Source organism: Chiloscyllium punctatum, chromosome 14, assembly GCF_047496795.1.
Source record: "Chiloscyllium punctatum isolate Juve2018m chromosome 14, sChiPun1.3, whole genome shotgun sequence".
Lineage (NCBI taxonomy): Eukaryota > Metazoa > Chordata > Chondrichthyes > Orectolobiformes > Hemiscylliidae > Chiloscyllium > Chiloscyllium punctatum.
Window position 1 is genome coordinate 36118867 of NC_092752.1, and position 144179 is coordinate 36263045.

At 40.5% G+C, this 144179-nt stretch overlaps 1 protein-coding gene and 1 long non-coding RNA gene across 3 annotated transcripts; one reads left to right on the forward strand and one right to left on the reverse strand.

The window, feature by feature from the left end:
• Positions 1–7146: 7146 nt before the first annotated feature.
• Positions 7147–20643, reverse strand: LOC140485721 (uncharacterized). The gene is made up of 3 exons (XR_011962417.1): positions 20190–20643; positions 18242–18359; positions 7147–8322 (listed from the first exon to the last, which is right to left on the reverse strand). It is a non-coding gene; the product is annotated as an uncharacterized lncRNA (long non-coding RNA).
• Positions 20569–97680, forward strand: ankrd50 (ankyrin repeat domain 50). Of its 2 annotated transcripts, none has more exons than XM_072584178.1 (4): positions 20569–20632; positions 22112–23290; positions 73512–73741; positions 94112–97680. In XM_072584178.1, the coding sequence occupies exons 2-4, from the start codon at positions 22830–22832 to the stop codon at positions 97675–97677; spliced, it is 4257 nt and encodes a 1418-aa protein (XP_072440279.1). In that variant the 5' UTR covers positions 20569–20632; positions 22112–22829; the 3' UTR covers positions 97678–97680. The 2 variants fall into 2 exon arrangements, with proteins under 2 accessions (XP_072440279.1, XP_072440278.1); XM_072584177.1 differs by lacking the exon at positions 20569–20632 and adding an exon at positions 21557–21706.
• The last annotated feature ends 46499 nt before the right edge of the window (positions 97681–144179 follow it).

Sequence of the window (144179 nt, forward strand, 5' to 3'; positions counted from 1 at the left end):
ATCACTGAAGATGCCATTTCTCAGCCAAATTTAGCCTCATTCCTTCCCAATGCAAGGCTTAATTGTTTCTCTCTCTCTCTAAACTGAAAGCAACTACAACAAGAGGTAACATTACTACAGGAAGTCACAACACGCATCAGTATTTCTCCAAACATCCCCTTTCCAAAAAGAAAAGAAAAATAAATGTGTGCATCGTTTGGACCTACAAGTTACCCAATTTACATGGGTAATTAAGAAAATTATCATTCATGAAGAAACATGGTTCTTCAATCTAGTTAGTCCCACTTTCATTCATCTTTGCACATGCACTTACCAGTAACCTTTAAGCATTCGGGATTTTAATTGTAAGCTTGTGAGTTGGTGTTAGCTGTTCACCAGGTACCTGTTTTTTTCTTGGGAAGATGTTCCTTCTTGGGTTCTAGTGAATGTTGTTCACTTTGTGTTAATGTTCTGGAAGCGTATGCCACAGATTTTCCATACTGCACGAATTGAACTGTTATTACACTACAGGATGACACCTTGTCGATATTGTCGGAACTCAGCATCAGCATTGTCATCACTAGCTGTCGCATGGGAGCAAAAATTGATTTTTGGTCCTGTGCCCAACATCTCAGAACATCCTTGTTAGTGAGCTTGCATAGAGGTCACATTGATGACAAGATAAGGAAGAGCTTCGTTAAACAGTTCACAAATCAACACATCATTGGGCAGTTTACAAATCAAATCATTGGACCAATTTTATATCTAATGATCTTTTCAGGATCAGGACAAAATCTTTTCACTGCCAGTACATTACCTATGTTCTTGATTACAGCCATCTTCAGTTGTATTTCATTCTTGTTCAGCTTCAGGTATATTTAGCAAGATCTCACTAGAAGCTTTATTAGATTTTGATCATGCTTCACCATGGCAGAGGCCTCCAAGTTCTTCATTTCTTCCTGTCCCACCGACCCAACCAGTACCTCTCCACTGACACACTCAATTCGATTAGCAGAACTGGTGCTCACCCACAACAACTTCTCCTTTGAATCCTCCCACTTACTTCAGACAAAGGGGTAGCCATGGGTACCTGCATGGTACCTAGCTATGCCTGCCTAATCGTAGGATACGTGGAACAGTCCATCTTCCGCAGTTACACCAGTACCATACACAAGCTTTTCCTCCGCTCCATTGATGACTGTAATTGGTACCATCTTGTGCTCCCACAAGGAGGTTGAACAGTTCATCAATTTCACCAACACCTTCCACCCTGACCTGTTCACATTGACCATCTCAGACACCTCCCTCCCCTTCCTGGACTTCTCCGTCTCCATCTCTGGCAACCGACTCAATATGGACATAGTGTCATAGAGATATACAACATGAAAACAGACCTTTCAGTCCAACTCGTCTCTGTCGACCAGATGTCCCAACCCAATCTAGTCCCACCTGCCAGCACCCAGCCCATATCCCTCCAAACCCTTCCTATTCGTATACCCATCCAAAGGCCTTTTAAATGCTGCAATTGTATCAGCCTCCACCACTTCCTCTGGCAGCTCATTCCATACACGTACCACCCTCTGCGTGAAAACATTGCCCCATAGGTCTCTTTTATATCTTTCCCTTCTCACCCTAAACCTATGCCCTCTGGTTCTGGACTCCCCCACCCCAGGGAAAAGACTTTGCCTATTTATCCTATCCATGCCCCTCATAATTTTATAAACCTCTATAAGATCACCCCTCAGCCTCCAATGCTCCAGGGAAAACAGCCCCAGCCTATTCAGCCTCTCTCTATAGCTCAAATCCTCCAACCCTGGCAACATCCTTGTAAATCTTTTCAGAAACCTTTCAAGTTTCACAACATCTTTCCAAGAGGAAAGAGACGAGAATTGCACACAATATTCCAACAGTGGCATAACCAATGTCCTGTACAGCCGCAACATGCCCTCCCAACTCCTGTATTCAATACTCTGACCAATAAAGGAAAGCATACCAAACGCCTTCTTCATTAACGTATCTATCTGTGACTCCACTTTCAAGGAGCTATGAACCTGCACTCCAAGGTCTCTTTGTTCAGCAACACTCCCCAGGATCTTACCAGTAAGTGTATAAGTCCTCGTTGTTATCTAAATTAAACTCCATCTGCCACTTCTAGCCTATCAATTCCCACAGCTACCTTGACTATACCTCCTCCCACCTCCGTCCTCCCCACCCCCACACTGCCCATGTAAAAACACTATCCTTTGCTCCCAATTCCTCTGCGTCCACCGTTTGTACTCCCAGGAAGTGCAATTCCATTCCAGGACATCTCAGATGGCTTATTTCAAGGACCACAATTTCCCCTCCCACGTGATCAACAATGCCCTGCAATGCATCTCCACCACTTCCCGCACCTCCATCTTTGAACACCACCTCTCAAACTGCAACAAGGATATAGCCCCCAGTCCTCACTATCCACTCCACTAATCTCCAATACAACGCATTATCCTCCAGTATTTCCACCAACCACAATCAGACACCACCACCAGAGATATACTTCCCTCCATATCCCTATCTATGTTCCACAGAGATCATTCCCTCCGTAAGTCCCTCGTTAGGCCCATGCCTCCCACCAATCCATCCTCCACTTCGGTTGCCGCTGCAAGAGGTGTAAAACCTGCACCCACACCTCCCCCCTCATATCCGGCATATTTTCCTGCACATCCATCCACCTTATCTCCTGGATCTGTTGCTCATGATGTGGTCTCCTTTACATGGGGAAGAGGGAATGCCAATTCATGGAGTTTTCAGGGAATATAGGAAAAAATGAAGATTGCAGATGCTGGAGATTAGAGTCAAGGGTGTGGTGCTGAAGAAGCATAGAAGGCCAGGCAGCATCCGAAGAGCAGGACAATTGACATTTTGGGCATAAGCCTTTCATCAGGAATTTCAGGGAACATCTCTGGGACACACACCAAACCATCCCACTCCTCCAAGAACATGCAAGTCTTGGGCTTACTCCACTGCCAAATCCAAGCCACCCAACAACTGGAACAAGAATGCCTCATCTTCCAACTTGGGACCCTTCAAGCACATGGCATCAACATGACTTCACTATTTTCCAAATCTCCCCTCCCCCCGCCTCAGCCCAAATCCAACCTTCCAAGTTAGCAATGCTCTCTTGACTTGTCCACCTTCCTTCCCACCTATCCGCTCCACTCTTCTCACCGACCTATCACAATTACCCTTCACCTGCATCGACCTGCCTTCCCGGCTACCTTCACCCCAACCCCACTCTCACATTTATCTCTCAGCCTCTGATGAAGGGTTTATGCCCGAAACGTCAACTCTCCTTCTCCTCAGATGCTGCCTGAGCTGCTGTACTTTTGCAGCACACCACACTTTTCAATTTAGCTTCTGCCATTATATCTTGACATTCCTACACTAGCAGATCATCCACAATCAATTCCACCCTGGCAAGGTCACTATCTCATCCTGATTGTTTGATACTTTGTCAGAGTAATGAAAATGCAAAAAAAGTATGCAGAACCATCTGCATCTCCCAAATGGAGTCCAGACTGGAATGAGAAAACTGCAACCTTTATCCAATCACACTTCCCATTATCAATCATTTTTATCCAAGATAGTAAAGGCCTATGGTGAAGAAGAGTTATATTGGGCTCAAATTATTAACTGTTTCTTTGTCCACAATTCTGACAAAACTGTTCTGTCAAAATGGTAACAAGGGAGAGAATAGAGCCACTCAAAGATCAGCAAGGCAGCCTTTGTGTGGAGCCACAGAAAATGGGGGAAGACACTAAGTGAATATTTTGCATCAGTATTTACTGTGAAAAAGGCTATGGAAGATATAGACTGCAGGGAAATTGATAGTGACATCTTGCAAAACGTCCAGATTACAGAGGAGGAAGTGCTGGATGTCTTGAAATGGTTAAAAGTGGATAAATCCCCAGGACCTGATCAGGTGTACCAGAGAACTCTGTGGGAAGCTAAAGAAGTGATCGCTGGCCTCTTGCAGAGATATTTGTATCATCGATAGTCACAGGTGAGGTGCCAGAAGACTGGAGGTTGACAAATGTGGTGCCACTGTTTAAGAAGGGCGGTAAAGACAAGCCAGGGAACTATAGACCAGTGAGCCTGACCTCAGTGGTGGGCAAGTTGTTGGAGAGAATCCTGAGGGACAGGATGTACATGTATTTGGAAAGGCAAGGACTGATTAGGGATAGTCAGCATGGCTTTGTGCGTGGGAAATCATGTCTCACAAATTTGATTGAGTTTTTTTGAAGAAGTAACAAAGAAGATTGATGAGGGCAGAGCAGTAGATGTGATCTATATAGACTTCAGTAAGGCGTTCAACAAGGTTCCCCATGGGAGACTGATCAGCAAGGTTAGATCTCATGGAATACACGGAGAACTAACCATTTGCGGGCAAAATTAGGGCTGAAAATGTGTTGCTGGAAAAGAGCAGCAGGTCAGGCAGCATCCGAGAAGCAGGAGAATCGATGTTTTGGGCCTGAGCCCTTCTTCAGGAAAATTAGGGCACATGGTATTAGGGGCAAATACTGACATAGATTGAAAATTGGTTGGCTGACAGGAAACAAAGAGTAGTAATAAACGGCTCCCTTTCGGAATGGCAGGCGGTGACCAGTGGTGTGCCGCAGGGATCAGTGCTGAGACCGCAGCTTTTTACAATGTACATTAATGATCCTGTTAAAAGTAATATTAGCAAATTTGCTAATGACTCAAAGCTGGGTGGCAGGATGAAATGTGAGGAGGATGTTAGGAGAATACAGGGTGACCTCGACAGGCTAGGTAAGTGGACGGATGCATGGCAGATGCAGTTTAATGTTGATAAATGTGTGGTTATCCATTTTGGTGGAAAGAATAGGAGGGCGATTACTACCTAAATGGAGTCAAGTTAGGTAAAAGGGGCAGTACAACGAGATCTAGGTGTTCTTGTACATCAGTCAATGAAAGCAAGCATGCAGGTACAGCAAGCAGTGAAGAAAACTAATAGCATGCCGGCCTTCAAAACAAGAGGAATTGAGTATAGAAGCAAATAGGTCCTTCTGCAGCTGTACAGGGCCCTGGTGAGACCGCACCTGGAATATTGTGTGCAGTTTTGGTCTCCAAATTCGAGGACATTCTGGTTATTGAGGGAGTGCAGCGTAGGTTCACGAGGTCAATTCCCGGAATGGCAGGGCTATCTTACGCTGAAAGATTGGAGCGACTGGGCTTGTATACGCTTTAGTTTAGAAGGCTGAGAGGGGATCTGATTGAGATGTATAAGATTATTAAAGGATTGGACACTCTGGAGGCAGGAAGCATGTTTCTGCTAATGGGGTAGGCCACTTAGAACAGAGTTGAGGAGAAACTTCTTCACCCAGAGAGTGCTGGGTGTGTGGAATGCTCTGCCCCAGAAGGCTGTGGAGGCCAAGTCTCTGGATATATATAAGAAAGAGTTGGATAGGGCTCTTAAGGATAGTGGAATCTAGGGTTATGGGGATAAGGCAGGAACAGGATACTGATTGAGGATGATCAGCCAGGATCATAATGAATGGTGGTGCTGTCTCAAAGGGCAGAATGGCCTACTCCTGCACCTATTATTTATTGTCTATTTGAATACAGAACTGGCTGAAAGGTGGAAGACAGAGGGTGGTGGTGGAGAGTTGTTTTTCAGACTGGAGACGTGTGACCAGTGGTGTGCCACAAGGATCGGTGCTGGGTCCACTACCTTTTTCATTTACAGAAATGATTTGGATACGAGCATAAGAGGTACAGTTAGTAAGTTTGCAGATGACACCAAAATTGGAGGTGTAGTGGACAGCAAAGAGGGTTACCTCAGATTACAACAGGATCTGGACCAGATGGGCCAATGGGCTGAGAAGTGGCACATGGAGTTTAATTCAGATAAATGCAAGGTGCTGCATTTTGGGAAAGAAAATCTTAGCAGGACTTCTACACTTAATGGTAAGGTCCTAGGGAGTGTTGCTGAACAAAGAGACCTTGGAGTGCAGGTTCATAGCTCCTTGAAAGTGGAGTCGCAGGTAGATAGGATAGTGAAGGCGGTGTTTGGTATGCTTTACATTATTGGTCAGAGTATTGAGTACAGGAGTTGGGAGGTCATGTTGTGACTGGACAGGTCATTGGTTGTTGCAAATGTACAGGTCATTGGTTAGGCTACTATTGGAATATTGTGTGCAATTCTGGTCTCCTTCCTATTGGAAAGATGTTGTGAAACCTGAAAGGGTTCAGAAAAGATTTACAAGGATGTTGCCAGGGTTGGAGGATTTGAGCTATAGGGAGAGGCTGAACAGGCTGGGGCTGTTTTCCCTGGAGCGTCGGAGGATGAGGGGTGACCTTCGAGGTTTACAAAATTATGAGGGGCGTGGATAGAATAAATAGACAAAGTCTTTTCCCTGGGGTTGGGGAGTCCAGAACTAGACTGCATAGGTTTAGGGCGAGAGGGGAAAGATATAAAAGAGACCTAAGGGGTAACTCTTTCACGCAGAGGGTGGTACGTGTATGGAATGAGCTGCCAGAGGAAGTGGAGGAGGCTGGTCCAATTGCAACATTTAAAAGGCATTTGGATGGGTATATGAATAGGAAGGGTTTGGAGAGATATGGGCCGAGTGCTGGCAGATGGGACTAGATTGGGTTGGGATATCTGGTTGGCATGGACGGATTGGACCAAAAGGTCTGTTTCCATGCTGTACATCTCTATAACTCTAATACAGATTTCAGATTTCCATTATATACAGTATTTTGCGGTTGTGTTTTACTAAAAAAAAATTTATCTCAGCAAACTGTGGCAATACATCTTCAATTATTCACATTGGGGTGTGAGATATCTTCAAAGCTTTATTGGAATTTCTTGGATTGATGCATAATGAAACCTCCGTTTTCCAGGTTTTTTTAACTGCCAATCTGTGGGCATTCTCACTTACTTGAACACTTTCTTCTTTCCTTTTGCTTTCTTTACTTTCAGGCTAGTCTGAGGGGTTGCTGGAACACTCTTCAACAAATGCTGAGTTAGTCTGATGCAGTCATTTACTTCAAGAAAATATTGGCTAGGAAGACATCCACGACCAACAAAAAATATTGGTGCAACATCATACATTTCCTCTGAAAGGTTACTGCTGTAGGATTTAAATCTTGTTTCAACAGAGATGGGTGGATTTTGTTTAATGTCTGCTGAATGGGATCACAAATTTTCATTCATCCTGTTAAAATTAGTCTTTTATCATTGTTGTCCCATTGAGTTAAGTACTGTTCCATCATGTAACTCTACCTTTATCTGAGATGTTTTCATTGTTATGATACCACCTTGAACATTTCACAATCTCTGGTTCATTGCTTGAAGTCCCAGGCAACCTGTTTCCATGTTGAACATAGCAATGTTTTGCTGGATTCAAACTTACTTGACGTTCTTCTTCTGCAGGCATAACTTTAACAGTCACAAACCAATAATCAGCTTTGGTCCAGAAAGTACCAATTTCTTCTTGCTGTATATAGTCATTTGTCAGAATCAGTCAATATCCCTCCAATAATCATTAAAAGCTTGCTTTGCTTCTTCCCAGCAAACTGTTGTGAGCAAAGAAATTCAGATTCTTGCAGTTTTATGAAATTTCATAATATTTTATTATTTAATAACCTGGAATCAAAGATAGAGATAATAGATTTTGGTTTTTCAGTTCTGTGAAAATTTTACTTTTTTCAAAAAAAAGTAAAGATCACAAAAGCATGTTAAACAGGGAATTTAAGTAAGCATTTACGAGTAATCATGTGATTTCAGCTGAATGACCAGCAAGCCAGCTGAGGAGATGATTGCCAGTGTTTGCTGACCTGAAGCGTCCACAATCAGGTTCAAAGACATGACAGAGATGCTGTTATTAGCAGACTCCAAGCAGTCATGAGTCAGAAGAGTTCCTGAGTTGCTAGTAGTCTGAGAAGAAATCTCCTGTGCAAGTGTCAGAAAGGATGACATCCAAGGCTGTTCAAGTCATGAGTTTAGGGAATCTATGTTCAGACAGCAGTGAGCCATGTATTCAGCCTATCTTGCTTAGGCCTTAAAACGTGAACTGAAGGCATAGCGCTGAATGAGTGCGCAGAAATTTGCTAAAGGTAAACCTAAGCATGATGTTAAGCATGGCAATAGTTTACTTTGAGATCGCACTTGTTGATATTAATAGTGAACAAAGATCATAACAATTCCATTTTCTCCACACTGGATGTTTCCTTTTCTTTCTTGTGATATCTTCCAAAATATTTACTGCCATTGTTCTTTCTGAAGTATTTCTTCATTTTCTCCACCATGATGTTGCTCTTGTTCAGCTTGGATTGCCCCTCAGCATAAAGTAAAGCCCCATTAGGACCCAATGTACTCTAGCTAATGATTGATAACATCAGAGCTTCTCAACATGTAAAACAGCTTTCTTGTGAGGTGGTTTATTTTCTGTCTGCAGATGTGTTTTCACAGCAGGATCTCTTATTTCTAAAGACATGTTTATTGCTGATGAGATCATACTTCAACTGTCCAACTTCACATGATACAGCTAGATTTCTCGATATAATTACATATTGATCAATATTTTTCCAATCTTAAAAACACACAATTTATAGGAAACACTGGTTGTTGAGAAAAATGAGGGGAGATTCTCAAAAACCTATAAAATTCTAACAGGAATAGACAGAGCAAATACAAGGATGATGCTCCCGATGATCAGGAACAGCCTAAGGTCAAGGGCTAGGTTATTTAGCATTAAAGATGAAAATAAAAACTTTTTCCACCCAGAGTGACAAGCCTGAGGAACTGTCTGCCACAGAAAGCAGTTGAGGCCAAAATATTGAAAGTTTAAGTATAGTTATAGTTAGGTATAGTTCCTAAAGCTAAAGGGACCAAAGGGAATAGAGTGCAAGCAGGAACAGAGTATTGAGTTGAATAGTCATCCATGATCATACTGAATAGCACAGCAGGTTCAAAAGGTTGAATTGTCTGCATTTGCTCCTATTTGCTATGTTTGTTCAAAATGGGTCTTTGAGGTCTTCAATATTTCTCGTCTGGTTTTTCTACACTTTATTGAAGTCTAACATGTAGAAAACTTGAAACTGGTTTCTCCTGAAGTCTTAGCAAAATAATGCTATTCTTGTTTGTTTAGATTTTTTTATTTAACTGTGACATTCAAATAATTTTGTCATTGAGACTAAGAAATTCTAATTCTGTAATTCTATCTCACATCATTTTTAATTTTTACAGGAGCAGGGACTGAAAAATTCAAAGCTACCTTAACTTACCCAATAGGATAGAGTTGCAGACTACAATTCTAAGAATACCTCAGTGTCCATAGGAGACAGATATAAAATATATAGTCATTCACTATATAGCAATGTTATAATGGGTTTGAAATATGCAATTATTAAATATTAATTCCTGAAAGAAATTCTGAAGAGTGGCAGCAATTTGGGATCTTTAGAAGTGGTAAGGCCAATTTTATATTTCAGGCTTTAGAGAACATTGTTTATACCTACTACCAAACCATGACATAAAGCAAGCAAATCAAATTTGCAAAATCATATTCATTATAGTGGAGAACATTTTACATAGCTGAAGTTTAAGAATGAAAAAAACTTAGTTTGGAAGCAACAACAAACGTGGATATGGCTACTTACGAGGGAATGAGAGAAGAATTGGCAAGAATGGACTGGAGAAAGCATTTAGCAGAAAAGATAGTTGAGGAACAATGACAGACCTTAATTAAAAGTACATGACTCACAACAAAGAGGAAGAAGGATTTTAGGAAGGGAATACCCACCATGGTTAACTAGGAACATTATGGATAATATCAAATTTAAAGCAAAAGAATCATATAATGTGACAAGGATTAAAGATAATTCAGAGAACTGGGCAGTTTTAAAAGCCAACAAAAGATGAAAAGAAAGGGAGAAAATAAACTATGAGCGCTAATTAACAAATATCATAAAAACAAACAGTGAGAGTTTCTTTAAATATATAGAAAGGAAGAGAAAAGCAACATCTTACAGAATGAGGTTGGGGAAATAATAATCAGAACCCAGGAAATGGCAAAAGAGTTGAATGAATATTTTACAGAGTCTTTAAGGTAGATAGCATAAACAGCATTTCAAAATTACTTACTCATCATCAAGGAGCTAAAGAGGGAAAGGAAATAAACACAATAATTATCACAGGCAGAAAAAGTACTGTAGAATCTAACAGGACTAAAACTGTAAAATTGCCAATGTACCACCTTCATTCAAAAAGAGGGGCGGGGGGGGAGCAATGAAAAGGTAACTATAGGCCATTTAGCTTAACAGCTATCATCAGGAAAACATTAATCTATTCTCAAGGGTGCAAGAACAGAGCATTTAGAAATATACAATAGAACCAAGTAGAGTCAACATGGCTTCATGAAGGGAAAATTACACCTGACAAACTTGTTATAGTTATTTGAACAGATAACAAGCAGGGCAGCTAAAGTGGAACCAATGACCATATTAGATTTGTATTTCAAAGGGTATTTGATAAGGTACAACACACAAGGCATCCAAAAAGCCCAAATCATTGGGGTAGTATATTAGCATGGATAGTGGAGTGACTAACTAATAGAACAGAATTGGGATAAAAAGGTATCTTCAGGATTAAATCTGTTACAAGAGTAATGCCACAGGAGTCAGTGCTGCAGCCACAATTTTCACGATGCATATATTACTGATGTGGATGATGAAAGTGAATATACTATCACCAAGTTTGTGGATAACAAAAATAGATGGGAAGCAAATCAGTGAAAACGACACAAGACATCTGCAGAGGGAAATAAGATAGGTTGAGTGAATGAAGAAAAACAAAATAAAATGTGGTAAAATGAGGATATGCACTTTGGCAAGATGAATGGAAGAACTGGATATTATTTAAATGGAGAAAGACAGCAGAAAGCTGCAGATAGAGGGATATGGGTGTCCTATGACTCACAAAAAGCAAGCATCCAAGTTCAGTGGGCTATGGGAAGGGAAATGGAATATTGGACTTTATTTCAAGGAGAATGGAGCATAAAAACTTGTGGACCTCTTGCTAAAACAAGATACAAAGTACTAGTCAGACCAAAGCTGGAATAGAGTTAACAGATTTAGTCCCCTTATCTGAGGAAACACATACTTGTATTTAAGGCATTCCAGATAAGGTTCGCAAGGTTGATCTTGGATACAGACAATTTTTCTTATGAGAGGTTGTACAGGTTGGGTATGTAGGCAAAAGTGAGGACTGCAGATGCTGGGAACTAGAGTTTAGGTCAGAGTGGTGCTGGAAAAGTACAGCAGGTCAGGCAGCATCTGAGGGGGTTGGGCCTGTACTCTGGAGTTTAGAAGAATGAGAAGAGACCTATGTGAAATATTTAAGGTTCTTAGGTGACTTGACAAGATGGATGCTGAGAGATCCCGAGTGGGACAGGCTCAAGTCAGAAGGTAAAATCTCAGGATAAGAGGTTGCTTACAGGGGAGGCAATGGCCAATGGTGTTATTGTTAGACTATTAATCCAGAAACCCAGGTCATGTTTTGGGGACCTGGATTTGAATCCTGTATTGGCAGATGTACCAATGATTATTAAAGCATCGTCGACTATTAGAAAAACCCATCTGGATTATAAGGAAATCTGCCATTCTCACCTGGTCTGGCTACATGTGACTCCAGAACCACAGCATTATGGCTCACTCTCAATTTCCCTGAGAAATTGACTAGCAAGCCACTCAGCTGTATTTATCACTACAAAGTCTCAAAGAAATGAAATCAGCCGGACCACCTGGCATTGACCTAGACACCAGAAAAGACAACAGCAGAAATAGCCCTACTGACACTGCAAAGTCCTCCTCACTAACATCTGGAGGCTAGTACCAAAACTAGGAGAGCTGTCTCACTGATTAGTCAAGCAACAGCCTGATGGTCATACTCACAGAAGCATACTTTAGAGTCAATGTCCCCGACACTACTATCACCATCCCCGGATATGTCCTGTCCCACTGGCAGGACAAACCCAACAGAGGTGGAGGCACTGTGGTATACAGTTGGAAGGGAGTTGTCTTGCTGGTTACTATGCATTATCCTCCCTTCGCTGATGAATCAGTACTCCAAATTGAACAACACGAAGGAAGCAATGAGGGTGACATGGGTGCAAAATATACTCTAAGTGGGGATTTCAAATGACCATCAGAGTGGCTTGACTGCAGTACTACTAGTTGAGCTAGTTGAACCTAAAGGGCATAGCTGCTAGACTGGTACCAGGGAAAAACCCATACTTGCCCTCATCCTTACCAATCTGTTAGTTGTAGATGCATCTGTTCAGGACAGAATTGGTAAAAGCGACTACTGCACAATCCTTGTGGGAATGAAGTCCTGCCTTCACGTTGAGAATAGCCTATCGCCATTCTAAATTGTACAGACTGAATGAATTGAGCAACTCAAGACTGGACATCCATGAGGTGCTGTGGGCCATCAACAAGAGCAGAATTGTACTCCAGCACAAATTGCAACCTCATGACCCAGCATATTCCCCACTCAACTATTACCATCAAGCCAAAGAATCAATCAGGGTTCAATGGAGTGCGCAGGAGGCATACCAGGTGAAACACCAGGGTTACCTAAAAATTAGGTGTCAGCCTGTTGAAGCTACCAAACAGGGCTACTTGTGTGCCAAACAGGACAAGCAGCAAGTGATAGACGAGGCTAAGCGATACCACAACCAACAGATCAGATCTTAGCTCTGCAGTCCTATCACATCCAGTCGTGAATAGTTGTGGACAATTAAACAACTCACTAAAGGAGCAGGCTCCAAAAGTATCCCCATCCTGAGTACAACAGAAGTGCCAAGTAGATGATCCATTGTGGCCTCTACCACTGGTCTCCAGCATTAGAGATACCAGTCTTCAGCCAATGTGAATCATTCCACATGATATCAAGAAACGGTTGGAGGCACTGGATACGGTAAAGGCTAAGGGTCTTAACAACATTCTAGCAATAGTACTGAAGACTTGTGCTCCAGAACTTGCTGTTCTCCCAGCCAAGCTTGTCCAGTACAATTAAAACAGTGGTATCTACCCAGCAATATGAAAAATTACAGAGTTTTTCCCAATTACCCAAACAAAAAGCAGGAAAAGTCTAACCTGGCCAATCTCTACTCTCAATCATCATTAAAGTGATGGAAAGTGTCAACAGGGCTGTCAAGCAGCACCTGCTTGGCAACAACCTGCTCAGTGACACCCAGTTTGGGTTCCACCACAGCCACTCAGCTCCCACCTCGTTATAGCCGTGATTCAAACATGGACAAAACGGTTGAATTCCAGAGGCGAAGTAGTGCAGCCCTTGACATCAAGGCTGCATTCAACCGAGCCCAAGCAAAACTGAAATTAATGGGTATCAGGGGAAAAGTGTCCATTGGTTGAAGGAAGATGGTTATGGTTGTTGAAGGTCAGGTATCTCAGCTCCAGGACATCTCTGCAGAAGATCCTCAGGGTACTGTCCAAGATCCAACTGCTCTAGCAACAGCCTTCCCTCCATTACAAGTTCAGAAGTGGATGTTCGCTGATAATTGCACAATGCCCAGAACCATTCATGACTCAGAGTCAAAGTTATAGAGCTGGCCAGCATGGAGACAGACCCTTTGGTCTAACTCGTCCACGCCAACCAGTAGTCTTAAATTTATCTAGTCCCATTTGCCAGAATTTGGCATGCATCCCTCTAGACTCTTCCTATTCATATATCCATTCAGATGCCTTTTAAAATAATGTAATTGTACCAGTCTCCACCACTTCTTCTGGCAGCTCATTCTATACACACATTGTGTGAAAGGGTTGCCCCTTAGGTCTTTTTTCTATCTTTCTCCTTTCACCCTAAACCTATGCCCTCTAGTTTTGGACTCCCTGGGAAAAAGGCATTGGCTATTCACCCTATCTATGCCCCTCATGATTTCATAAACCTCTGTAATGTCACTTCTCAGCCTCCAACATTCCGGGAAATAGCTCCAGCCTATTCAGCCTCTCCTAAAGTTCGACCTTTGGCAACATCCTTGTAAATCTTTGCTGAACCTATTTAAATTTCACAAAATCCTTCCTATAACAAGGAAACCAGAACTGAATGCAGTATTCCAAAAGTGGCCTAACCAATATCCTGTACAGTTGCAATATGACCCGCCAACTCCTATACTCAACATACTTACCAATAATGGCAAATATAACAAACGCCTTCTTCGTTATCCTACCTACCTGCGTCTCCACTTTCAAGGAACGGTGAACTACACTCCAAGGTCTCTTTGTTCAGTAACACTCCCCAGGATGTTACCATTAAGTGTATGAGTCCTGCCCTGATTTGCCTTTTCAAAATGCAGCACCTCACATTTATCTCAATTAAACTCTATCTGCCAATCCTCAGCTCACCTGCTCATCTGATCAAGGTCCCATTGTACTCAGAGGTAACCTTCTTCGCTGTCCACTATACCCACCAATTTTGGTGTTTCTTACAAACTTACCAACCGTACCTATGTTCACATCCAAATCACTTATATAAGTGACAAAAAGCAAAAGACACAGCATAGATCCTTGTAGCGCACCATTGGTCACAGACCTCCAGTCTGAAAAGCAATCTTCCATCACCACCCTCTGTCTTCTATCTTCGAGCTAGTTCTGTAACCAAATGGCCAGTTCTTCTTATATTCCATGTAATCTAACCTCACTAACCAGTCTACCTTGTCAAATGCCTTACTGAAGTCCATAGATCATGTTCACCGCTCTGACTACATGAATCTTCATCACTTTCTTGGAAAAACTCAAATTAGAGAGACACGATTTCTTATCATTAATCAGTCCTTGCCTTTCCAAATATCTCAAAAGGCCTGATGTAAGCCATGTTGAAATGCAACAGGATGCAGACAATTGACTGGCCGACTTGCTGACTGGATAATGAGATTTTATTTTCATGGGTATCGAATTACAATAAAATACAATGAAAAGCCTTCATTCATTGACATGATTTGGCACCATTTTGCTAGTTATAAGAATAAGAGGAAAATGAAAAGATACATCTTAAAGAGAAGTCCATCTGTGTTTGAGTTCTGAGCTGGCTCAGAACCACCACCACCACCATCTGCATCACACCCAAATAACAAAGTCACAAATTCTCAGGCACCATTTTTCACCCCAGGCTGATTCATCTCTACCACTGCCTCGCTGTCACCTGCGCCATCCCACCAACATCACTTCTCTCACCATGGCTCATCTCGATGGTGCTGTGATGTGCTCCCACCTCTGCTTCGCCATCTACAGTGCTGGATCCATCCAACAATTAAGTCACCAATCCTCAGGCACCATCTTTTGCCACTGAACCTACCTCAACAATATCGCCGATGTAGTGACCACTGCCTATGGGGTTGCATGCTTGCCCTGGAAAAGTTTGTAAGGGCTTATTCTTTCCCCACTCTGGCCCCACTCTCACAAGTCCACACAAGGACAACCCGCCACAGCCGGTGCAATCTGAACTCTTCACAGTGAGTAGGGGAGCAAAAAATAAAACAGGAATAAACGGAAAAGAAGAAAAAAAGAAAAACAGAAAAACAGATGGATCAGACAGGCTCTAAGTGCAGGAGCCCTACTCCACCATCATTTTACTGTGCCAAATTGTGGAGACATGGGAACTACCACCCTTTGACATTCAATGATGTTACCATAACTGATTCCCCTGCTATCAACATTCTTGGGGTTACCATGGACCAGAAACTCAACTGAACTACCAGAAATACTTTCTCAAGGGCAGGTCAGAGGCTAAGAATACTGTGAGAAGTAACTCACCTCCTGACTCCCCAAAGTCCCATCTATGAGGCATTAGTCAGGAAGATGATAATATACTTTCCAATTAGCTGGATGCTTGCAGCTCCAAACACTCAAGAAACTTAACAGTATTTAGGACAAAGCATTCCTCTTGATTGACACCACATCCACAAACATTCATGCCCTGCCCCAGTGCGGTTCAGTAGCAGCAGTGCGTACTATCTACAAGATATACTGCAGAAATTCACCAAATATCTTCAAATAACACCTTCCAAATCCATGAACACTTTGTTCCAGAAGGACAAGAGCAGCCAATAAATGAGAACACCATCACTTGCATGTTTCCCTCCAAGTCTTTTACTAACTTGACTTGGAAACATCATGCTCTTTCTTCACTGTCACTGGGTCAACATCTTGGAATTCCTTCTCTAGCAGCAAGTGAACTGCAGCTACTCAAGGATGCAATTCACCACCATCTTCTCAAAGACACCCAGGAATGTGTAATAAATGCTGGCCAGTGATGCTCACATTACATGAATAAAAGAAATTGATAGAGGAGGATGATTTTCTTCTTAGACAATAGCGAATTTGTGGAAGTCTTTAGCTGAGGGCTGTTCAGATTCTATTGTTAAATGTTCAAGGCTAAGATAAACATATTTCTAATCATTAAAGGGAATCAAGTTTTATGGGAATAATGCAAAGTGGAAGTGAGGGTGATCGATCATTCGTGATCTTATTGAATCGTGGAGTGAACCATTGAGCCAAGTGGCATACTTCTACTCTTACATCTTAGTGTTTTATGAATTCTGAATTCAGATTCTCAAAACCCACAAAATTTCAACTGATCACTTCTGATATCAGGTTCTATGTACCAGCTGATGGCTTTTTTTTCTAAACTGAAGACAACTACATTAGAGGTCATTAGATAGCACATAGTATGCAGCAGCATTTTGCAAATAACTAGGTCAAAAGGTGGGCAACAGAATTCAAAGCCTTGCTCCAGCTTGATAGAAAGTGTCACTTGTACAAGAACTTTTATGAGCTACTCATGGAACTTATATACCAACTATCAATCTGCAGCAAGTTTAGGTTTAGTGAAAGTTCATTTAAGATTTTCAAAACCAAACTTTTACATTTTGAAGCATTTCCCCTATTAATTCAGAGGGCAGGGTTGGCATTACTTTGCGACTTTGACAGTTCTTTTGTACTATATTTTGACTGTTTCATGGACCTCATTACATGCAATACTTAAATGAGATCATGCTCCTTATATAAGAATTTGAGAGTTCACATATATAGTGGAACTCATTTTACAGTCAAATGTCCATTTAAAAGAGACATTATGTGATATCAGAAGGAATATTTTAATCTGTTTTTTTTACATGTGATAAAGTGTTCAGGGGTTGTTTTAACACTATTATTAATTAGTAAAATAGTCAAAAATAACTCCTTTCCTTGGAATGTATAACAGTAGTATTTTGCTCTTCAAGTATTACCACCAATTATTGTCTGATGAAACCTCTTTTAGCCAATTTTGGTAGTGAAGCACAGATGAGAGAATGCACCAAATGCAAGTAGAAGAAGGTCCTAACAGACATGTAGATTATATATTCAAATATGTGTTATTTTCATCTATACTACAGTTATCACCCACACAACGAATGAGTTCTGAATAAAACTTTAAAAAAACCTCTATTTTATGTAATAATCACTATCTTTGACATTACGCCTTCAGAAGCTCTCATGTGTTGTCACCACACATCGCAGTCAGTATATTATGAGATTATTGAAAGCATTAACTCAATGACTCACTCCATCTACTGGATACATATTGAATCACATTATTTCATTTTAAACACTGCATCTCAACATAAAAACCCACTTGCAGCCCAGCCACCTGCCATTTTCAGGCTTTTACATTGCAAATTTGGCATAATCGTGACTCTTCGATTGATTACATCTTGCCTCCTACTTTCTATTCTGCTTTCCACATTATCTCTTCTAATCTGTCTATCTCTGCAATGTTAAACATTTGGGCTGTTGTACAGCATTAACTGCTTGATGTAAATACAAGCTGTTGTGGTCTATCGAATTTTGGCAATATGATTGGGCATGGGCTTTGCCTCAAATGGATTTCTTAATAGAAAAACACTGCATTTTGCACTTAATGAACATTTTTTTTAAAAAGGCATATTGTGAATGTACAAATGACACTGACACCCCATTCCTTTCTTATTGCAGATTTTTAAAAGGTCATCATTGTCATAATGATATATTGTTGTGTAATTAAAATAAAATTAATTCCATGTCAATCAGTTGTTATGTCTTCCTTGCATGTAAGTTAGGATTTATTTCAGCAAACTTTAAATAGGCCGGTGAAATTAAACTTGTTCTAAAAATGATTATACACATTAGTTCCTCTACAATTTCTTTTGGTTATTACCTTTGATTTAGTCACACCAGTATTTAATTCGTGGTCGATATTCCACCAAAGTGAAACTTCCAGTACAATTTTCAAATCCAATCTCTGCCCAAGACAGGGTCATCCATTAGCAGCAGTCCTGGAACACAAATACACCAGTATATATTTATTAACAGTTAAATACTTTTTGAGAATATCTAATTCAATAATTCGTGAGACAAAGCCATAAGAAGAAGAAAAAAAAACAGGATTTGCTCAGTCTTCCAACCTCCCCTTCTGCACTGCCTATTAACTTGGGCCCACCTAAAATCTGTAGCCCATATGTGAATCTGCAGTACTTAGTCACCACCCGCATGCTCATGGGTCAACATTAGTACCAGACACAATTTAAAATTCATATTCTAATTTTTAAATTGCTTCATGGCCTCACCTCTCCCTCACCCCCAACCTCCTTCAGCCCCATCCCCCAGGGGCTGTGTGTTTTCAGATCAGTCTTTTACATCACACAATACACTCACTTCGTCATTGAGGGCCAGTTCTTCAGCCGACTCCATTCTAAACAGTGGAATTGTCATAGAGTCATAGAGATGTACAGCATGGAAACAGACCCTTCGGTCCAACCTGTCCATGCCGACCAGATATCCCAACCCAATCTAGTCCCACCTGCCAGCACCCGGCCCATATCCCTCCAAATCCTTCCTATTCATATACCTATCCAAATGCCTCTTAAATGTTGCAATTGTACCAGCCTCCACCACTTCCTCTGGCAGCTCATTCCATACAAGTACCACCTCCTGCATGAAAAGGTTGCCCCTTAGGTCCGTTTCATCTCTTTCACCTCTCAAACTAAACCTATGCCCTCTAGTTCTGGACTCTCTGACCCCAGGCTCTGTAAATCTGTGAAGTACCAATTTCTTCTATTAACAGTCATCTTAAAATCTCTTTGGCAACACATTTAGTTCTCCATATTTGTTATCTCTTTCTTTGATTTGGTGTCACGTTTCTTAAAATTATGCTTCTGTGCAAAACCTTGATGTTTTCCTACATTAATAGCATCTTACAAATGAAAGTTTTTAGACAATTTCCACAACAAGTGCTTTACAACTTAAATCTCGCTTCCTTGCATAAATTAAAATCAAAAGGCTAATGTAGTATTCACTTTTATATAATTCATTAGAAATTTCTATAATCACAAAAAAATTAGTATGAAAAGAAGCCGTAATCAAAATCAACACCTTTCATTTGCACTTTTTCAAATACATTTGTCACATCTCTGTATTTCTTCACCTGATGAAGGAGTGTCACTCCGAAAGCTAGTGTGCTTCCAATTAAACCTGTTGGACTATAACCTGGTGTTGTGTGACTTGTAACTTTGTACACCCTAGTCCAACACCGGCATCGCCAAATCATGACTATATTTCTTCAATCACATTTTCTCAATCACACTTTACCAATATAATCTTGAATGCTATGTAGTTTCTACCTCAGCCACAAATGCTGTAAGTGAAGACCATGACCACACAAATCAGGAAAAAGATATCAACCACCCCCCCTCCCAAAAAAAACATTATATACATACTTTGAATCAGTAACCACTCATTCCTAACTCCAACCACTAAAACAATTGGTTACAATTTAGGAACAAAATTACTGCATCGGTACTGAAAACAACAACTGCTCTCTCTTATGGAGAGTAATCTAGACTGCAAACTTTAGCTTGCTTTCTCTCCATGGATGCTGCCTGACCACTGTGACCTACAGCATTTAGATTAGAGTGGTGCTGGAAAAGCACAGCAGGTGAGGCAGCATCCAAGGAGCAGGAAAATTGATATTTCGAGCAAAAGTCCTTCATCAGGAATAAAGCCTGTTTTAATTTCAGCCCGGCTTCTATTTATCTTGTCCCATTTTCAGGTATAGTATTTCAAACAGTTCAGTTACACGCAATTATTTTAACTAATAAAAATTTTACTTTCTGTTTGCTTTCCAACAGACAACGACTCTAATTTATTTCTTGTCAATAACTATATTTTCTCATTCCTAAATGAAAACCTCGAACACAGATATCGGTCTGCGCCGGTGTGGCGATGCACCCCGGGAGTTGTAGTCTTCAATGGAAACAAGCCTTCGCGCCAGCCCCTTTTGACTTTCACCGGATCCCATCAAAGTCGATTGCGTGGTACTACAATTCCCACAAAACGTCACGCGCTCCAGAGCTCGACGGGTGGTCTTTGTATTGGGACGACTGCTCCACTGAGGTATGCATCCACCTGGGAAAGGTGTTGACGAGGTTAGGACTGCAAATCCCAGAGTGCCGTGCGGTGGGCGGGGGTTTGCACGCGGGCTGGAGGGTGGCATTACTGGCTCGCGCAGCCTTTACAGTTTGAGTTGAACGGCTGCTGCGCGAGGCAGACGGTAGGAGCGCGAGCGGCTCTCTGTGGTTCTGTAACTGTCGCCGGCGGAGGGTGTCAGTGCAGTCAAACAGTCACACAAATACACCGAGCTTGGGGGCTCCGGTTACACACACACACACACACACACACACCCCGAGCCCGGGGGCTCCGGTGAGAGAGAGAGAGACCGGGCTCCGGTCGGAGAGACAGAGAGAGACCGAGCCCCGGGGGCTCCGGTCGGAGAGACAGAGAGAGACCAAGCCCCGGGGGCTCCGGTGAGAGGGAGAGAGAGAGAGAGACCGAGCCCCGGGGGCTCCGGTCGGAGAGACAGAGAGAGACCGAGCCCCGGGGGCTCCGGTCGGAGAGACAGAGAGAGACCGAGCCCCGGGGGCTCCGGTCGGAGAGACAGAGAGAGACCGAGCCCCGGGGGCTCCGGTCAGAGAGAGAGAGACAGAGAGAGACCGAGCCCCGGGGGCTCCGGTCGGAGAGACAGAGAGAGACCGAGCCCCGGGGGCTCCGGTCGGAGAGACAGAGAGAGACCGAGCCCCGGGGGCTCCGGTCGGAGAGACAGAGAGAGACCGAGCCCCGGGGGCTCCGGTCGGAGAGACAGAGAGAGACCGAGCCCCGGGGGCTCCGGTGAGAGAGACAGAGAGAGACCGAGCCCCGGGGGCTCCGGTGAGAGAGACAGAGAGAGACCGAGCCCCGGGGGCTCCGGTCGGAGAGACAGAGAGAGACCGAGCCCCGGGGGCTCCGGTCGGAGAGACAGAGAGAGACCGAGCCCCGGGGGCTCCGGTGAGAGAGACAGAGAGAGAGAGAGACACCGAGCCCCGGGGGCTCCGGTCAGAGAGAGAGAGACACCGAGCCCCGGGGGCTCCGGTCAGAGAGACAGAGAGAGAGAGAGACACCGAGCCCCGGGGGCTCCGGTCAGAGAGAGAGACACCGAGCCCCGGGGGCTCCGGTCAGAGAGACACCGAGCCCCGGGGGCGGGGGCAGCGCGGATCTCCGGGTTTTATGGAGATCATTTTAGTCAGACACTGACTGTAGGTTCAGGAGGGCGACCAGGATCGAGAAGGAACGGAACTACTCGCGGCCCCTAGTAAGTGATAGAGGGGGGTCGAGCCAGCCCGGCTCGGGGAAGGGGGCGGGGGGGGGAGCGGGGCCAGCCCGGCTCGGGGAAGGGGGCGGGGGGGGGAGCGGGGCCAGCCCGGCTCGGGGAAGGGGGCGGGTGGGGGGGAGCGGGGCCAGCCCGGCTCGGGGAAGGGGGCGGGTGGGGGGGAGCGGGGCCAGCCCGGCTCGGGGAAGGGGGCGGGTGGGGGGGAGCGGGGCCAGCCCGGCTCGGGGGGAGGGAGGGGGAGAGACTGGGGGAAAGCCACCGGATGGAGAGCGGTCGGGGTCAGCCCGGCTCGGAGAGCGGGGTTAAGTCAGGACAAGTGTCTGCCCAGCAGCTTTTATTTTAACTGTTGATGGATTCACTCCCCCGAGTGGTTTTCTGTTTATACAGAGGCTGCAACTGGACTGCCCTTATCCAAGCTCAGGATTTCAGTCTGCTCGGCTGCACGCTGAACTAGGAGGAGGAGATGAAGGGGGAGCATTTGGTCTGGGATCCTACAGTTCGTTGCTGGCGTTTACCAGGCATGTGAACCCGGAACGTAACTTGGCGAGCGAGTGGGGAGGATAGCAGGCCGACACCATTTACACCTCGGATCATCCCCAAGAACCTTTGTTGCGCTGGATTAACGATGTGGGGACCGCGATGTGGAGATTGTGGACGGCTGCCGTAAATGTGCAGATTAAATAACTTGGATGGATCTATGGTGAAGATAATGGTAACAAGGAGAATGACAATATTAATCGATTTTGGATCTATAGAAAAATAAAAAAAAATTTAACGGGCGAGCGACGATGGAATAAAAATATAATGGATGGATATTGTATTACTCAGTACTGTGCGGACAATATTTGACAAATAATGCAAATACTTGTTAGATCTGTAACTGACAAACAAAAGGATAACAAAAACGGAAGAAAATGGCTCAAATTTCGCTACAGGTGTTTAACTGCACGGAGTAGTAAGATACCCTGTGGTCTTTTCAGAAGATAACAATTCTTAGCCTGATTTATTTAGCTTGAGATTCTTTTTATATTTGGCAACTGTTCACCTCTGCATATGCAGTAAAGCATTAATAACATCGCAAAGGACATCATCACTGCATACAAAAATGTCTCAGAGTTTATTACAAGGAAAGAGATTTTTCTGTAGGGAGTGGGTTTTCCATAAACTCCATTATTGTCTTCAAGAAAAGAACAGTGGTAAAATGTTCGGGATCTCCAATCCTAACGGGAATGGTGGTGTCCCTGGGAAAAACGTTGGAGGCATCGGGGGTATTTTGATCGTCGGGGGTCCCGGCAGCGGTAAGACAGCACTGTGCACAGAGTTGATTTGGCCCACTTGCCCGCAGGTAATGCAGCGGGGGTTGCATCGCCAGGCACTCGCCTTTCACTTCTGTAAAGCTCAGGATGCAGACACACTGTGTGTTAGCAACTTCATACAAAGCCTCGTCTCCCAAATTCGCAACAGCAGTTTGGTCCAGGGATATGAAGAGAAACTGCGAGAACCAGCCATTCACAGCGTGCTGCAGGCAGGCGAATGTGACAGAAATCCTGGAGAAACCTTTAAAAGGTACATTGTAGTTTTTGTTAAAAAAAGCAGTATAAGACCATAAGACATAGGAGCGGAAGTAAGGCCATTTGGCCCACCGAGTCCACTCCGCCATTCAATCATGGCTGATGGGCATTTCAACTCCACTTACCCGCATTCTCCCCATAGCCCTTAATTCCGTGTGACATCAAGAATTTATCAATTTCTGCCTTGAAGACATTTAGCGTCGCAGCCTCCACTGCACTCTGCGGCAGTGAATTCTACAGGCCCACCACTCTCTGGCTGAAGAAATGTCTCCGCATTTCTGTTCTGAATTTGCCCCCTCTAATTCTAAGGCTGTGTCCACGGGTCCTAGTCTCCTCGCCTAACGGAAACAATTTCCTAGCGTCCACCCCCTCCAAGCCATGTATTATCTTGTAAGTTTCTATTAGATCTCCCCTTAATCTTCTAAACTCCAGTGAATACAATCCCAGGATCCTCAGCCGTTCCTCATATGTTAGACCTACCATTCCAGGGATCAACCGTGTGAAACTCCGCTGGACACGCTGCAGTGCCAGTATGTCCTTCCTGAGGTGTGGGGACCAAAACTGGACACAGTACTCCAAATGGGGCCTAACCAGAGCTTTATAAAGTCTCAGCACAACAGTGCTTTTATATTCCAACCCTCTTGAGATAATTGACAACATTGCATTCGCTTTCTTAATCACGGACTCAACCTGCATGTTTACCTTTAGAGAATCCTCAACTAGCACTCCCAGATCCCTTTATACTTTGGCTTTACGAATTTTCTCACCGTTTAGAAAGTAGTCCATGCCTTTTTTCCAAAGTGTAAGACCTTGCATTTGCTCACATTGAATTCCATCAGCCATTTCCTGGACCACTCTTCCAAACAGTCTAGATCCTTCTGCAGCCTCCCCACTTCCTCAGTACTACCTGCCTGTCCACCTAACTTTGTATCATTGGCAAACTTCGCTAGAATGCCCCCAGTCCCTTCATCCAGATCCTTAATATATAATATGAACAGCTGCGGCCCCAACACTGAACCCTGCGGGACACCGCTTGTCACCGGCTGCCATTCTGAAAAAGAACCTTTTATCCCAACTCTCTGCCTTCTGTCAGACAGCCAATCCTCAATCCATACCAGCAGCTTACCTCAAACACCATGGGCCCTCACCTTGCTCAGCAGCCTCCTGTGTGGCACCTTATCAAAGGCCTTTTGGAAGTCTAGGTAGACCACGTCCACTGGGTTTCCCCGGTCTAACCTACTTGTCACCTCTTCAAAGAACTCCAACAGGTTTGTCAGGCACGACCTCCCCTTACTAAATCCATGTTGACTTGTTCTAATCCGACCCTGCTCTTCCAAGAATTTAGAAACCTCATCCTTAATGATGGATTCTAGAATTTTGCCAACAACCAAGGTTAGGCTAATTGGCCTATAATTTTCCATCTTTTGTCTTGATCCTTTCTTGAACAAGGGGGTTACAACAGCGATCTTCCAATCATCCGGGACTTTCCCTGACTCCAATGACTTTTGAAAGATCTCAACCAACGCCTCTGCTATTTCCTCCGCCACCTCCCTCAGAACTCTAGGGTGTAGCCCATTGGGGCCAGGAGATTTATCAATTTTAAGACCTTTTAGCTTTTATAGCACTTTCTCTTTTGTAATGGCAACCATACTCAACTCAGCCCCCTGACTCTCTTTAATTGTTGGGATATTACTCATGTCTTCCACTGTGAAGACTGATGCAAAGTGTCCCGTTGAATTTTTTTTAAGTTATAGCATTTTGTGCTTGTTTTGCATGGGTGATTATTTTAACCCTAGGTAATAATTATTTACATACCCACAAGTTAATGCATAATGGATCTGAAGAAACTAATTTCTAAATATTGTGGTGATTCAAAGAGAATAATATAAAAGCAAAAAAATCCAAAATAGATAAGTATTTTTGGTTATTTGTTATTTTCAGTATCAGATAGGTACATACAATGATATTAGCAGGCCCTTACTTCTGCTCCAACATCTGTAATTCAAGTCTGCTTAACCACTTTTAGCCAGTATCCCATAAGTGACAATTGTCTGTTGACAACCAAGTACTCATCAATATCCATATTTATATCACGTTTTAGGACTGCTGAGATCATGGTCAGTGCTCTATTAACCAGATTAAAATTGTTTTATAAGTTGGATTTGTGTATAAGTATGGTATCAGATAATACTTTTTAACGCGGTAATAGGGTTTGCCAAAATTTATATTGGAAGACTTTGCATCTAAATGTGCCATAATTTTAGCCAATAAAAAGATGAAACTGCTTCAAAAGGAGTCAAAAGCTGAAATGTAACTGACCTACAAGGCAGTGAATTTGAGTTGAATAGATAGATATAGAGTCATACAGCATACCCATATGCCCTTTAGCCCACCATGTCTATGCTAACCGATAAACACCAAACTACTCTTATCCCACTTACTTGGCCTAACCCACTATGGCCTGGCATTTTATGTACTCATCCAGATGATTCTTAAATGTTGCGAGAGTTCCAGCCTCCATTCCCTTTCAGATTGTATGCTACATGTATCTACCGCCCTCTGGGTGAAAAAGGTTATTCTCAGATCTCATCTGAAACACTTGCTCCTCATCTTAAACCTATGCCCTCTGGTCTGAGGCATGTCTGCCGAGGGACGAGCTTCTCAATCTACTGTCTATGCATCTCATAACTTTGTAAACCTCAGACAGACACCCCTTCAATCTCCTCTGCACCAAGGAAAACAAACCCAGCCTATACAGCCTCTCCTTATAATTAAGATTTTTCATCCTGGTGAATACCATCTGCACCATTTCCAGTGTAATTGTGTTCTTCCAAAGGTGTGCTGATTAGACCTGCATACAATAATCCATCTGTGGCCTAACCAATATTTTATAAAATTGGTGACAAGAATTACTTTCTCCTATATTCCACATCCTGAATAATGAAGGCAAGCATCCCATATGCTGCCTTCAATCACTGTCTCCCTGTATTGACATCTTTAGGGAACTTGTACACCAAGGACCTTTTATTCCTCAGTACTCTGTCCAAACTTACCATTTACTGTGTATGTTCTTCCCTTCTTAGACATTCCAAAATGCATCACCTCACATTAAGTTCCATCTGCCATTGCTCTGCCCAGTTTACCAATTGATCAATATAAGACTGTAGCCTGAAACCATCCTCTTCACTGTCAATAACACCTCTAAATTTTGTGTCAAGAGCAAGCTTACTAATTAAGCCTTCCACATTGACATCCAAGTTGTTAATGTATGTAACAGCAAGGGTCCCAGCACCAATCCCAGTGGTATGCCGCTGTGTACAAACTTCCATTTACAAAGTCACTGCTCTCCTATCACCCTTTGCCTCCTTTAATTTTTGATCTAGTTTGCCACCTTGCCAAGGTCTTGGTGAACTGCATGGAAACCACATCAACTGCACTACCCTCTTATATTTAGTCACATTTTAATAAACTCAATTAAATTACTCTGACGTGATCTCCCTCTTACAAATCCATGCTAACTATCCCTGTCTTTCCAAGTGTTGATTAACCTTGTCCTTCAGAATTTTTTCCGATAATTTCACTACCTAACTAACTGGTTAACTGGTCTAATTACCTGGCATATCTCTGCTACCCTTCTTAAATAAAAGAGCATTATAAGATATCCTTCAGTTATCTGGCATTTCACCTATGACTAGCAAAGTATTAAATATATCTGCCATGGCCCCAGAAATCTCCTTCCTTGCCTCCAATAGGAACCTGAGATGTATCTCATCAGGTCATGGGAATTTATGCACCAGTATGCCTGCTAAAAAATCTAATACCTTCTCCTTATTAATCTTATTGTATTCTGAAACCTCACCATCCCAACTGATATCCTAGGTTATAGTGTCTTTCCTCTTTGAATACAGATGATAAGAAGGGCGACATGTTGGTTCAGGGGTTAGCACTCCTGCCTCACAGTGCCATGCACGTGAGTTTGATTCCAGTTTTGGGTGACTGTCTGTCTGCATGGAGTTTGCACGTTCTCCCCGTGAATCAGTGGGTTTTTTTCTGGGTGCACCAGTCTCCTCCCACGGACCAAAGATGTGCAGGCTAGGTGAATTAGCCATGGGAAATGCTAGGTTACAGGGATATGTAGCAATACTCATCAGCAGTTGATCTTTCAGAAAGAAATAACATCAGTTCATTGACATTTACAAGCTATTGTGCTCTATTGGCTCTCCCAGTGAAATTACTGGTATTGATCAGTTGAAGAAATCACCAACCTTCCCAACAAACATATATTATGATTTTAATTTGAACTTTGAACTATGTATGTGAAATGACTGGAATATTGAGATAAGGGAAAAGTAGAAATTCAAGACTTGAAGGACTTGGGTGATAGTATTCACTCAAAAAAAATTGCACATCATTGCTTTCCCCTCAGTTTCTTTGTCATTGTCATTATTTCTGCACTTTGTGATTACAAAATCGTTACAATTTATTTAAATACATTTAGGCATACTTTGGTAAATTATTGCAGATATTAATATTTAGTTCTGAATTTGAGCTATAGGTCTAAACAAACAAAGTCGCATGTGTCCTTGATGTAATAATTTAGCTGGTAGCGTTGGGTCATGATTAACAGTTAAATGTGCTCTGACAACTTGAGAAAGATGCTCTCTGCATTAACAAAACCACGATTGGATTATATTTTCTAAGTGCAGCAATCAGGAGAGTGTTACATTATGAACTAAGTCCTAGAAATGACTAGCTACTGTTTGTTGGAAGAGTTCATGATCGCTCTAGAATGTCATCCTTCCATTAAACATATAACAAAAAAATGTTTTTCCAGGTTGCCACTATTTAGAATTTTTTCTGCAAAAGGTATTTTGTGGATTGCTAACTGTAGCACTTGGAGTCAGATATGCAAATCCAGAAGATACTGTGGATAGCTTCTCACACAAGCTGAGCATTGGTATGTAACTGTCAGAAGGTGCAAGAAATTAGTGTTTCAGGCTATCTCAATTCAGTTAGCTATTGACTTCAATTACATGACTCAACTGCAGAAGAAGTGTCATTGTTAGAATTTATTTTATATGAAAATTCACAACTACTTTGAATAACATTATTTGTGACCTATAAAAATACAGATAAATACATTCAGGGTCTTGGATAATTCTGTATATTTTGGAAATTTATATAGACAATTGGTGCGGCTAATAAACTGCATATTTCCCCAGCTAGTTTTCTGAAAAAAATGTAGTGGTGCTCTGGTTAAATGCCTTGTTAAAAACGAAAGGCTTGTTAAAACATTCTTGGTTTGAAATGGAAATCTTAAGCAGCATGCCAGTGTGCTGAGGCAGCCATTATAGTACAATACAAGTGCAAGGGTACTGAAAGCAGTTTTTTAAAAAAATCGTTTGGCAATAATAAGATATAGCTTTTGCCAACAGCATTTGTTGGCTGGTCTGCTAATTTTGAGTTTGGCTGCAGGCAGTGCAAACCAGCAATGTGGTTTCCATATTGTTGATATGCAGATTTTTGCTCCAATGTCACAGAAGGTTGATGTCAGATAAATAAGTCATAAATGTGACATGCAATTATTTATTGCTGAAAAATGACATATCTTATTGAGGCTTTTCACCTTGAATTCATTAGGAAGAGTGCCAGAATTGCAATTAATGCTGAAGGAGGAAAGGTGCTGATTTGTTCTTGTGATTGTTTGAAATTGGCATCATTGCCTTTCTATTCATGAGTCCAAGATGAAAAGCTTCAACAACACCTCTTTTCAGCAAATTCAACTTTGTACCACCAAGGGATTGTTAATTACTTGTGCATGCTGAAAATTGGTTGCTGTGTAGTTTTAAATTTAAATATGAGAATATCGTATCAACAGGAATCTGTTTGAGAAATGAAAACGTAAGTGCTGAAAACATTCAGGTCTGCAGCATCTGTGAAGGGAGAAAAAAGTGTCTTGAGTCTACTGCCAGACTTTGAATTTTTCCAGTGCTTTATGTTTTTATTTCAGATTTCTGGCATCCGCAATATTTAGCTTTTATTATCTGTGAAAGGACCTAAAATATCACTAAGGATTCTGCGTCAAGTAAATCTGGAGAGGGTATGCATAAAAATGTACACTTTTGAATCACTGCAAACATTTGGATTGTTTACTAGTGTCCCTGTTCTTTTGTCTGTATGTCTCTTGTCTCACTTTACTGTATCCTGGATCTTTATTTAGTAACCTTTTAGCTTCAATGTTGGGAACCCAGATTTTGAACTTGGTGACCTTTTCCATGAAAACCAATTGTTCAGTCACAGCAGACTATTGATTATATGTCAAGTAAGTCATTTTGTGCCACACTAGTTAAATACATGCTTAAAAACAGAAGTTGCTGGAAAAACTTAGCAGGTCTGGCAGCATTTGTGAGGAGAAATCAGAGTGAATGTTTCTGGTTCATTAGCCCTTCCTCAGAACTGTAGAAGTCACCAGACCTGATCTTCACAGATTTCCAGCAACTTCTAGTTTTGTTTCTGATTTACAGCATCAGCAGTTCTTTTGGTTTTTATTTAGCTAAATGCACTGCCTGTTTTCATCCTCTGGTTTATTATTAATGCTAAAAGAAACTACAGCAAACTTTGCATCAACCAGCTTTCTTGATAAACTGGAAAAAATTATAAACATCAAATACTGTGATCTACTGCGATGTCTTGAGTATTTCTGCTGTAAATGAAGTGTAACAGTGATTTGTATACCCCCGCATTGTTTGTTACTTGTGTATTTTTACATTGACTTTAACAGGTGTGTTGATGTTTTTACATAAGACATCAACATCCCTCAAAAAAAGCTTAGTCAGGGTTTACTGCGGTTATGCATACCCTCTTAATTATTGGAATATTTGATCAACCAGCATTCTCCTGGTCCCAAATATTAGAAAATTTGCTGTATCTACAGTATTTAGTGCACTTATTAAATTAGCAAGGTAGCTTAGGATAAAACAAATATTAACAAATTAATATCAAATATGCATCAAACTTATGCGCAATCTTTTATTGATTCAAACACGCATTTTATCACATCAGAAAAAGAATATTTCACTGGTAATTAACAAATCAGTGATCTATTGCCTGAAAAAGGTTTTGGCATGTGAGATTCAAAATAGCTGTTTTGATTTTTTTTTAATGTCTTCACACCCATTTTTCATGGTGTGGAGGCATTAATATTTAGTATTTTCAGATGAAGTATTAAACAGATTCTACTTGCATGTCTGAGTAGGTATAAAGGATCTCATAACACTGTTCCAGAAGATAACTAGGTCACTGTGCATTGGTGAAATCTGTTTATCCCAATGGCAAGTTCTGCCGTAAAGTGTGGGTTACCTTAGCTTTTCTAACATTTTAGTTTACAAATCGCATCTGCCTTTACTCTTGTAGCTACTTAGACAAATTAAGTGTCAGCAGACTTCAGAAAGAGTCTTTTGAAGGACTGTTACCCTAAAATTGATGGGGTTTTTTGACTCTAGGTACAGAATTGGCACTAAAAGTTTGTTTTTCAGTTGAGAAGCAATTCCAATTCTGGATATTCCAGAGACCAGATTTGGAGGAGTGTGTTGACCTTCATATTGTAGATGTTCCAAAAATAGGGTGCATCAAAGCCATGAGGACTTAGAAACTTAATTTGAGAATTTTAAAATGATGCATTGCTGAAATAGGCACCAGGGCAGGTCAATAAATGTATGGGTGATGGGTAAGCTGAACTTGGTGCAAGTTAGACTCTTGTACTTGGAGTATTTTGATAAACTCCGGTTTATCGTGTGGAAGCAAGTTTGCTGGCTTGGAAAGCATTGGAGTTAGTAGAAGTAATGCCTATTGCAGATGATGTAAATTACTTCTTCCTGCACTACATGATATACTTAGTAGTAAATTGCCTAACAAAAGAAATGAGCAAGTTCCAAGCTCTCTCTTCAAAATTCTAACAAAATAGGAGATATAAATTGACTAATTAAATAATATTGAGTTTTGAACTTTAAGCTAATGTTTTAGAATTGAGTTCTGTTGTTTCATTACTTGGTCGGCAATTTACCAATAAGTATATGAAGCAGAGTGCAAATGTCATTATATCAATACAATGGATAACTGGCATTTTCTGATAACGTAATAGTTCTATTTCATTTTCATTCTCTTAAAGCCTTTCACTGCATGGCTCAGATGAGTTTTGCATATCATCAAAGACCTTTTTGTAATTATGTTTTAATTTAAAAGAAAATGCCAACAAAACAAAGCTAGAGTTGACCAGTCTCTGCTGTAAGTAAGGAACTTCAGCATTTGCTGCAGTTGAAACTTCCTTCTGGTTATCAACATTGTAAAACATGTATCAGCTGCAAAGAGAGTCTGTGTCTGGTATGGTTTAGAAACTCATTGAGTCAACAGTGTTTTATAAGTACTTTGGTGCCGTGTTTAATGATGCTTAATGGTAGTGCAATGTGATCTCTCACCTTCTGTCTACCACAAAAATAGTAAGAATTCAGAACAAAACATAACTTCATAAATAATAACTCAATGTGGGAGAATACCAATCCAACATTAGCAATGCCAAATATTCATGTCTTGACGTGTTTAAAGTAAAAAGTTACTTCGGGTTCTAGATGATTTGTGTTTGAAATTAAATGATATCTTCTCCCTGGTTTGAAGAGGTGCTGTTTTTATTGCAAAGAAGGAATAGCAGCTGTATGCCTTTTGGTCATGACACCTACAAGAAATATGATATGTTTCAGTTATTATACCTGAGTCCTAGATCAAGTTTTTCCAGTTTTTACCACATTTAGGTAAAGGACTTTTCCTTTTTAACATTGTGGTTTCAGTTATTTCTGCATTTAACAGGGAAAAACCACTGTTGTGATGCCTTTCCAAAAAGTAATTGAATTCCATGGTGTGTTTATCCTTTATCATCTTACTGCATGTCAGTCATCAAAGGAAATTTTTATATATTATAATCACTTCTTTTTGTATGTTAATACTTTTCCTACCATGAAAAGTGATTTGTGCAGACTTGTCTGCTGTGTTACCAGTTCAGTTACGGCAAGAATCAGCTGTTTGCTGCATTTAGACTACTCTCCTTGATAATATCTGAAATGTTGTGAATCTCTTGATTTTACATTCTGAGATGTGTATGTATAAGAGGGTGGCACGGTGGCACAGTGGTTAGCACTGCTGCCTCACAGCGCCAGAGACCTGGGTTCAATTCCTGACTCAGGCGACTGACTATGTGGAGTTTGCACATTCTCCCTGTGTCTGCGTGGGTTTCCTCCCAGGTGCTCCGGTTTCCTCCCACAGTCCAAAGATGTGCGGGTCAGATGAATTGGCCATGCTAAATTGCCTGTACTGTTAGGTGTAGGGGAATGAGTCTGGGTGGGTGCGCTTCGCGGGTCGGTGTGGACTTGTTGGGCCGAAGGGCCTGTTTCCACACTGTACGTAATCTGATCTAATCTAAGTCTTTTATAGATCCACTAGCACATATAGCATTCAGGTGAAAGTGAGTACTGCAGATACTGGAGATTAGAGTCAAGAGTGTGCTGCTGGAAAAGCGCAGCAGGTCAGTCAGCATTCGAGGAGTAGGAAAATCCATGTTTCAAGCGTCGATTTTCCTGCTCGGATGCTGTCTGACCTGTGCTTATCCAGCACTACACTCTTGACACACATCATTCAGTTGAGTGTGCATGTCATATTCTGGGTTATTAAATAAAAACTATACTATGGATTAGCTTTTTTAAAAAAAAGTTATTAAAGGGAAACATGATATGATTTAGATTAGATTAGATTAGACTTAGTGTGGAAACAGGCCCTTCGGCCCGACAAGTCCACACCGACCCGCCGAAGCGCAGCCCACCCATTCCCCTACATTTACCCCTTACCTAACACTACGGGCAATTTAGCATGGCCAATTCACCTGACCCTGCACATCTTTGGACTGTGGGAGGAAACCGGAGCACCCGGAGGAAACCCACGCAGACACGGGGAGAACGTGCAAACTCCACACAGTCAGTTATTTAAATGTTATTTTTTCCAGTCCTCACATGTGAAGAGCCATTAGAGTTACTAACCCTAAAAACCAAGCAAAAGCACTAGGCGTAGACTTCTGTGAGGGATTCTGGGTAATCAAAGATGGAGGACGGGAAAAATGTCTGGCTGTAACAGCTGCTCCTTCTTTTTGAGGTATTTTAGGTGTTGGAGGTGATTTCCTCGAATTCCAGGAGCAGCAATTACTGTTTTATATGCTATTGCATTGTTTTGGAATTTTGGTGGAAAAAAAAGTCAAACCACCAGCAGTTTTAAAAGAGAGAAGTACAGACAAAGGAAACACATGGTGAGGTCAGTGCAGGAGAGAGAGAGAGAGAAAGAAACTGACACAGTGAACCTGCACAGTTACTACCTTTGCTGTTTGAATTCATGAATCGCTGGACATCAGAGTGTGTCTGGGAAAATTAACAAACAGTGAAATTCACAACTGATCTTGGAGGAACTGTTTGGGCGAAGTTCACAGCGCAGAAACAAATAAGTGAATTGTTTTAAGTGTGTGGGTTCTTTCTTGATTATATGATTTTTGGAATATGTCTCTTGATTAAACTTAAAACATAAGCCATAACTATTAATTTAACATGGGGCAGTGTTTTGTAGAGGAATAAGACTGTTATTTTCTGGGTCTGTAGATTGTGAAGGAGCAAAAATAGCCTTTAGTAGTGATATGCGCTTCTTGTCATATGTGGAAGTTTAAAGGTTACTGCAGATTATATTTGCAATAAATGCTGTTGGTTGAGAATCCTATCGGATTGAATGGATTGATTGGAAAGACAGTTAGAGGCAATGAGGAATTTGCAACAGTATGTGATGGATGGTGGTAAAAGGAAGGGGGGAAAGTCACAGAAAATGTCAGGTAGATGGGTTAACTCCAGGAAAGATAATAGGTAGGCAGCTAGTGCAGGAGTCTTCTGTGGCTATCCCCACTTCAAACAAGTATGCTGTTTTGGAAAATATCGGGGGTGATCAATTCACAGGGGAACACAGCAAGACCAGCCAGGTTTCTGGTATTGAGACAGGCTCTAATGCAACGAGGAGTTCGTCAGGTTCCAAGAGATCAGTTGTGTTAGGGGACTCTCTAATCCGAGGTACAGACAGACGTTTCTGTGGCCAGCAGTGAAAAATCAGAATGGTGTGTTGCTTCCCTGGTGCCAGGATCAAGGATGCCTCAGAGAGGTGCAGAATGTTCTCAAGGGGGAGAGGGGCCACATTGGAACCAATGACATAGGAAAGGAAAAGGTTAAGATGCTGAAGGGAGAGAGTTAGGCAGGAATTTAAAAAGGAGGTCCTCGAGAGTAGTAATATCTGGATTACTCCTGGTGCCATGAGCTAGTGAGGGCAGGAATAGGAGGATAGAGCAGACGAATGGATGGCTGAGGAGCTAGTATATGGGCAAAGGATTCACTTTTTTTTTGGATCATTAGAATCTCTTTTGGGGTAGAAGTGACCTGTACAAGAAGGATGGATTGCACCTAAATTGGAAGGGGATTAATATACTGGAAGGGAGATTTGCTAGAGCTGCTCGGGAGGATTTAAACTAATATGGTGGAGGGGGTGGGACCCAGGGAGACAGTGAGGAAAAAGATCAATCTGAGACTGGTACAGTTGAGAACAGAAGCGAGTCAAACAGTCAGAGCAGGAAGGGACAAAGTAGGACTAATAAATTAAACTTCATTTATTTCAATGCAAGAGGTTGAGCAGGGAAGGCAGATGAACTCAAGGCATGGTTAGGAACATGGGACTGGGATACCGTAGCAATTACAGATACATGCCTCAGGGTGGGCAGGACTGGCAGCTTAATGTTTCAGGATGCAAATGCTACAGGAAGGATAGAAAAGGAGACAAGAGAGGAGGGGGAGTGGTGTTTTTGATGAGGGATAACATTACAGCTGTACTGAGGGAGGGTATTCCCAGAAATGCATCCAGGGAAGTTATTTGGGTGGAACTGAGAAATAAAAAAGGGATGATCACCTTAGTGGGATTGTATTACAGACCCCCTAATAGTCAGAGGGAAATTGAGAAACCAATTTGTAAGGAGTTCTCAGCTATCTGTAAGAATAATAGGGTGGTTATGGTAGGAGATTTTAACTTTCCACAGCATTTTAACACAGACTGGGACTGCCATAGTGTTAAGGGTTTGGATGGAGAGGAATTTAAGTGTGTACAAGAAAATTTTCTGATTCAGTATGTGGATGTACCTACTAGAGAAGGTGCAAAACATGACCTACTCTTGGGGAAATAAGGCAGGGCAGGTGACTGAGGTGTCAGTGGGGGAGCACTTTGGGGCCAGCGACCATAATTCTATTCAATTTAAAATAGTGCTGGAACAGGATAGACCAGATCTAATAGTTGAAGTTCTAAATTGGAGAAAGGCCAATTTTGACAGTATTAGGCAAGAACTTTCAAATGCTGATTGGAGGCAGATGTTCGCAGGTAAAGGGTTGGCTAGAAAATGGAAAGCCTTCAGAAATAAGATAATGAGAATCCAGAGAAAGTATATTCCTGTCAGGTTGAAAGGAAAGGCTGGTAGGTATAGCGAATGCTGGATGACTAAAGAAGTAGAGGGTTTGGTTAAGAAAAAGAAGGAAGCATATGTCAGGTATAGACAGGATAGATCGAGTGAATCCTTAGAAGAGTGTAAAGAAAGTAGGAGTATACTTAAGAGGGAAATCAGGAGGGCGAAAGGGGGCATGAGAGCGCTCTGGCAAATAGAATGAAGGAGAATCCAAAGGGTTTCAACAAATATATTAAGGACAGAAGGGTAATTAGGGAGAGAATAGGGCCCCTCAAAGATCAGCAAGGCAGCCTTTGTGTGGAGCTGCAGAAAATGGGGAGGTACTAAACAAATTTTTTTGCATCAGTATTTACTGTGAAAAAGGATATGGAAGACCTAGACTGCAGGGAAATAGATGGTGACACCTTGAAAAATGCCCATATTACAGAGGAGGAAGTGCTGGATGTCATGAAAAGCATAAAGGTGGATAAATCCCCAGGACCTAATCAGGTATACCCTAGAACTCTTTGGGAAGCTAGGGACGTGATTGGTGGGCCTCTTGCTGAGATATTTGTATCATCGATAGTCACAGATGAGGTGCTGGAAGACTGGAGGTTGGCAAATGTGGTGCCACTGTTTAAGAAGGGTGATAAGGACAAGCCAGTGAACTATAGACCAGTGAGCTTGACAGTGGTGGGCAAGTTGTTGGAGGGAATCCTGAGAGATAGGATGTACATGTATTTGGAAAGGCAAGGACTAATTAGGGATAGTCAACATGGCTTTGTGCATGGGAAATCATGTCTCACAAACTTGATTGAGTTTTTTGATGAATTAACAAAGAAGATTGATGAGGGCAGAGCAGTAGATGTGATCAATATGGACTTCAGTAAGGTGTTCGACAAGGTTCCCCATGGGAGACTGATTAGCAAGGTTAGATCCTAGGTCCTAGGGAGTGTTGCTGAACAAAGAGACCTTGAAGTGCAGGTTCATAGCTCCTTGAAAGTGGAGCCGCAGGTAGATAGGATAGTGAAGGCAACGTTTGGTATGCTTTCCTTTATTGGTCAGAGTATTGAGTACAGGAGTTGGGAGGTCATGTTGCGACTGTACAGGTCATTGGTTGTTGCGACTGTACAGGTCATTGGTTGTTGCGACTGTACAGGTCATTGGTTGTTGCGACTGTACAGGTCATTGGTTGTTGCGACTGTACAGGTCATTGGTTGTTGCGACTGTACAGGTCATTGGTTGTTGCGACTGTACAGGTCATTGGTTAGGCTACTGTTGGAATATTGTGTGCAACTCTGGTCTCCTTCCTATCAGAAAGATGTTGTGAAACTTGAAAGGGTTCAGAAAAGATTTACAAGGATGTTGCCAGGGTTGGAGGAGTTGAGCTGTGAGGAGAGACTGAACAGGTTGGGGCTGTTTTCCCTGGAACGTCGGAGGCTGAGAGGTGACCTTATCGAGGTTTACAAAATTATGAGGGGCATGGATAGGATAAATAGGAAAAGTCTTTTCCCTGGGATTGGGGAGTCCAGAACTAGTGGGCGTAGGTTTAGGGTGAGAGGGGAATGATATAAAAGAGACCTCAGGGGCAGTCTTTTCATGCAGAGTGGTAAGTGTATGGAATGAGCTGCCAGAGTAAGTGGAGGAGGCTGGTACAATTGCAACATTTAAGAAACATTTGGGTGGGTATATGAATAGGAAGGGTTTGGAGGGAGATAGGCCGGGTACTGGCAGGTGGGACTAGATTGGGTTTGGATATCTGGTCGGCATGGACGGGTTGGACCGAAGGGTCTGTTTCCATGTTGTACATCTCTATGACTCTATAACTGACTTTTGAAGCAAAACAATCTTGCAATAAATATATTGTGATTAATGGCTTGTGATATATATTTTTTAATATCATTTATTTTTCAGTATAGATTTTCAACTAGTGACATGAGTGTTTTGGTTTGTATGTGAAGGGATTTAATGATTTAAATTATCAGAATTTCTGGAACTTTTTATTGAAGATAACTGAAATATTTCCTACAGTATAAAGGGAGTTTGTTTTCATTTTGAGAGATTTTACAAGCAGACAGAACAAACAGTGAAATGTAATCGGCTTTCAGTTGGAATGATCCAGATTTTCTTTTTGCTTTAGGGAAAACCAAAATAGTCGGAAAAGCCATTTTGTTTCAGTTTATGAAAGTCTTTGTGGAATTTGTGGGTAAAGTAGTTTCTCCTGAAGAAGAGTTTAGAACTTAAGAAATCAGTTACCCTGGTGCGAGGAATTTATTGAATCCCACAGGATCACCATGTTCTGAGTGAAGAAATTTCTCCTTCTGTCAATCCTAAATGTTTCACCTTATATACTGAGACAGTGACTCCTTGTTCTGGACCCCATAACCCCCCCCCCCCCACCCCCCCATCTAGGGGAGCAACATTTCTGCATCTAGTCTGTCCAGTTTTGTCAGAATTAGATATGTTTCAATCGAATCCCCTGTTATTCTTCAAAACTGCAATGAATACGGGTCCAGTTGACCCAATTTCTCCCAATTCGACATGCCTGCCATCTCAGAAATGAGCCTTTACTGAAGCCCCTGTATGGCAACTATATTTTTTCTTTGGTAAGTAGACTGAAAATTCCAGATATGTACTTACTAAGGCTGTGTACAATGGCAGCAAGGCACCATTGATCCTGTCCTCAAAACCTTTTGCAATGTCTTCCTTACTGCTCACTGCACCTGCATGCCTGCTTTCAGTGACTGGTGTATAAGGAAAACCCTTTGTATGTATTTCAACGTTTCCCAATCTGTAGTGTTAAGTAATACTCTGCCATTCAGTTTATTCTGTCCAAAATGGATAACTATATTTGTTGAGTTTATACTGCACCTGCCAAGTATTTGTCCACTGACTCACCATATCTAAATCACCTTGAAATCTCTTTAGTTCTTCCCCAATACACTCAGTTGTTCCTCGTTTTATATCATCAGAAAATTTAAAAATTAAACATTTAATTCCCTCATCTAAATCATTGATGAAATGATTATCTGTGCCCCACACATTAATCAGACATCATCTTCCATTCCAAAAACAATTTTTAGTCCTACTCATTTGGATGTGAAATTTGTCACTGTTGCTGGTCAGAGAGGCTTTAGTCATCCACAAAACGCAAAAATTAGTGTGTAGCTCAGGCAAACAGTTAGGAAAGCCAATGCATGTTAGCCTTCGTTGCAAATTGATTGGAGGACAAGAATAAAGAAACTTTGGTAAAATTGTATGGGCCTTTGGTACAACCTCACTCAGAATGCAGTTTTGATTTCCATATTGAAAGAAAGCAATAGTTGCTTGAAGACAGTACTGTGATGATTCATTATATTGATCTCTGAGATAAGAGTGCTGTCCTAGATAAGAGGCTGACTAAATTGGCTTTATTTTCTCAAGTTTAAGAAACTTAGAGGTGATTGTCTCATTGAAACATTCAAGATTATGAAGAGATGTTTTCTGTTTGCTGGGGAAACTAGAACAGAGACCCACTGTTTCTGGAGAAGAGGCTATCTCACTTAGGACTAAAGTGAGAAATTTCTTCACTCAAAGGGTTACGGATCTTTGGCATTCTCCCTAGAAGATTGTAGATGTACCATAAAATATGTTTCCAGCTGAGATAGACAGATTTTGTGGTTTGTCAGGGAATTAACTCCTATGGGGAGCAGCTAGGAAAATGGAGCTGAAGCCCAACATGAGCCATGATCATATTGAATGGTAGGATAGGCTTAGTAGTCCATATGCTCTTCTAATGCACTTATTTCATGTTCTTATGGTATAAGACTCTACTTTTTAAAAAAAAGTTGTTGTTGACTGTCAATCACCACACAAATCCAAAACCCCAACCTACATAATATTTTTAAATGAATCAGATACCAGGAAATAACATCTTATTATATATCTATTAATGGATTGTGTGTGTGTTTTTGGCTAGGCCAGCATCCATTGCCAATGCCTAATTTCCCTAAAGAGGATGTTCCAGAGCTGCCTTCTTGAGCTGCTGCAGTCCTTCGGGTGTATGAGGGCACCCACGATGCTATAATGAAGATAATTCCAGGATGTAGACTCAGTCATGGTGAAAGTGTACAAAACACCAGTGAATGCAGGTCTAGTTGACCCAATTTCTCTTCAGTCGACATGCCTGCCATCTCAGAAATGAGCCTTTACTGCCATGGTTACAAATTCGGATGGCATGTGCTTTGGAAGGGAACTTCCAGCTGGTGATGGCACGGTGCATCTGCTGCCCCTGTCCTTCTAGGTGGTAGAGGTCACTGATTAGGAAGATGCTGTCAAGGTGGCCTTGGTTTGTTGCTGCAGTGCATTTTGGAGATGGTGCACATTGTTGGCACTATGCATTGGTGCTGAAGGGAGTGAATGTTGAAACTGATAGGTGGAGTGCTGGTCTATTTTGTACTGGATGATGTCCATCTTCATGAGTGTTGTTACATTGCAGTCATCCAGCAAGTGCATCGTTTCCCATCGTACTGCTGACATGTGCCTTGTAGATAGTAGACAGACATTGTGGAGACAGAACGTGAGTTGCACACTATAAAAGCAAAAGAGAAAGCATATGTGGTGAAAGGCAGTGGGAAGTCAGAGGATTGGGAAACTTACAAAGCCCAACAGAGGACAACAGAAAAAGAAATAAGGAGGGAGAAGATTAAATATGAGGATAAGCTCGCCAGTAATATAAAGGAAGACTGTAAGAGTTTCTTCAGATATATAAAGGACAAAAGAGAGGCAAAGGTCAACATTGGACTGCTGGAAAATGAAACTGGAGAGATAGTAAGGAACAAGGAAATGGCTGAGGAATTCAATAATTACTTTGCGTCAGTCTTCACAATAAAAGATACGAGTAATATCCCAAACATTCGAGAGTGAAGGGGCAGAGCTGAGTATGGTAGTCATCACCAAGTAGAAGGTGCTAGAAAAACTGAATGGCCAGAAGGTGGATAAATCACCTGGACAGATGGACTACACTCCAGAGTTCTAAGGGAGATAGCTGAAGAGATAGTGGAGGAGTTAGTGGTGGTCTTTCAAGAATTGCTAGAATCAGGGAGGGTCCCAGTGGACTGGAAAATTGCTAACGTGACACCCTTGCTTAAAAAGGGAGTAAGGCAAAAGATGGAAAAGTACGGACCAATTAGCCTAACCTCTGTGGTGGGTGAGACCCTGGAATCCATTGTGAAGGATGCGATTTCTGAATATTTTGAAATGTATGGTAAAATAGGGCAAAGTCCGCATGGTTTCATCAAGGGGAGGTCATGCCTGACAAATCTGCTAGAATTCTTTGAAGAAGTAACAAGCAGGTTAGACCAAGGAGTGCCAATAGATGTTATCTACTGGGGCTTCAAGAAGGCCTTTGACAAGGTGTTGCACAGAAGGCTTCAGAGTAAGATTAAGGCCCATGGTGTCGAAGGCAAGATGCTGGCATGGATAGAGTGGCCGTCTGGCAGAAAGCAGAGAGTGGGATAAAAGGGTCCCTCTCTCGGAAGGCAGCTAGTGACAAGTGGTATTCCACAAGGCTCCATGTTGGGACCGCAATGTTTCACTTTATTCATTAACAATCTAGATGAAGGACCTGAGGGCATTCTGGCTAAGTTTGCAGTCGATGCAAAGATAGATTAGATTAGATTAGATTAGATTACAGTGTGGAAACAGGCCCTTCGGCCCAACAAGTCCACACTGACCCGCCGAAGCGCAACCCACCCATACCCCTACATTTACCCCTTACCTAACACCAGGGGCAATTTAGCATGGCCAATTCACCTGACCTGCACATCGTTGGACTGTGGGAGGAAACCGGAGCACCCGGAGGAAACCCACGCAGACACGGGGAGAATGTGCAAACTCCACACAGTCAGTCGCCTGAGGCGGGAATTGAACCCAGGTCTCTGGCGCTGTGATAGGTGGAGGGACAGGTAGCATTGAGATGGTAGGGAGTCTGCAGAATGATTTTGACAGATGGGGAGAGTGGGCAAAGACGTGGCAGATGGAGTACAGTGTGGGAAAGTGTGAGGTCATGCACTTTGGTAAGAACAATAGAGGCTTGGACAGTTTTCTAAATGGAGAGAAAATTCAGAAGTTTGCAGTGCAAATAGACTTGGGATTTCTAGACCACGATTCTTTCAAGATAAACTTGCAGGTTGAGTTAGTAGTTAGGAAGGCAAATGCATGATGACATTTATTTTGAGAGGACTTGAATATAAAATCAGGGATGTACTTCTGAGGCTCTATAAGGCTCTGGTCACACCACATTTTAGTATTGGGTGTAATTTTGGGCCCCATATTTCAGGAAGCACAGACTGGCCCTAGAACATGTTCAGAGGTTTAGGAGAATGGTCTCAGGAACAGGTGAGGAACGTTTGAGGACTCTGGGTCTATACTTGATGGTGTTTAGAAGGTTGAGGGGGGGATCTAATTGAAACTTGGAGAATACTGAAAGGCTCAGAAAGAGTGGATGTTGAGAAGATGTTTCCTTTGATAGTATAGACTAGGACCTGAGGGCATAGCCTTAGATTGAAGGGAAGACTTTTTTAGAATGGAGAGAAGGAGAAAATTCTTCAGCCAGAGAGTGGTAAATCTATGGAATTCATTGCTATAGAACGCTGTGGAGGCCAGGTCATTGAGCATATTTAAGACTGAGGTTCTTGAGTATCAAGGGGGTTAAGAGAAAGCAGGAGAATGGAATTGAGAAACTTATCAACCATGAATGAATGGCGAAGCAGACTCGATGGACTGAAAAGCCTAATTTCTGCTGCTATGTCTTATGGTCTAATTCCTATTTCAGTTTCTGAGCAAGATTGATAGTCAGTGATTATAATGCCATTGAATGTCAAGTAGCATTGATTGTGTTCTCCTTTTGGAGGTGGTCATTGCCTCACATTTGTGCAGTGCAAATGTCGCTTGAAATTTATCAGCCCAAGCCTGGATTTTGTCCAGGTTTTGCTGCTTATGGAGGCAAAGTACTTCTTCATTTCTGGTGTAGCAAGTGGAGCTAAATTTTACGTAACTATCTGCAAGCAACTCACTTCTGACCTTTTATTGGAGAGAATATCATTGGCTTTCCAGCACACTAGCTTGAGGTAAACCTATAGTGATAGTCTGGGGCTGAAATCATTGACCTTTAGCTACCACTTTTGTGCTAGGTGTGACTCTAACTGGCAGAGAATTTTCATATTGGATCAGTTGGAATAAATAACTGTTGTTTTAACTGGTTTCACCAAGTAAGCTAGCAGGAGCGCTCGATTCAATTGATTTACAATTTGTTTGAGGGTTAGAGCTACAGTTTTCTCTCATCCTGTAAGAAGAAGCACTGCTGGGTCTGGTTCTTGGGAACAAGTTGGGCCAAGTAGAACACTTTAGTCGGGAACTACTTAGCAGCACAGTGATTATTGCATTTTAAGATTTAGGTTGATGGTAGAGAAGGACAAAAGGTAATCCAGAGCAAGAATGATTAACGGGTGAGAACTGAATTTAATGGGGCAAGAGTAGAGCTTGGTTAGAAATACTGGCACCAAACGTAACACCAAGGCAGGAAATGCTTGCAGGTTCCATGGCCAAGAATGGAACTCAATCGAGCAAAGAGTTTAAAATTTATAGCAGGGATTATTAAATATGCTATCTGTACCTCAAGTTAGTACAGTTGGGATTGGGACCATGTGAGATGCATTAAAGCATTTTTAAAGACTTAACAATTGAACTAGTAGGGGCACTACCAATTGTCTCGCAGCCTTTCCTGGACTTGGGTGGTGCTAGAGGACTTGAATTGCAACGGTAGCACCCTTATTACAAGGATAAGCCCAGTAATTACAGATCAATCAGTTTAACTTCAGCAGAGGGAAACACCGTCAAAAAATTGTTTAGTTTGGATTTAATAGCACATAGAAGAATATGGGTGAATTAGGCTGAGTCAGCTTTCACTTTAAAGGAAAGTTGTATTTAATTGTGTGGAATTGTTTGAAGAGGTAAGAGCTAATGAAGGTAATGTGGTATTAATCCAGAGACCCAGGTAATGCCTCGAGGAACTGGGTTTGAATTGCACTAGCAGATGGTGGAATTTGAATTCAATATTAATCTGGAAGAAAGAGTGAAACATTGATCATGAAACTATTGCCAATTGTCAGGAAAAACCCATCTGGTTCACTAATATCCTTTGGGAAGGAAATCTACTATCCTTATCTGGCCTGGCCTGTGTGACTCCAGACCCGCAGTAATGTGGTTGATTCTTAACTGTCGTCTGGGCAGTTAGGGATAGGCAATAAATGCTGGTCCAGCCAGTGATCCCCACACCCATGAATGAATTTAAGAGAAAATGATGTAGTGTACTAGCACTTCTAAAAGGCCACACAACAGATGTAACAAACGCACATAACCTGTGGAGCAAAAGGGACAGGAGCTACGCTGATATAAAATTGGTCAAGTATAGAATAGAAAGGGATACTTTTCAAGCTGAAGAAAAGTATGTTATGGAGTTTTCCAGGAGCAGGTGGTGATGTTTCTGATATGTATTAATGATCTAGATCTTGGTCTGCAGAAGACACTTTGAAAGTTTGAGGACGACACAAAACTTGGAAGCGTTGTAAACTGAGATGAAGACAGAGTAAAACTATAAAAAGATATTGATAAATTGGCAGATGAAGTTAAGTGAACATGGAGAAACACTTCAAAATAAAGGGAACTATGCCAAAGCGTGTGCAGGAGAAGTGAGACCTCTGTGTTTATGCGTATAAGTCATTAAAGGTGTCTGGACAATGAGAGCAAGTAGTTAATAAAGCATCTAGTATCATGTGTTTTATTTCTGAAGACACTGAATACAAAAACAAGGAGATTACACTAAACTTATCGAATACATTAGTTAGACCTCATTTCGTACACTTGAATTTCACATTTTAGGAAGGATGTAAACACGTTGGAGAGAATGCAGAAGAGATTTGTGTGGAATGAGAACCTTCATTATGAAGATAGTTTTGAGAAGTTGAGATTTTGAGAATCATTTTCCTTGGAGAGGTGCTGGCTTAGAGGAGAAGTAATCAAAATTTTCACCATGAGGGGGCTGGACAGAATAGATAAAGAGAAGCTGTGTCCTTTCATAAAAGGATCAGGAATGAGGGGACACAAGTATGAGTTAATTTGCAAAATCAGAAAGAATGATGTGAGAACTTTGTCACATTGAATAGTTAAGGTCTGGAACTGGTTTGAAGTTTGGTGAGGGCAGGTTTAAATGAGGCATCCAGAGGGCATCAGATATTGATTAAAATAGAAACTATGCAAGGTTTTGATGAAAGAAATTCAGGACAATGACAGAATTCAGAGAATTGGTGCAGATTTGATGGGCTAAAAAGCTTCTTCCAGTACTGTGACAATGCTATGACTCTATTATTTCTGAAAATTACAAACTTAGAATAATTGTTCCCAAGAATGGTGGAGATTGGTGTAAACAACTATCCCAGTTCCCTGTAAGGCGTTTATTATTGAGGTGGATGTTTATATTTATTATGCGAGCTAGTGTAAATAGCTTAGTGCTTTGGATGTTATTTTGTGGATTCATGACTAGAATTTTACCTGAGGTGTGTTTCAGTTTTATCTCTAGTATTCAGCAAGGATAGAAGGAAATAGAAGTTACTGAAATGGAAGGAAGTTTTGCAGTACATTCCAAAACCAAGTTAGTTCACTACCTAGCTATATGACAACATTTGTTAACCTCCAGTCTCTCTACCTATCTTTTTCACTATGAAGTAGTGTGGGGTAACAGTTGGAGCCTAAAGGGAAGGGTAGTAGGTTGCATTGCCATAAGATTTTCTGAAATCTAAATATATGCCGTATCAAAGACGACAAGTAAAAGGTGTTTGTCCTAGTCAGCTATAAAGGGCACTGGTGACCATATTTTAAATACTGTGCAGTTTTGTGCTCCTTATTTAAGGAAGCATGTAAATAAGTTGATAGCAATTCAGATAGGTTTATTAGATTGATGCCTGGAAGAGTGGGTTGTCCAATGAGAATCAGTTAGACAGACTAGGCTTGCTTTCACTGCAGTTTAGAAGAATGAGGGGTGACTTGATTTGAAGGGTATAACATTCTGAATTGCTTTGGCAAGGTATACAGTACATGAAAAGGATGTTTGCTCTTATGGATGAGTCCCAAACCAGGGGACTGTTTTAAAGTTAGTGGTTATCCTATTAGGACAGAAACAAGGGAGGTTTTTCCCACCCCCCCCGAGAGTTGTGCAGTGTTGGTATTCTCTGTCTCAGCAGGCAGTCGAAGTGGCATCATGGAATATCCTAGTGCATTCCTGTATTTGATGTAGGAGAAAGCCTATTTCTGAAGGCTACTTGATGACTTAGAGAATGCAAATGCAGAAAGGTTGAAGTCTGATTTGCATTTAATGCAATCTGTGGCTGAATCATGTGCTCAGAGTGATGATCCCATGGACAAGGACATATTGGCATGTTCTGCAAAACGATTTGCAGTTTGCTATTCATTTGAATTAATCTGCACATGCTTGGATTTGTAAGGCAGACAAATAAAGAAGCGTTTCGCTCCATATTTGCATGGAAATTTTGCTTGACCTCCTGATGCTCATTGTTTTGACATGCCCTCTCCAAGTAATAATTCTTTGTGTTTGAACAGTAGTGATGTCTTTGAAACTTGAGTAGGTAAAAAATTAGTGGTGGTGGGGTGCATAAGTGATGTATCTTTGGAAATACTTAATAGAAATTGTGCCATAATTGCATGTTAAGGTTTCTGAATTAGTAAATGTAAACTGCAGTAGCTCTTACTGATTTTTGGGGATACACAAGTACAGTAGTAACGTAGACAGTAAGTTTGTTAATATGCAAATCAATAAATTACCACAATTGTACATCAATGATTTCCAACTGTTATGGTTTCTAGTTTACAGTGTACTGCAATGTTCATTTAAAAAAAAAGGCAGTCCAGTCATTGGTGCAATTGACCATTGTGTCAGCTGTATTGTTCTCTCGTGTTCACCTGCAATAATCTGCATTTATTTGCCTCTGTATCTTTAGACTATAAATTGAAATATCAATGTAACAAGTTGTGAAATTGAATTCTATAGAACTGGTAATTTTAAGGGCGAGCACTAAAATTGTGAATGTTGCTAGATATTTGTAGAATTACAACTAGTTTGCCAGTGTTTTTCATGGAAGGGAGACTGCCATTCCTTACTGTTCTGGTCTCCATGTGACACCATGTGAAAGAAAGAATAACCATATAACATCCAAAAGCACTTCAGTCAATTTAGTACTTAGTGAACTATGTCAGGCAATGTGGTATTGCCCAGATAATTTGTGTATTTGGTTTTGGAAGTAAATGTTGTTCAGAACATTAGGACCCCCATCCCAACCTCAAAAGTGCTACAAAAATACTTTGATTTGAGTTAGCATTTTAATGTCTCATTTGAAAGATAACATCTCCAACAGTGCAATATTCTCTCAGTCCTGCATGAGAGCCCATCTGCGTATCATTCTTGAGCTTCAAGAGTGAGACTTGAATCCACAATTATTGTTTGTACTGTAGAACTGGCTGCTCTTGGTTGGAGGAGGAGAGTTACCACCAATACTCCCCTCTTTTTTTTTTCCCAGGCTGAAGGGTCTATTTGGTTAATACTGGGAGAGGATCTACCATGCCTTCTATGCTCACTTTGAGCAGAATTTTGATGGAGAGGTAGCACCTATTCTGACAAGTCCTGACGAACCTATTCCAACAGTCACTGCATCAGAGATCAGATTGGTTTTCCTTTTGTGTGAATCCAAGGAAAGTGATGAAACCAGACAGAGTATCAGGTCGTGCACCTAGAGCATGTGCACATCGACCAGCAGAGATCTTCTCGGACATCTTCAATCTCTCCTTGCAGCAGGCTAACATCATCCCTGTGCCTCAGAAGGCTCATGCAGCATGTCTCAATGACTGTCGCCCAGTAGCCCTAATTTGTGGTCACGAAGTGCTTTGAAAGGCTGGTCATAGCATTAATCAAGTCCAGCCTCCCCACTACTCTTGACCCACTCCAATTTGCCTATCGGACCAGCAGATCCACATCAGATGCCGTATCACTTGCCCTTCACTCCTCCCTAGAACATCCTGACACCAAGAACAATTGCGTAAGGATCCTATTCATTGACTACAATTCAGCCTTCAACACTATTAAATCCTCAAGACTGATTACTAAACTTAAGTGATCTCGGACCATGCCCAACTCTCTATAACTGGATCCTCAGAATCCCACAGGCCACAATCAGTGAAGATTGGGGACGATATTTCATCCTCACTAACACTTGACACTGGAGCCCCTCAGGGGTGCGTACTCAGCCTCTACTGTACTCGCTGTATACCCATGACTGTGTCGCCAAATACCAGACTAATGCCACTTACAAGTTCACTGATGACACCACCATATTCGGTCGAATCTCAGATGGAGACAAAACAGACTATAGACAGGAGGTGGAAGACCTGGAAAATGGTGCACTAAGAACAACCTAGCTGTCAATGCCAGCAAAACAAAGAACTCATTATTGATTTTCATCAGGATGCTATTCATGCCCTCCTGCACATTAACAGTACAGAGGTGGAATGAGTGGAGAGTGTCAAGTTCCTGAAGTGGTCATCCACAACAAGCTTTCTTGGACTCTTCATGTGGATGCACTGGTTATAGAGGTCCAACAACGTCTCCTCTTCCTCAGGTAGCTGAGGAACTTAGGCATGAAAGTGAATGCCCTTGCCAAGTTTGAAAGGTGCACCATCGTGAGCATTCTGTCTGGATGTATCACTACCTGGTGTGGTAACTGTACCATTCAAAATTGGAAACGGTCACAGAGTGGTGAATTTGGTCCGGACAATCACAAAGGCCAACCTCCTATCAATAGAATCCACCTACTGGGCCTGCTGTCTAGGAAAGGCCGCCAGCATTCTCAAAGATCCATCCAACCCTGGCAATGTTTTTCTACAACCTCTACCATTGGGGAGAAGGTATAGAAGTCTGAACGCACGCACAAGCCTGTTTTGTAACTGTTTCTACCCTACTGTTAGAGAGTCCTAGAGATGTACAGCATCTCTTTGGAAACAGACCCTTTGGTCCAACTTGTCCTTGCCTACCAGATATACCAACCCAATCTAGTCTCACCTGCCAGCACCTGGCCCACATCCCTCCAAACCCTTCCTATTCATATACCCATCCGGATGCCTTTTAAATGTTGCAATTGTACTAGCCTCCACCACTTCCTCTGGTAGCTCATTCCATACATGTACCACCCTCTGTGTGAAAAAGTTGCCCCTTAGGTCTCTTTTATACCTTCCCCCCTCACTTTAAATCGGTGCCCTCTAGTCCTACACTTCCCCCACTCTAGGGAAAAGACTTTGTTTATTTATCCTATCCATTCCGCCTGTTCCTGTGCTTTGTTTTTTCCACTGTTTACCTATTATTTACTATCTAAGCTACTTAACTATGAGCCTGTATTGCTCGCAAGACAAAGCTTTTCACTGTTCCTCCGCACACTTGACAATAACTTCAATTCAATTCAGTTGAGCCTCATAGAAGAAGTATTTGTCTTCAGTGATCCATACAGGACAGCAAAAGCTACAATATGTATTGACTAGTTTAATATTTAATAAAAAAAACTAAGGCCAGGAGATTCTGACAAACTGTGTCTCTGAATTTCGAGCTTGACTCCCCTTTTTCACATATCATATTGGATGGAACTTAATGCAGCCTCCAACATTAACCCTTTGCGAATCATTACCTTATAAAATAATTAACTTCTGACTCCGGTGAGTGTGCTACTCACTGAAAATTGCAATGAAATAATAACCCTCCACGTCTTTGAAGAAATTTTTCAAATGGATAAGGAACGTGTGCACATAAGGCAAACAAGTAAGGAAACACTGATCTGGGCAAAATACATTTAAAATATTTGAAATGATAACTTATATCTTAAGAACAGGTACTATGAGATGCTTTGGACAATATTCTGAGTTGGTATAACAGATGCATCTACAACTTTCTGATATCTCAAAGGGATTGTACCTTGTTGGATTTATTTATAAAGTGCATTAATTTCTCTCATTAGGGCCATAGTAAAGAAGCTGGATGTGGATGCAGAAATTTTATTTGATTTTGAAGTACTTTTGTTCGATTAGAACCGGTGATGGTTTTCTGTTCTTACCTCGTCTCGTGTGTTAAATAATGTCACCATAGACATTTTGCAAAAGGACTAGTGAAAATTTAAAAAGTACATTTTTGTTCAGTTTCAAGTCACAACAACCTGTATTCTCGCAAAGAAATCAAACTGTAGAAAAATGCATAATAATAACTTTATGTTGTTTTGAAAGTGGATAGATCAGTAAATGGTACATATGGTTAATCATTTTCTGTGTAATGGGAAAAAATGTGCTTTTTAAAAAACTCAGTTTTTCTGTTTACTAGAAAGATTGGATTCATGAGCTTGGTTTTCCTTCAAACAGAGGAGACTGAGGGATAAGTTAATTGAAGTGTCCAAAATGATGAATTTAAATATAGTGGACCCAAGACTGTCCACAATGAGAGGATGAGGCTTGAGGGGCTGAATGGCTTGCCTCTGTTCCTTTGTTCCTGGATAATTACCAGGGGCACAGAAAAGTTGATTGAAGGACTCAAGGGGGCATGAGGGAGGTTTTGTGGGGATTTGGAATTCACTGCCTTGTTTAATGGTTAAAATGGAAACCTGTAAATTAAGTGAACCTTAGATCTGCACCGAAAACACCATAACTTCATCTGTCCTTTGTTAAAATCATTATATCTTGGATTAAGCGAACAGTAATGTGATTGTGTGAAACATGCATTGCAGTTAAAATCTAAAATAGTTTTCTAAATTGGAAAAGTTTAAAATATGTTGTGTTTGGGGGTCACTTAGAACAGTTGGCTGGATGTCTAGAGTGATGTACAGGTTAGCAGTGGTGACTGCAGTACAGAAAGTCCCCAGGTTACACACGAGTTCCGTTTTTTTCCTGCTGTTTGTAAGCCAAATTTGTGTATCAGTCGGAACAAATATGGGCTAATTAGTCCGCCCATTCGTTAGGACGAAACATTGTATATAATTCGGATTTTTAAAAATGAGAAGCCAGAAGTCGGTTCATAAGTACGCGACGTTCGTAAGTCGTGCAGTCGTAACCTGGGGACTGCCTGTATTTTGCCCTCAAGAAGCAGAGTGATGTCCTTCAAACTATGTAATCAATTGCCTCTAATGAGAAAAGATGGCTGTGGTCTTTCACTGATGATAACTAATTGCTTAGTTACTTATTACCATATGAATCAAGTCTGCTACTTAGTGTGTTTTTAATGTTCAAGGGTCCTTAAAGCGCACAGTCCTATTTGTCAACTTAGATAGAAGCACTTGATTACTGTTGAATTATTTCATTTTACATATACCTATGTCTTTGGTAGCAAGAGCTGCTCTAATGTTTTCATGGGTGAAAGCACCTTATAATAATATCTACAAATGCTATTACTGGTGCTCAGGTATGTAGCCCCAAGCTCCAAAGGTGGCTTGTTTGTCAGTAATAAGTGGCACAACTGAATTAAAGGGCCATTAATGCTCTGGTGATTGATTTTGTCTTTAAATAATACTAATGCAATAAAAATAGTCTCTTAAAAGTAAAATTGCCTTGCCAACAGGTCACTGAGCCATTGTCTGCTTAAAATGTTTGAACGGAAATGAAAATCTAGAGATTCTGATGGCCATATTGTCACTGGAGTAGCGTAGACTGGAGTTACACATCAGAATCATAGGGAAACCCGCTGGCTCCGTAGCTGACTCCATAGGAATTGCTTCAGAAATTGAAACTTCCAATGGCCAGTCCGCCTGCACCTTTCTCAGGTATCTGTAAGAATAATAGAGTTGTAATGGTAGGGAATTTTAACTTTCCAAACATAGACTAGAGCTTCCATAGTGTTAAGGGCTTGGGTGGAAGGAATTTGTGTCCAAGAAAATTTTCTACTGCAGTATATGGATGTACCCACTAGAGAAGGAGCAAAGATTGACTTTTTATTGAGGAAATAAGGCAGGACAAGTGACTGAGATAGCAGTAAGGGAGCACTGTGTGGCCAGTGATCATCATTCTTAGTTTTAAAGCAGTAGCGGAAAAGGGTAGACCTGATCTAAAAGAGGAGGCATGCCAAATTTTGACAGTATTAGCCAAAAACTTTCAAATGTTGATTGGGAGAGGCAGATAAAAAAAAGACTGTTGGAACGTGGGAGGCCTTTGAAGCTGAAATAGCAAGAATCCAGACACTGTATGTTCCTATTAGTGTGAAAGGCAAAGCTGGTAGAAACAGGAAATACCGGTTAACTAGAGAAATTGAGATCTGCTCAAGAAAAAAGTAGGCATATGTCAGGTGATCATGGGATTGAGTGAATCAAAATCTACTTGAGAGAAATCAGGAGAGCAGAAAGGGCCATGAAATATTTTTGGCAAATAAGGTTGAGCATCCAAAGAGTTTCTATAAATACATTTAAGCACAAAAGAGTAAGTAAGGAGAGAATCAACAGGTTTGTCTATGTGTGGAATCACAGGAGATGGGTGAAATACTAAACAAGTATTTCATATCAGTATTCATTGTGGAGAACGACTTGGAAGCTAGAGAACTTGGGGAAATAAATAACATCTTGGGAAAGTGCCCATATTACAGATGAGGTGCTGGCTTTTTAAAATACATAAAGATGGATAAATCCCCTGGATTTGCTCTGGTGTGTCTCAGAACTTTTCAGGAAGCTAGGGAAGAGAATGCCAGTCTTCTTGCTGAGATCGTTTTATCATTGATGGCCACAGGTGAGGTGCTGAAAAACTGGAGGTTGGCTGATGTACTGCTATTATTTAAGAAAATCAGTAAGGAAAAGCCAGGGAACTATAGACCAGTCAGTCTGACATCACTGGGGGTAAGTTGATGGAGATTTTGAGGGACAGAAATTACATGCATTTGGAAAGGCAAGAATGAATTTAGGGAAAATCAACGTGTTTTTGTATATGGGAAATTGTGTCTCACTAATTTGATTTTTTTTTGAAGTGACAAAGAAAATTGATGAAGGTAGAGTGATAAACATTGTCTATGTGGACTTCTGTAAGGAATTCAAGAAGGTTCACATGGTAGACTAGTTAGATCGTGTGGAATCCAGGGCGGTGGCCAGTTGGGTTGAAAAGTGACTCAAAGGTAGGAGACTGGGTGGTAGTTGAGTGTTGTTTCTTGGACTGGAGGCCTGTGACTAGCAGTGTGCCACAAGGATCGATGCTGGGTCTGTTGTTTTTTTATCATTTATATAAACAATTTGGATGTGAAAATAGGAGGTATGTTTAATAAATTTGCAGATGATACAAAGATTGGTGGTATAGTAGACAGTGAAAAAGATAATCTCTAAGTACAATGGGGCCTTGATCAGATGAACCGAGGAGTGGCAGATGGAGTTTAATTTAGATAGATGTGAGGTGTCGTATTTTTGTAAGGTAATCCAGGCAGGGTTTATGCACTTAATGGTAGGGTCGCAGGGACTGTTGCCGAACAAAAGGATAGGTCCCTAAAAGTAGAGTCGCAGATAGAGAGGGTGGTGAAGATGGTATTTGGCACACTTGCCTTCATTGGTCATAACACTGAATATTGGTAGTTGGGATGTCAAACTGTAGCTGTACAGGATATTGGTTAGGCTGGTTTTACTGCATCCAGTTTTGGTCTCCTGTTAAAGGAAAGATGTTGTGAAACTTGAAAGGGGTCAGAAATAGATATTGTAGAGGCTGGATGGTTTGAGCTATTGGGAGGGTGGGGATGCTGCTTAATAGGCTTGGGCTTTTTTCCCCTGGAATGTCAGAGACTGAGGTTTATAAAAATCATGAGGGACATGGATAGGGTGAGTAGCCAACATCTTTTCCCCAGGGTTGGGGAGCCCAAAACTAGAGGGCATAGGTTTACGGTGCGAAGGCAAAGATTTGAAAGTGACCCGAGGGGCAATATTTTCATTCAGGGGGTGGTGCGTGTTTGAAACGAGCTGCCAAAGGAAGTGGTGGAGGCTGGTACAAATTACAACATTTTAAAAGCCATTTGAATGGGTATATGAATAGGAAGGGTTTAGAGGAATATGGACCAAATGCTAGCAAATGAAATTAGATCAGTTTAGAATATCTGGTCGGCTCTGTTTCCATGGTGTATAACTCTGACTCTATGATCTCCAATCCTCTGGAAGAACTCTTTGTGGTTGCAAACTTAACGGGGTCGTCATGCAAGACCAGTTGGAGGATTGAAATAGCTGCTCTAACTTCTGGGTAGTAATTAAACTGAAACGCCAAACTGTCCACTGAACTCTAGCCAACCTCCCCTCAAAGGAAAATCAAGTCCCAGAACTCTGTCACCTCCATCCACTCCGTCTCTACCCTAACCTTTCCAAACCCAATATCTTCCCACCTTGACCCAACATCTATCCTCATTGTCCTGACTGTTCACCCCAAGGGCATATTTTGGGTAGTGTCTTAAGTGCCCTGGCTAAAACGGAAAATTTATATTGCAGACCAGTAGAACAAACTTTGAAGTTCAAATTTGCTGATTATGAACATATTTGTGCCAGGTTTTGTTACTGTTTGAATTTTTCATGCGAACAGTGCATAGCTGTTGGGTAAAATCACTGTACACTTGGTAAAGATTAGAACCAACAATAAAGTCTTTGATTATTTGGCTGCATTACTACCAGCTAAATAAGTAAATATAATTTTTTTTGTACAGCTGGCTTTTTCTTAGGATCCCCACTGCAACTTGCGGTTTTGCTGAGTGTCAAGAGCGTGTGGCAAGGCTGGATGGTCTTTTAATGCTATGAGTGTATTAGGAAAGACTGATGAGTTAAAGGTATGGATAAGCACATGGAAGTGTAATATTTTTGCTACCACAGAAACGTGGTTGAGAGAAGAGCAGGTCTGGCAAATCAGCATTCCTTTGTAAGACCTTTAGGTAAGACAGGAGGGTATAAAAAGGGTAATGGAGTAGCAATAATTAGGGAGTCAATTACTGCAATAAGCAGAGATGATATCTTGGAAAGGTCTTCAAACAAGACTTTGTGGACAGAATTTTAAAATATTGACATGGCAGTCTCATTACTGTATAATAGACCTACAGTGAGTCAGCAGGAAATAGGGGACCAAATATTAGACAGTTCACAGATGTGTAAGAGTAATAACTTTGTAATTATATTAGAGGGTTTCAGCTTTCCCAATATAAATTGGGATAGTCATAGTATTAAGGGTTTTGAGGGGTTAGATTTCTGGAGGTTTTTTTTAATATGCAGAATGCCAAAAGGGACGGTGTTCTGCACGATCTGGTTCTGGGGAGTGAAGTCAGACAAGCGTTCAATTTGGCAATGGGGGAACCACTTTTGTGACCACAACATGATACGGTTCAAATTTGGTATGGATTAGGAGAAAGGTGGCCTGTAAAAGATGGCTTTGGATTGGGGGAAGGCAAGCTATATTAAAGTACAACAGGATCCAGCCAAAGTTGACTGGGAATAGCACTTTGTGGGTAAGTCTACAGCAGAGCAGTGGGGACGTGGATCCATTCAAAAAGGAGCTGGGGAGAATATAGGTACAACATTTGCCCTTTAGGGGTAAATATAGGAGCAATAGATTCAGGGAACCCTGAATAACTAAGATAATATAGGACTAGATGAGGAAGAAGTGAAAGGTTTTTAACAAATCTAAAGGGTGCAATTCAGCTACAGCCCTAGAAGAATATAGGGAATAAAAGAGGGAACTTAAGAAAGCAATTAGAAGAGCAAAAAGAGGCATGAAAGGAACTTGCAAACAGCATTAGGGAGAATTCTAATATATTTTATATTATATATAAAGGGAAGAGGTTAACCAGGGAAAGAGTAGGGACCATTAGCAACCAAGGGGACAATGTGTGTGTGAAGCTGAAGGATATTTAAACGGTATTAAATGAAATACTTTAATATTTGCTTGGAAAAGAAGAATGTTGGTACAGAATTCAGGATAAAAGGACTGTGAGAAACTTGCACAGTATGGCATAGGAAATTGGAGGTAGTGGAGGCTGTACAGACTTAAAAACAGACAAATACCAGGGTGAATTCCATTCCAGGCTGCTATGGGAGGCGAGGCAGGAAATTGCAGAGACTCTGACACAAATTTTTAATTCCTCTTTGGCCATTGGGGAAGTGCCAGAGGACTGGAGGATGGCTAATGTGGTTCCACCTTTCAAGAAAGATGGTAGAGATGAACCGGGAATTACAGACAGGTGAGTCTCCCATCACTGGTAGGGAAACAAGTGGAGAAAATTCTGAAGGAGAGAATTAGTATACACTTGTAAAAGCATGGGATAGTCAGCATGACTTTGACAGAGGGAGGTTATGCTTAATAAATGTTAGAATTTTTTGTGTGGAGAGGCAAGTTCAGTTGATGTAGTTTAATGGATTTTGGCAAGGTACAACATGGGAAACTGAGAAGGTTAAAGTATGTCAAATTCAGGGCAACTTGGTGAGATTAATCAGAAGCTGGCTTAGTAATTGGATACAAAGGGTAGTGGTAGAAGGCTGTTTGACTGACTGGCGGCTGGTGTAATGCAAGGATCAGTACTAGAACCCTTATTGTTTATTATACATAAATGATACAGATGAAAATGTGAAGCAAGTTTGCAGATTATACCAATATTGGTAGGGTGTTTCATATTGAAGAAGGTTGCAGGTTGGTCAGATGGTATTAAACTCTGATAAGTGAAGATGATACACTTTGGAAGAAAAAACACGAAGAGGGAGCATTGAATGAATGGCCGGACATTGGGAAGCGCAGAGGGATATTCGAGTAATTATTCACAAATTCCTGAATTCAGCAGACACGTGAATAGGATAGACATGTGGAACACTTCTTTTCATAAGTTGTGGCATAGAGTATAAGAGCAAGGAGTTGTACAGAGCATTAGTTAGGCCACAGCTGGATTTCTTTGTGCAGTCTGATCAACGTATTACACAAAGGATGTGATAGCAGTAGAGGGGCTACAGAGAAGTTTCATCAGGATATTGCCTGGGATGGTGCAATTGAGTTCTAAGGAGAGACTAGATAGGCTTAGATTTGTTTTCTTTAGAGCAGAGAAGGCTGAGGAAGGGATATGATTAAGGGTATGGATAGGATGAGATAGGGAGCAGCTTGTTGCCCTTAGTTGAGGGGTCAATCATAAGACGGCATAATTTTAGGGTAAGTGGCCAGAGATTCGGAGGGGATTTGCGAAAAAAAACATTTTCACTCAGGATGGTGGGAAGCTGGAATGCACTGCTGCCAGTGAAGATAGTGGATGCTGGACCTCCATACAACTTTTTTAAAAATTTGAATGAGCATTTGAAATATCATAACGTTAAAGGATATGGGACAAATGCAGGAAATTCGGATTAGCCTGTTTTTAATGGTAGGTATTATCGCTATAGACACAATGGGCCAAAAGGCTTTTTCTGCGCTATTTGAGTCTACGAACTTGTCCTAATATTTGACATTTTATTTCAGAATTTGAGAATTTACCACCTATAATTGTCTGTACACAAAGACTACTTTGGGAGACTGTACATTGAAATAAGATGTTGATTAGTGAAAAGGTTAAGCAGTTTGGAGACTTGTGCAGACCTCAACAGCACTTGTTAAGCATAAAACATGCAGTTTTCCAGCATTTACACTTTTTGCTTTTTACCTAGCACATAGTGTAACTCCTGTTTTAACTATAATAAAGAAATACTATTCCTTGAGCAGTTTTCAACAGTCTGCTGTATGCACAGTCACCAAATTCCATTGATGTTTGTGGATGTTATTAGTGATTTATTTTGAGAGACAGTTGAACAATATTTTCTTTTTGCATGTTTGTGAACATAAAAACTGCAGTCTTAATCAATTACTTTTATGGAGCCTATCAGCAAAGAGATCTCAAAACAAAGTGTGGTGGGATCAAAGGTTCTTTGTGGCCTTCATCTGGCACGCAGCTGTTAAAGATGCACTGGTCATTTTCTATCTTTAATTGATACCACTAGAGTGCAAATAAAAGGAAATTATGAACGGATGTGCAGATTGGTGTGGGATAGCCAGCTTTTGCTGCCCCCCCACCTAGTTCTTGTTATGCAGGATCTGTTGTGAGAGTGGGGAGGGGAAGAAATCAAAGTGTGAAAGTACACTGGTCACTGTGAATAACTCGCTGGTAGTGGCTGGAAAGAAATGAAATTACACCTTCTGTCAAAGTACTCGTGGAAACAAAATATCTTTCAGAACTTTTCTCGAGAAGACTTTAAAAGAATGAATGAAACCTTTGCCAGAATGTTTTGACTGGTTCTTTTAACATTTAATGTTTTGTACTGAATCTGCTAGTTCTGAGAAGTCTGGTGGTATATCACAATGAGGTTAATGCTCAATATTTCATTGGTAGGGAAGGAGGAAGAGAGATAGTGGGAATGTGGTGTGGCAAGTACTTTGCTAGTTTTTAAATTTGTAATGTTAGTAATCAGAGTTTTTCCAAGTTTAATTGTGCTATGACTGTTGTGACAAATTGATTTTTACATTGAAAACTGTGCAGCTAACATTGTACAGCTTATCAAACTCCATATCCCAGCAAGTACTAATTGCTCTGCCATATAGATTGTTGTTTCAGCATTAAATTACCAAAGTTATCTAACACAGCTTTAATTCTCATAAGTAAATTTACCAAGAAAAATAGCTAATTTAGACCATATATAGTAAAAGTAAGGAAATTAGGTTGCATTAAACTTATTCTGGGCCAATATATTAATTCATATATCCTGGAGAAAATAATGGTATTTTTAATACACTGCCTCTACTGATGTTGAAACAATAGCAATTTAGCTAGGAAGAGAATTTACCTCAATTGGCCATCATTGCTGTGTCTTCATTTTGCTCTCTTTTGCAGAACTTCATGGCAAGATCTGAGAGATTCTATTATTACTTGTGATGATGCACATCTTTAGCATATTACACTGTTAGAATTAATCCAAATACCACATTTTTGTCTTGCTCTTGTTTCCATCTCCCCACTCCAACCTCTGATTTAAATATTTTACTTTATGAAGACCAAACAAATCACAGCTTTACTCCTGATGTGGTACAGTGCTGAATTTTGTTTTCTTCACTTGGGGAGTAAAGAAGAGTCCCTATCTTTTTTTAACAGGAATAGTCATTGTGGCAGTTTCATAGATCTGCCCAAACAAGTACTCTTGGAGGGGATTTGAGATTTAAGTCATGTAGCTGGTGCTTCTGATTGTGCTGGCAGGAAGGAAATTTGTAGATAACTTGGGTTCACTACTCTTCTCATCTTATGATCCCTAACAAGACTGCCAAATTTGTTATGGTCTTGCCAGTGGCAAGTTTTCTTTTAAAGACCACGTGTGGCTCGTTGCTTTGAAAAGAAACCTCGCCTGATGCAGCTAAAAATTTGCCAGATTTGATTGTATTTTAAGTTGCAAAATTCTCTTGTTATTTCAGCTATGTAGTAGTCCAACTTCCACGGCAATTGCTAGACCCAGAAAGACCAAAAAGAAGTGGTATCTTATTATCACACGGGTTACAAATGTTTACAACGTCAAATGAGAAAGGAAATTAGGCTTGAACAACTAATGCTGGCTTTGCCAGTGACACTTGTGTCCTGTGAAAGAAAGTATTTCAATTACATCTCATCCTGATGGTGTTCCCATATGTCTATTGCTCTTGTCCTTCAAGATGGTAGTAGCCTTCTAAGGGGCCTCAGTAAAGTCTTGTAGATGGTACTAACTGGTATTTGAGTGTTTTTGTAAAGGAAGCAAATGTTTGTCGATATGCCAACCAAGTGAATATATTCTGGATGGTGTTGTTAGAGCTGTGCTTATTCAGGCAGGTGGGTGCTATAATCTCCTGCTATTCTGTGAATCAAAACACTATGCTGGATCGACATTATAAAATTGTCTGTAACTGCAACTTCAGCACCTTATCCCTACTAGGCCTTCTCGATTTCTGTTCAATGATCATAATGCCATTTTCATCATCACTTTTATCTATTGTCTAGGCAGTCTTCAGATTTCTGATAAATAGTTGTATACTTTTTTGTTCAAAATGAAATCTATATTTTTTTATTATTGCTCACATAGCACAGTAAGCTCAAGAACTCCAAGAATCTATCTGTTTTGTTATCTGTCCAAATGATAATATCAGGCACTAGCATAGCACTGTTATCTTCTAAAATTAATTGATGACATCCAACTCAATGTTGCTTTCTATTTTCTTAATCCTAATAATACCTCGATGCTGATAAAATGAATGTTGATAGGACTGAATCTATTTTCAGATAGCAGCAGGTGTGCATGCGACAGAAGGGTGTTCATGCACGAGAAGGGTGTGTGTGTACGCGTAAGCAAAGTGTGCGCGCGTGTGAGAAAAGTGTGCACACGTGAGAACGGTGTGTGCGCGCTTGTGAGAAAGGAGGATGTGTGCATGTGAGTGAAGGGTATGCGTGTGTGTGCATGTGAGAGCAAAAGGTGTGCGCGTGCATGTGTGTAAGCAAAGGGCGTGCATGTGTGAGCAGGGTATGCATGAAGGGTATGGAGGGGGGGGATCAGTTTAATGGTTAGTTCAGAGTTAGGCCATGTTTTTACTTGCCTGCAGTGGACCCCTCAAATTCTCCAATTTGAATGCATCTATTCAAAATGTTCCAGAGGCAGGGGATTTAGAATCTCAATTTCTTGAGCAATTCTGTCAGAGTAAGCCATGTCAGGAATTCTGCAGGATCCCAACACCGGACTTCATCTATGTCTTGGAAATGGTCATCACAAATAAAGGCCTTTTTATCACTTGGAATAGCATAAAGGCCATTGCAGCAGAAAAGTGTACTGTACTTTAATTTTGGGACTAATGTTAAATTCAGTCCAGACAATTGGAACAAAATCTACCTGGCTTAATTCTGGAGAAAATGCTCTTGGCTAATTTTAAATATAACAGCTATAAGTCAAACTTACTGAAAATCAATGCCTCAATGAGATGCAGCTTGGGTATTCTAAAGCAGCTTGAGGGAGTTTTACATTGTATTTGGTGATGGTCAATCCAAAATTAAAATACTGAATCTTGATACTATGTACTAAAATGTTGCATGGGTTCCATTCCCTAGCACTGCCATTTCACATTTGATGTACAAAACCCAAATATCTTCAAACATCATCACTTGGTATCTCTGAAGTATGAATGTTTTATTCCTTTTTCAATCTCAAAAATGCATTTTAAATAAAATGGACGCATTATCATCTTCTCAACTTCATGCATTTACCTGAATAATACATTTAGAAATTTCTACCAGATGAAAATGCATTTTTGTCATTAACTATACACCTACTTATTAGCTAATTAAAGGTGTATTACCATTTACTTACAAAGTTTGCAAGGCAGAATGGGATGTATGCTATCCCTTATTGGTAAATGAACATTTATTTTTAAACTAAATATATCCAACTTTCACCACGTTAGTCTTATCATAGCTTAACCGCTAAGTCTAACACGAGCATTCATTTATTTCTCATGTTCACGTGTTAGGCAAACCTACGCATTGTATATAAGGTGTCACATTCGAACAACGGAAAAATTAAAAATCTGCTATTTTAAGTGGAAAACTGTAACACTGTGTGTCAGATTAAATGCTCTGTTCTTACTAGCTAGTGAACCACGTGGCCTTTTCCAACAATCGACATCAGTTTCGTGATCATGTTTAGGCTCTTAATTCTAGATTTTTTTAATTGAATTCTGCCATAGCAGAGTTTGAATCGAGGTCCCCAGAAGGTTGCCTGAGTTTCTAGATTAATAGCCTCGCAAATATACCACTAACCCATTGCATCCCCTTGTTTTCCCTTTCTCTGAGCACGCTGTACTATGCAGACATAGTTGGACTTAGGTGTATTCTGCATTTCTGCCTGGCACTATGGGCAGAACCTTTTGCCATAAAAATGCAGAAACAAGCTGGCAATCTGTCTGATTTCCTCTCCTTTGAAAATCTGACAAACGAAAATTTCAGTTCAATGTATAGTTTAGGAAGTGAAGGTGTGTGCATTCAGGCCACTTTTGTTTATACTAACCATTATATGTGTAAATGAGAAAGCAAATTGATAAATGTAGGAAGTGCAAGTAGAAATTTCAAAATACTTTATATTTGAGGAGGGCATAACAGAGAATGAGTATTAATTTGTGTTAGTATAAGAATAATCAAAAGGATTTTAAGCATCTTGAAAATCAGGAGGGAGCTAACAAAACAGTTTAAAAGACCAGGCACTTGCTGAGTAAGCACCAGTGTTGTTTCAGAGAATAATAAGTTTTAAGTTTGTATTAATGAAGAGTGTGTTGGCAAATGCACCCCTGCAATTTTATTTCCAATTCTTCTTGGCAATTTTGAAGTACAAATTTTATTACAATAGATTCTAAAAATCACACACCAGTCTTAATGCTGTTGAGTGTGAAATGTGCTGCCAGAGGAATTGGTAGAGGCTGGTACAATTGCAGCATTTAAAAGGCATCAGGATGGGTATATGAATAGGAAAGAATATGTCAAAGTGGAATTAGAAATGATGCACTGGGGTCCAGAATGGCAACCAAAACGTTCATTTGATTTATTGTTGTCACATGTACCTAAATACAGCAAAAAAAATTGCTTTGTGAGCAGTATAGGCAGATAATAACATACATTGGGCCAGGCAGCATCCGAGGAGCAGGAGAATTGATGTTTGGGCATAAGCCCTTCTTCAGGAATCTCCGAAACCTCAAACCCCTCTGCCTGCCTCCTCCACTATGTCCCCACTCTGCAAAAATAACGGCAGATAGCACATTTTATGATCATCAAGGCTGAGATTACTTAATTATTTCTTTTGGATCAAACTTTATCTGATGCTCCTTCCTGTCCTAGGCCTGAACTTGTATCTTTCTTCAGTTTGTTTTCTGATGACTCGGATGCTGCCTGGCCTCCTGCGCTTTACCAACACCACACTTTTCAACTCCAGCATCTGCAGTCCTCACTTTCTCCTAATAACATACAATGCCGTACAATACATATGATTTGGAGATGCCGGTGTTGGACTGGGATGTGCAAAGTTAAAAATCATACAACAGCAGGTTTAGTTGGAAGCACACTAGCTTTCAGAGTGTCACTCCAAAAGCTAGTGTGCTTCCAATTAAACCTGTTGGACTATAACCAGGTGTTGTGATTTTTAACTTTGTACAAAACATAGCATGTTCAGATAGATTGAAGCGGATGCACAGGAGGTGCACAAAAGCAAGATCAACATTAATTAGAAGTTAGAGAGGTTCATTCTTTCTAATGGTTGCTCCTGAACCTGTTGGTACATGCATCTTCTGCCTGACGAAAGAGGTTTTGAAGAGAGTATTACTGGGGTGGGAGGGGTCTTTGTTCGCGGCCTTTCCAAGTAGATGGAGTCCATGGATGGTAAGTTGGTTTTTATGATGGTCTTGACTGTGTACACAGCTTTCTGTAGTTTCGGTCCTGGACAAAGCAGTTGCTGTATCAAGCCGTTATGCACCCCAATAGAATGTTTTCTGTGGTGCATATGTAAATGTTGGTGAGAGTCTTTATATACATGCTGAATTTCCTAAGCCTCCTGAGGAAGAAATGTTATTGTACCTTCTTGACCATCACATCTTCGTGGGAGGTGCAGAACAGATTATTGGCTATTGTCACTCTGAGGAACTTGACCATCTCCATCTCAGCTTCATTAACATCGATGCGTTATTGCACCATGACACCAAGCATTCTGACTCATTATTGTTTGATATCCGGCCTGCAGCAGTGGTGTCGTCAGCGACCTTGTAGAACCTAGGTCTCAGAGTTTTGAGATTATTCTGGTTGGGGTTATATTGTTGAAGGTGGAGCTGTAATCTTGAGTAGGATCCTGAGGTAGATATTCATATTACCCAGATGTTCCAGGGATGAGTGTAAGGCTAGGGAAATAGCATCTGCTGTGGACCTGTTTCTCTACTAGGCAATTTGCAAGGGATCAAGGCAGTCTGGAAAGCTATAATTGATGGGGACCATGTCTAACATCTTGAAGCACTGCATCACTATGGTGGTCAGAGCCACCGGCCGGTAGTCGTTGAGGCATGTTGCATGTGTTTTCTTTGATACTGGGAGGATAGTGGTTTTCTTGAAACAGGTTGGGACTTCAAATTGTAGCAAGGATAGGTTTCATCAGCTGGTATGTACAGGATCTGAATGCATGACTAGAGACTCCTTCTGGGACAATCGCTTTCCTCAGGTTCACTATCGAGAAGGTTGCTCTGACACCTGCGGTGGTCACAGAGGGAACAGGTGCGTTGAGGGCTTTTGGGGCTGGTGACACCACACCACTAACATTCTGCTCAAACTGAGCACAAAAAGCTTTGAGCGCATCAGGGAGGGATTTTTTTTGTCTGTTATTTTGCTATGCTTCATTTTGTGTCCCATTATATCATGTAGTCCTTGCCCCAGACGGTGGGTATTGATGGCATTAGTTTATTTACCTGTTCATTTAAATGAACAGGTAGGAGACTCATAGGCCTGGTTATTTACCAGATCTGTATCCAAATGGCTAGTTCTCCCTGTATTCCATGAGATCTAACCTTGTTAATCAGTTTTACCATGTGGAACCTTGTCAAACACTTAATGAAGTCCATATCCCATCCACCACTCTGCCTTCATCAATCCTCTTTGTTGTTTCTTCAAAAAACTCAATCAAGTTAGTGAGACATGATTTCCCACACACAAGGCCGTGTTGACCAGCCCTAATCGGTCCTTACATTTCCAAATACATGTAAATCCTGGCCCTCAGAATTCCCTCCAACAATTTACCCACCACTGATGTTAGGTTCACTGTCTATGGTTCCCTGGCTTTTCCTTTTCGCCTTTCTTAAATAGTGGCACCATGTTAGCTAACCTCTAATCTTCTGGTGCCTCACCTCTCACAATGAAACAAATTTCTCAGCAAGGGGCTCAGCAATCACTTTTCTAGCTTTCCACAGTTTTCTAGGGTACACCTGATCACGTCTTGAGGATTTATCCACCTTTATGGGTTTTAAGACGTCCAGCACCACCACCTCTGTAAGATGGACATTTTTCAGTGTGTCACTGTTTATTTCCCCATGTTCTGTATCCTCTATATTCTTGTCCATAGTAAACACGGATGTAAAATGCTCATAGTATCTTCCCCCATCTGTTTTGGGCGGCACAGTGGTTAGCACTGCTGCCTCATAGCGCCAGAGACCTGGGTTCAATTCCCACCTCTGGCAACTGTCTGTGTGGAGTTTGCACATTCTCCTCGTGTCTGCATGGGTTTCCCCTCAGTCCAAAGATGTGCAGGTTAGGTGAATTGGCCATGCTAAATTGCCCGTTATATTAGGTGAAGGGGTAAATGTAGGAGAATGGGTCTGGGTGGGTTGCTGTTCGGAGGGTCGGTGTGGACTTGTTGCGCCAAAGGGCCTGTTTCCACACTGTAAGTAATCTAATCCAGCGGTTCCACACATAGGCGGCCTTGCTGATATTCAAGGGGCCCTATTCTCCTGTTACTGTTGTCTTTAATATATATGGAGATTCTCCATAACTCTATTTGCCAAAGCTATTTCATGTCCCCTTTTTGCCCTCTTGAATTCCCTATTGAATGTATTCCTACTGACTTTATATTCTTTTAGGGATTCACTCGATCTCTACCTGACATATGCTTCCTTCTTATTCTTGACAAAACCTAAATTTTTCTAGTCATCCAGCATTCCCTACACCTACCAGCCTTGCCTTTCACCCTAATAGGCGCATACTGTCCCTGGACTCATAATCTCATTTTTGAAGGCTTTCCATTTTCTTTCCCTGCAAACCTGGTCAGAATGGTATTGAACGACAATATGAAATAGTTCAATTTTAAAGGGGCTGCAGAAGCAGAGAGACCAGGGTGTTAATGTGCACAGATCATTGACAGTGGCAAGGCAAATGGAGAGAGCACTTAATAAATTATACAATGTCTCAGCTTTATTAATGGTATAAAGTACAAGAGCAAGAAGTGATGTTGAACTTGTACAAGACACTGCTAAGACCTCAGAGTATTGTAGGAAGTAATGGTGAAACATTATAGAAAAGCTATGAATACCCTCTGGAGAAAGTGCAAAAATGACTTATAAGAATGGTTCCAGGAATGAGAATCTTCAGTTATCAGGAAGTTGAAGTTTGCACTGTTCTCCTTGGAGAGAAGAAGGCTGAGAGGAGATTTTTTTCAAAATCGATGTTTTCAAAATCAACAACAGGCTGGATAGAGTAAATAGGGAGATTTTGGTCCATTAAAGAAAATAAAAGACATGATGGTATAGATTTGGAAGTGATAAGCAAGGGTGATGTGATAAAAATCTTTTTCTCACAGCGAGCAGTTAGGATATAGAATGCATTGTTTGGAAATGTGATGTAGGCAGGTTCAACTGAGGCATTAAAGAGAGCAGATGATTATTTGGATGGAGAGAGTACACAGGGATATGGGAAAATATAGATGTGTACTACATAATTGAACTGGTCGGTCATAATCTGCCAAATAGTCGCACTAATAATTGAGGTTCGTGTGGTACTGACATTGGTATTGGGACAAGAGAACCTTGTACCGTTTGGGTACCATGCTGAGGCTGGAATTCTAGTGAGCTATGTAACCAGGGAAGTAGAGCGCCTTAAACTGAACAATTGAGTAAAGGGATCATGATTGGGTAAATGTTTTAAACCAAATAAAGACAAAAAGGCAAAATTGTAATACAAGTCATGTAATCTTTGTCCAAAGCCTCAGGACCAACTGCTTTTTGAATGCAAGACAATAAATAAATTTACACAGTTACAATCACATGTTCTGATTCAACAAGTAGAGTTAAAAATCAAGATTGTGTGCATAGCTGTGTATAAATAACTATTCACAGAGGAGAAGAACAGCCAAAAATTTGTATTTACCAGGATACACTTAGGTCTACAATAGGTACATTCACATTCTTTGGGGGGAAAAAACTTCACTTAGCTCAAACAGACTGAAAGACAAGTTTTTATTTTCCAAAGAGCCCAAACGAGTATCTACAGGTCTGTCAAGTCTTTTTCGATTTTTGGATGTGCAGATAAGATACCCAACTTGTGTTGGAAATAAATGTCAGAGAATGGCAGAAAGAGACTAATTCAAGGATTAATAGTATTAATTTTATTTTTAAAATAGATTAAATTAATGGCTGTTTCTGAACAAGTGTAACATTCATAGCAAAATAAACAAATTGGCAAGCATTGAAGTAAATAAATACGATTGGATAGCCATCACTAAGACAAAGCTACATGATGACAAGGATTGGGTCCTGAATATTGTGGAGTATACTTCATTCAAGAGGAATACAATGCATTGTAAAAGGAAATATCTAACATTGTTAATCAATGATGACATTGGTTAGAGATGACCTTGGTTCATGAGATGGAGAATTGATTTGGGTGGAGATAAAGGATAGTAGAAGAAAATAGTCACTAGTAGAGGTTGTCTAAAGACTTAACAGTAACCACACGTAAGAAGAAATACAGTAAAAGAAATATCTATGCTTGTGGTAAAGGAATTGCTATACTGATATACGTATAAACTAGAAAAATCAGGTCAGCAATAGCAACTGTATAAGGAATTTACAGAATGGTTTTGAGAGATTGTTGGAGCTGTACATTCTGAACCAACCAGAGAGCTAGTGATGTAAGACTTATTGTTATGTAATGTGACTGGATTTATTTATTATCTTAGGAGTATGGATACAACTAAGTAGCAGTAAGAATAATATGATCAAATTTTACATTTGAATTGAAAGGAAGAGGAGTTAGTTAAGACAAGTATTTTAAAATAGAGGGATTAAGTTGTTATGCAGGGTAAAATAGCTGAAGCTAGCTATTTTCTCTAGAGTATTGGAGGCTGAGGGGTGACCTTACTGAGGTTTATAAAATCAAGGGGCATGAATAGGGTGAAGAGCCAAGGTGTTTTTCTCTGGTAGGTTTAAGGTAAGAGGGGAAAAATATAAAGGGACCTAAGGGGCGATGTTTTCAGGCAGAGGGTGGTATGTCTATGGAACAAGCTGCAAGAGGAAGTGGTAGAGTCAGGTACAACAACAACTTTTAAAGGCATCTGGATAGGTACATGATCGGAAGAGTTTAGAGGGATATGGGCCAAATGCTGGCAAATGACACTAGATTCATTTAGGATACCTGGTCAGCAAGGATGAGTTGGACTGGAGGGTCTGTTTCTGGCTGTACAACTCTGACTCTAAGTGAACCGGGATATAAGGCCAGGGAGTAAATCAGTACCGAATACTGAGTACGTCGACTGCTACCAGAACAAAGTGCCCAACGTCCATTCTTGATTAAAAATATTAAGAAAACCATCAAAACTGAGGAAAAAGCATAAGATTATTCAAAGCTGAGTGACAGATCAGCTGATTGGACAGAATATAAATAATGGAGACAGTGATTGAAAGGTTAATTAGGTGGAAGAAATTCCAAAAGGAAGTTAGCTAGAAATATAATACAGGATGGTAAGAGTTTCTGCAACCAATTGGGAAAGCTCAAAGTAATCAGTAAGTTTTATTATTGGGAATTCATGGAATCCTTTGAAGAAGTAAAATGTGCTATGAATGGCGAACCTATAGACATACTGTACTTGAATTTCCAGAAAGTCTCTCTCAAGGTCCCATGTCATAGATATTGTGCCAAATTAAAAGCTCTTGGAATAGATAGAAGATTGACTGGCAGAATGTTGAGAATGCAAAAATGGGCCTTTTTCAGATTGGCAGAATACAGCAAGTGTAGTCCCACATATGGGTACTGGTGCCTCAGCGTTTTACAATTTACATCAATAAATTGGATGAGGGGAGCGAAGTTATACTAATTAAATTTATATATGACAGATACGAAAGTTTTTATTGGTCAACTCTCAAGTTATAGATCAGTAAGTTAAAAAGGACTGTGACAAAAGGTTGGAGAGAGTGAACGTGACACAGGCTGGATGCATACAAAAATACAGATAGGTTGATTGGACAAAAATCTAGCAGATGGAGTGTTAGTGTTCCAATGCACGACAGACTAAAATATTAGTGTGCACATACAGCAAATAATGAAGACTACCAATGGGATGCTATCCTTCGTTATGAGAGGAATTGAGTATAAAAGTAAGAATTAATGTTTCAGTTATACAGAGCACTGGTGAAACCATATCTTGAATATTGCACATTGATAACTGTCAAATTGGATTTTAATTAGCAGGGATCTGAGAGAGCAAACTCAACACTTAGACAAAGATTCAAAAACAACCTTGAACTGAAAAATGTCGAGTCTTTAAAAACATTGCATTCAGTTTTTTGGCTAAAAAAAAGGGAGAAACCAAAGGATCGTAGCGCACTCCAACTTTTTCGCATGTTTACAAAGGAGAGAATAACATTTATATTCTTTGAAATATGCTGAGAAGTGATAGATTATGATGAAATGTTTATCATCTATAACACTGAACTTTGCCTTATTGGTTTTTCAAAACATCAATCATTCCCGTTATTCCATAACTTTGTTTCTGTGTACGGACATTTTGTTTCGGCTGAAATCTGCGGTTCAAAATGTACCAGGAGCCGTTACAAAGTTAGAGATTTTTGTATGCATCCAGCCTGTGTCACGTTCACTGTCTCCAACCTTTTGTCACAGTCCTTTTTCACTTACTGATCTATAACTCGAGAGTCGGCCAATTTTCCCATCATGCAATATTAAATATTCCCCACACTACCAAAGCTCTGCCCTATTTGATTAGGGAAGGATGTAAATGCATTGCAATGAGCACATTGTCTTATGAGGAAAGCTTGAAAAGAAGAGGCTTCTTTTACGCTGAAGTACAGAATAGTGAAGAGTGACTTTCTTTGAAATGTATAAGATCATGAATGGACTTGGCAAGGTGGATTTCAAAGGCTGTTTTCAAAACAAAGTGACACTTTAAAAAATTAGTTCTTTTAGGATAGATCAGATGTTTTGTTCTGAGAATTGTGTGACATTAGAACTCTCTGCCTCACAGCTAGAGGCAGGATAATTGAATATTTTTAAAAGAAAGGTAGATAAAAATCTTCTGTTAAGCAATGAAATATTGAAGTATATAGGAATGCAGAATTTGGAACACAAATCAGCCATGATCTTATTGCCTGATAAAGCATGCTCAAGGGACCGAAAGGCCTACATCTTCTAATTCTTACATTCATACATACATGGATTTTTTTAAAGTCACAAAAGGGAATAGGAAGAAGTTTGAAAATAAGCTGTAAAAAAAAAGGCAAAAATCTTGAAATTAATAAATGTAAAACTTGTATAAATATAATACTAAAGAAAATAGAGGTAGGGGTCAAGTAACTAAAGGTGCAGAAGATAAATTCAAGAGTAATATTAAATGGCAGAAATGCTGAGTAATTGCTATACCTTGATATTTACAAAGGAAACTAATAAGGTAGGCATTACATGAGAAGAAAATACCAAAAAAGATATCAAAGCCTTTGAGATGGAAAGGAAGTAGATGGTTGATAAATTAGGCCAGCTTCAAAGGGGATAAAATGAATTGGTTGCATCTGCACAGCCTAAGCAAGGGAATAGTGCCAGAAAACTGGCAAGAAGCTAAAGCTGTTTCTATGTTTGCTAAGATAAATGGAATAAATGTACAGAAATGTAAACTACTTAGCTCAGTATTGGTGGTGGAAATTATATTGGATATTATGTTGGGTATATGTTGAAATTTATATTACACTCAAAAGTGTAATAGCGAAACCTCTGGAGACTCCAAATATAACAATTCAATACAGTTGGTCAAGCATGACTTTCCCTTTTGAAATCCATGCTGACTATTCTTTAAGGAAACAAACCCTTGGTTAAAGCTCCACATCAGGGAAGTAAATACAATCTCCACATAGTTGGGGGGCACGGTGGCACAGTGGTTAGCACTGCTGCCTCACAGCGCCAGAGACCTGGGTTCAATTCCTGCCTCAGGCGACTGACTGTGTGGAGTTTGCACGTTCTCCCCGTGTCTGCGTGGGTTTCCTCCGGGTGCTCCGGTTTCCTCCCACAGTCCAAAGATGTGCAGGTCAGGTGAATTGGCCATCATAAATTGCCCGTAGTGTAGGTAAGGGGTAGATGTAGGGGTATGGGTGGGTTGCGCTTCGGCGGGGCGGTGTGGACTTGTTGGGCCGAAGGGCCTGTTTCCACACTGTAAGTAATCTAATCTAATCTAATCATAGATTTCTCATATTGATCAAGTCATCTAAAGTCAGGGGACAAGCAGGAAACTGATAACAAAGGAGCTACAAAAGGGAAAGCAAACCATTGATGTTAAAGGTAGTTACTGAGACTGGCTAAAATGAGGTTTTCTATGTTGATCAGTATTGTAACCACTGATCATTATTTTTGTTACGTTTTTCATCTTTTGGAATGGATTGCAGGTTTCAGTTCATAAATTCTGGGATTTACATATTAATTGTAAGTGACATTCTCGAGATAACTTTGTTTGAGAGGAGGTGTCACCTTTTTTAATAAAACTATGTGTTAAAGGTGTGAAGTTAGACTCTGTCTGTCTATCCTAATCTTCAGTCAAACTGGTTTGATTTCCAAAGTAGGAATTTATAGAAAGTTACTGCATGCAGATTGTATGCTTCTTGAGCAAAATAGAATGTCTGCAAATACAATTTTGCAAATTCACGCCATAGACTTGTGTGTGCGCATGTATATGAGAGAATTTGAGTGTGCGTGAGAGAAATGTGTACTTGCATGTATGCGAGAGTATGGCTGAGGATGTGTGTGTGTGTGTGTATATATATGAGAGAGAGAGCATGTTTAGCCACTCTAAGTTGTTGCATATCCCGAAGTCCACCTTGAAGGATGGTCACTCAAGGCCGAATGTCCCTGAGCGTTGAAGTGTTTGTCGGCTAAGAGGAAACTTTGAGCGAGCAGTTAGTGGTGTCACTCGTAGCCATGATGTGGAGGTGCCAGTGTTGGACGAGGGGTCATGCCACACTACAAGTGATCCCACTACACTGTACTCTCCCTCTCTCTCACACTCATTGTTGCGGTCTCTCAGACTTGCTCACGACCTCCCTCCCTCTCTCGTGCTTATGCACATACACACAATCTTACATACTCTCAAACTCATGCAGTCTCTCTCTCTCTCTCTCACACACACCCTCTCTGACTCTCTCTGACTGTCTCACTCACTCTCTCTCACCTCTCTCTCTCTCACTCTCTCTGACTCACTCTCTCTGTCTCACTCTCTCTCACTCACCTCTCACTCACTCACTCTCACTCACTCACTCTCTCTCACACACTCTCCCTCTCACCTTCTCACACTCTCTCACACTCTCTCTCACACTCTCACTCTCACTCTGTCTCTCTCACACTCTCTCTCTCTCATACACTCTCCCTCTCTCATACACTCTCCCTCTCTCTCTCTGTCTCACTCATTCTCTCTCTTTCTCTCTCATACATTTCTCTCTCTTTCTCTCTCATACAGTCACTCTCACATTTTCTCCCTCTCGTACACGTGCTCGCTCACTCTCTTACACAAGCGCGCGCGCGCTCATTCTCTCTCTCTCTCTTCTCCCCCCGCGCCTCACGCGCGCCCTCGCGCTCTTATACGCATGCTCTCTCGTGGGCGCTCGCCTGAGACACTGTGACTCTCAGGTTAAACCACCACAAGTCATCACTGTGTGACTAGAGAGCTGCCCTACAGTATGGTAGCACTATGGTGACTTATCTTTAACATTGCTTAAGTAGCCCTATTCCAGTTGTGTGGCCAGATATTTTTTGGCAAGACACCACATTCATGCATTTGAACTTTCCAGAAGAGACCACTGAATAGAGTGTTGAAGCTCTCGCTAATTTCTGCATCTCCGACAGTTTGGACAAACTCGGGCTCACCAATATTTCCAACTGAAAAGCAAATTGACTGTTGCTGAAATTTTCAAGATTTGCATCATTTGTTTGGACTACAGTGATAAGAACTAGATTTTTGTAGATATCAACTATTACTGGAAAGTTCTTTCCATTGTGCTGAAAACCATGTTTTAAATACTGGGAGTAGTACTGTTGATGAAAATGTTTAAGTATGTACATTCAGATTGTTTGAATATTTACAATACTCCAGTGGTTTGGAGATTGTGGCCACTTCATAACTTTCACATTGTTTCTAACCTATTAATGCTAATTCTCACTTTTTTTTTCTGTTGCAAACATTCTGTTGTGTGCTATTGTAAAATCTTAGAAGTATGTTTAGTACATTGTTTCTAATAAAAAATATTTTGCCACATATAGTTGATAAGAATGATGTGGCATTTAAGGCTAACTTAAAAATAATTCAGTTTACTGCTTATGAGGCTGTCCATTGAGAAAGATGCAAATCTCTAATTAGCAAGATGACAAAAAGTGCAGAATGTGGGGAAGGAGTGTTTATAAAAAGACAGTGAATATGCACTATATACCAAATGTTGCAATATCGACTGATTTAAATCAACTGCTCTTTTCCATAAAAGGTAAATATATTTTTAAAATTCTGTGAAATTCAAGTCCCATACCCTATGGTTCTGTTTTTTTTTTCAGGTGTGTACTCTTGCCATTGTTGGGAATAAAACCACCTTCACAGAATCTATTCATCGTCGTAGACTCTGTCGATGAAGGCTGCAATTATACGGAAGGAGAGCAAAGGCAAGCAGGCCTGTCACGGACTATAGCAGAGCTTCTAGCAAGTCATCATGAGTTCTTCCCACCTTGGTTGTTGCTTGTCTGCTCTTCTCGGAAACAAAGTAAAATGGTGACAAAAATGTTCACAGGTGAGCTACTTCTCCCATGTAACACTGCTTGTTACACAGAATGCTAAAATTCTGTTTTTGCCCTGCAGCTTTATATTTGTCTTCAGGTTTTCTTATTTTTTTGCACCCGCTGAGTTTTATTTTTAAAAGACAGTGTCCTATAAACTATGTTCTTTTACATTTTGTCAGGTGGGTGGACTAGACATCATTCCTCAAAACTGATATTGTTGTTCTTTTCTGCAGTCTAGGTTCTCAGAGAGCAATGTTAAAGCAAACTCTTCACATTATGTTCCCACTTGTGAATTCTACATCTACAAACCAGTTAAATCCACAGTGTTGGCAATTCCTATTTCATATTCGTAGGCCCACAAAACTGATAATGTCCAGAATCTTGAGGTCACTTTATTTACATTGGTGAAATCCTGTAAGTGAACTCAGAATCACATTGAAAAATAACCCTCCATGGGGATGAGTATATGCTTTTGATGAGGGAATCCAAATTTATAACATCCTACCTTTTACTATAACAGCTTGAAATACAAAGAAATCAGTACAAATGATTGAAATTTAGATTTAACTTGTTTGAGTGTCAAATCCAAATATTTATTGCAATTCTTGGATGTAACCCAGTTGCACCTTAGTTTATGAATGTATTCTTTACAATGATTGACCTTGTAGATGTTTCTTATTGTTATATCAAATTGCTCAGCAGAATAAAATTTTGCAGTAAATCCAAGGCACTATATGAGGAAATATTGACTTTTGTGTCACCTCCAGATGAAGAGATCCTTTCTAGGAAAGCATATTCAGCATATGGACATATTCAGCTCATTTTTTCAAGTTGCTGCAAAGACAAGGCAGAACCTATTCAGTCAAGAAGACACTGCATAATTTTTACACGCAGGCAGGACAGAAAATAATGAGAAGCCTCTTGGTACCCTTTTGCCTCAGTCTAGGATTTGAAAAGAAGTGTTTGTCATTAAAAATATTTACACACTGGAGTCCATGGTTAACTATCAGCTGAGTTTGTGCCTGAAGTTAATAGTATCAGTGTTGCAGTGGTAGAAATAATTTGGTATGCAATGATGGTGACTAGGTGAGCGGTTGCATCTGCCTTTTTTAAATCTGGAATGCAGTTACTGAATTTTTGCTTACCATATTTTCCAATTTCACTGTTGTGGCATCTTTGGAGGTTTCAGGATAAAAATTGCCATTAGGAAAAGTCTACAGTGAATGCTATTGCTTCACACCTGACCACAAAATTTGGGTCAACATCTATAGCTATCCAAACTTGTATTTTCCAATATACTACAAGCAGTATGTTCAGTATGGGAATCTGTTTAGCTCAGTTGGCTGGATTGTTGGTTTGCAGGACAGTGTGGTGTCATTAGTATGGGTTCAATTTCCATCACCAGTTTGAGGTTACCATGAAGGACTCTCCTTCTCAACCTCTTCCCTTACCTGAGGTCTAGTGACCCTCAGATTAAATCACCACCAGTTGCTGATCTCTAATAAGAAAGCAGTCCCTATGGTCTGGCCTGATAAGACTATGGTGACACAACAACAACAGCAAATACTCAGTGCAGGATATTTAAGCATATATCAGTATAAGTCTCATTGCAAAACTATAATGGTATCATTCTGTAGGCTATGACTATAATTGTGCATGTGTATATTTTCAAAAGTATTTTAAAACAAATCAAAGCTGAACTTTGAGAGCATTTTCCTGTCAAAAGCTACCTTAAAAATGATTTCCTGATGTGAAGGTAAAATTTTGGAGAGACAATGTGATCATGTCAGTTCACATTGTTCAGTATGAACTGTATCTATAGGAAAGTAGTGCTGAGGAGCAGGAATATGCCATTTGGCCCTTCACACCTTTTTGCTATTTGGCAAGGTCAGGATGATCTGGTTATGGTCTCAACTCCACTTCTCTCACTGTAGATGATGACTTTTTTGTATACTATGACTTGAACAAAAACTATTAGATTTCTTTTAGTACCACTGAGCTTCCTCAATTACAGTGATTTAGTTTTTGCTTCATCAAGATCAATACCATGTCCATATTCAATAGTGTTCATGAGTCTCGTAATACATGTTGCCAAATTTATATGCATACATATATGTTATGCTGATTTTGGACATCTTGATTTTGTTTCTGTTCACCAGATAGTTTTGATGAGATGCAAACATATATTGTAAATGCTAAAATAACAGAGTACTTGTTATGATATGATTTGCAGAGTTGAAAAACCCAGTTTGTTGTAAGAGCTGACCGTCTGAAAACTTGTTTGTATCAATGTTATCCTCACTTTACTTGACTAAGCTGCCTGAAGTGTAATGGATCAAAATTCGCCATCTTGCTGGCTTAACCGCCATCCTCTTTTTAATACAACCCTTGCAAACCTTGTTTACTAGCAAGATTGATTGCTTACATTAACACAGACTGTTCAGTCTCCTTAATATATGGGCATGCTATATAATAGTGGTCTCCAACAGTAAATACCAAAAGATTATATCACCATTTTGCTTTGTGATTATGCTGTCTTGTGGAAAAGTGACACAGCTCCAGCTGAACATACTTTGCTTTGACTTATGTTGGCATTTATGTGGAAATATTGTGACTGTTATTCATAAAATTTGCGAATTTTGGCAGAAGGTACTACTATGAGTAGGTGAAAGTGCAGTGTAAACAGTCAGGGTTTCAGATTGAGCATCTACTGGTCACTCCTTATCCATGCAGCACCTTGTAACAAAACATCAGTTCAGAAAATAATAATTGAGCTGTTGCCTTGTTCTTTATTAATTCCTGGAAGCATGTAAAATGGCTTCATTCATCCAGCCTGTACATGGATATTTTGTCATCTAGATTGAAAGGCAGTTGGACATGTGCAGATCATATTGCAGCTGATAGAATTGAATAGAGCATAGTACTATGAAATACCAACATAAAACCACATGCCTCTTATCGTTGGAAGGTTAATTAGTTGAACTCGTGGAATTTATTCAGAGTGTGTTTATTATCTCAATATCCATTTGGCTCTGCTCCAGTTCTTACAGTTCCAACAGAATGAGGTTCAGCCACCTTGGACACTTGGGTGCCTATCTTTCTGATGTGGTTTGGATGTTTGTTTCTGTGAAGGCATTAAAAATTAAATTTACATGAGCAGTTCATATTGTAACCAGCTCTCTGTGTACAGGTTGCTTAGGTATGCAGCTTGTTTGTGACCAGTGGCATCTAACAGAAATAATTAAACTTGGATTTTTTTTTCCCTGTTGTGTTATTTAACAATTTTCATAGTTGTTACCATCAAATACAGCACTGAAGAGTTTGTTTTTTTTCCATATAGTTATGATTGTGATTGAGGGGGCAAAAAATACCTTCTATTCCCTGATATCTCGGGGTAGGTAAAGAAAGTACACTGATGAGATCTGCTTACTGCTGTTTTAACTGAGGCATAATTGTTTTTTATTGTCTTAATGTTTTATATGAAAGATTTTCTTTTTACAAAAAGCTGTATTTTAAAGCTGGGAAGAAAAGACGTAGCATACCAAATGTCTCATTAGAAGATCATACTGGCTTTTGTTATCAGTCTACACGTTATAAGAAATCATGTTAATTACTTGATTTCGAAGTTTAACTAGATTAAAACTCTGGTGTAAGCCTGTTGATAAGAAAGCAAATGTGCTGTCTAATGCTTATTACCCAGCTTTATGAAGCAAAATCTCAATGAAATGAGATGACAGCACAAACAGGTCTGTGCTGCTTAGCACACAGAATTGTGATACAGCTTTTTATCGTTAAATTATTTCTACCTGCTGAGGACATCATACACTTCCACCACACACACCCTGTAGCCTACCACTATAAATTCATTTTTGGACAAAACTAAATCTCTTGACAATCTGGATGACTTTTTTTCCATTTTAAAAGCTGCCTCAATGGTTAACTATACTTTGCTTTGAAACATTGTTTGCATTTTCTTCGCACTTCCTGCTCAGTCCCACAATCTAACTTGTCTCCTCAATGCTGCCAACACCAGACCTGTTCAAGCGTATGATACTGCTGTGCATGAGCTGGGTGGGATCCCAGAACATGCCAAGAATTGGAGTTCCCAACCTCTAACAACAGCACGCAAAAGCACTCCATAGTGTTCTGTCACCCCCATCACCCCACACTCAAAATAGGTAAGATTGTATTTCTTCACAATATCTGGAAACATTGCATTGATGATTTTTTTATTTCTTCCTGGGCATTTATCATTGCAAATCTGTAAACTAAATCATGTTGCTATACAATATGTATTTTAATTATTCTAAATTTTTCTTTAAATTCTTACTTTGGACATCAGAAATGTCATTTACCAAACCAAATTAGTGTACAAATCTTTTTCTATGAAGTGTTCTGATTGCTTTGTGGGGAAACTACCTAGGTTCTGAAACCTTTCATAGAATGGCTACAGCACAGAAAGAGACTGTTAAGCTCTGTTGACAGCTCTCTGCAGCAGGAACTTAATCGCCAGTGCTCTCCATTTTCCTGTAGCTCTGCAAACCTTTTTACCTTTCAGTTAATCATGCAATTTTATTTTTAGGTGATGATCGAACCTGTCTCTATCTCACTCTAAGGCATTCTACTATCAATCCTAACCACTCACTGTGTAAACATTTTGTTTCCTCATGTTGCTTCTTTTGGCAATCTGGTTTTCCATTCTTCCTGTCTGTTCTCCCTATTCACTTTGTTCAGAATCCTCATGAATTCGTATAGCACAATCACATTTCTCCTTGCTCTCCCTTCCTGAAGATAAACAGTTCCAGCTTTTCCCATGTATCCACATAATAGAGTTCCTCATACTTTAAAAACATTCTTGTAAATATTTTTGGTGCCATCTCTAATGTTCTTCACATCCTCCTTTCAGTGCTGTGTGCAGTTTCTGAGACCAGTGCAGCAGATAATTGCTTCATATCTTCATCTGCTGTTTGTCCACCCATTCCATCAGCCTGTCTCTTTTTTTTGAAGCTTTGAACAGGATTCTCATTCATGGTCTTAAGGCATGCTTCTATTTACTAGATTTATCAAATTGTAAGCTTATGGGCTCACTAGCTGCTCAGCAATCAGCTGTTTTATCTGTGCTGTGATCAGTTATATTAAGAGATTAATGGAACTCTTGGTATCTAAAACTCTGATCAATTTTGTGTTACTACCCTCTTTATTTTTTAATTCAGTATCCTAGATTTGGTCGGTAGATAGAGCATTGATTTTGAATCTTCGATAAATGGATCAACTTTAGTTTTTATGCTGATTAATTCAGCCTCACTTGTAATCTAAATTAATTAAATATGGTTAAGAGTTTACCAATATTCTCACCCAACCCTGTTCTATTGTTTCTTTGCAGTCTCTGTTGATTGTGATGTTATTCTGACTCTACTTTTTAATTTTTCCTGCCTTAGTTTTAGGTCCTGCTCCTTTATATCTGGCTTGCAATATTCTGGCATGTTTTTTGAATTTCTGCTGTGCTGTCTCCCACTCCTTTATATTCAGTCTACAATCTTTAGATGACTAAACTGTGACTGTGGATGGTCAAGAGAAGTGCACTCTTTACTAAAATAACCATAAGAGGATAACATGATCAAGATGACTCTCTGATCAAAAACCAAATTGCCTGTTAAGGTTCATACTGCAATGTTGTGATATCTCAGCAAGAAACCATTATCCCATTCAAATAGAAAATAAAACTGATGAAGGAGAATTATAATCTGGAGCTTCTCCAACAGCTTAGTGAGTAAGTGCTCCCATCTGGTTGTAATGATTTATCTACCAAAAGGATTCCATGTGTGACTATTGACTGCGCTGGGCTATCTTTCCCTCGGGTGATATGAGGGGTATTAAAATTTGGCCAAGCACCTTTCCTCTTGAGAAATGTTAGCCACTATTTCTAACCCACATTATCATAAAGTCATCTCTGTTAGGGAGTTTGTAAGTATGGATATCTGATCTGGGTATGATTGAACTGAACAATACCAATTTCTCCCTCCCATCTAAAGAAAGAAAGTAAAGAAAAAATTGCATTTATGTAGTGACTCTTATAATTTCAGAACTTCACAGAATGCTTTACAGCCAGTAAAGAATTTTTCAGATGTAATCCCTATCCTAATGTTTCAAAAGTGATAATATGTTGTGCACAGCTACATCCTACACATGGCAATGTGACATTGAGACTATAATCTATTTTTGTGGTATTAATTGAAGAATAAATATTTCAGGACATCAGAAATCACTCCCCTCTTAGGATAAAGTCATGGAATCTTTTCCCATCCACCTGAGACATTGCATCAAAACTTCAATTTAACATTTCATCTAAAATACAGCACCTTCAGTAATGCAGCAGTCCCTCTGTTTTTTGTTGGAGTGTTAGCTTTTATTTGTGTGACCCCCCCCCCCCCCCCAATCACTGTGAATATTCAAGGTTAAAGTCTGAAAATAACTTACAAATACTGGCAGCATTTGTAGTCTTGTTTTGCAGCATGAATCACCACTTCAACAGTTAAAAGAAAAACATTGTCAAGGAGAATGTAATCATGTTGCATTAACAGGCTGAGATAAAATCAGTTTGCTATGTTTCAACTTGTTGAATAGTGCTTCTGCAGAAAAAGACTACATTTTTAGTTTGTAGTCAAGAGCGTCTCAGTATTATGAGTTTTGAACTTATTACATTTCATTCCATGTGTCTTTCCTCTCCTTGTTGCCCCACAATAGTTTAATCAAACTATACTGATTTTATAACTTTCTGAGGTGGTACTGATAGAGGCTTTAATTTTGTAATTGGATTTATTTGTTATTTGGAGTATATAAGGGACTGGTTTTTTGCGAGTTGTGTGCACTGCCCTGGAGTATTGAGAGACTGGGAACACTCATTTGATAACCAAGAGCCTCAAAGGGAAACCAGGAAATGCATTTGAGTGATTGTTTATGGAAAAAGAGGAAATTAATAAATCAAGCAGTTTAGTCCACAATTTCCTTTTGAGTATAAAAGTGATGTGTTTTTGAAAAAAATCTGAACAATGATGCAGAAGGCAAAGTTACAGGGTAGAAGACCTGTAAGTTATGACTATGACATGCAATATGCAGAAAACTATGGGAACTCAATTACAATGAATTGAGGTCTACCAAAATTGCTACCCCAGGGCTGCTTCAAAAGCATGCTACCCCTCTTTCCCAGAAACAAAATACAGCAGGCCAGAATGACATTCATAGAGACTGGTTTGTAGTCAGGAACTTGCCCAAATTCTATCTCCTTCATGCAACCCTACTCTGAATGAAAATTACCAGTGATGTTTTTGACTATTACAATTTGGAAATTCAGAGTTTTCTGTCTGTGACTTGTACCAAAGTTAATTGCACAGGTGTGCACATTGTTTGTAGGCAAGGATGATTCTTTTAAAATATTGAATAGAGTTCAATCCAGATGCTAGGAAGGCTCTTCCACTCATTAGAGAGCTCATGATATCTTGTGTTAGCAGAAGCAATACTGGTTGTGTCAGGCTATCATGGCAGGATGAGACCTTAAGTGAGCAGTAATTGTTCATTTAAGTGCCTGAATTTATGATGGTGTAGGACAGCTGCCGACAAACTTTCTTGCCCCAGACTTGTGTAGGGCAGAGACAGGAAGTGGCAGGTTCCCCACCTTGCAGCCTTCCACCGACAGATGAAAATGCATTTCTATTGAACTGTAATTAAATGCAGTAAATTGATTGTTGGGCTTTTGTGTTTAACTTTATAGTAAAGTATATTGTACTTTTGCATCCTGAGGCTTCTCTTTGCTTAATTATGTGACAAGCGACCATGCCGTTGAAATTTAGTAGAAACATGTACTTCTAAGTTTATGCAAGTGCAAACATATATGTTTGGAAAGCAACAAATTCAGTTTACAAATTTTTCAGTGAATGGAACGAAGTCCCTCTGCCATGGCTTTCGGGGAAGTAGGTTTCGGGGAATGACCTTGTTTGGGGAATGACAGAAAATAGAGCCACATACTACAGGATGTAGCTAATCCAAATACTACTACTGGAAGTTGTATCCTCCTAAGCAAGATGACATGTTCCCAAAAGCCAGTGCATAGTCACAGAGCTGCCTGCTCGGCATCATCATCAGGAGCAGTGGTTATTACTTAAGCTGCATCTGAAGGACAAGGGTCATCAATAAATGTGCATCCTCAAACATAAATTGGGCTTGAGAGTTGGCGTTAGTCAAACAAGAGCCCATTAAGTGGGAGACTGGGAGGGTCACCATGGATGATGCAGGTGAGGAGCAATTATGTGTACCAAAGAATGCTCTTTGGAGGGTTGGTGCAGACACAATGGGACAAATAGCTTCTCTGTGCTCTGTAGGAATTCTATGATTCTAAGCAGGTTGGCCATCCTTCTTGGTGCAGAGAGCTATTGAATGTGATGATGAACATGCCTGTGAAGCCCCCAGTGTCTCAGCTAAAGAGATCGCGAGGAGGTTGACTAACAGTACGGGCTCTATATTGAAAGAATTCCTGTATTTAGCAAGGTCAGATTTTGTAGAGTTTGATCTTGTAAGAATTTGATGTATGCTTCAAAGTAATTTAGTGGATTATTCTTACATAAAATTGTTGATTATTAAGTTACTTCTCATTTTGTGATAAGGCCCAGCTAATGTGGAAAGCATTTTCGATCAACATAGAGTTTGAGGCAGGATACGTGAAAGAAAGATTTGTTCTACATAGTCTGTGATCATGTGACTTTTGTAAGAGATTTGACCAAAGTTTAAAAAATGGCAAGAAATTACTGCTCGAGTCTGCAAGAGCATGCTTTGAAGCACATTTGGAGCATCACAGCCAAGAGTGAAGGAGAAATCCTGAAATAAAGTACCAATCAAAGAAATTGTATAATTTTACTCAGTAAAAGAAATTAATTTCAGACAATATGAATGCATTGGTTACGTCTGTAGACCATCTTATAAAAAGGCTGAGCATTACTGGCAAATTAATATTGACTGCTCATTTGAACTCTGAGAAATGGCAGGGGTTAGACAAGTTAGAGTGAGGGTTATGCGACAAAGCTCAAGAATTGAAGTTCATAAAACCCAAGAACTGCTGGAAAGCTGAAACAATCATTTCAGTACATTTGAGTATAGGAATTGGGAGATCATGTTGTGGTTGTACAGGGCATTGTACAATTGCTACATTCAGTTCTGGTCTCCATGCTATAGGAAGGATATTGTGAAACCTGAAAGGGCTCTCAAAGGATTTACAAGCATGCTGCCACAGTTGGAGGGTTGGAGCTACAGATAGAGGCTAAATAGACTGGGGCTATTTTCCCTGGAGTTTTAGAGGCTGAGGGGTGACCTTACAGAGTTTTTAAACATGAAGGGCATGGATATGATAAATAGACAAGGCCTCTTCCCCAGGGTGGGCGAGTCCAAAACTAGAGGGGAAAGATATGAGGGCCCTAAGGGGCAACTTTTTCATGCAAAGGGTGGTGCGTGTATGGATTGAGCTGCCAGAGGAAGTGGTGGAGGCTGGTACAATTGTATCTTTTAAAGGCATCTGAATGGGTATATGAATAGGAAGGGTTTCGAGAGATATGGGCCAAATGCTGGCAAATGGGACTAGATTTAGATAGGATATCTGGTTGGCAAGGACGAGTTGGACCGAAGGGTTTGTTTCCATGCTGTATATCTCTATTTATATAAATGATTTGGGTGTGAACATAGGAGGTATGGTTAGTAAGTTTGCAAATGACACCAAAATGAGAGGTGTAGTGGACAGCAAAGACGGTTGCCTCAGAGCACAACAGGACCTTGATCAGATGGGCTGAAGAGTGGCAGATGGAGTTTAATTTAGATAAAAGTGAGATGCTGCATTTTGGAAAGGCAAATCAGGGCAGGACTTAAACACTTAATGGTAAGGTCCTGGGGAGTACTGTTTAACAAAGAGACCTTGGAATGCAGGTTCATTATTCCTTTAAAGTGGAGTCGCAGGTAGATAGGATAGTGAAGAAGGTGTTTGGTATCCTTGCCTTTATTGGTCAGTGCATTGAGTATAGGAGTCAGGAAGTCATGCTGTGGCTGTACAGGACATTGGTTAAGCCATTACTGGAATACTGCATGCAATTCTTGTCTCCCTGCTATAGGAAAGATGTTGTGAAATTTGAAAGGGCTCAGAAAAGATTTACAAGGATGGTGCCAGGATTGGAGGGTTTGAGCTATAGGGAGAGGCTGAATAGTCTGGAGCGTTAGAGGCGGAGGGGTGACCTTATAGAGGTTCATAAAATCATGAGGGGCATGGATAGGATAAATAATAAGGTCTTTTCCCTGGAGTGGGGGAGTCCAAAACTACAGAGCATTGGTTTTAGGTGAGAGGGGAAAGATATAATTGGGCCCTAAGGGCCCATGTAGAGCATGGTGCATGTATGGAATGAGCTGCCAGTGAAGTGGTGGAGGCTGGTACAATTACAACATTTAAAACTCATTTATATGGGTATGAGTAAGGGGAGGGATTTAGAAGGACATAGGTCAAATGCTGGCCAGTGATGCTAGGTTTATTTCGGATATCTAGTTGGTATGGACAAATTGGTCCAAGTTGTACATCTCTGTGACTTCGACTGTATTAAACAGAAATTGATGGAAATCTCAGCACATCTGGTGGCATCTGTGGAGAAAAAAGCAGACTTAATATTTTGGGTCTGGTGACTCTTCATCAGAATTAGCAGTAGCAAGCAAAAGATAATATGTATGCTGAAGACAGAGGGTGTAGGATGTAAATAAGTCAGAGGATAGATGGAGATGGAGCCCAGAGGGGGAGAGAGGCATATGGGCAAACAAAGGGATGAAAGTTGCTAAGCCAGGGAAGGAGTAAAGCTGGTAATGGAGACTATTAGGTGAAAATAAGTCAGCAATGCTGAAAGTAACCCATATAATAACAAGGCCTGGTGTGTGGCAGTAGGTAAAAGCAATGGAGGAAGGTGTTCAAGCCCTAAAATTATTGAACTCGACATTGAGCCCTGATTGCGGCAGGGTCCCCATGGGGAAAATGAGATGCTTTTCTTCTAACCTGTGCTAAAGTTATGCTGGAGCACCACAGCAGGCTCATGACACATATTGGCCAAGGAACATGGTGCTTTGTTGAAGTGGCAGGTAACTGAAAGCTCTGTGGACAGAATGTAGGTGATTCATAAAACAATCGCTGAGTCTGCGTTTCATCTCCCCAGTGTAAAAGAGACCATATTGTGAGTAGCGAACACAGTAGATTAGATTGGAGTACAGGTAATTTGCGACTTCACCTGGAAGTAATCTTGAATAGTGAGGAGAGAGGAGATTAATTGGTGAGTGTTGCACTTCTGTTGTATGGGAAGGTGCAATGGTGGTGTGGGAGAGCAACAGACGGGTGGACCAGAGTGCCCTGGAAGGAGAGCAGTCCCTATAGAATGCTAACAAGGGAGGAGAGGGGAATATGTCTCCAATGGAGGGATCACGCTAAAGGTGGAGGAAATGGTGGCTTATGATCCTTTGAATGGGAATGCTGCTAGGTGGAATGTGACAACCAGCAAAACTCTGCTTTGTCTCCACAGATGAGTTTTTCCCACAATTTGTTTTTTTTTCTTATTTCGTAAATGTTATGTTAAATGTAATACAATGAGGGGATCAAGCTAAATAAGCGACCTTCATGACAATTATCATCTGACTTAATTTCACATATTGGATTGAAATGTCATAACCCAAGAAGTGAATCCCGAAAAGAGTATAAGGGCTGTAGGAGTAAACTCAAGATGGAAATCAGAAGCACAACAAGGGGACAAAGTGATAGCTTTGATAAATAGGGTTAAGGAGAATCCAAAGGGATTCTACAAATACATTAAGCACAAGAGAGTAAGTAAGGAGAGAGTAGGGCTCCCTAAAGATCATTAAGGTCTCCTATTTCTGAAACCGCAGGAATTGGGTGAGATACTAAATGAGTATTTCACATTGGTATTTACTGTGGAGAAGGATGTGGAAGCTAGAGAAATTGGAGAAATAAATAGTGATAACTTGAAAAATGTCCATATTGCAGAGGAGGTGGTGCTGGCATTCTAAAACACACAAAGGTGGATAAATCCCCAGGACCTCATCAGGTATATGCTAAACTCCATGAGAAGCTAGGGAAGTCTTTGCTGGGCCCCTTGCTGAGATATTTGTTGTCATCGATTGCCATATTCAGGTGCTAGAAGACTGGAGGGTGACTAATGTGGGGGGGGGAGCGGGGACGGGGGGAGAGAGAGGAGGCGGCCCTGGTTTGTGTAACATTTGGTAATCCGTAGAAACTGGGTGTGTTAAATCCTTCAGATTTCATTCTTTGGAGGTTTGTCTCGTTAATTTCACTCTCTTGTGGAGTTTCTTCACTCATGCTGTAATATGGTTTTCTACCTGTGGAGCCACCTGTTGGTAGGTGTTGGTATCTGCAAGTAGTGTGTTTGCTTTTTCAATGTACTCTGTTCTGTTCAGGATGATGGTCATCAGCCCTTTGCCTGCAGTGCATAGTTAGTTTAAAATAGTATAAGAAGCACCACCTGTGTTAAGTACCTAGTCAATATTCATATATTATTGATCCTTTGTCTTTTGTCTTGCATGTATCTCATAAGCAAGAAGCATTTAAATATATAGTCAACTTGAATTTTGCTGAGAAAAAAAGACATTTTTATCAAAGTTTTTTGTCTTGCATTCGTTAGGACCTTTTATAAGAATACCAATTTAAGAGGAACAAACAGCATTTATCCTATATATAAGCGAAGAGTGCTGATTGGTTAGCAAGTGGACTTCAGTTGGTTGAGACATTGCCATTGAGAATGTATAAATTGATTATTGATGGTTAATTGCCATGGAAGGATTTGAAAATAAGGTACAGAGAGAAAACAAAGATCAGATGTTTAAAATCAAGCCATTGCAGGACCAGAACCAATGCAGATCAACAAGTGCAAGAGTATAGCTAGATAAGACAGGTGCACGTAAAACATGAACAACAAAGTTATTAATATTCCTATGTTTACCAAAAACTGGAATATGGGAGACCAAACTAAGACTGCATTTAAATAGTTAAGTATGGAGGTTCAAAAAGAAAATCTTGCATGAACGTTTCAGCAGATGAGCTAAGAAAGGAGCAGAATTATGAGGTGTTTCAGACATGGGAATAGATAAACTTAATGATGCAAAATAAGTGACCAGTAGTTCATTTCACTGTCAAATATATCACTAAGATAGCAGGCAGTTTAGTTTAGGCTCGTTGTGAGAGATGGAGCCAGCGGCTTGGGATGGAGTTTTGACTGAGCACTGAAGACAATAGCTTCAGTCTTGGGTCCAAGGTTAAAGGTTTGGCAACAGGTAGAGAAGGCATTGCCTGAGATATTTGGCTATGATCATACAGATGAGATTGGAATCAGGCAAGTGCACTCTCACCCAGTTGGATGACAGTAGAGGAGGCAGGTAAAGGATGAGAACAGTGTTTACTTTTATCACATTCACAAAGAATGTCTTTTGTGATCTTGATAACACCTTTTTTTTAGTACTATGTCAGGAATAAAAATACAATTGAAATTGGAAAATGGAATTCTGGGAGACATGGTCTTACATTTGGGAGGACAAAAACTTTCAAGAACTTGAAAAAGAAATGGGAGATTGTAGATGGGCAACTGTGACATATTCCATAATTTTCTTTTTGAGGAGAGTTGATGGCAGATTTAACTGAGAGAATACACCTGAAGAGAGAGAACTTTTAATATCAACTGACCTGAGGCCCAGAAGGAGAAGTTGGGTGATCAGATTAGTGGGAATATGGTCAAAAGAACTGGATGATCTGTATTCAGAGGCTTGAGGGGAGATAGGAGCGAGATGAGTGAAAAGTACAAAGTTCGTTGTGGTATCGGGGAGCTTTAAAGGAAATTTGTTTTGGTGCACTAGTGGAAATGACAGAAATGATATGGACAGCTAATTATGCATTCATGAGCTCCTCAAATATTTTGGGAGGACAAAGGAGGGAACATGGGGCGTTTTCCAGTAGAGTCCAGAAGGTGGGTTACCTTTCAGTTTTACAGGATGATCCTGGAATAGTGAATAGTTTTACCAGGGTCCAAAGGGTGCTTTTAGTGGTCCTGCGACATCTAGCAACGAATTGTTAAACAGTCATCTGCCATACCCTGGGCCAAGGTAATATTGGTCAAGGAACTAATTCTCCTTTATTTGTGATTTTATTCAGTACAAATCATTATTTCATTCACAACTTGTCTCCTTGATAAGAATGAGAACTAGGAACAGGAGTGTGCAATTCAGCCTCTCGAACTTGCTCCGCCATTTAACACGATCATGGCTGATTTCATCTCTGCCTCAACTCCACTTCTCTGCCCGCTCCCAATAACCTTTTAACCTATTACTTGTTAAAAATCTTCTATCTCCTCCTCAATTTTATTCATTGTCCCAGCATCCACCACACTGGTGAACTACACAAATTTGTGAACCTTTGAGAGAAGTACTTCCTCCTTATAACTGTTTTAAATTTGCCAACCTTTAGCCCAGTTAGTATGACCTATCATGCTAAATTGCCAGACAAGAGGAAACATATACACTTTGTCTACTTTGCTAATCCTCCTTAGCATCCTATGTACTTCAATTAGATCTCTCGCCCTTCTGAATTCTAGCGAGTATAGGCCTAAACTGCTCATTATCTCTAGAACAGGAGGATGTTAAAGCCAGCAGAATGGAAGGCCCAACTGCATTCTCTAGGATATTGACCCAATCCATCAATGAATTTTAGTCCTCCAGTTCATCCAGATATCATTCATACCCACTCACATCCATACCCACAATGGGCGTAACTCATGAACCCTGTAACAACACTTGTCTTTGAATTGATCATGTAATTGTCAAAAAAAAACAAGCATCCCTCAAACCTCTCCCTTGAAAATCCTATTAAACTAATAATGAAACCATCAAAGCAGACAATTGAAAGCCACTTTGTACAGACACTGTTCTCTCATAAAACTATCGATCAAACTTCCCAGTGCACCTGTGTTGACAACAGTCCCACATACCCCCATGAGTTGAATCCGTAGTGGGGCTTGGAACTCAGCTAAGTATTCTGTAAAAACAAATGTAATGGCAGTGGGTAAACTCAAGCAAGATAGATCTGCATAGAAGCATTTATTTTAACCCAGTTGGTTTTTGTCTTTTTATGTTTCACATGAATCTCATCTCTCACTATTAATTTTTCCTCTATTTGTGCAATAAATATCCCTTGAATACAGCATTTTCTGCTTCAACTATCCAATATGGGTCAAGTTCCATATTCTCATCACTACGTAAACAAATAATTAATCAGGATATTTGATCTCTCATTGTCCTAGATAACCCACACTTTACTGATGTAGGAGTCTAAAAGTTGAGATCACTTGAGTGCTTGAAACTGGAGCTGTAGAACTGAACCTGAAAGTAAAACTGATTTTAATAAGAAAAAAATAACATGTTTTGAAAGTGGTAAATTAATTCTTTAAGATACAAACTAGTGATGTGTGGTTTATCTTTAGAGGAGTTAGGAAGAAGTTTCAAAGAGAGCAAAAGAAGAAAGGAACACATCATGAAAAGTGTCTAATGAGTAGTTCCCATTCATCTTGACCGTACAAATGAGCCATTCAGACTTCGAATTTACAATAGAAACCATCTTCCCGAAAAGACAATTATGTTAATCCCAGAGGTAGTAATTATAGATGACTTTCACTGTGTATTGATAATTAAATATGTTCTATCAATGCCTGAAACTTGCAGTTTGGGACCACCAGAGTCTCATTTGTGCTTTCCTCTGCTAATGTAATTTGCATGTTTGACCTTGCCTTTTGAAACAAAAGTTTTTCTGGGAAAGTGCAGAATCAGATAATTATTATCCCTTTTGCTACCTCCACCTAAATGTGGAAACTTATCAAATCTAAACCACCAATAGGAATATTTGCTCACTCTTAATCACAGTGGGGAAAAAGAAGTGTATATGAGATAAATAGAATAAACTATTACAGTAATAAGTGTCAGAGAATACAAAGCTCCATCACATACAACATTGCATTACTTGTGTCAGCACTAAACCTATGTTGTGCTTTCCTTACTTTACGTGACAGTATACTGTGTTGCTTTAGACGATTTATTGGTACTGATTATTCAACAATGTAACTTCCATGGGAGAGCAAATTTACTGTGGGCAGACTCTTCAAGGCATAATTGCTATGGGGAGCTTTTCTTTTACATTTTTTGAATTATGTTTAGCTGCTTTCTTTGTTTTGCTGTGCTCTTCAATGTTGATCAGGGACTGACTGGAGAATACTTTATTGTTAATAATCACTGCAAATAGCTAAAGCAACTGACCAGTCTGTTCTAAAGCTGACATTTAACTGGTAAGGAAGTAATTGGTTCCATAACACTGAGTCAATTTATTCTTAAAGAAAGGGAAGTTGTGGCAGTGTGATAAATGTCACATTACCGTTTGTATACTTAGAATGCTGAACCCAGACATTAATGTGAAGAATCTTTTGTTGCTTGTTCATGACTCCTATGATCTTAAGACTGCCATTGCGTTTGATAATAAAATCCTTCTATAATAACAAGGCATAGCAAAATGCTGTACTCATGAGTCAATATCCATATAGATTTGAACAAAATCTTAAATTCTATTTATTGTGAAATATTTCAAGCTATCAAACTTTTGTCTGACCTTACCATACAAGTCAAAACCGCAGCTTTTTGGCACCTAGCTATATTTCTCAAAATCCGTGCTGTACAGTTGGTAAATTCAAATTGGGCAGCGGTTTTAAGTGGAATCTCGTGTCCATGTTTTTAGCCAACAGAGAAATCAAATATGGTATACTTGTTCTGAAACTGAGGTCTAAGGAGTCAAATAGGGTATTGCGATGTCAATGATAAACTTTTGACTTTGTTTCCTTTGGAAAGTGAAAATGCAGTCCTTCATAATTGTCCACATTTAGCCATATCCAATCTGAGAACTTTCATCATTATATGATGGTAAAAGAGGATGATTGTGAAAAAAAAACCAAAGGGCTGGAAAATCTTAGCAGGTCTGGCAACATCTGTAAAAAGAGGAAGAGTTAATATTTTGATAGAGGGCAATCCCGAAAAAAAAATCGGATGAATTAAAATGTAAACTCGTTTTCTGTCTGTACAAAATTTCAAACCTGCTGAGTTTTTCCAGAATTTTTTTTGGTATTTCAGATTTCCAGCATCAGCTGCAGTATTTACTTTTATATTTATTTAAGGTGATTCCAAAATCAAGGAGGAGGATTCATGGGGCTGTACCCAAGCTGAGTCACTGCTGTTAGAAAACAGTATATTGGTCATATTTTTAAATTGTTGGGATATTCATAATATTACATTTAAAAATCCTTTGGAAAACAAATTTGTCAATTGATGATATGGATATTTTAATTGTCAAAAGTGCCTTCATTTGCCAAGAATACCAATTATGTCCCTAAGCTGGATACATTTTTAGTATTAAGTCTTAAAAAAAACTGAAGCTGACACTACAGGTAGAAATACTAAGTTTGTGTGTGTGTGTGCGCGCGCAAAGAAACTGGTGTGTGTTTTTTGAAAATTGTTCTTTAAGTTGAATCCATATTAAATCAAAATGGTTGGTGGAGGCAGAAACCCTCAGTGTTTAAAAAATGCTTGGATGTATGCTTTAAGTACCATATGGCTATGGATCAAGACCTGGAATGTAGGATTAGGCTGAGTAGCTTTCTTATTTGGCATGGAAATGAGTCATATGGCCAACTTCAGTACAATAGAACTGCCCCCTGGAATTCTGGACCTGCTACTCATTATCTTTGACATACCATCCATCATCCTCGAGCCTTACTCTATCTCCTTTACCTTCCCTACTTTCACGTGACTTCACCAGTAACCTTCCCAGTATGTCCCTTGATCTTTACACAATAATGTCTGACCTACCATTCTTAGACATTGACTTTCCCAAGCTTGCTTCTGTTGTTCTGTGCAAGGCTTTATTAATTTAAGGCCAGTTACAACAGCAACAGCCCTCCCCCCACCTATCACATCCTTGGTCAGCCATGCCCCTTTTCACAGCTGCTACCCAATTTCAATCATCGGTGCTTCCATTTATGTGGTTCAGAAGCTTCCCATTGCAAGAAAAATTGGCTCTTACATGGTTCAAGAGGGCTGCTGCACATCATATTTAAGCAGGTGTGAATCCAAAGGAAATGTTTCTCTTTTTGTGATATCTTATTTTAAAAGGTAAGCTTAGTTCTAGCAAAGAAGCACTTTAATGAACAATCATAAAAATGCCAATGTGTTGAGAGATTCTGATACTAGACATCAGAAAACTCAATCTAGTGCTAACTTTATACATGATCCAGAAGCTGATCGTTCTCCTACCAATCACTTAAGTGTCTCAGCCCAATTTGTCTTTTTCAATTCTAGGACCTTTACTAAGTTTCTTGGCATATGTCTACATTTCTCCATGATCTAGTTATCTTTTGACATCAGATTCTCCTGTGTTGGTCATATCTCACCATGCGATATAATAGAAGATCAATTCGTTATCTTAGAATCCTGCTCCAATGTCATCATAACTCAAAAGTGCCCTTTCATCGTAGACTAGCCATGAAAACATTAACCTGTTTGCAATGACAGGACAGGAATCTGAATCAACTGAATAAAACTATTCAACCATGCTAAAATTTACAATTAAATGACTTTGCTGTATTCACTTTCAGCCATTTATTCCTGCATCTCATTATTAAGTGTATTTTTTATATCATTTGAGATGGGGATATTTATTATAGATTAATATGCATGACATTGAATTTACTTCTTTGGAAAATTTGTATTTCACAAAACTGTTAGTGGTCATGCTGCATAGAGAGCTGTATTATGACCTATTTGATTTATTATGGAGCACGAGGATACGTGAATGTCTCCTCTCATGTCCACCTATTGCCATTTTGCTGGATGTTAACACATAAGCAATTGGCGCCCTAAACTGCTTTGGCTATGTTAAAATATTTGTGAATATTGCAAATTATACAATATTAGTGGTAGAAAGGTTGCTTCATGGATAAGCCTGACATTTTCTTCATCCATGCATGCTTTTCCAGGTTGCTTGACCAAACAAGGAACAGGCATTTTTGATGCTAGTCGATTTTCTCTGCCCTAACTGAGCGCATCAAGTTTCTGTGTAATGTACCTGTTTGTCATCTTATTGGATTTTCAAAGCACAACTTGTGATTTGAAACTTGGGCATTTTATGCTTCTATATTGGCTGACTGACTAATGAAATAAATTCAGAGCTTTTGGGAAATGGAGGGAATTAATTGATATTATATGATTTAAATGCTTCCTAGATAAATTTGTGACATTGGCAAGCCTTTCCTGCAGGCATTGTCCAAATTTCTGACTAGCTTAATAGTGAAAGGTTACTCCTGTGGCTCGTGTAACTAGTTGATAGTTTGAACAAAAGGAAGAATATGAATAAAGCATGTAAGGTCCTAAAAGACTTGATAGTTGATATGGGGGAGGGGATGGCAGTTGTTGTCTCTTAAGCATGGGGAAAACCAGAATTAGAGGAAACAAATAAGAGTGAGGTCTCCCTTAAGACTGGATGAAGAGAATTCTATTCTGAGGATCTTTTGATTTCAAGGGAGATTTTATCAAGAGAAGATAAAAATGGAGACGTTTAGGGAGGGAATTTCAGTACTTCAAGCAGATAAGCTAAAGCAATGGCATGAATAGTAATATTACAGTATTGTATGACCTTTTGTGATTGAGAAAATATGACTTTAGATGGTGAGCTCAAGGTCAGAAGGACTCAAAGATATGAACTGTGAATGTTTTGATTCAGTCTCAGTCAGTGGCTCAGGCTGGAGATAGAATCTGTACTAAGGGAATACAAGTTGTGGCTGGGGCCAAAGGCTAAGGTTTTAATGACACCAAATTTAATTAAGTGAGCCAAAGCTCATCCAAGATGTGTGTTAGACATGCAGTCTGGCATTGCAAGGGAAATGGAGAGGTCATGAAATTTACAGAGGTCCAAGAAGGATGAAGAGGGGTTGTGTGCCATGATCATAATTGCAGATATTATTTCTGGCTTTTATTAGGGCATTTGGTTGATGTGGCAGCATAGAAAACTTAATTAGGGAGATGGAAAAACAGGTGTGAGAAAGAGGTTTAAAAAATTTGAAAAAGGAGATTGTAGATGGGACAGATGCTTGCAAGGGTTACACAGGATGGTTATTAGTTGGGTATCAAGTTGTGCAAAAGCAAATTTTATAAGAGACCATCAATAATTCATTAAACCTTTGCTTATTCATATTCTTTGTTTTATCTTTCAGGCTTCCGGAAAATTAGCTTGGATGATCTGCGTAAAGCCTACATTGTAAAGGATGTACAGCAGTATATCTTGTATCGTCTGGACCAGGAAGAAGCATTAAGACAGCACCTGACAAAAGAAACAGCTGAAATGTTAAACCAGCTCCATATTAAAAGCAGTGGCTGTTTTCTTTATCTTGAACGTGTCCTTGATGGAGTGGTGGAAAGCTTTATAATGCTGCGAGAGATTAGGGATATTCCAGGAACATTGAATGGACTATATCTTTGGCTTTGTCAAAGGCTTTTTGTACGAAAACAGTTTGCCAAAGTGCAACCTATTCTAAATGTAATTTTGGCTGCCTGTAGGCCATTAACTACTTTGGAATTATATCATGCAGTGTGGACAAAAAATATAACCATGACAATTGAAGAATTTCAACGGAAATTAGATATTTTATCAAAAGTTCTTATAGATGGCTTGGGAAGCACTAAAATTCTGTTTCATTACAGTTTTGCAGAGTGGTTGCTCGATGTGAAGCACTGCACACAGAAATATTTGTGTAATGCAGCAGAGGGTCACAGAATGCTTGCCATGAGTTATACATGCCGTGCAAAAGAACTTTCCCCTTTGGAGGTACAAGAGTTTGCACTGCACCTGCTTAATTCTAACTTGCAGTTAGAGCCACATCACTTGGCCTTGTGGATGATCTGGAATGGCACACCTGTGAAAGGAGCCTTGTCAACAATAGTTCCTAAAGAGCAGGAAATACTGCAGCTTTTAGTAAAAGCAGGAGCTCATGTGAACAGTGACGATGATCGCACATCTTGTATTGTACGCCAGGCTCTGGAGAGAGAAGATTCCATTCGAACTTTACTAGATAATGGTGCTTCTGTTAATCAGAGTGACTCAAATGGAAGAACATTATTGGGTAGTGCAGCCTATAGTGGAAATTTGGATGTTGTTAACCTCCTGATATCTAGGGATGCTGATCTAGAAATTGAAGATAATCATGGACAGACAGCACTTACACTTGCTGCTAGGCAAGGTCATACAAAGGTTATTAATTGCCTCATTGGACATGGTGTTAACATAAATCACACTGACCAAGATGGCTGGACTGCATTAAGGTCAGCAGCTTGGGGAGGACATACAGAGGTGGTATCAGCACTTCTCTATGCTGGCGCAAAGGTAGATTGTGCAGATGCAGACAGTCGAACTGCTCTCAGGGCTGCAGCATGGGGAGGACATGAGGACATTGTTCTCAATTTACTCCAACATGGAGCTGAGGTTAACAAAGCTGATAATGAAGGAAGGACTGCACTAATTGCAGCAGCATATATGGGACATAGAGAGATAGTAGAACATCTGGTGGATCATGGTGCAGAGATAAATCATGAAGATGTGGATGGTAGAACAGCTCTGTCAGTAGCTGCACTGTGTGTTCCTGCAAGCAAAGGTCATGCATCAGTGGTTAGCTTACTGATTGACCGAGGAGCAGAGGTTGACCACTGTGACAAAGATGGTATGACTCCATTGTTAGTCGCTGCCTATGAAGGACATGTGGATGTTGTTGATTTGCTTCTTGAAGGAGGGGCAGATGTGGATCACACTGATAACAATGGTCGTACTCCACTTCTGGCTGCTGCGTCCATGGGTCATGCATCAGTTGTGAATACCTTACTGTTTTGGGGTGCAGCTGTTGATACTATTGATAGTGAAGGAAGAACCGTTCTGAGTATAGCTTCAGCACAAGGAAATGTAGAAGTGGTGCGTACTCTGCTGGACAGAGGACTAGATGAGAATCATAGGGATGATGCAGGTTGGACTCCATTACATATGGCTGCATTTGAGGGTCACCGACAAGTATGCGAAGCACTTATTGAACAAGGTGCTAGGACTAATGAGGTGGACAATGATGGTCGTATTCCTTTAATACTAGCAGGACAGGAGGGCCATTATGACTGTGTGCAGGTTATGCTTGAAAACAAATCCAATGTGGATCAGAGGGGTTACGATGGTAGAAATGCATTGCGTGTTGCATCATTAGAAAGTCATCGTGATATAGTTGAACTGCTCTTGAGCCATGGAGCCGATGTGAATTACAAGGATGCTGATAGCCGCCCAACGTTGTACATTTTGGCGCTTGAAAATCAACTAGCAATGGCTGAGTATTTGCTAGAAAATGGAGCAAATGTGGAAAGCACAGATGCAGAGGGGAGAACTGCTCTTCATGTCTCCTGTTGGCAAGGGCACTTGGAAATGGCCCAACTTTTGATAAACTACCATGCTGATGTCAATTCTGCTGACAATGAGAAACGATCAGCTTTGCAATCTTCTGCATGGCAAGGGCATGTGAAGGTTGTGCAGTTGCTAATTGACCATGGAGCATTGGTAGATCATACGTGCAATCAAGGTGCTACTGCTCTTTGTATTGCAGCCCAGGAAGGACATGTAGATGTTGTTCAAACATTACTGGAACACTCAGCGGATCCAAATCATGCAGATCAATTTGGACGGACTGCCATGAGAGTTGCAGCAAAAGGTGGCCATACACAGATTATAAAGTTATTGGAGAAGTATGGGGCATCGAGTCTAAATGGATGTAGCCCTTCTCCAGTTCACACAATGGAACAGGCAGCCCCTCAGTCTGTCACTATGAAAATGCACTCTTTAACAATTAAATCAAATAGCTCTGGCAGTACTGGTGGAGGTGACCTGCAGTCTGCTATACGTGGTTTTTCTAATGGTCCTCAACACCCTTTCAGTTCACCCTCTGAATCTCCAGATTCAACAGTTGATCGACAGAAGTCCTCACTGTCTAATAATTCACTGAAGAGCTCTAAAAACTCCTCTCTTCGAACAACATCATCCACAGCAACTGCACAGACTGTACCCATGGACAGTTTCCATGGTATGTCATTCACAGAGCAGATACAGCAGCATTCATTACCACGTAGTCGAAGCAGGCAGTCTATTGTAAGTCCCTCATCTACTACACGATCCGTAGGACAGCATGCTGGTTCTCCAACTAGTGAGTATGAATGGGGACAAATGAAACCCAATGTGAGATCTTCTAAAAGTGGTAAAACTGGACACATTGAACCTAGCGAAGGTTCCACCAAAATTGGTTCATCTGGGAAGAGATCAGCCCAAAACAAGCAAAACAACTGCCCTCAGCCAAAGGTTTTGGAATATGAAATGACACAACTAGACAAACGAACAGCCATAAATAAAATAATACAGAATAATGCAGTGCCATTAAAACAAGTACCACTTGAATCACAATGTAAGATACTGATTCCACACAGTGCACAGGAAACTTCAAGGGCTCAACAACAGTTCTTAATACAGCAACATGGGGAACAAAAGAAAAGAAATGGAATAATGACAAATCCAAACTATTTACAAGGGAATCCTGTTCTCCTGGGCAGGGTTGCAGTTCCAAAGAATGGACAGGAGAAGGGACATACTGAATGTTTGGAAGGTTATCCATTAGCAGAGACTGAACTAAGTCTGAAGCAAGCCCTAAAATTACAGATTGAGGGGACAGATCCTAGTTTTAATTACAAGAAGGAAACACCATTGTAGCAGGTACTGTCAAGCTAATTTGTATGTAAATCTATGGTAAAGTTTTCTCTTTTTGTTCAGTGTAATTTGATCTACTTTGAGCCAATAGGTGTAGAATAACAGTAGTGAGCAGTATCTGGATCAAGCTCACTTTCATATTTCTAGAGCCATTTCTGATAGAGGAATACTTCAGTCTGAAGCATGTCATGTGCAGGAGCATTCCAATATAAGGGATAGATATTTAGCTTAATTGCCTAAGTCTGTGCTGATGTAACCTGACCTATTTTAAATTCCTCAATGGAAAAGTAGTATACTCTGGCAGATTACCAGCCAGATGATGAAGGCAAAATCCTTTCCCTTAAGAACCCTACAATCTTAGCTTGGAGATTCAGATATCAAATCCTAGCTTCTGCTGATATTCATAGTTGAGCATCCCCCAAGAAGGAAGTATGTCTCACCAGTGGAAGAAATGAGAAATTGGCATTGGACCTTTCTTTAGCTAATCTATTAAGATATTTATAAGTACCACCAAAAAATAAATTTATGCTATCATGCAACTGATTTCACAATTAAAAGCTTGTAAGAAAAGTAAGCATTTTTCTCTGAAATCTTTAGTGTGGTTGAGCATGCAGGTTCAACACAAGTAGATTTATTCATCAAATGAGATAGCTAACTCAGCCCTGGTGGTTATAACTGATAATTCAACTTTCTGTACCAAATTTGACAATAAACCTGCTATAATTGAACCGCCAAGAATGGTTCTGAAATTTCGTCTTAAAATTTCCAGATACATTTCAAAACAAAATTATTCCATTTTGTTTCCATGGAGATTTTTAAATGTCTCTTCACCATGTTCACAGAAAGACAGTGTACAGAGTGAGACCTCTAACTATCCAATGAACTTCACCAGTGATCCAAACTGTATTTGTCATTGGGCTTCATTTGAAGAATAATTTTGGAGTCACTTTTGGAGTAAAGGTATAGCTCCTCTCTCCACCACAAAACTGAACATCCAGAAAAGTATTAAAAGGAAAGGTTAGGCATTGGCAATGGCAGAGCTTGAAGCAGGAAGACTTTTCAGGCAAACAGGAATTTTCTTGTCTTTAAATCTGCAAGTATCTCTCAGAAAAATTTACTGTACATTTTTAAAGAACTTTATGCTGGCTTAGCTACTTCATGTTCTGCCACTTGGACATGACATAATGCACGCTGCATCATTGACAGGTTTTCTAGATCCTATTTCTTTGGTGGAATCACTAGTCATCAATTTCTTGAACCTTCCAGAATTTTACACAAAATGCAAGATTGGGAATGCACTATTTTATTCCTGGCAAATAAAAAGACGGGTTTCTAGGATTTCAAATAGTTTGCCTCAAATTTCAATTTATTAGTCTGAATGTCATTGAATTGAATTGGCCTTATTGCCATGTGTACTCAAATGAGTACAGTGATAAGTTTACAAGTCGCCACTTACAGTGCCATTTTAGGTACAAAGGTCCCTTGGTACAGATTCTTGAGTACAAATTCTTAAGAAAAAAAATTCAAAGTAGAGAAATAATAAGTCCAACGTTAAGGACCTTCAAAGTTATAAAATCGTAGTAATAAATTAGTAAAGTAAATAAACATTTCAGAATAGCAGTACTTCCACGATAATATAATACAAAAAAGAGAAAAATTGTAAAAAGAGAATTTAAGACAAAGTCCACTTAGTCAATTTCATGGCTCTGGGCTGACCCCTACCCCAGTTGAAACCCGAGGCCAGAGCCATCACAGTGAAGAAACTATGCTCATCATTTTGTCTGCAGCTGCTTAGAAACATTTTATAGGGACAGATGAAGGCAGCGCAATAGATATTGTCTCCATGGACTTTAGCAAGACCTTCGACAAGGTTCTGGATGGTAGACCTTTAAGAACAAAGAACCGTACAGCACAGGAACCGGCCCTTCAGCCCTCCAAGTCTACGCTGACACATTTTGTCTTTCCATACTAAAACAGTCTTCATTTACAGGATCCGTATCCCTCTATTTGCTTCCTATTCCTGTATTAATTCTGGTACTCCTTGAATGCTGCTATTGTGTCTGCTTCTGCCACCTCTTCTGGCAACGGGTTCCAGACACTCAACGCCCTTAGTGTGAAACATTTGCGTTGCACATCTCTTTTAAACTTTCCCCCGCACACTTTGAACCCCTCTCCCCTAGTAATTGACCCCTTCACCCTGGGAAAAAGCCTCATATTTCCCACTCTATCCATACCATTCACAATCTTTTAAATGTCAATCTGGTCACCCCTCAACCTCTTGTGTTCCAGTGTAAACAAACCCAGTCTGCCCAACCCTACTTCATAACTAAAATCCCCCATACCAGGCAACATCCTAGTAAACCTTTTCTGACAGAATAAAATTACACACTTTTTTTGTACACACCAGTGTTCTTATCACATATTCTGAATCATTATGGGGTGTGAAAATAATGATGATAAAAGATATTTTTGAATGTTCTCTTCAATTCACTCTTCTGAAAGACAAATATGTATTAAGCATTAAACACATGAAATGAGTGTACACTTTGTTTTCCTTCATATTGGTAATTACTGATATGTCACCTATTTTAAATTCTTATTGAAGGAAAATATGATGGGCTTATTTTGGGTACGTGTTTAATTCAAATTCTTGAGTACATACTAATGCACTGAAGAAAGCTGTTACTGTCAATAATAACTAGATTTGTAAATGATTGGCTGATTTCTATAGACTATAGCTGTTGGTTCAATGCATGTCATAATTGACAGAACAGAGCTGTGTGAATATTCTTAAAATTCTCTTTCTTGTCATCTTGTCCAAAAGGAATAGTCAGAGAAAATAGTCTGTACTGTTTTACTTTGCACGTTAAGGCATTGCTGCATATAAAGATACAGGACATGTGATCAGTTATATCATCATGATTTATGAAGTACCATATGCACCACTGCAGGCAACTAGGAATGCATAATGAATAGCCTTGTCGGTGCCATGCACAACCCAAGACTCAATTTAAGAAGTCTATAAATCTATTCTTAACTGTAACAGAGGAATGAATTATCATATTGACTGATCAGGAGAAATTTTATATAAGCCATGTCAGGAAAAGTCAAGCTTTCCTGTATCTTCAGATTCCATTGACATGATGCTCTGATTTATTTTTGTTGAGAATAAATTTGGCTTGTATATTATGTATGGTTAGAGATGTAGGTCAGTTCATGTTTTTAAAATTGAATTTTTGTCAGCGAGTTCTATCTTGTGTTGGATTTAATGTAATTGTTTTTGACCCCTCAATTCTCTTGGGAGAAGATGAAACACTAGAACTGGTATATAAAAGACTAATTAGGGGCAACCTTTTCACACAGGGTGGTACGGGTATGGAATGAGCTGCCAGAGAAAGTGGTGGAGGCTGGTACAATTGCAACATTTGAGAGACATTTGGATGGGTATATGAATAGGAAGGGTTTGAAGGGAGATGGGCTGGGTGCTGGCAGGTGGGACTAGATTGGGTTGGGATATCTGGTCGGCATGGACGGATTGGACTGAAGGGCCTGTTTCCGTGCTGCACATCTCTATGATTCTATGCCTCTAATTAGATGAATAAACACTGTCTCCACAAGCTAGCGTATCATAAATCTACATCTGTCAATGATCGTCATAACACCAATATGTTGTATTACTGGTGTTATAACCACTACCTTGTTATTGAGATAGATAATAGGGGGCCATTTTAGAACTGAACCACAAAGACCATGTAGATTCCAAGTGTGACATTCTAGTCAATAAATTCGTTCATCTTAATTGCTGTAGCAATATGTTTTGTCAATTACCTTGGACTGGAAAGCAAAATAACCCAGGATTTCATTTCTGAATACTGAAGTTAATTGTTGCTATTACATTTAATCACAGGATCTCACATAGTAACATGCACAAACTCAAGAAAATCCTGGTAGTTCATTAATTTATTTAAATCTAAACATTGTTCATTTTCCAGAGAAAATCTAATGGAGTTCAGTAAAGCGCAGCAGTTAGTTACCATCATATTTTGCTGCTGGAATGGAAAGACACTGAACCAATTGCAGCCTCAGTGGACCATCAGCCTGATTTGAAGAAGTCACCCAATATCAGTCTTGAAAGCACATTCGCTTTGTGAAAGCAGCAGTGGAGAAGTCTTACTACCGCATAAATGTTCAATACAAAATAACTGTGCCTAAATTTGAGTCTGTCCTTAAGTATAGCCATTTATATGCTTTATATATTTATTTGTGTTAATTTGTAATTTCATAACAATAGTAATTACATCATGACAACTATTGCTATTTTATTATGCATTGAGAAGCATTCAGCATGCTGAAAGTGAAGCTAGAATTTGATTAATATCAATAGAATGTTGACCTAATCAAGCAAGGCTTTGCTGATGTCCTCTGATTAAAGATGCGATCTGTGGATTGTAGCAAAATATGTGCCATCTATTTTTATGGGTTCAGATCTACATTTATAGAATGCGTATGCATGGAACTTTTTCCCTGGACCCATTAAATTGTTTTGATAAGATGACATAAGATGACATGATTTGGAAACCCGGTTGGTCTGATACTTATTTTGTTTTCTGTTATTCTGTTGGATTCATAAACACATACACAAAGGGTGACCTCAGGTCGAGTACAGTTTTTGAAGGGAGTTTTTTTTCTCTTAGTGTAGGTTGGATGTACAAGTTACAGTGAAGTACAAGAGCATACATTGATTTCTGTGTGTGGTTTTCTTTCCTGTTGCAGATGAGGACAGAATGCACCCAGCTCTGTAACATGCTACAGAAAGGCTGGTTGCTTGCTGTACATTTGTGACTTTTTGTGTAAGCTTAAAAAGGTGTAAGATATTGAAGACATAGATGGCAGGACAACTGTGGTGTAGTGCATGGTCATAATTAAAAAATGAGCTGATTCCAAGGCCAAATCAATGTATGTTTTGTATGAGTATTAAATGTAGCCTTTTATGGGAAAAGTTAGAGAAGTTTGTACTCCAATACAGTATTTTTGTCCCTGTGGGACTATTGTCTGATCAACAGACTGCAGTTTCAGATTTTGAAAGTGTTGACTTGCCTTGCAGGCTTGATCATGTTATTGTATCCCCAAATTCTAAACAGAGCCCAGGTATGAATAATAAACACACACAGCTTCATCATGGGCAGCATGTGTGTTTATTACTCAAAAAGAATGTACTTGAAGTTTCAAATGTTACCTGTTACCTTTCTTGTTAATTAGGTTTTATAAATGCCTTCCTTATCATTGGCCAGTTGTCAGATTTATTCATAAGGTGCTAAAATTTTCAGAGGATATGACTCAATTTGGAGTTTTGGGCGTTAATATTTAGTTTTGAACTCATTACAAATATGATTTGTTTAATGTCCCTCCAATGCAAATGCTGTAAAGAGAAAATTCCCAGATTGGTGTCATGAGTAAATAGTATGTTGAATCTGTATCTCAAATCACCATGCTTTGGGTGGAATGGATGAGGAGGGTTAGTTCAAAGTGGTAATTGAATTACTTGAACATGAAAGTTTAAAGAGTCAAAAAAATCTTCTTTTGGATCTGAACTTCTGATTTAACTGTATAACCATCCATTTGATTCTACTAAGCTAAAAATATCCAAAGTAATTTGTTGATTCAGTTGAAAGAAAAGCAGTTTAGGATGACAAATGGCCCATGCGCCCTCCAAACATGTTCCCTTATATTTAACACCAAGCAGGATTTGAATTCTGTATGTTTGTATTTTTTTAATCAGTTTTGTTTTGCTATGCAAATCTATTTTGTTTATTCAAATAGTCACTTAACTGCATTTCAGTTAGTTAGATTTACCCTTAAATCCTTTTTTTTTTGTATTTGGTTGTAAATAGCTTTAATGTACATTGAATTTTGCATTGTAAGATTTTATTTTATTTCTTGTATTATATTGAGCAAAAGTTCCTGTGTATAGTAAAGTGCTTAATAAATATATTTGCTTTTCAGCAGATTGACTTTAATTTAACAACAATGTTATTGTTGATTAAGCAGTTTATGGACTTGTTTCAGAGAAGAATGAAATGGGAAAAATAACTTGTTGGACAACAAACATAAGGCTCATTAATTGTCTGATTTGAAGAGAGGCCTTCTAAAAATCAAGCTATTAAGTAATGATTTTCCAAGCTTCCTTCTGATGCATAGTAGGCACAATAATTGAAGCCGACAGTGTGAGGAAACTTGATTTAATATACAGTTGATTCAGAATGTTCTGTATTAATGTCATCCCTGTTAATATATTTCTCTCGGCCTCCATTTCTCCCAATAATTATTTTATAACAAAGACAAAAAATTTTATAGTTGCTAATCATTCGGAATTGTAAAATCTCATACTGCACCCATGATATTGCTCCTCATAGGTCTGTTGCTTTTGTAGGAGATGAAGGATTTTCACAGGGTTCCTTTAATCTTCAATTCAGAAACAGCAGTTTCGTTAAAACCTTTGGTTAAATTGTGTAAGTGAATAATTAGCCATTTACTGTGTTTCCACCATTGCTACAGATGTAAATTGGGAAAAAAACATTTTGATGTACCAATTGTTTTTGCCTCTGTTGTATTCATTGTATTGATCTGGGTGGGTCTTTCTTCCACAAAGAGCTGATGGGTTTTTTTGCTTGATCGTTTTAGTCAGTGTTTATCTTTGTATCCCTTTCTGTCTTTGTCTTATCCTTCTGTCATTTAACTCTGCCCTTGACTTTGTTCTCTGAATTATTTCTCTTCCGAAATCCCCCGTTTATGTATTCCAGTCACATTTCAACAGAAAATTGTTGTTCTGATGCACTGCTTGCTTAAGCTTCCCTTACATATAGCCACAAAATTCTGAGAGGAGCAAGAGATTTGTTATAGCAGCATGGTGGCTCAGTGGTTAGCACGGCTGCCTTACAGCACCAGTGACCCGGGTTCAATTCCCGCATTGGATGACTGTCTGTGTGGAGTTTGCAGATTCTTCCTGTGTCTGCGTGGGTTTCCTCCTGGTGCTCCGGTTTCCTCCCACAATCCGAAGATGTACTGGTCAGGTGAATTGGCCATGCTAAATTGCCCATTCTGTTAGGTGCATTAATCTGGGGTAAATATAGGGTAGGGGAATGGGGCTGGGTGGGTTACTCTTCGGAGGGTCAATGTGGACTTGTTAGGCCAAAGGGCCTGTTTCCATACTGTAGTGAATCTAATCAATTTTCTTTACATCTGATGAATCCATTTAGCAGAGTTCTTTCATAGCTCCTCTAATGTAGAAAAACTTTCCAAGGAACTTCACATTATAAAAACATGACAATGGGCCACATCAAGATACTTGGGTACGTGAACAATTAGGTGTCTTTTAAGCAGCGTCTTGCAGAAAGATGATAGAATGCTATAGGGAACAAATTCCAAAGCTTATGCCATTAGCTGCTAATGATACTCAACTCCAAGAGCCTGTTATGATCTTGGTTCAAATATGAATGAAAGAGCACAGTTCAGGAGTTAAGGTGAGAGGGTTGCCCTTGACCACAAAGCTGTTTGTTTGACCAGTTGTAGCATCAAACAGCCTGAGCAAGATTGAAGTATTTGGGAATTGGGGAGAAAGCTCTCTATTGATTGGTGTCAAACACAGTAGACAAAAATGATTAGAATTATCTGAGGCCAGTCATTTCAGCTCCACTTCATTCAGGGCTTCCCCGTAATGTTCTCTCTAGCCTGGATGGCCACATAGTTACATTTAAGAGGCATTTGGATGGGTATATGAATAGGAAGGGTTTGGAGGGATATGGGTCGGGTGCTGAAAGGTGGGACTAGATTGGGTTGGGATATCTGGTCGGCATGGACAGGTTGGACCGAAGGGTCTGTTTCCATGCTGTACATCTCTGACTCAGAGTTACTGGATAACTGCATGTTTGGCATGCTTAATGCATGGCTTCCACTTCCAGAAGCTGCTGCTGCGCATAGGCCTTCGAGGTCTGCACAAAAAGTTGAAGCAACATTGCAGCTTGAAAGTATTGTTCTCAAACTGTCTTCCATGTACAAGTCACAGGTCTCTGTAAGTCACACTTCCCTAACTGAATATGGTCGCTTATCACTGTTCATCCCACTTGATTGGCATGCCTTTCAATACCTTAAAAAGCCACCACCATCAAAACAGTGACAACAATTTGTAGCATCAACACGCTACTTCGCAGGACCTTGCCTGTGACCACCTACTACCTCAGGATAAGGCAGGAAATGCATAAGAACGCCCCACCTATAAAATCTCCAATAAGCCACATACTTGGTGGCCCTTCACTTACTAGGTCAAAATCTTGGAGCTCCATAAAAATGTGGGCATATGTACCTTTCTTGGAATTGTAAAAGAAAGTAGCTCACCATCACTGTTCTGAGAGCAATTGGGGTTGAACAATAAATTCTGACTTATCTAGTGATGCCTACAGCCTATGAACAAATAAAAAGAAACAGGATTTCAAACAAGCAAGCAGATAATTGAGCCAGTGGTAGGATTGGATTCAAAGTCTATCTATGATAGTAATGTAACGCTCAATATTGGCATACATATGAAAAGTGACTCTATGAAATTTTGTCAGATGTGTAGCCAATCATGGTTAAGGTAATAGAATAGAAATGAGAACAATCTCAAAATCAAGAATACTGTTTCCAATTTTCTTTTTCCCTCGACCATCAAAAGGCGTTGTCAGAATCTCACTATTCAGTGAGGCTACTTTGTTTGCATGTCGTTGATAACACAACCTGCCTTCTTTGTCAAAACCATTCTGAGAAAGGGTCACAGGCAAAACGCTAACTTTGACTTCCCTTCGCAGATGCTGCCAGACCTGCTGAGCTTTTCTAGCAACTACTGTTTTTGTTGCCTTATTTATATGTCAATTCTCTTTTTTTTCCAGAAAGTAATGCCAATTTTTGACGTAAGTCAGAGCAGGTAGCTGGCCGCTTCGGCTCACTGCTTATCCAAGCCATTATCCAATGCATCCGGAGTGCAGTGTACCTGCATGAACTATGCACAGCATCCTCCTTGACTCTTCATTCGTATAAGTCAGAAACCGCAAACCATTAACTTGGTCCCGTTATGATGCCTGCTGTCAGAGTAACTCTTGACTTTTTTAGGCTTCAATATTTCATTTGGGAGCTTGGGCGCATATGACTTATTTGCTTCTCCAGACCACTTTGTGTGCACATCTCTATAGGATTCATTTTTTGGCTCTTGGCTTCTATCACTTTTCCTTTCTTGGAAGATATCAACCTCTTGTGGCTTGCATTGCATTTTTATTGCAAAAGGAGCACTGGACAGCTTGTCATAGCAGACACTATACTTTGTCACAATCAAACAGGATGTCCCTTATGACTTCAATCGGTTATTTTGATACTGTGGCAGGGACAAAAACCTGAATGGAGAGATTCAAAAATGCAGTTCCGGAAGCAATGTGCACACATTTAGGAGCGGGCAGTAAGTTCTCAGACCTTGACAAAGGTGGAAATTAGATGATAGCAAAGATTGAGGCTAGGATATTTTTGGGTGGAACTGGGTAGTGACTGAGAAAAGCAAACTATGATCAATGGCTCATGTGAGCCAAGAAAGTAAGTTTGGTGGTCAGCTATGAGTAGGAATTGGGTCAAGCAGGAGTCGCATGTCAGATTCTAAAATCTAATCTACTTTTGTGAATCTAAAAGTACTTTGATTTACACTATCACCTACACAACACTTAATTGGATAGGGCTTGATAAATATTTTACATGATATGGAGGTGCCAGTGTGGACTGGGGTGGACATGGTTAGACGCCACATAACACCAGGTTATAGTCCAACAGCTGTATTTGAAATCCCAAGCTCTCAGCGCTGCTCCTTTATCAAGTGAAGTCTATGCAAAAGCAGGGCCCTGACCCCCTCATATCTGTCTATTTCAGCAGTGTCCTGCTTGCACACCCACATGTCTGTCCTCAGCATACTGCAATGTTTCAGAGAATGATAGCACAAACTGGAGGAACATCTCTTTTTCAGACTTGGTACTTTACAGCTTTCTGGACTTCATATAGAGTTCAACACCTTTAAATTGTAATAAACAAATGGGTGCTCCTATTTTATTGAATGGAAACCAAACTATTGCATGTACATTTTGTCTGCAAAGAACAGGGTCTTGTATGTTAATATATATATAGTACCTAATATATCCAAGTGCTGTGCACTAAGAGTCCAACTAACTATGCAATGTTAATTATCATGATTATTCTTTGCACATTCAGCATTCTCCAGCAAATGTCTAATTGTAGATCCACAACTAATATTGCACTCTTTAGTAGCAAAGCTTGCAAGCATGGGCTAGATGGGTATAGTCAGTACCTTGCCTCTTGCAATAAACCAAAAGGATAAGCTGTTTGATGTAATCTGCCAGCATTTGGGACATGCAGCCTACATAGCTGGAATGAAAGTGATGCAAGTTCAAATGTCACTTTTCTCAAAGGCAGGATTTCTTTTCAGCTTGCTGGAAGCATCGTTTTTGTGGTGAACACCACTCATGTTGCTACTCCATAATAGCTGCATGAAACAGCTAGCTCAAACTTTAGAAATACCTGGCCCTTCCAGAATAATTTGATGTAGACTGGACACTTTTCAAGACCTGTAGCCATAGGACCTTCCATCACTTTGCGTGATATGTAGAGAGAATGTTCAGTGGCAATTTTATGCCAGTTGAAGAAGTGTCATATTGCATTTAAAGCATAAACTCGCTTTCTCTCCATAGATGCTGCCAGACTTGCTGATGTTCTGTGATTGTTTATGCTGGTTTTGTAAGCTGTACAGCCCAAAGACTGCTGGATCATATCAAACATCCTATCCCTTTTGTTGTTTGCAACAGCAAGATGCTAACCCTACCCAACCAAACCGTGCTTACAAAATTTGCAACATAATGTCAAACATTACATATGATTTTACAACCAGACAACACATGCTGGACAAACCTGAATTTGTGAAGAACTACGCTGACAACCAACTTAGGATTGTTGGTTGGCCTTGTAGTGTTGGTACACTTTCGTTGGAAGCTATATATATTAATTTACAGGACCCTGTTCATTACAGGCAGAAAAAACATCTGCAGGCATCGTGCCCCTTTCAACTCAACAAAACAGGTATCAGACATTCACTGGTTCATTTCTCAGTGTAATGCTCTAACCAACCAGAGTCAACCTGACTGCTTTAAAATTTAGACTGAGTGAGAGAAGAACCTAATGTTCATGAAATAGTGCAAGAGTGAGTGGTGACAGCAGCTTCAAAGAGTGTGAGAAAGCAGTAGCTTTCATAGTAGTTTCATAAAGAGCAGGAGAGCAAGTGGGGTTAGCAACTTCACAAACAATATGAGAGGGCAGGGCCAGCAGCTTCATAAAGAGCAGCTCAGTGTGAAAAGGGCATTAGATTAAAAACTAGCCCTGGAGTCAGTACAATCAGTTTCTCCCTGTCAGAGTCAAAGTGTGGCATCACAGGAAAACAGATATGTGATTGGTGAGTATTTCTTCATTGACTCTTTAAATTGGCCAAATGATTCAGGAACATAGGAAAGGGAGTAAGCCATTGAGCCTGCCCTGCTATTCAATACAACTATGGCAGTTGGAACATTTCAATGCATTTACCCTATCTTGTTGCTGTGTGCCATTTGTAAGCAGAAATCTATCAAGCTCTACCTTAATCATCATCCACAGCCTCCTTGGGGTAGAGATTTCCAAAGATTCATAATTCTCTAAGTAAAAAAGTAATCTTCTAAAATGTAAGTGGCATCCCTTTACTTTTAAATTATGTGCCCGGTTCTAGACTCCTCAATCTTTGGAAATATTTTACTTGTATCCCTTTAAGTATTTTATAAGTTTCAATGAGATCACCTCTCATTGTTTGAAACTCTGAAGAATACAGACACTGCCCAATAACTTTTCATAGGATAGCGCCAGGAGCAAGCCTGAAACTTTATTGCACTCTCTCTTTGGCAATAATATCTTTCCTGATGCAGGGGGACTAAAACTGTAGTCAAGATTAGAGTCGTGCTAGAAAAACACAGCTGGTCAGGCAGCATCCGAGGAGCAGGTAAATCGCCGTTTTGGGCAAAAGCCCTTCATTAGTAAATTGCCCGAAACCTGCTATGCTTTTCCAGCACCACTCTAATCTTGACTGTCATCTCCAGCATCTGCAGTACCCACTTTCGCCTGGACTAAAACTGTACACATTACTCCAGGTAGGTTCTAACCAAGCTCCTATATACAATTGAAGCAAGACTTCACTACTGTACTCAAATCCTCTTGCAATAAAATCTAACATTCCATTAGTCTTCCTAAAAGCTTTCTGTACCTGTATGTTAGCCTTCAGTGACTTTCCAACATGGACAGCTGGGTCCCTATATACTTATACACTTTCCAGCCTTTTATCATTTAAGAAATATTCTTCACAGCTGTTCCTTCAACCAAAGTGGATAACCTTTATATTTTACCACATTATATTCCACCTACCATATTCTTATCCCTTCACTGAGCTTGTCCAAATCTTCTTGAAGCTGCCTTACATCTTATGCCATAAATTTCCACTAACGTTTATTATTCACAAACTTGTAAATGCAATATTTGGTTCCCACCTCCAAATCATTTATATATAATGTGAACAGCAGGGGCCTCAAGTAGTGACCTTTGTGGCACTCTGCTAGTCACAATCTGCTAAAGAAAAAATGACCTATTTATTTCTACTGTCAGTGTTCTGTCTATTAGTCAATAATTAATCCATGCTGTAGGATTGAGCAAAAATCCCTATCATCTAAAATACCGGACAAAAGCCTAAACTTCGGATGCAACAAACATACACTGAGCCAGACTAGTGGGACTGGTGTTCAGCCTGGAATTCCAATTCACACCTCCACTCTAAGAGAACAATCAACCAAATGTAACACTCTGAACTGAAACTAACTTTTACAGCTCGGAATACCCAGCATAGACTGTATGGGGGCTTACACAGATATCTAACGTTCAACTTCAATCAAAATCCATTCACAGAGATACCGGACATTCAGCTTTAATTAAAATACATTCACATGTACTCTTAAGTATCAGGAAGCCAATTGACCTCATAGGAAACATCACAAACACAATGGACAACACAGATTTGAGGAGAGATAAGGGGGCACACCGTTTGTACAATTGCTAGCCCTGAACGCAACGACAAGCTTCTGCAGAAGCAGCTTCCCCACAGGTTTACAGTCCCAAAAAGTAGCCTCAGAACCCAGGAACTAAAGCGGTCAAACAGAGAAGCTGAATCAGGAAGCCAAACCAAGGGCACCATTGCAACAAAGGACATCTGAGAGGGGGGAGACACCAACCAAGTGCTATCCAAACAAGACCTTCCAGATACAAGCATGTTCCAAACCAAGAGATTCGACAGCAAGAACCTCAGCAACCAGACACACTTTAAAACTGTGTTTTCCTCAGTGGTGAACTAAAACTCCCAAAGCCCCAAAGTTTCGGACCTAGCTCGCAGGGAGGGAGGGCAGGTGGTGAAGCCTGATTAAAGTTTATGTGTTTGAAACTACTATTTAGGTTCTAATAGTTTTAATCTCTGTTTAATTTAATAGTGTTTTTAATTATTTTCCTTCGTATACTTGATAGTGTTATACTTAACCTTATGTATTGTAAATAAATGCAGAGATTCTTTTGCCCTGAAACATCTGTCTATTGCCTTCTCAATTTCACATTCCCTAAATAAGTCCAGTGTCAGAACTAGATATCTGGGGGTAATTCAAACCACCCAACAAATTACTGAGTGCAAACCAGAACCCTACAATGTCAGTACATTACCTGCTGTTCCAGGTACCTTAATTTTTCTAACCAGCCTTTTGTGAGGGACTGAATCAAAAACCTTCTAAAAATATAAGTATACTACGTTCATCAGCTCCCTTATTATCAATTTATTAGTAACATTTCAAAAAGGTCTAATTATCAAACTTGATTTTCCATTCACAAATCCATGCTGACCATACCCAATCAGATTGATGCCATTTGTGTGTCTTTCTCATGTCCATTATAATAGATTGTACAATTTTCCCTACTAGTGATGTAAGGTCTGTAGTTCCCTGTTTTCTCTGCTGCCTTTATAAATAGTAGAGTGATATTTGCCACCTTCAAATCGCAGGAATCGTTCCAGAATCTATAGAATTTTGAAGAAAATTGCCAGAAAGTAGATAGATACTTGGGGAGTTGAGGGCTATGTTGAGCTGGCATGAATGAGGAGTTGAGGCCTAGGACTGTTCAGCCATGATTTCATTGAATTTTGAAGCAAACGCGAATGAGAAATGGCCTCCTCATCTTCATTCTTATATTTTTATGTTCTTGAAGAACATTTGGCAGTTAACTGTCAATTAGCATGAATATGTGAATTCTGCAAAGCAATGCCCACTACCAGTCAGTATCCATTTGCCAACCAATCAGTACTCTGCTTTTTTGCATTGTAAATGTGGTTTTTCTCTTGAACTGGTATTTTTATAAAATGTCCTGATGAGTGCTGGACGAAAAATTGTTTCTTTGTTGTGAACAACATTATTGCTGTCCAGTATAGGCCTGTATTATCAGCATATATAGTTTTCTTCATCTATTTTTAAAAAGTTTTTGATTTAACCTGAAACTTTTTATAGTTATTTATTTAAAAATTATTTTAATGAAAAGTTATTCCATAAAAGTTTATAACCCCACCCTTACACTGCTGTTCTATATGTGTATCTTAACCCAGATTTATTTTAGCATAAGACATGGTGTGGTGTGGTTCTTGCACTGCCCATCTCTAGCTCATCCAATGCTCAAAGAACCTCTGGGACTGTAAATTACTTGATACTTGTAACCACTAACCCACCAGTATTCTTATAGTCTTTTGGATACATATTTGTGATCCGATGCATTTATGTTCAATTAATAGGAAAAAAATAGATCTTTAAAAGTCAAACAACTTTTATTAGATAAAACAGATTCAGACACTCAACCAGATGTGTTTTTCCTCAGATTAATGTAATTTTTTTTATATCTGTACTGCTCAATCAAAATTGCATCAACTTGTATAGTCTTTAATGTAATTTTTTATTTACCAATATCTTGTTTCAATCCTCCTGTGCTGCAAATGGAAGGAGGAAAGACTGAATAATAAGGCCATAACTACTCTAGGAGTTTGGTTTGCATTGTAAGTCATATTAGCAAAGCTAACAATACTTAAAGTGTTACATATGCCATGGGAAAATTTATAGTCCTTAATTCAAATTCTTTGTCACGTTTTGTTTACAATGTTTGAGTTAGCACCAAAATGATAAAATGTAAACTATATTAATGATAATTCAATCTAAAATAAATTCAACCTACCATTGCAGAATGATATGGTAATGCAATCACTTTGAAATATTCCTGATTTAACAGACAGGAAGGATCATTAAAGGCATTATTTTGCATTTCTAGTACAGAATTCTGTGACTGTGTGCACAAAGGTACAATAAAATGCTCACTGATCCACAAAGCTGTGTTTGTTGTCATGCTGCTTGCGGTTAATTTCCAGAAACCAGATGTCTGGTATTGAAAGATCAATAGAAACTGAGGGGAATCTAAGCAGCTGTCTATATAAAGAAGAGAAGTCAGTCTCCTCATTAAAGAAATAGTGTCAAAAAGAAAAGGAAACATTGCAATTGATTGTCTCTATTCTAGAGCAGCTTCTTATCCAGATAGGTTATTCTTCATCTAAATATTTCAATATTCCTAACTGTTTAGAACAAATGCTACCTGCGGTGAAGATTTGAGAATGACCAGATTCTACTCTTTTAAACCCATTTCTAATTCATGCAAATTTGTGGTTTTCACCTTCCCTGGCACATCCTGAAAAAAAGATTGGGCTGAGTATTTCGGTCCCCCACCAGCCCCCATTGACGGGAATCTTGAGGTTTACCCAAAAATGTTGATGTGTCAATTCTGAGAACAGTTCTCCTAAGTGTTGACCCAGATGGGGACAGGGCAAAACAGCGATCCCTTTCTTGCTGTGATTGAGGCCAATCAAAACACGAAACAGCTTATCAAATACTTGTTCAAGGTAGAGATTAAATTTTGGTGGAGGTCCAATATTCTACATGCAGTCTGTTGCTGACCAGCTGACGAGAAGTGGGGAGCAATCTCATTCTCTTAGGGAATCATTCAAACTCCATCAGAAGAATAACCATTGGGGATTTCAATCTATGGAAAGAGTTGTGTTTTATGCCTTGGATACATTCCATGTTATATGACTGTGCAAGAGTTTTATTCTGCATATTAAAAGGTATGCTCTTCCATGTTTAAAGACTTTGCTTACAGTTTAGATTATCTTGCCCATACACCACATCCAGACTTCATTAATCACGCACTGAGAAGAGATGACAGACACACACAGTCAGGCACTGAATAAGTTAACACTACAGAGAGGAATTACCTTCAGGTTTGTTGGGTACATTGGGCACTTAGTGTCCAAGCATTGAATGGGGTCATCACAAATGTGCAAGCAGAAGAGCCAGCAGCAAGGCTGACCATCAGGATGGGGCAGACATTGTCCAAAAAGAAGCCTGCAGCAGGCAATGGGGACATGATAGTCAGATTTTTCAGCTCAGTGAAATAAGGAGCAACCCTTTCCATAGGAAAGGAGGAGCTGCACACAGCAGGGGGGCATGGGAGAGGAGACAGGGTCAGGAATGAAACTGGAGGCATATACTTAACACAGGATCCATTGCTGAGGGCAGATAAACCTGAAGATGACTGAGATACAGTGCCACAAAAGATTGACACTCTCGACAGCTGGTCACAGAAATTTGGGTATTCAGTGTTCAAGATCTCTCACTTTGTAACACTGCCTGCTATTAGCAGCTAACAGAGTCACTGGCGCATTGAACCTCTTTACAGGAATTGGCAACACATCTGAGTGACATCTCGAAAAGGGCTGCATCTTGTCTGTTACTGGTGGCCTATTTTCCAAAGACAAGCAGTGGCCTTGTATCGTGAAAGCCATGGCCATACAGGCAGAGGGCAGCCAGGTTTACCACCCTCACTGGATTCTTTTGGGTGCAACCATCAATGAACACATTAACTAATGACCTGGGCATCCAGTAAACATCCAGTAAGACTTAGTGCCAGAAAAGGTTTGCACTCTTTCGACAATCATCTGGTCTGTGACCACAACAAATTTTTCCTTCATGTGTGTCCCACTTTCCAGGCAGCTGACACAGCTCCTTCATTCTCACCTGGTCCAGACAGCATAAAATCTTCACTCAAAACGCAAAAACATCGGGACAAATCCTCAAGAACAAGGGTAACCGCTGAGAGACATAGATGCTCACTGTTCTGAGAACACTGGACAGCTGTGACCAAGCACAACCATTCACCAGGATCACAATTGAGCAGGACATCAGTCTTCTGAAGAAGTGCTCCCCTAGATTTAGACCAGTCACACAGTACCCTGTAAGAGTTTTTGACACATCAGTGGTATGCTGCCTTCTTCATAATGTAGTCCTCTGGATATTTATTCGATTAGATTCCCTACAGTGTGGAAACAGGCCCTTTGGCCCAACAAGTCCACACCGACTCTCCGAAGAGCAACCCACCCAGACACATTCCCCTATATTTACCTCCTTCACCTAACACTACGGGCAATTTAGCATGGCCAATTCACCTCACCTGCACATCTTTGGACTGTGGGAGGAAACTGGAGCACCTGGGGGAAACCCACATAGACACGGGGAGAATGTGCAAACTCCACACAGACAGTTGCCCGAGGCGGGATTTGAATCCAGGTCTCTGGTGCTATGAGGTAGCAGTGCTAACTACTGTGCCACTGTGGATCTATAGTTTGGTAAGGTTTTGGAAACAAATAGTTCATCAGAAAATGCACAGGAGCTGGAGGTGAAAACAGGAAGAGGAAGTGGAGGTTGTGAGAACTGACACTAAACAAAGAAATGGCCCAAATGCACAGCTAGAGTTTGTGGGGAAGTCAAGAATGCCGGGATTAGATTAGATTAGATTACTTACAGCGTGGAAAAAGGCCCTTCGGCCCAACAAGTCCACACTGACGCGCAAACCCACCCAGACCCATTCCCCTACATTTTACCCCTGCCCCTTATACTACGGGCAATTTAGCATGGTCAATTCACCTAACCTGCACATTTTTCTTTGGACTGTGGGAGGAAACCGGAGCACCCAGAGGAAACCCACGCAGACACGGGGAGAATGTGCAAACTCCACACAGATCTCGAAGCAGTCATGTTTCAAATTCTGAATTGTGTTGGATGCCACTAAAGGAAAGGGGCCTGAGATATTTGTGGAACCAGGAAGCTGCAGCCTGGAATGTTACTCAATTACAATGAAGGACCCACCTCCACTGAGAGGCTTTTCCCTTCCTCCCATTTTCTCTTTCCCCATCCCATGACCTCTTTTACTGTCATCACAATTTTAAAACCAACTGCTTTCATTGAGTTTTTACTCACCATGAATATCTTCTACTTTAGTTCCGTATCTGATTATACTTAAGAGAAATGTTCAGGATGTTTTCATGTGTAAAAAGCATAGCATTAATTAAAGTTTTTTTAGTGGTCAGACTGATTTCTGCAGTTCTTTGCAGTTTGTTAACATAGAAAAGTCATCATGCAATGTTCAGCTGCCTTATAAAGCAAGACATAGCTTCTTTCTGTCTCCTCTTCCTTCATATGCACCAATTAAAACCATCTGGCATATCCCAACATAGTTCTTGTCTGAAGATTTTCAGCTGCTCTATATCATAAAATTATTCATTGATTGTAAGTGAAAGCCTTGGTTTATTGAACTCAAGACAAGGGTATCAACGGATGCTATGGCCAGATGGGTCTGAAATTTTTGCCAAAGGTTTAGAAATTAGAAGTCTAGTTGTTTTCAGGTCAAGAATCTAACACCAGTGAGAAACTGAGGAAATTCAACATCTTTCAAGTGGTGAGTCCTAAATTCATATGGAGACGGGTCCCTTTTCCAAATAGAACCTGCATGGCTAGGAAAAGAGATTAATCAGATGACGTGGATGACTCACTGAGTCTCTCCACAGAGTCTATCAGTGAGGCACCTGGTTATCTGGAGTGAGAGATTTGCTGATATTGCCAAAGTCTTTCACTTCATCAAAGATAAGTAAAATGACACAAATAAGCATGAGGCCCATCTCCTGGAGTATAGCTGCCCTCTAGCTCCATTGATGCCAATCTAATGCTGGAAGCCTTGTGGGACAGGAGAGTGTTCTTCAGCCAGGAGGGTAGCAGGAGTAGGCCATCAGCTGAAATTAAACAGTTTAGATAATAGCCACCATTGAGGTTAAAAGTCAAGTAAAAAGAATCTAGTTCCAGTGGCAGAAACAGTTCAATCACTTTCTCTTTCTCTGTCCTTCACGTGGATCTCAAGGCTAGTATCCTCAAACAACTGCACAAACTAAGGAGACTGAAGGCACACATTTCTCCAGAACATGGGTGGGGTTGTATTCCTAGTGCAATTACTGACCTCTCAGAATCACACATACCTATAGCACTGCTGAAAACCAGTCATTGAATTACACAGCATGGAAATAGAAACTTTGGCCTAATTCATCTTTGACCAGATATCCTAAACTGATCTAGTCCCATTTGCCAGCACTTTGCCCATATCCCTCTCAACCCTTCTTATTCATGCACCCATCCAGAAGTCTTTCAAATACTGTAATTCTACCAGCCTCCACTAGTCTCTACCAGCCTCTACCAGTCTCCAGCTTGCTCTGGCAGCTTGTTCCATACACACATCACTCTCTGTGTGAAAAGTTGCCCCTCAGGACCCTTTTAAATCTTTCCCCTGTCACCTTAAACATATGCCGTCTAGTTTTAGTCTCACCTACCCTGGGAAAAAGACCTTTGCTATTTATCCTATTCCTGCCCCTGATGATTTTATAAGGTCACCTTTCAGCCTCCAATATCCCAAGAAAAATAGCCCCAATCTATTCAGCCTCTCCCTATAACTCAAATCTTCCAATCTCATCAACATCCTTGTAAATCCTCTCTGAATCCTTTCAAGTTTAGCAATATCTTTCCCATAGCAGGGAGACCAGAATTGAATGCAATATTCTAAGATTGGCCTAGCCAATGTCCTGTACAGCCGCAACGTGACCTCCCAACTCCTATACTCAATGCACTGACCAAGTAAGGCAAGTGTGCCAAATGCCATCTTCATCACCCTGTCTACCTTTGACTCCACTTTCAAGGAACTATGCACCTGCACCACTAGGTCCCTTCATTCGGCAACACTCCCCACGACCCTCATATTAAGTGTATAAGTCCTGCCCAGATTTGCCTTATCAAAATGCAGCACCTCACATTTATCTAAATCAATTCCACCTGCCACTCTGAAAACAAAAAGTGCTAGAAATCACAGTGGGTCAGGCAGCTCCATGGAGAGAGAGCAAGATAACATTTCAAATCTAGAGGAGTTTTCATCAGAGCTGACATGAAACATTGTCACACTAAATATAATCCCAAACTAAGCTAGTCCCACTTGCCTGCACTAGGCCCATATTCCTCCAAACCTTTCCTAATTATGTGCTTATCCAAATATCTTTTAAATGCCGTAACGTACCTGCATCCAGTGGAAGTTCATTCAATGTAAGAACCACTCTGTGTTAAAAAATTGCCCCTCATGCCTTTTAAATCTTTCTCCACTCCCCTTAAAAATATGCTCCGTAGCCTTGGAAACCCCACCTTATCCATACCCCTCATAATTTTATAAACTTTTGTAAGGTCACCTCTCAACCTCCTATGCTCCAGTGAAAAAATCACAGCAAATCCAACCTCTCGTTATAACTCAAAACCTCCATTCCAGGTAACATCCTGGTAAATCTCTTCTGAAACCTCTCCAGCTCCCCCATCATTGAAAATGGAGAATGGAGACTTCTCTTCCATTGAGTTTTTTAATGGTGCACCACTATTGACAACTAGATGTGGCAGGATTGCAGAGCTTAGATCTGATCCATTGGTTATGGAATCACTTAGCCTAACTCTGTCAATCAGCTACTGCTTACACTGTTTGGCATGCAAGTAGTCCTATGTTGTAGCTTCACCAAGTTGACACCACAACTTCAAATATTCCTGGTGCTGCTCCTGACATGTCCTCCTGCAATCTCCATTGAATCAGAGTTGATTCCTTTGCTTGATACTAATGGTAGTATAGGGGAACTTGTTTTGGTACAATTCTGCTATTGCTCATGATGATGGCCCACAGTACCTCATGTATGATCTGTCTTGACTTTCTGTGTTTGTTTGAAGTTTAGCACGGTGCCATGTAGATAGGAGGGTATCCTCAAAGTGAAGAAGGGACTTTGTCATCTGTCACAGACTCAGTCAATTAGCTATGCCCCTCAAGACACGACCAGCTCAGTTAGCGGTGGTGCCGCATTATCCATTGCCACTCTTACGGATGGAGATTATTATCTAGAAATCTGAATTGCTACTTCAGTGACAATACCACTACACATTCATAAGACCATAAGACATAGGAGCAGAATTAGGCCATTATTTGAATATGGCTCATATGTTTCTCAACTCCATTTTCCTACCTTCTCCTCATAACCCTGAAACCCCATACTAATCAAGAACCTATCTATCTCTGTCTTAATACATTCAATGACATGGCCTCTACAGCCTTCTGCAGCTACACCTTGGCTGAAGAAATTTCTCCTCATCTCAGTTATAGACTATTAGAGTCATATAGCGTGGAAACAGGTCCATCGGCACAATGTATCTATGCCAATCTAAACTGAATTAGTTCCATTTGCCTGTGTCTGGCCCATATCCCTTGATAACTTTCCTGTCCATACACCTGACCAAATGTCTTTTAAAGGTTGTAATTGTACTCGCCTCTCCGTCTGGCAGCTCGTTCCAATGTACGCACCACCTTCAGTGTGAAAAATTTGCCCCTCAGGTCCCTTTTAAATCTTTCCCCTCTCACATTAAACCTATGCCCTCTTGTTCTGACTCCCCTACCCAGGGGTAAAAAACAGTTCGAAAGGTTTACCCCTTCACTGAGACTATACCCTCAGGACAATGGTCCCGACTGTGGAAGAGATGGAATTTTAGCACAGTATGTTGAAGATCCCTTGAGGAATTGGCTTACTTTGGATTTGATGTGTAATAAGAAAGAGTTAACAAATAACTTCACTGTGAAAGGGTCTTTTGGAAACAAGAATCATAATACGAAAGAATTTTAAATTGAGTTTGACTATAACACTTCATTCTATAACTAGGGTCTTAAATCTGATCAAACTAAGCTATGAGGGTGTGAGGGACAAGTTGGCTAGAGTGGGTATGAAATACCTTATAAGATTACAGTTAATCCAAGATGGAGGATGGAAAAAAATTCTGGCTGTAACAGGCTGCTCCTTTTTTGAGATAATTTAAATGTTGGACGTGATTTCTTCCAATTCCAGGAGCAGCAATTACTGTTTTATATGTTGTTGCATTGTTTTGGAACTTCGGAGAAAAAAAAGCCAAAACAATGGCACTTTTAAGAGGGAGAGCAACAGACAAAGGCAGCACATGGTGAGGTCAGTGCAGGAGAGAGAGCGAGAGAGAAACCCACAGTACTAACTGACAGAGCAGTGAACCTGCAAAATTATAGGAACATGGGACTGGGATATCATAGCAATTACAGAAACATGGCTCAGGGATGGCAGGACTGACAGCTTAATGTTCCAGGATACAAATGCTACAGGAAGGATAGAAAGGGAGGTAAGGGGGTGGGGGGGGGGGGGGGGGGGGTGGGGGAGTTGGCATTTTTGATAAGGGATAGCATTACAGCTGTGCTGAGGGAGGATATTCCCGGAAATACGTTCAGGGAATTTATTTGGGTGGAACTGAGAAATAAGAAAGGGATGATCACCTTATTGGGATTGTATTATAGACCCCCCCCCCCCCACCCTAATAGTGAGAGGGAAATTGATAAACAAATTTGTAAGGAGAACTAGATATCTGTAAGAATAATAGGGTGGTTATGGTAGGATATGTTAACTTTCCAAACATAGACTGGGACTGCCGATGTGTTAAGGGTTTAAATGGAGAGGAATTGTTAAGCTTGTACAAGGAACCTTTCTGATTCAGTATGTGGAGGTACCTACTAGAAAAGGTACAAAATGGGACCTACTCTTGGGAAATAAGGCAGGGCAGGTGTCTGAGGTGTCAGTGGGGGAGTACTTTGGGGCCAGCGACCATAATTCTATTAGTTTTAAAATAGTGATGGAAAAGGATAGACCAGATCTAAAAGTTGAAGTTCTACATTGGAGGAAGGCTAAATTTGACGGTATTAGGTAAGAACTTTGAAAAGCTGATTGGGGCAGATGTTCGCAGGTAAAGGGGCGGCTAGAAAATGGACAGCCTTCAGAAACGAGATAAAGAGTCCAGAGAAAGTATATTCCTGTTAGGGTGAAAGGAAAAGCTGGTAGGTATAGGGAATGCTGGATGACTGAAGAAATTGAGGGTTTGGTTAAGAAAAAGAAGGAAGCATATGTCAGGTATAGACAGGATAGATCGAGTGAATCCTTAGAAGAGTATAAAGAAAGTAAGAGTGTACTTAAGAGGGAAATCGGGAGGGCAAAAAGGGGACATGAGATAGCTTTGGCAAATAGAATTAAGGAGAATACAAAAGGTTTTTACAAATACATAAAGGAAAAAAGGGTAACTTAGGAGAGAATAGGGCCCCTCAAAGATCAGCAAGGCAGTCTTTGTGTGGAGCCGCAGGAGATGGGGGAGATACTAAATGAGTATTTTGCATCAGTATTTACTGTAGAAAAGGATATGGAAGATGTAGAATGTAGGGAAATAAATGGTGACATCTTGAAAAATGTTCATATTACAGAGGAGGAAGTGTTGGATGTCTTGAAAAGCATAAAAGTGGATAAATCCCCAGGACCTGATCAGGTGTACCCTATAACTCTGTGAGAAGCTAGTGAAGTGATTGCTGGGCCTTTTATTGAAAAATTTCTATCATTGATAATCACAGGTGAGGTGACTGGGAGGCAAGGACGGATTAGGGATAATCAACATTCTTTGTGCGTGGGAAACCATGTCTTGCAAACTTGATTGAGTTTTTTGAAGAAGTAACAAAGAGGATTGATGGGGGCAGAGCGGTAGCCATGCTCTATATGGACGTCAGTAAGGCGTTCAACAAGGTTCCCCATGGGATTCCCCCTTGTTTCTTAAACATTAGATTGCATGAAATTCAGGGAGAACTAGCCATTTGGATACAAAACTGTCTCGAAGTTAAATGACAGAGGGTGGTGGTGGGGGCTAGTACAATTACAGCATTTAAAAGGTATCTGGATGGGTATATGAATAGGAAGGGTTTAGGAGGATATGGGCCAAGTGCTGTCAGGTGGGCCTAGATTGGGTTGGGATATCTGGTCGGCATGGACAAGTTGGACAGAAGGGTTTGTTTCCATGCTGTACATCTCTATGATTCTCTGACTCTATTTAATAGCAGACGGACAATAGCAAGAATTTCAAGAACTACTACCAGTTTTACCATAGATATACATTCCTCTGAGGCACAAAAACTGAAAGGGAATGGTTAATCAACAACGTTAAAGAAAGGAGTTAAAGGTTACAATACATCAAAAGAAATGACTTATAAGAAAGCCATAAATAATAGTAATCCATTATTTGGATTTGTCGCAATATAGGACCAAGCAAATGAGAGCCAAAAGATTGATGAGGAAGGAAAAAAGAAAATGGATATGAACTCGTGAGGAATTTAACACCAGAATCTGTTTCTTGTGTCCTATTTCTGACAACGCAAAGTGAAAAACTTTAACTTCTAGTCTCCATCTAACAGTGAAAGTGTTAGCATCTGTTACAACTAAGTTGATATCTGAACATTTCAAAATTGGGTAGAGTGAGCCTGGGGGATTTATGAAATGAAATCATGTTTGACAAATTTGTTGGAGTTTTGGAAGATGTTTCTTGTAGCATAAACAAAGGACTTGATAGTTTGATTCGAACTTACAGAAAGTTTTCGATAGGGCCCCTGAAAATTAGAGCACTTGACAGGATATAAGAATTAATTGGTAAACAGAAAGCTGTGTAGCGATAACTGGATTCTTCTCAGGATGGCAGATTGTTACTAACGGGGTACCGCGATGGTCAGTGCTAGATCCACAGCTCTTCAGAATTTACATGAATGATTTGGCTGTAGAAGCAAGTTGTAATATTTCTAAATTTCTGACACTAAACTGGATGAGAACCAAAGTTGTGAGGACCTGGCAAGGAAGCTTGAAGAGCACTTGGGTAGGGTAAGTGAATGGACAAGAACATGGCAGATGGAATGGAATGTAAATAAGTGTGAAGTTGGGAAAGAGCATTTGGTGAGAGTTGGGAAGTGCCTAGATGTCCAAGTGGCTCTTCGTGCCCATGTCCATAAGCCACTGAAAGTCAGTATACAGGTGCAGCAAGTAATTAGAAGGGCAAACTGTATTTTGGCATTCATTTCAAGGGGATTTGAAGAGAGAACTAAATATGCCTTGTTGCAGTTATATAGATCACTGGTGAGATCTCATTAGGAATACTGTGTACAGTTTTAGTTTCGTTATCGAAGAAAGAGCTACTTGCCAGAGTGGAAATGCAGCTGAATTTCACCAGTTTAATGCAGTAGGGTGGCAGGATTGTCTGAAGTGAAGAAGTTGAGGAAACCGGGTCCCTGTTCCATCGAACCTGAGAGATGTCCTCAGTGAATATAGTCCACATAGTCTTTGCTGGTGACTCTAGAATCAGGAATATAATTTCAGTGTAAGGAGTAAGCTGTTTAACCCTGTGATGAAAAGAAATTTCTTTACTCAGAAAATAGTGAATCTTTAGAATTCTGTTCACCAGAGAGCTGTGGGAGCTCTAAACTTCAGCTGGTTCAAGACAGAAATCAGAATGTTTCTGAAGACTATTGACACTAAGTAATGTAGATGTACAGCGGGAGATTGGCCATGATCTACGATGATGGGCTGAACGGTCTACTCCTGTTCCTATGCTCTGCATTGAATGTCCTGTTCAATAGTATAGGTTAATATGGAGAAATAGTGGGAAGGAAACAGTTATTGTAACTGACCCCAGTGGGAGGCAAGGGTCAGCAGTATTATCACTAGACTATAATTCAAGTAATGTACTGGGGACTTGGTTCAAGTTCCACGATGGCAGATGATGGAACTCGAATCGAATAAAAATCTGGAATAAAGAGTCTGATGATGACCGTGAAACCAGGAAATATCCATCTGATTCACTCCAGTCCTTTGGAGAAAGAAATCTGCCATCCTTACTTCGCCTTATCCACATGTCTACAAACTGACAGCAAGTAGTTTATCTCAACTGCCTTCTGGGTAATTAGGTGTGTACAATAAATGCTGGTCCTGTCAGTGATACCATCCTGTGAATGAATAAGGAAAATTGCTCAATTTTTGCTCTTGCATGATTTATCTCTTTGCAACTAGTTTAATTTTAGTTTCTCAACTCGTTAGAAGCAAATAGTTGAATTCATTTGCTAGCTTTGGGTTATTTCCTTCACAGGTACTATGCTGACCCTAGGTCATAAAAGCACTGTTCATCTATCACCCACAGTCACAACACACACACACACACACACACACACACACACACACATATACACACACACACACACAGAGACTCTCTTTCATACACAAGCTCTCGCTCATATGCTCACACATACACTCCCACACTCACATGCACACATGCATCCTCTCACAGACTTATATCCCCTTTACACTCACACACATACACAGACTCTCTCACACTCATAACCGCTCCCCCTGTGCACCCCCCCCCCCCATACACACACACACACACACATACACAAATATAAGTTTGTGGCTTGGATTTGTACTTGCAGAATTACATTCTCTTTTGCTTAAAAACTGCATGAATCCATGTAAGATTCTGTACATCCCGCATTCTGCACAGACAGTCTCACACAGGGCACCTCACACCTTCAATGCATTATCTGGGCTGACCATAATACCAATTGAAGAAGGGCTTTTGCCTGAAACATCAATTTTCCTGTTCCTCAGATGCTGCCTGACCTGCTGTGCTTTTCCAGCACCACGCTCTCGACTCTAATCTCAAGCATCTGCAGTCCTCACTTTCAACCAATTGTTAAAGTTCACTTGAGAATGTAATTTAAAATAGTTCTGTGATTTACATATGAAAGAACTGAAACCAACATGCTCATCCTAAAAGATGAGAGACTTAACAAACGATTCAGGTCTTTTTCAATGTATAATTTCAGTTACATCACACTCTAAACTTTTGCTATAAATTCTGTGTCTTATGATCTTATTCTCCACAACCACCTGATGAAGGAGCAGCGCTCCGAAAGCTAGTGCTTCCAAATAAACTTGTTGGACTATAACCTGGTGTTGTGTGATTTTTAACTTTGTACACCCCAGTCCAACACCGGCATCTTTAAATCATGACTCCTTGCTAATGACTCAAGTACAGTTTTTTTCCGCACTGTTATCAGATTTTTGAAAGGACTTCTTTAAATTTAATGCTTGTATCCTGCACTGTGTTCTGCTGCCTTGATGCACTTGTATGAATTGCCTGTAAAGCATGGAAGACAACAGCTTTCACTGTACATTGGCACATGTAACAATAATAAATCAAATCAAATCAAATCACTGAGTGTCGACTCAGATAAGGTTCATATACCTAGCAGTGGCTTAAATTGACAACTTTTTACACCAGACATGTTGCCACTACCAACAGAGCCAAGCTGACACTTACTCAAAAGAAATCTCCTTGATTTTTGGAAAGAAACATTATCTGTATCAAGTAGCTGTATGAAGGTTTTCAAGGGAATGCAATACTGTGAGCTACTCATGAAAGAAATTGGAAGTGCTCAGAAGTATCAGGCAGAGAGGTGAAATATTTTCATGAGCATATTAACGTTTGCTTTAGTCTCCTAATCCCTTCCTCCCTGTCACTCACTGCACTCACTCTCCCTACCGCTCCTAACCTCCCTCGCCACCTCACGTCTTTCAAGAACAGAAATGTATAGCCCAATAACTTACATGTGGCTCTGGTTTTATTGCACTCTGGTTTTATTAAGGGACATGTCAGTGAAACAGAACTGATAAAGGATTCAGTTTCTGCACACACATGCAAAGTGAGGGATTTCAACAAGCTAAGTTTTAAGTGTTTTCCAGTAGCATATGAATGTAAGTGGCCAATAAATTAAAGTTCTCTCAAACTCTTGACGTCAAGGATAGTGATGACTCTTCCCATTTGACGAAACGTACTCCAGTAAACCAATACATAATTTCCCCAACAATTTCAAGTGTTTCTTCATGGTCCACACAAAATTCCAGTACAATTTTACAGTGATTTGTTTTATTTCTATTATCTTTTCTAACACAAAAGTTGGCATCAAGGATTCACAAACAAGGATTAGAACATTAATTTTGGATTCATGGATGAGAATGATTGACAAATAGCATGTGGTGTTTACGGAGAGGGAAGAAGATTATAATCCAATCCATCCATGATGAAGAATTGTCTGTAAGTTTCAAAATGGTGTCACCACTTCTGTCAAAGAAATGTTTTCTGGATGCTAGAAACCTATAATAATAACATAAAATGGTCAATGGGTGAGGGCACATCACAGGAGAGAGGATCACTTCAGTTATACCACAATGTAGAGCACCTCTGTTGTGAAAACAGTAGACAAGCCTGGAAATCACACATGCTGGCTTCAAATACGGTATTTCCCATTTTGATGGTGTCAAGTCAACATCCGCAAAAGAACATTCTCTGGAGAAAGCTGGATGTTTAAATCATTAGCAGCCTCCATTTCTATGTGATTTTTGTAGCCCAGCTGTGTATAATCCAAAGGTGTGTGACATAGACCTGGTAAGAGCAGGTCTGAAAGTTGTGCATATCATTGAATAGCCAGGATATCCCTTTGCCGTGTTAAGGCAGTCTTTTGGTTATCTTCCAAGGACACCCTTCTAGGAAGGTAGGGCATCAATTGTAAGAAGTACACACATCTGTGTGTAAAACATCCATAAGTGCATTAACTGTCAAACTGATTGGAACTGCCAACAAACCTGTCAAAATAAACTGTGAAAAGTCTCAAAAAGCAGTGAATAAGAGAAATTGTGAATAGGTCTTAGAGTCATAGAATCATACAGATGTACAGCATGGAAACAGACCCTTCTGGTCCAGCTTGTCCATGCCGACCAGATATCCCAACCCAATCTAGTCCCACCTGCCAGCACCCGGCCCATATCCCTCCAAACCCCAGGGTGACCTGGACAAGTTAGGTGAGTGGGCAGATGCATGGCAGATGCAGTTTAATGTGGATAAATGTCTGGTTATCCACTTTGGTGGCAAGAACAGGAAGGCAGATTACTACCTCAATGGTATCAAATTAGGTAAAGGGGCTGTTCAGAGAGATCTGGGTGTTCTTGTCCACCAGTCAATGAAGGCAAGCATGCAGGTACAGCAGGTCGTGAAGAAGGCTAATAGCGTGCTGGCCTTCATAACAAGAGGGATTGAGTATAGAAGCAAAGAGGTGCTTCTGCAGCTGTACAGGGCCCTGGTGAGACCACACCTGGAGTACTGTGTACAGTTCTGGTCTCCAAATTTGAGGAAAGACATTCTGGCTATTGAGGGAGTGCAGCGTAGGTTCACGAGGTCAATTCCTGGAATGGCAGGATTGCCTTACACGGAAAGACTGAAGCGACTGGGCTTGTATACCCTTGAGTTTAGAAGACTGAGAGGGGATCTGATTGAAACGTATAGGATTATGAAAGGACTGGACACTCTGGCAGGAGGGAACATATTTCCGTTGATGGGGGAGTGCCGAACCAGAGGACACAACTTAAAAATATGGGGTAGACCATTTAGGACAGAGATGAGGAGAAACTACTTCACCCAGAAAGTGGTGGCTGTGTGGAATGCTCTGCCCCAGAGGGCAGTGGAGGCCCAGTCTCTGGATTCATTTAAGAAAGAATTGGATAGAGCTCTTAAAGATAGTGGAGGCAAGGGATATGGAGATAAGGCTGGAACAGGATACTGATTAGGAATGATCAGCCATGATCATATTGAATGGCGGTGCAGGCTCGAAGGCAGAATGGCCTACTCCTGCATCTATTGTCTATTGTCTATTGTCTATTCATATACCCATCCAAATGCCTTTTAAATGCTGTAATTGTACCAGCCTCCACCACTTCCTCTGGCAGCTCATTCCACAGACACACCACCCTCTGTGAGAAAAAGTTGTCCCTGAGGTCTCTTTTATATCTTTCCTTTCTCACCCTAAACTTATGCCCTCTCGTTCTGGACTCCCCCACCCCAGGGAAAAGACTTTGTCTATTTATCCTATCCATGCCCCTCATGATTTTATAAACCTCTATAAGGTCACCCCACAGCCTCCGACACTCCAGGGAAAACAGCCCCAGCCTATTCAGCCTCTCCCGGTAGCTCAAATCTTCCAAACCTGGCAACATTCTTGTAAATCTTTTCTGAACCCTTTCAAGTTTCACAACATCTTTCTGATAGGAGGGAGACCAGAATTGGACGCAATATTCCAAAAGTGGCCAAACAGGCATCCTGTACAATTGCAACATAACCTCCCAATTCCTATACTCAATACTCTGACCAATAAAGGAAAGTATACCAAACGCCTTCTTCACTATCCTAGCTACCTGCAACTCCACTTTCAAGGAGCTATGAACCTGCACTCCAAGGTCTCTTTGTTCAGCAACACTCCGTAGGACCTTACCATTAAGTGTATAAGTCCTACTAAGATTTGTTTTCCAAAATGTAGCACCTCACATATATTTGAATTAAACTCCATCTGCCTTTTCTCAGCCTATTGGTCCATCTGATCAAGATCCCATTGTGATCTGAGGTAACCCTCTTCGCTGTCCACTACACCTCCAATTTTGGTGTCATCTGCAAACTTACTAACTGTACCTCTTATGCTCACATCCAAATCATTTACGTAAATGACAAAAAGTAGTGGACCCAGCGCCGATCCTTGTGGCACTCCACTGGTCACAGGCTCCAGTCTGAAAAACAACCCTCCACCATCACCCTCTGTCTTCTACCCTTGAGCCAGCTGTGTTTCCAAATGGCTAATTCTCCCTATATTCCATGAGATCTAATCTTGCTAACCAGTCTCCCATGGGGAACCTTGTCGAACACCTTACTGAAGTCTCATATTTGAATGGGATTGCAAAATAGTTCAATTTATTGATGGTATAAAGTGTTGTGCACTTGAATGAAATGTTTGTTCTTAGAAAGTTTTATGCAGTTTAAGGAATGTAAATACAGTTAGTGTTTATGAATGAGAGTGCTTTTCAATATCATGAACTCTGCAATACACACTTAGAACTCCAAGTAATTAAACTTTACTTTGTTCTCATCTCTGCATGAGATGTGTCCATGTGGATAGTAGGCAAGTTGTCATGCAAATACACAGGGCGGTGGATGGAAATAGTGGAGACAGAGCTCAAACCAAGTTGGCATAAGGGCTGCAAAGGTCCAATGGGAATGTTGGAGGAGCATAGAATTACATGGATGTCATGGGGGTCATGTGTAGAGGGAACAGTAGCATTATGATATGGAGGTGCCGGTGTTGTATTGGGGTGGACAAAGTCAAAAGTCACACCACATCAGGTTATAAAACAACAGAATTTCTTTTAAAAACTCAAGTTTTCGGAATGCTGCTCCTTCATCAGATTACTTCACCTGACGAAGAAGCAGTGCCCTGCAAACTTGTGATTTTAAATAAATTTTAAAAACTATAGTGTGGTGTCATGTGACTTTTGACAGTATCATCATGGACACATGGATGGACAAAGGGACATGGGATGGCATGTAAAATATGAAGACTTATGGGGTACAAGACAAGAAGTGATATGTATTGGTTTGGATGAGGGGAATGGGGAATGTGTGGGGTTACAGGTTGGATACATTGATGAGCGGTGAGAGCTGGATGGTCATTCTGTTTATTTTGAAAATTTGAGTCCAGTGCCAATGTACAAGTCTTCTACCTAAGCTCCCACAACACTGGGCAGTCTTAACTGTGTCCAGGGTCACTTAACTCAATTTTTAACACAGTTCATTCCCTCCACCTCCTAGCTTCTTAAAATTCAAAGTCTGGGCAGCTGCTTTTAAGTAGCTGCATTGTCTGATGGAATTGTCCTGCCTTTGCACACCCAAACATAATGATGAAAACTTGGTTCTGAATGTTTGGTTGTGAATATGGAGCTGGATTTTCAAAATGTGGTCAGGAATCCCACACACAAATAAATTCCAGATCCCAACCCTGGGCTTCATCAGTGCTGCTCTCACAATGCTATTTTAAATTTCAAATGTCCTAATTGACCAGGAAATAAGTAAACTAGTTGTTGATAGAAGAAAACTGTTGAATGTCAATGAGCTGAGAACCAACTGTTCGTCTCTTGGTAGATCCTGCTTAGCCAGCATTTTCTGTTTTCTTTTCCAATTTCTGATTTCTAACATTCTCAGCATTTTAGTTTTGCTTAACCTAGTTCATTTATGGTATTCTGTATTTCCACAATAGAGCAGCCAATAGTAAGAATGAATAAAGTCATACAGCATGGAAATAGATTCTTTGGTGCAATTCATAAGTGCTAACCAATGTTTCCCAAACTAAATTAGTCCCACTTGCCTGTGTTTGGCCAAAACCGTCTAAATCCTTCCTAAGCATGTACCTAGTTGAGAGTGTGATGCTGGAAAAGCACAGCCAGTCAGGCACCATCCAACGAGCAGGAGAATCGACGTTTCGGGCATACGCCTTTCATCATGAATGATGCTTGTGGGCCAGGGGGGCTGAGAGATAAATGGGAGGTTGGGGGGAGCTGGGAAAGCAATAGGTGGATGAAGGTGAGGGAGAAGGTGATAGGTCACGGGGGCAGTGATGGATGGGTCCGGAGGGCAGTGCAGAGTTGTAGGCTTGGTACTGGGAGATTGTGGGGGGAGGGGAAATGAGGAAGCAAATGTAATCCACATTTATCCCACGTGGTTGCAAGGTCCCAAAGCAGAACGTGGGGCATTCTTCCTCCAGGCATCGGTTCGTAACGGTTTGGCAGAGGATGAGGCCCAGGACCTGCATGTCCTTGACGGAGTGAGAGGGGGAGTTGAAGTGTTCAGCCATGGGACGGTGGGGTTGGTGGGTGCAGGTGTCCCTGAGATGTTCTCTGAAACGATCAGCAAGAAGGTGTCCTGTCTCCCCGATGGAGAGATGACCACACTGGATGCAACGGATGCAATAGGTGACATTGGTAGAGGTACAGGTGAATTTCTGATGAATCTGGAAGGATCTCTTGGGGCCTTCGACAGAGATGAGGGGAGTGATATGGGCGCAGGTTTTGCACTTCCTGCGGTGGCAGGGAACGGTGCCAGGAGCAGGGTGTGGGCTGGTGGGGGATGTGGACCTGACGAGGGAGTCGGAGAGGGAATGGTCTTTTCTAAATGCTGATAGGGGTGGGGACGGAAATAAATCTCTTGTGGTGGGATCCGTTTGGAGGTGGCAGAAGTGGCGGAGGATGATGCGTTGTATGCGGGGGTTGGTGAGGTGGAAGGTGAGGACCGTGGGGTTCTGTCCTTGTTACATTGGGAGGGGTCGGGTTCAAGGGTGGTGCATGAAATGGCAGAGATGTGCTGGAGGGCATCGTCAACCACGTGGGAAGGGAAGTTGCGATTGTGGAAGAAGGAGGGGACTTTCTGAGGTAGAATTGGTCATCCTGGGAACAGATACAGTGGAGGTGGAGATATTGGGAATAAGGGATGATGTTTTTATATGAGGTAGAGTGGGAGGAGGTGTAGTCTAGGAAGCTGTGGGAGTTGGTCAGCTTGTAGTAGATGTCTGTGGTTAGTCGGTCGCCAGAGACGATGATGTAGAGGCCCAGGAAGGGGAGGGAGTTGCCAAGATAGTCCAGGTGAATTTGAGGTCAGCGTGGAAGTTGTTGGTAAAGTTGATGAACTGTTCAACCTCCTTTGGGAGTACGAGGCAGCGCCATACAGTCATCGATCTAACGGAGGGACAGGTGGGGTGTGGTGCCGGTGTAACTGCAGAAGATGGACTGTTCCACGTATCCAACAAACAGGCAGGCATAGCTGGGTCCCATGTGTGTGCCCATGGCTACCCCTTTGATTTGGAGGAAGTGGGAGGTTTGGAAGGAGACATTTTTGAGGGTGAGGACCAGTTCAGCCAGGCAGATGAGGGTGTCAGTGGAAGGGTACTGATTGGGACAGCGTGAGAGAAAGAAATGGAGGTCTTGGAGATCTTTGTCGTGGCAGATCGATGTGTACAAGGACTGCATGTCCATGGTGAAGATGAGGCATTGGGGGCCGGGGAAGCAAAAATCTTGGAGGAGGTGAAGGGCATGGGTGGTGTCATGAACATAGATGGGGCATTCCTGGACTAAAGGGGACAGGACAGTGTCGAGGTAGGAAGAGATGAGTTCAGTGGGACAGCGCAGGCTGAGACAATGGGTTGACCAGGGCAGTCAGGTTAAGGAGGTAGTGCGGGGTTAACAGATAATAAGGTTGGAGACATCCACAACCTCATCACCTCGGGGATCTCCCATCCACAGCCAAGATCTCCCATCCACAGCCTCACCTCCTCCAAGATTTTCTTTTCACCTGCCCCCCCAGCACCTCATCTTCACCATGGACATCCAGTCCCTGTACACATCTATCCACCACAATGAAGGTCTCCAAGCCCTCCGTTTCTTCCTCTCACACTGTCCCAACCAGTACCCTTCCACTGACACCCTCATTGTCTGGCTGAACGGGTCCTCACTCTCAACAACCTCTCCGTCCAATCCTCCCACCTCCTCCAAACCAAAGGGGTAGCCATGGGCACACACATGGGACCCAGCTATGCCTGCCTGTTTGTCAGATATGTGGAACAGCTCATCTTCCGCAGTTACACCGGCCACCTGTTCCTCCACTACATCGATGATTGTATCGGCGTCACCTTGTGCTCCCACGAGGAGGTTGAACAGGCTATCAACTTTACCAACACCTTCCACCCTGACCTCAAACTCACCTGAACCATCTCAGACACCTCCATCCCCTTCCTGGACCTCTCCATCAACATCTCTGGCTACCTACTGGATATCTACTACAAGCCCACCAACTGCCACAGCTACCTAGACTACACCTCCTCCCACCCTAGCAGCTGTAAAAATGCCATCTCTTATTCCCAATTCCTCTACTTCTGCCTCATCTGTTCCCAGGATGACCAATTCCACCTCAGAAAGTCCCAGATGGCCTCTTTCTTCCACAATCGCAACTTCCATTCCCAGTGCATCTCCTCCACTTCACACCACTGCCCTTGAACCTCAGCCCTCCCAACTCAACAACAACAGAACCCCCCCCACCCCCAGTCCTCACCTTCCACCCCACCAACCTCTGCATATAACACGTAAGTTGAAATTGGATTTGAAACATTAAAACTATTTTCTCTCCACAGATTCTACAGGATTTGCTGAGTTTTCCAGTAGTGTCTGTTTTCGTGTGTCGCTGATATATATGTAGTCCATTTCAAAGATAGTGGTGCATTTTTAATATATAACATCCAAAAATTCCTGAGTATTATCAAGTTACAAAATTATATAAACCAGCTGTAGACAACTTTGTACAGCCAAATTGGAATCTAACTGAACTCATCACAGCTACAAAAGGATTTGATTGCAGTTTAATTACATTTGAATGGTCAGGACAGAAATAATTCACTGAAAGCAGCCTTTAAATTACCCGAGTGGTGGAATGGGGAAAGACAGTTTCCATTTCATTAATTTTCTTTTACAAAGAATTAATTTATGTACATATGCCAATTGCTTTTTTAACTCTATTCTTTCTTTATGACAATCGAAGAATAGATCAAGTTGTTTCATGTGATGGAAATGCAAAAGCAGCTTGATGAATTTGGCAGCCTTACAGAACCGCAAAGTACACTTCCCAGGATAATGCACTCTACCTATAGCAGAGCCAAGACCAAGTGGGAAAGCTGTATTTTGTCCTTAGCTGATACCAAGCTTTTTACAACCCATTGAAAACCTTTTTTTTAAGGGTCTTTCTTCTCATTTAAAGTGCAACGAGTGGTGTTTGGTCAAATACCTGAAAACTGTTTCCGTCAAAGATTTCCACGACAGCTACTGTGATTCAAGTAATCACTTTAATTTAAGAGTTACAGAGCAGCAGACCCAAGAAATGCATTATGAAGCACATATGGCACTCTGTTTAAACTGGATTCCTGAAAGTTGGATGATTATGGTCTTGAGACAACATAAAAGAAAGAACAGAAAGTAATTGTTCATTAATGAATTAACAAAAATGTGTTACAGATTACTAGAGTTTGCATATCCATCCAAACTTCCAGCTATAAAGTTCAGAATTAAACATAACCATTTGCTAACTGCACAGATAACTCAGTCAGGTGAGGAGTTGGGTCAATTAAGCATAGTGGCTCACCTTGCAAGATCAGACAGGTTTTACCGAGCCAGATTACTTCAGATACTCTTTTCTTCACATATTCTTGGTGCAAAGAAATTTATGCATTTATTTGGGAGATTTTAACTTGCATTACTATACTAACAATTTAAAATCAGAACAATTGTAATTATTAGGTAGTGGATAGTTGCTCATAGCTCTCCCATTATTGCTTAAGTTGTATTGGATATTAAATTTATTTTAATTATTTTCCATCAAGAAAAATACATTTCATTCCTACACTGTACAGGTAAATGGTGCTGCTAACACTTATTTTGCTGATGAGGTTGGCTGTAGGCCCTGGAAAGATTTCCATGAGTATGAGTTCGTTAAGAAAGTAGATACTTAAGTTTTTCTTGTTCTGAATCACGCACTATGAATATGTCAGAACAATCAAATAGAAGCTCCTTTAGCAAGTACTGCTAAGTTGGGTAGAATAATTGTAAATTGGGAAGCAGAAAGCTAGAATTTGGTGTTTGTAAAATTGTAAAAATTGTAGAGTACTAGTGGGAGGAAAACATTGTACAGTCCCTTTAAAGGATGGTATTTTTTTTGCTGCTTAGGGCTTTAAAAAGTATGTCTGTGAGCAGCAGCTTGAGGGTTTACAAGTGCACAGCGACCACCCAAAGTACAGCTTTGTATCAAAAGGCCATACAGTTAGCAGGCCAGGCAGCAGTTTTTGCCAAGACAACAGGTTTTGATTTTAACCACGTGCGAGTAGGGCAAGGATTAGGGAGAGAGAGGAATTGAACATGTGGCTACAGGGGTGGCGCAGGAGGGAGGATTTTGGATTCTTGGATAAGTGGGGCTCTTTCTGGGTAGGTCATTGGATAAGCATGTGGACGAGCATGGAATAGTGTAGGTTAGATGGGCTTCAGATTGGTATGACAGGTCGGCGCAACATTGAGGGCCGAAGGGTCTGTACTGCGCTGTAATGTTCTATATGTTCTATAATTTGAACCAGGCCCTTAGATCCCAAAAATCTATTAAATTTAAATCTGGTGGTTCTAACAACATGGGATTAATCCTATGTAAGAAATTTTGTTAGTCATCATGGATATAAAAGATGGGGGCAGTTTGGCAGAGACTCCAGAGCTAACTGCCAACCACCAGAGCTAACAGCTCTCAGCTTTCGAGAGAGAATCACTGGCTCTCACAGTCTCATCTATGTCTTAGAGAAAGCACCATCTAAATAAGCATCTAAATAATAACGGTACCAGCGGTGGAGAAGAAGACATCCCGCACAGAAGAACATTTTGAAAGACACGTAACCTGGCTGTAATTTCGAGAGACTGAATTCTATTTTGTTATGTAAGTGGGACTTATATTTATTGGAACAGCACACATTTAAAATCTTCTTTTATTTGGGAATAGTTAGTAGTTAGGAGGGGTTTATTCAGTTTGTTAATAGTTTAGTTTATTTGTTCACTGTTAGAGTTAGATAAATAAATTGCTACTTGATAATTTTGAAGTGAGTGTCAGGGATTTATTTTATTTAACCACTAGAAGGGGCTGAGAAACAGGTTACACCACTTTTCACACTTCTTTTACACATTATAGGGCAAAGTGCTCTTCTTTGGCTGTTTCGCTTTTAGTTCTCAGAGAGGAGTGGGTCAACCCCTACTTTATAACACCAGGAAATATTACTGACTCCAATTTTTGGTGTAAAATGTAAACATTTTGACAAGGGAAGAGGTTCTGGAGTAAATGCTAAATTTTAGCTTTAATTCAGAAATCAGAAAAAAAGGCTTGAGAAGCCCAGTTAGGCTATGTCAGAAGGTTGAGTTGAAAATAGAAATCAAAGTGACCTATAACTTGATAATGTGCAGTATTCTGAAGTTAAAAGAGGAGGATAAAATCTGTCAATAAATTCAAATAAAAGACTTGAGACGTGCAAAAGGAAAATTCAGAGGATTCATGGCATTGCAGAAAAAATGGAACTGCCATCAAAAATGGCTCACTTTATAAATATACAAAGTGAGGAAAGAACATGTTTTCTACCTGCTACTTTTCTATATAAGTTATGCAGCTGCTGAGATAGTGTCCTCCTTTGCCTGTTCTACTATTGAGCACTCTTCTGAAGTGCAGTTTCTGTCCACTCTGCACAAATTTGCAATGCACTCTCAAACTCTTCAATTCTGCATACAAAGAACCTAGCATATCCAAGAGATGTCAAAACAAAACCCTCACCCAGTCAAGCAAATATTCCACCTCCCATACATTTTGAGACATGATCTGGAATACATTGAGCAATCTTCATGCCTTGGGAACCATTTCTGTCAGAAGTCCATCATTGGTGGGAAGGTGCAATATTGTAAAGGCTGACAGTTGATCCAGACAATACCAGTAAGTGTTTAACCACAAATATATATGAAAGTCGGTGGAGTTGTTGACAGTGAGGAAGGATGTGGCAGGTTACAGCGGGATATAGATAAGATGCAGAGCTGGGCAGAAAGGTGGCAAATGGAGTTCAATGTGGGTAAGTGTGAGGTGATTCACTTTGGTAAGAGTAACAAGAAGATGGGGTACTGGGCTAATGGTTGGATACTTGGTAGTGTGGAGGAGTAGAGGGATCTTGGTATCCATGTACACAGATCTCTGAAAGTTGCCACCCAGGTAAATAGTGCGGTGATGAAGGCATATGGCGTACTGGCTTTTATTGGTAGAGGAATTGAGTTCCGGAGTCCTGAGGTCATGTTGCAGTTGTATAAGACTCTGGTGCGGCCGCATCTGGAGTATTGTGTGCAGTTTTGGTCACCATACTATAGGAAGGATGTGGAGGCACTGGAACGGGTGCAGAAGAGGTTTACCAGGATGTTGCCTGGTATGGTAGGAAGATCATATGAGGAAAGGCTGAGGCACTTGGGGCTGTTTTCATTGGAGAAAAGAAGGTTTAGGGGTGTCTTGATAGAGGTGTACAAGATGATTAGGGGTTTAGATAGGGTTGACCATGAGAGCCTTTTTCCACGTATGGAGTCAGCTATTACGAGGGGGCATAGCTTTAAATTAAGGGGTGGTAGGTATTGGACAGATGTTAGGGGTAGATTCTTTACTCAGTGAGTCGTGAGTTCATGGAATGCACTGCCAGTAGCAGTGGTGGACTCTCCCTCTTTATGGGCATTTAAATGGGCATTGGATAGGCATATGGAGGATAGTGGGTTAGAGTAGGTTAGGTGAGCTTGGATCGGCGCAACATCAAGGGCCAAAGGGCCTGTACTGCGCTGTATTGTTCTATGTTCTATGTTCTATAACCCAACAACAAAACACTTGTCATCACTATATTCCTAAATGCAGTGAGACACAATGATATGCAAGAGTGCAAGAGAAAGTCCATCAACAATGCTTCTGTCAGATCCTCTGGTTGTCCCATTAAGCATCAAAACAAATGTTAAAACTCTTCTTGATTCCATTCCCACAAGCATTCAGACAAAATATTCTGCAAAATAAACATTAATGGACTAGACAGATTATCCTGATGTCTGTAAAAGATCTTCCCTGCCAGGTCCTGGCTTCATAACTTAAATAAGCAACACTGCAAAGCAGGTTAAAAAAATGCATCAAAGCACACAGAAGCTCTTGCAGACTCACAGAAGTATTGATCATTAATGACTGGGAGCAACTTGCCCTCAATGGTTCAGAAAGATGGTAACTTGTCCTAAAACTGTATTAAACTTCAAGATAAAACATCATTGTGATAACGAGGTAAAAACAATGACTGCAAATGCTGAAAACCAAATACTGGATTAGTGGTGCTGGAAGAGCACAGCAATTCAGGCAGCATCCAACGAGCAGCGAAATCGACGTTTCGGGCAAAAGCCCTTCATCAGGGGCTTTTGCCCGAAACGTCGATTTCGCTGCTCGTTGGATGCTGCCTGAACTGCTGTGCTCTTCCAGCACCACTAATCCAATATCATTGTGATAACACAGAGCAGCAGCAAGAATGGAAATAATACAAATCCCACACTCATATTTCACTATCTTTGGGGCCTTCCTTCCTGGTGTGACCAAGGATCTGCATATCGAGTGTTGGCCTGTTCCATTATGTAAAGACCATTACGTAAGCAGAAACTTATTCCTGAGTAGAGATCACCCTCAGGGAGAGGGACAGCCAATGATTATAATGTTTAAGTTGTGAATAAATTAATGTAAGCTAAGATCAAAGGGGCTTTGTTACTCAATTAACTTAAATTAGTTTGGTAGTTTGCTTAGGTTGAAACACATAAGCCATGCATGTAGGGCATTGATATATTTTTATATTTATGACAGAATGAAAATACCGAAATCATTTGTCACATGCTTCTGTAATGAATTTAGAGGTAATTGGTATTACCATAACCTGATGAATGATAGAGATGGATCTGAAGTACAGTTAATTGGCAGGTTACATCGGTTTTCTGAAAAGTAGAAGAACTCAAAAATTTCTAATTTAATTTTTAGAAAAGACACAAGCAATTTCAATTGGGAAGGGTCATCACGATGTTGTCCAAAGTTAATCCTTATCACCAATGCAAAGAAGCTAATTAGCTCTTCACCATATTGTTATCTTCAATATCTATGCTGCCTTGATGAATCTTTTCAAATTTTCAATTCTTTTGGAATGAGTTTCTTTTGGCAAATTGTTTTCATTGTTGAAGTGTGTTTTTTTTAAAAGGTATTTTCAGTGGAGTCCCTGGGCAGCGGGTACTTAAAGATAGAGAACATTATGATCAAACAGGAGGTTGTCATTCTGTTTTTAAAATAAATTTTAGTTTTTCTTTCATTATGTTTTCTGATGTGGCTCAGCCAAGTACAGAGAGAGACAAGTTATTTGTTGACAGTATTTATGATTGCTTCCTTGTTCACCATGTAAATAGGAGTGCTGGATGGGACAAAATATGTTTTAATTAATTTAATGCCTCACAGTGATATGGAGGTGATATCCGTCTCTGTAGGGGAGCATCTGGACAATAACAGGTATTGTACTCTTAGGTTTCAGAAGTAACTTAATATGTTAATAGTTTGATGCTGCTCAATTTCAAGAAGCCAGTTTTTCACTTCCAAAGAAAGATTTTAAAATGTTACATCAAAATTTGCTGTTGTGTAAAAATAATAGTCATACAGAAGAAAACTAGAGTATTTTAAAATTTATACTGATGAACAAGGAAGATGAACTGAAATGAAGGAGTGTTCAAAGTGATAGTGGAACATCAAATATCATCATGTATACAGTTTGAAATGTCAGGGAAGTATGGACAAGTATAAAAACAGTTGAGGGTTAATAAATCTGGTGTTCGCGATCTAAAGCAATATCAACCAAAGGCAAGCCAACAACTCTTGCAGGGTTGGAAAGACATTTATAACCATGGGAGATCTGAAAACAAGGCTACATTTATTTTTTGAGAAATTTTAATAGTTTTGGTTAGAGAATGGTATTGCAATAAGCTAGTTAAACACTTTTAACCAATACTAATTTTTAAGGTAATATCCTCATCCCAGTGTAACAGCTACACTGTTAAAATTGTTTGAGTGAAAGCAACTGGAGAAATAACTTTAGATCAGTTGCTGACGTTGCAAGATACAGCCATATGCTGGATGGCACAGTGGCTCAGTGGTTAACACTGCTGCCTCATGGCGCCAGGGACTTGGGTTCAATTCCATTGTCGGGTGACTGTCTGTGTGGAGTTTGCATAGTCCCCCTATGTCTATGTGGGTTTCCTTTGGGTGCTCCAGTTTCCTCATGCTGCACAAAGATGTGCAGTTTAGGTAGATTGGCCATGCTAAATTCCCTGTAGTGATCAGGGATGTCAAGGCTGGGTAGATTAGCCATGGGAAATGTAGGTTTACAGGGATAGGGTATGTCTGGATGCAATGTTCCTCAGGAGTCAGTGTGGACCCAATGGGCTGAAAGGCCTGAATTCCAGGCTATAGGGATGATATGATTTATCCAAGTCTAAAGGTTCTTTGCCAGTTTTTTTAATATCTCAGGAAAGTTGGGGATAGGTGCAGGAATTGACAAAATTGAGGCAGTAGGGCTAGGGATTTAAATATCCTGCTCAATTAGAGGTTCACATAAAACTCCCAAGAGGGATTGGGTGGAGGTTTGGGATAGATTCGGGTTGCAACTCCACTTGACTGTGACACTGGGGCTGCTACTGGCAAACTCAAAGAAAATTTCTATTTCAATCTCCACAGTATTTCCATTTGGTCAAGCAGAGTTTGGAAAGAGAACAAAGAACAAAGAAAATTTACAGCCCAGGAACAGGCCCTTCGGCCCTCCAAACCTGTGCTTATCCAAATCCACTGTCTAAACCTATCATCCAATTCGTAAGGATCTGTATCCTTCTGTTCCCTGCCTACTCATACATCTGTTCAGATGCACTTTAAATGAATCTACCGTGCCTGCCTCTACTACCTGTGCTGGCAACGCGTTCCAGGCACCTACCAGCCTCGGTGTGAAGCTTTGGAAAAGCCTTCAGATAAAAAAAAGTTTGTAAACATTGGGAAGCCTGCTAAACTTTCAGAAACAGTGTGACAGGCAGGTGCCAAATGTTTAAATGTCACATGTCATTGTTAGATGCTATCTTATAAGATGGATGTGCCGTGATTGGTCATAATGCTCAGTATTGCAAAGGCAATCAGGTAGACCAGCTTTTGTAAATGTTGCGATGCATTGGAGTATGTTTCTTTTGAAAAGAAAAGTTCCATTCTGTGTGGAAAACTGAAGAAAGCAGCAGGGTTCTGTCCTTTCATAGTTTCAACAGAGATTCTAAATGTCTAGTGTGCTATAACTTACAAAAAATCTGCTGCTTTATCTTGGACACTTGGACAGCTAATTCAGCACCATTTCTCAAGGATGATTATAAGAATATCCCAGGAATCTACAGACCAATGACTCTAACATCTGTGGGAGAGAAACAATTAAAAGAAAATTCCAGAAGACAGAATTCATTGCCCCTTGAGAGAGGCAAAATGAATCAAGAATAGTCAGCACGGCTTAGTAAAGGAAAAACTATCTCTAACAAATTTAGTATAAAGTTTTGAGGAGGTGACAAGGTGGATACATGAGGGTAGTGCAGTTGATGTAGTCCACATGCACTTTAGAAAGATCTTGACAATGTCTTGCATGGGCGACTGGCAAAGAAGCTGATAGCAAATGGGATCCAGGATAGTTTGGCAAATTAGATCCAAAATTGGCTTGTAACAGGAAGCAGAGGGCAATAGTCAAAGGGTGTTTAAGTGACTGGAAGCTTGTATCCAGTGGTGTACCATAGACATCAGTGTCTCTTGCTGTGTACATTAATGATCTAGACATGAATATATGATTAGTAAGTTCGCAGGCAACACAAAAATTGAAGCTGTGGTGAATAGTGAGGAGGAGAGCCTTAGATTGCAGAATGACATAGACAGTTTGGTCAGATGGGCTGAACAGTGGAAAATGGAATCTAATCCTGAAAAGTGTGAGGTGATGCACTTTGGGAGGACTAACAAAACAGGCGAGGTACATATTGTGTGTAGTCCCCTCAGAAGTACAGAGTATCAGAGGGACCTGAATACAGGCGATATTATATGATACAGCTGTATGTAGCATTAATTAGGCACAGCTGAAGTATTGTTTACAGTTCTGGTTGTCACACCTTCAGAAGCTGTAAATGTACTGGAGGGTGCAGATGAGATTCATTAGGATGTCGTTTGGACTGGAGTGATTCAGCTATGAAGAGACACTAGATAGGCTGGGGTTGTTTTCCTTCGATCAGAGAAGACTACTTGGGGGGGGAGGGAGGAATCTGATTAATATATATATAAAGTTGTAAGGGGCATAGACATGGTAGATAAAGAGAACATTTTCCCCTTAGGAAAGGGGTCAATAACAAGGGAGCATAGCTTTAAGGTAAGGAACAGAAAGTTTAGTGGGGAATTGAGCATAGACATTTTTTCAACCAGATGGATCTGTGTATCCAAAGCTGACTGCCTGAAAGGTGGTAGAAACAAGAACCCAAGATGTTTAAGAACTATTTAGTCAAACAGGATAGCCTACAAGGCTATGGGCCAAGGGATTCGAATAGATAGATGTTTGTTGACCATAGAACATAGAACATAGAAGAATACAGCGCAGTACAGGCCCTTCGGCCCTCGATGTTGCGCCGATCAAAGCCCACCTAACCTACACTAACCCACTATCCTCCATATACCTATCCAATGCCCGCTTAAATACCCATAAAGAGGGAGAGTCCACTACTGCTACTGGCAGGGCATTCCATGAACTTACGACTCGCTGAGTGAAGAACCTACCCCTAACATCAGTCCTATATCTACCCCCCCTTAATTTAAAGCTATGCCCCCTTGTAATAGCTGACTCCATACGTGGAAAAAGTTTCTCACTGTCAACCCTATCTAACCCCCTAATCATTTTGTACACCTCTATCAAGTCACCCCTAAACCTTCTTTTCTCCAATGAAAACAACCCCAAGTGCCTCAGCCTTTCCTCATAGGATCTTCCTACCATACCAGGCAACATCCTGGTAAACTTCCTCTGCACCCGTTCCAGTGCCTCCACATCCTTCCTATAGTATGGCGACCAAAACTGCACACAATATTCCAGATGCGGCCGCACCAGAGTCTTATACAACTGCAGCATGACCTCAGGACTCCGGAACTCAATTCCTCTACCAATAAAAGCCAGTGCGCCATATGCCTTCTTCACTGCACTATTTACCTGGGTGGCAACTTTCAGAGATCTGTGTACATGGACACCAAGATCCCTCTGCTCTTCCACACTACCAAGTATCCGACCATTAGCCCAGTACCCCATCTTTTTATTACTCTTACCAAAGTGAATCACCTCACACTTAGCTACATTGAACTCCATTTGCCACCTTTCTGCCCAGCTCTGCAGCTTCTCTATATCCCGCTGTAACCTGCCACATCCTTCCTCACTGTCAACAACTCCTCCGACTTTCGTATCATCCGCAAACTTGCTCACCCAACCTTCTAACCCTTCCTCCAGGTCATTCCCACGTAGACACAATGGGCCAAAGGGCCACTTTTCATGCTGTAAAACTCGATATGACTCTGACAAAAAAAAATCATTTACCTGCTTCACTTCTTTAATTAATTGGTCATCTGGTTTGAAATAAAAATAACTCTGATTCTTCTGTTTCAACAGATTCCATTGTCTGGAGCTGCAACAGTGTGCTTTGACAGCTGAGAATATTATGAACGATTGGTTAAATTTCAAAAGCTGTTAAAGCAGGTAGCTCAGTAGATAGTACGGGAATTGAGGGTATGTATTGATTAGTAGTTTCGAGTGAGTTTAATAGTGGTTTCTATATAATGGTTGTTAATTTTTGCAACTTAATAATTCATAGCTGTGTTAAATCACTGCTGATTTATTTTATCAAACGATAAAATGGCTCATATGGCTCCTGAGGTGTGTCCATGTTGGATTCTGGGTAAGTGGCCCTGTAAAATTCACGGAGAATATGAGGGGTTTGGGAAGGGTTCATGGGCTAAAGGGGGCAATGGGGATATGAGACGGCATGGAGAATATGAACATCATGGATGGTACAAGGGATTAGGTGAGTATGTGGAGATAAAGTAAGCAAAATAATAATGTGGAGAATTGAATTGAAGTCCCAAAGAACTAACGAAGGCCTTGTAACTCACACAAATCACCAACTGCATCCCTCTAACACCATCTTGAGCCTTCCTAGGGAAGCAACAAAAATGAACATTACATGCTCACTAGGAGATGGAAACATGGTGGACACAACGATATCACAGGTTTAGCTTGTGAAGTAAGTTACCCTGATTCACACCCCTTAGGAAAATCTAGACCCAAATGCTAAGTATCAGGTTATATTTTTAGTTGACTAACTTCTGTTAGCTTCTACAGATTCTGCTATTTAAGAAGTAATTGGATCCTAGTAAAAT

Coding starts and splice junctions, on each gene's coding strand:
- ankrd50 (XM_072584178.1), top strand. CDS start 22,830: ATGTCTCAGAGTTTATTACAAGGAAAGAGATTTTTCTGTAGGGAGTGG. Junction 23,291..73,511: donor CCTGGAGAAACCTTTAAAAG/GTACATTGTAGT, acceptor TTTTTTTTTCAG/GTGTGTACTCTTGCCATTGT. Junction 73,742..94,111: donor GGTGACAAAAATGTTCACAG/GTGAGCTACTTC, acceptor TTTATCTTTCAG/GCTTCCGGAAAATTAGCTTG.